Genomic DNA, 144,179 nt, shown 5'->3' with positions numbered 1-144,179 from the left:
AAGCAAGGTACTAAATAAGAACATTTACGATTAACAGAACCTGAGCTTGTTTACTCAACATCCGCGTTCGCCCTTTGATAACATTTAATGCAAGCTATAAAATACCTTTGCGGCTAAAAAGCTGGCATTGTCCCAAATAGATAACAACAAGACGTGAAGCTGATAAACATAACTGTTTGTGACTATATTTATATGACCATGACAAAACAACTGATGATTTACGGTGGAAAGACAAACAGGGTAGATTACAGCTCCAGGATGATTAACTGGAGAGTGCTAAAAATAACTAGTCACCTGTTGAAAATTGTAAAAGCGACATATTGATGCTTACCTAAAACTGACGCTAGTAGATACGCCGAACTCTTTCAGATAAGGGACTTGTCATTTTTTAGGCGGGGGGGGGGGGCGTATAGATTATTCAAGCTCGCTCATTGGCGCGAGATTATATATATATAATATATATATATATATATATATATATATATATATATATATATATATATATATATATATATATATATATATATATTTCGTTACTGTTCATCTATCATAGAGCTAACTTGTGTAAACGACCTACACAAAAACTCCTGACTTTCTCATGAGTATCTTTTGCTTTGTGTCCGAAAGTTTCACGGAATACGACCATGACTTCCTGAATAATTTAGAGAATGAGATGTACTAGAGTAATCTCGACGTTTTACTGACCACGATGTGGTGGTGATCCGGTAGACACATACTATCATTCGCGTTAACTCCACACGTGTGCCAATCCACTACCCACTGATCAATGCGTCCAAACCTTGCTGCAATTACTTTTAAATTATTATACACGATCAACCACTTCAACCAGTCAATGTCACTTCTGACACCTTGACAATTAATTTAACTGTGGAGAGCCTACGATATTCCGCTGTCATAGAAAGGTCAATCTGCAGAAGGCTTACCTCAGCAAGGTATTCAACAAACATTGACACAGTCTAAAATTAGCAGAGCTGGTATTTACTTAGTCATACACGTGCCGACAGTACGCCTTTTGATAACCTCAACGCAAGCCTACTAAATATCTCTGCTGTTAAAAGTAGGAATTGGTCAAAATGTGATCTTAAGTGAAAATCGATGACGACACTTTAACCGATACATAGAACTGTTTATGCCTTTATTTGAATAGACTTTGTCAGAAACAAGAGATGATTTACAGTTTTATTATTTTCATGCTCCAATACATGACTGAAACATTTACAAACACTGCGAGTCGACGAAGTCCAAGAAAATGAAAAATGCTATAACCGTGGATTGATCGCAGCTTTTATGGGTTGAAAAACGTAAATGCGTTATTCTGGAGTATTTAAGATGCAATGGGACTCCTTGGTGTTTGGCCGGAATGTGTGTTCGGTGACCTTCCTCGTATATCCGGTATCTGTGATAGATTTAGAGTCCCTGGGCCTTTAAAAAATGATGTACTAAGTGGTTGATGCTTTGACGATAGCAATGCATAATGTTGCCATGGTCAAATCGGATGAAAAAAAAAGAAAATAAAAAAATAAGAAAAAATTAAAACTCAATATCACATGTGATCACGGAAATACTAATTTTATTCCCCTTTCAGTGAGAAAAAAAGCCTGACAAGGCGCTGCTTTGTAACAGAACGTACATGTACTCAGGACCAGAATATCTGTAGATGTCAAATATCACCCGACTGTTTATATAAATTTATATCTATGTTATCAGATATTCAGATGGAAAATCATACTAAAGGACGGGATGTAAACGCTTTTGGCGACTGCTCTCCCGGTACGATTCGGATAAAAAGAACCAGTTCCAAAACTTACAATTCTCCGACCAATCGCAAAACCTCTCAAACCAGGAATGCATAATGCTGACACATGCTTTATACTTGAAACCTCTAGACACATGATAGAGATTCACTCAACACCTGTCCGCAACGCATATCTTATGTTGACCTCCAGAAAAAAACTAGTTTAGATGACTGACTTGTGTTCAATCGTTCACCCTTCCATGTCGCGGTTACCGAGACAAGTCGCCCCAGCGCCCTCAGTACTGTGCACCACCGGCGTATAAAGTTATAATCAGCCGTCAAAATGCACTTCAAAGAGCAATGCAATTTGAAAAAAGCAGCAAAAGCTCATCATTGAAATCACCATGGAGACTAGATGACTTCATGTTCTTTATTACTGTCAAATATTATGTTTGCCATTGGGATGTGACGCTAGATTCCAGTCAAAAGAATGCAAGGCAATGGCCAGGTGGAGTAGAATTTCGGCCAAAAAGACTTTTTTTTTTCGTTGCGGTCAGATCCAGACCGCAGAGTCCCCAGTTATCTCCATGGACCGTTGCACGGTTGTGGTGGAGGCCGTATAACGCCGGGAACACACAGACCTGTACGCAGGGCTAACCCTAAACCAGCGCCATAAGTAGGTCTAAGTGGATGTTGCTTGGTTACCAACGGACACATCTGAAACAGCTTATAACTAATAGTGTAATACATGCTTTGTCAAATGAATACAAGTTGTCTCAGCAGGCAATGCGCATACAGGGGCTGGCTAGTCACTCCCATACAGGTGATTAGCAAAGCGACTACCCAGGCGACTGTTGTGGCTTATACCGACGTGATTGCAGGGCTGCTAGAAGTAAGATACATTGGACAAATGAGCTAGGCCAGTGCTACCGAACAGCTGTTGCTTGCATTGACAAAGTTCAGTTCTACCCTGACAAGTATTGCCCAAGCATGTAAATATATGTATGTCGAAGCAAATGTTTTGGGAGGGCAGTGCACATGTGTATGACAAAGGTAAAAGCTGAGTAGTTCGACCGTTTTTCAAAGGCCCGTTACTTGTAAAGTAGTTTTTACAGGTCAGCAAACTATTATTGCTATCACGTATTCTATCACCCTTTATACGGTCTTTAAAGGAAAAAAGGTCATAGTAAACAAGCGAGCTAGACGATGATTAATTTAACAGCGCAAAGGGATACAAACAAAACTTAGCAATACTTGTCACAAGTTGAAGATTTATATGGCGACACATTGATGCTTAAAACTGTTTCAGTGAAAACGCCCGCTCCTTCATATAGAGGCTGAGCACATACTGGTTTTGTGTTCCACTTACAACTGAGAAACAAATACACGGTGACCGTATTTTACCACTATATCAAATAATAATAATAATAATAATAATTAATATAAGAATTATGTGGGAAATAATAATGCGAATAATAATAGGTTCAATTTCCCTGAAAATTTCACCATAAAGGTATTTTGGGTCGAAAAGACCAAATATGATATCGATTTCACTGCCCCATGTTTCCATGTTAACGGGTTGAAAATTTCAGTTTTTCTAATATCTCATGAAAAATTACTTTGATTGATATGAAAATTATTTACTTGGGGAGTTCGGGTAAGAGAACACAAAAACCAGACTAATTTTAATGTTTCAAGTTGCCATGGTAACAATTTTGGGATTGAAAATGTGACTTTTTCCCTAATTCCTATTAAATAACTATTGATTGATGTAAAAAATTGATCATAAGGGTTTTTCTGATTAGCACACCAAAAAAATCACACGATTTAAAGGTGAGATGTTTCCATGGCAACCATTCAGGAGTAAAAATTACCGGTTTTCAAAGATTCCACCTAAAATCCAGTAATCAACAGAAAGTGTTATATCAAAGGGATATTTTGGGTTAGAAAGACTAAATATCCAGTGTAAAAATCCAGTAATCAAAAAAATATTATAACAAACGGCTTATTTTGGGTTAGAAGAGATATAATATGATATCCAATTTTACTGCCCTATGTTTCCACTAGTAACCTATTTATGTTTTAAATTATTTTTTTTCCAAATTCCATTAAATGTTATCCCAGTTACTATGCAAATGCTCTCCTAAGTGTATTTATCAAAGCATGAACTCCATGTTCATTTTTGTTTTATGTTGCCATGGTAACAATTTTTTTTATTTAAACCATAATTCACTGTTTTTTATTTATTTCATTGATTTCTAAGTAACAACTTTTAACATTTGTTCTATAATAATAATAATTGTAATTTCTTTGCCTTCAGCTAGGAAGAATAATAAAGATAATGTATACTGGGGCCATTCTGGTCAAAATTATGCTTTTCGTTAATTTTAGTGTGTTAGAATTAATTTTATATAGACCAGAAATAATTTTTCAAGCATTTTTAATTTGTTTTATGCAGTCAACCAAAATTAGTGTTATATAGTATAGTATAGTACTAACTTATTATGCATTCATTGAATTAAGTTTATGCCTTCAAATTAATTTTATGTGCTAAAATTAATTCTACTAGTATCTCAAATTAATTTTATGAACCCAATTCCCCTTAGCACCCAATGTACCATTATTTATCACAAGCAGTAACAGTAGCGCACATTTTTTTTATTTAAAACATGATTCACTGGTACTTATTTATTTTATGGATTCATAATTAACGACGTATTAATATTCATTTTAAAATAATTTATTTTATTTCTTTGCCTCATTCCAGGAAAATAATGAAGACAAATTATTTCTGATTGTTTAACTAAAGTAAAATTATGACCATGTAGTGGTGCATTATTTTTTGTGTGACCTGGCGTGACCCCATAAACTCTATGATTAGCTAGATCTCCCCTTTTCATGGTAGCAACGGCTAAATTTGAACATAGTGCCTGTATACCTTTAAACACTTTTTAAAACCCAGCAGGCCAAGACAAGGGGGAAATATTACAAGTTAAATGTTTCGTGTTTAATACTGCCCTAGTTGTAAATAAAATTAAACTAACACCAACTCTCAATGAATTTTGCCCTATTTCTCACTTGTGCGAACGTCGTAGGAAACACTTATTGCAACAATTTACCCTAAATATAAAGAATCAGCTGTCAATTAAACTGCGGTTGCTAACCAACCGGAGGTAAACAGTGAGACTAAACGTGCCCAGAAATACTAGCGCAATAGACTAATCGTTTTGGCGTGTGCCAACTCACTTATAGAAAACCGCAAAGACTAGTCGTTTTGGCGTGTGCCGGCTAATCGGCTAACAAAAAACAGGAAACTGCAAAACCGCAAAAAGCGATAAAGAAATGTAAATAGCTATGGAATAGTTTCTATAAAAATCTCTACACATGTGTATCAACCTGGGGCCTATAGCACAATGGAATAGCCAGTATTATTGTAAAAGGCGATAGTCATATCAAACTATTGACATGCGGCAAAAATAATTAATCTTTCCACCTTTCAGCTTGGTGAAAAACGCATTTATTTATTCGCCAAAGGCCTGTGGATTCGCTTATTTTTGCACAAGTGCTACATGGACATAGGAAAAAGTTCGACTCACCCTAGCCTTTCGAATCTGAATATAACCACGGTCCATGATGAGAGTTCTCGAATCAAAAACTGTAGCCGTGCTCGAATACAAATGTCTTCTCATTAAATTACGTCATTGTTATACAAGAGTTAGCATTCAAAAGTCTATCACCCTGTTTTTTTTTAAGTTTGGAGAAGGGCGGCGTTTCCATCTGAATGATTGAACGACGTGAAACGCAAAATTCCATCGCATATTATCCGGCAATATGTACAGTCAGTACCGCTCAAGGTACGGTACAAGCTTATACTCCACAAAATGGCTACAGGCGGCATGAACTTTCCGAAAGGATTTCCTAAACGTCCTACTTGTTACCTTAGAGACTCATGTGTTGTCCTGAAAAGTATTTTCTGCAGTAATTCCAGTTTCTGTCAACTTGCACAACATTTTAAAGCTCAACGACTCGCACGAGACGAAGAAGTTCCAGACTGCACGTTCACGCGCACATACGTAGACTCAATTGCGCATGCTCATATTGTCAGCTGCACTGGCATAGACTCTCCCTGTCGCTAGTGCTGTGCCTTGTTTTGTGCGCGCGCGCGCCCACGCAACGATGGGCCTGTCACGCTACGCTGTGCATTGTGAGCTGCCAGAGACAGCGACCTTCGGTTTTTGCAAGTATATGAATGTTCATAAGGGTAGTGACGTCAAAAGAAACATCTATCTAACTGGGCGGAGAGAATATATACTAGCTGTGGACCTTGGTAGGCAAGGGGTTAATACGCGGTATGTTTTATTTTTCATTATTAATTTTATTTGGCTATGGTACTTGTAATTTTTTTTACTAAGGATGTGTGGAGTTCCATAAAGTATCCGGATCAGGCTGAAATCGACCGGTCGCTCGCAAGAACGTCCAGACCCTGGGATCGCGTCGCGATTCGCGTCGCGTCAATACTGCTGGTATCGCTTAAACTGCTTAGTGCGACTTTTCCGACAAGTATTACCCTTTGGCTTAATGATATCCCCCCTCTCTCCGTACAGTATGATGCATAATTCGGCGCTGCACGTACGACAATTAGAAGTCACCCCTATTGACAAAATTAAAATAAACAACACCTCTTTTTCAGAATTCCCACAGCTTCAATGAATTGTTATTAGATTTCTATATAATACTTATAGCCCCTAAACTTGTAATAATAATAATAATAATTAATAATAATAATATAATAAAGTATTACATAGAAATAATAACGCGAATAATAATAGGTTCAATTTCCGTGAAAATTTCACCATAAGGGTATTTTGGGTCGAAAAGACCAAATATGATATCGATTTCACTGCCCCATGTTTCCATGGTAACCATTTTAGGTGTTGAAATTTTCTGTTTTTCTAATATCCCATGAAAAGTTACTTTGATTGATATGAAAATTATCTAGTGGGGGAGTTCGGGTCAGAGAACACAAATGCCAGACTTATTTTAATGTTTCGAGTTGCCATAGTAACTATTTTGGGATTGAAAATGTTACTTTTTCCCTAATTCCTATTAAAGAACTATTAATTGATGTAAACAATTGATAATAAGGGGTTTTCTGGTGAGCACACCAAAAAAATCACACTCATTTTAATGTGAGATGTTTCCATGGCAACCATTCGGGAGTAACAACACCTTTTTTCAGAAGTCCCACAGCTTCAATGAATTTTTTTTTAGATTTCTATATAATACTTATAGCCCCTAAACTTGTAATAATAATAATAATAATAATAATAATAATAATAATAATAATAATAATAAATATAGCTGCAAGCAGCGATGACCGGGTTTCGACACCAGTAGCAGCATTAAGAGCAAAAAAAAATTAGATTGTGCGCATAATTAATGAAGTACAGGATGCAGTGTCATTAGGTCTCCCATCATACCACATATGAAGTCTGTAGCACTTGTGGTTATCAAGTTGTGGACATATAGGTATATTTAAGGTCAAAGGTCATCGAGGTCACATGACATTTTGTCAAAAATTTTTATTGCTAAGCTATCCCTATATACCAAAATCAGACCTCTAGCTCTATTGGCTAGCTCAGAATTAGATATGCGCATAATTAATTAGGTACAGGATGTGGTGTTATAAGGTCTCCCACCATACCAAATATGAAGGGTCTAGCACTGGGGTTACTTAGTTATGCCCATATATGTATATATAAGGTCAAAGGTCATGAAGGTCACATGACATTTTGTCAAAAAAATTGTACTGCTAAGTTATCCCTATATACCAAAAATCAGACCTCTAGCTCTATTGGCTGGCTCAGAATTAGATATGCGCATAATTAATGAGGTACAGGATGTGATGTCATAAGGTCTCCCATCATACCAAATATGAAGGGTGTACCACTTGTGGTTACTGAGTTATGGACATATACGTATATTCAAGGTCAAAGGTCATCGAGGTCACATGACATTTTGTCAAAAAAATTTTAATGCTAAGTTATCCCTATATATCAAAAATCAGACCTCTAGCTCTATTGGGTGGCTCAGAATTAGATATGCGCATAATTAATGAGGTCTGGTCACGTGACATATTTGCAGTAGATTTCTATCCCATAGTAGTCCCTATGTACCAAAATTGGGATCTCTAGCCCTATTGGTTAGCCTAGAATTAGATATGTGCATAATTAATGAGGTCTGGTCACGTGACATATTTGCAATAGATTTCTATCCCATAGTAGTCCCTGTGTACCAAAATTCGATCTCTAGCCCTATTGGTTAGCCTAGAATTAGATATGCGCATAATTAATGAGGTCTGGTCACGTGACATATTTGCAATAGATTCTATCCCATAGTAGTCCCTGTGTACCAAAATTTGGATCTCTAGCCCTATTGGTTAGCCTAGAATTAGATATGCGCATAATTAATGAGGTCTTGTCACGTGACATATTTGCAATAGATTTCTATCCCATAGTAGTCCCTGTGTACCAAAATTCGGATCTCTAGCCCTATTGGTTAGCCTAGAATTAGATATGCGCATAATTAATGAGGTTTGGTCACGTGACATATTTGCAATAGATTTCTATCCCATAGTAGTCCCTGTGTACCAAAATTCGGATCTCTAGCCCTATTGGTTAGCCTAGAATTAGATATGCGCATAATTAATGAGGTCAAGGTCACGTGACCTGACCCAAAATATTTCGGTGAACATTAACAGCCAATGATCGTCTATGTTGAAAAAGAACCAGCCTCCCAGCTCTATTGGCTAGCCTATAATGGGCATTTGTAAATCTATAGGGGAGGTCAAAGGTCACTGAAAAATATGAAAAATAATACTTTAAAAATCTTCTTCTCAAAATCGGCAAGACCTGTGACCTTGAAATTTGGCATGAAGGAGCCAATCCTATGGTCTACAAAAATATAGGACAGAATTTTGATTGGTTAATTTTTATGCAAATGAAGTCAATTTTAAAGTTTATTTTCAAAATGGCCGAAAGGTCACGTGACCTTTGTTATGGTCATGTGACCAAAAAATTACTTTTGCTGAGTTGTACCTGTGTACCAAATATGAAGTCTCTAGGTGCAACGGTGTTCGCGTGTAGTTGCAGAAGTGCCACGGAAAGAAGAAGAAGAAGAAGAATAATAATAATAAAAAACAGAACGATTACAAGAGGGTTTCGCACCCATGGTGTCGAAACCCTAATAATGGGTTCTTATATAGCGCACATATCCACAAGTACATGTGCTCAAGGCGATTCACAATTATTACTACCCCTGGTCACTTTAATATGATACTACTCAACTCCCTGGGGAGCAAACTACAGCTCACATGTGCAGCCAATAAGCGCAGCAAAGCTTAACACACACATTACAACCACTGTCCTACCAGGTACCATCACTCCTGGGTGTGGAGAAGCAATGAGGAATAAAGTGCCTTGCTCAGGGATACAACACTATGGCCATGCCGGGGCTCGAGCTCACCATCCTGTGATCGTGAGTCCACTGCTTTAACCATAGGGGATTCAATCTCCGATGATGACGATGATGATGATTAAATATTTAAAAATGAAGATAAATAAACATATATTTGGACTCAGTAAATTTGTTGTTATTGTTGTTGTTATTGTTGTTGTCGTTGTTGATACTATTTGCAGAAAAGAACAAAGTATGCGCTGCAAATTTCAACACAGCCTAACTATACATGTGCGTCGCAAATTCAATACAGCCTAACTATACATGTGCGTTGCAAATTCAATACAGCCTAACTATACATGTGCGTTGCTGCCTAACTATACATGTGCGTTGCAAATTCAATACAGCCTAACATTACCCAAGGGGTGTCACTTCATTGCCACACACTTTTTTTCGATCGCCAAAAATGCACCTAGCATGCATCGAAATCGGTAAAATTCGACGTAGGGTCAAAGCACATTAGTCCTTCTCAATAATACTCCAACATTTTTACCTCTTACCGATGAAAAGTCGAGAAATCAGCAAGTTTTTCAGCGTATCTGGACGTCTCTTACATTTCAGATTTAAAAGGCGCGGCAGTGTATTGAGTCACGTGGGCGCTTTTCAAATCGAACCAATAGCAGAGCTGAATGGACCAGCGTGAAAACCGGAGGCAAGTAAGTTTCTCACATCTTTGGAAAGAACGATCTCTTGCTGCGGGTGAACTGGAACTGTTAAAGTTACCAGAATTTCGTATGCAGACGCACGCAGACAGTGTCACCCATAGTCTTCCAAAGACGTGAGAAACTTACGTTACTGCCGGGTTTTCACGCTGGGCCCATTCGCTCAGTACGGGCTCTGACCCTACATCGAATTTTACCGCTCTCGATGCTTGCTGGGTGCATTTTGGCGAGCTCTGCTATTGGTTCGATTTGAAAAGCGCCCACGTGACTCAATACACTGCCGCGCCTTTTAAATCTGAAATGTAAGAGACGTCCAGATACGCTGAAAAACTTGCTGATTTCTCGACTTTTCATCGGTAAGAGGTAAAAATGTTGGAGTATTATTGAGAAGGACTAATGTGCTTTGACCCTACGTCGAATTTTACCGATTTCGATGCATGCTAGGTGCATTTTTAGCGATGGAAAAAAAGTGTGTGCCAATGAAGTGACACCCCTTGGGTAATGTTAGGCTGTATTGAATTTGCAACGCACATGTATAGTTAGGCAGCAACGCACATGTATAGTTAGGCTGTATTGAATTTGCAACGCACATGTATAGTTAGGCTGTATTGAATTTGCGACGCACATGTATAGTTAGGCTGTGTTGAAATTTGCAGCGCATACTTTGTTCTTTTCTGCAAATAGTATCAACAACGACAACAACAATAACAACAACAATAACAACAAATTTACTGAGTCCAAATATATGTTTATTTATCTTCATTTTTAAATATTTAATCATCATCATCGTCATCATCGGAGATTGGAATCCCCTATGCTTTAGCCACTGGCCCATGATGCCTCCTGAGTGGTTATGACCGTTTTCAAAGGCCCGTTACTTGTAACGTAGTTTTCAGGACAGCAAACTGTTATTGATATCACGTATTCTATCACCTTTATTACGGTCTATAAAGGCAAAAAGATCATAGTGATCAAACTCATCATCAAAGAGAGTAGGCGCTCGTCAATTTTGTTGGTTATCCATGTTAATGTTCATATTAGAATTGTATGTGAAATTCCAAGGCAAGCAACATATAAATCGCGAAACCAAGCCAAATTACAACACGACGCACAGGAAAACTGGAAATGAATAGTCTAAAATATGATATTATTTCCTAATTATTAAAATAAAAAATCGTAATCATGAAACATTGATATCATTAAAACCGAGTCATTTTTTCATCGCTGTAGGTGTATAAATTGTGTATCGCATTGGCAGCCGGCCGTGGTGTCTCAGTATACAATGAGTCCCCTTTTATATACTCGATAGTATACTTGACGCCCTGGCCGGCCACCCATGTCATACACAACTCACACACCTACAGCGATGTTATCGACTATGGCTCCACAGGAAGGAAGCTCAACGCGGATGAAATACTGACTCTGTTTTAGTGATATCGATGTTTCATAATTACGATTAATTATTTTTAATACTTATGAAAATAATATCATGTTTTTAGAATTTTCATTCCAGTTCGCCTGTGCACGACGTTGCCCGTTGCCAGTTCAGTGCTGTCATTAACATTTCGAAATACGTCAAGGTATTTAATGAGTCTGAGAGATTAGGCCGTAAATGGGTCGAAGAAAAAACAAAAACAAAAACTTCACGACAAGGCAATTCAATAATTTTAGATTCAAAAAAGTATTTAAGTAAACAAAATGACACACAAGTTCAAGTGTGTTCATTAAAATATAATTTTTGGTCACATGCTTGACTGTGACTCATTTGACTCAGGGTAAACGCTGGCAAAATGTTTAAATCAGTTTACGACTACTGTGAGAAAAACCTCCAGTGGACTTATAGTTAAAGCTATTAATCTTTTGTCTCATTTATAAATAAGTTTAGTCTCAAATTGAAATACTCGATTTTTATTTCATTTCCTCGACTCAGAGACATGATAAATAAGTTTCTTTACATTTGTATTTCAGACATAGCTGTACGACTGTTGTTCGAGAATGTAGGCATTAGACTGTGTAACTCAAATCCATTGTGAGGACAATTTAAATATATTTTTTTACCGTAAAATGTCACACTGCTGTGATCTCAGTGCATTTGCCTGTCCTATTCTTGTCATGCTTGTCCAAGTAAAAAAGACTATTGTCAAAGATGGATGTCCTTCTGACCCAAATTATATGTAAATCGGGAATACAATGAAAATTGCACATTGACAATGCATGATCTACCCATATAGCTTTACTTATTTTGGGTCAAACGATATTCTCCGTAGGTTACTGTGATGTAGGCAACTCAAGATGATTGCTAGCTTTGATTGCCAACTAAAGTTAGGAAATTTCTGATTAAGACAGTTTTAATAACAACACCATAAATCATCAGGTTGTCAGGATTCTAAAGTTTGTTCACTAAGTTTGGTTCATCGACTTTAGTAATTTATTCGACATTGATATGATTTCTTGCCCTCTGAAGTTTGGATTACGAGGGAAATATTTTAAATACGATATGATATCGAAAAGGAAACGCTATATGGTATTCGGGCGTAAAGGGAAAGGACAAGAAACAGCAAATAACCGGATATTAAACTCTCACGCCACCCATTTTTCGGCAAACGGGGAGCGTTCGATTTGCACGATCATGATTATGATTTATGTGAAATCGAGGTTGTAAGCAAAACTGGTTATCTCGATCACTGTTTTCAGTTGACTTGGCTGCCCTCATTGCCGCATTTCTGAGAGCTGCAGCATACGTAGCGACGCCTACAAGCTAGTTTATCGGTAAACGTTTCCATTAAATCTTCGCGTAGAATAGTTTATTGTACCTACTACATACACTCCTATACGATAGTGCGCCTAGCTAGCTAGCACATGTCGTTCTGAAAAAATAAACAAATGTTTTTTTCTGATTTCGTTGTAAATCAGGGTATTTTAATTTTTAATAACAGAGGCGATTAAACCGGCATCTTGTGACTAAATTCGCCAAAAAATATTGCTTTACAATTAATTTTACTCTCTGAAACTAAAAACTAAAATTTATGCCGTTCCCGCTTTCAGCATCGGTGGCTGTGTTATCCGCCATCTTGTAATCACATCAATCACGCCCTGGAGCATGATCTTTGTGATTGTCAATCACGATTGTTATTGGGCGTATTCGAACTCACGATCACAATCATGACTGTCCAATCGATCGATCATGATTGTATTATCGAACGCTCCAGCTCTAATTTCCACACATCGATGCGCCCTCAACGGGCTTCAATGCTTGAACAGGCTCATTAGACAAGCCGGGCTGGTGACGCTTTGTAAAAACTTGCTCCATTTGCATGACTTGCCTGCGCTGAGCTGCGCTTTTTCCACGAAATTGAAAATTAAAAATCAGAGGAACTCTTTTCGATTCTGCAACCTGTTCCCTTGTGAGCTGCTAACGAGTTATTTGGTCTGGGGATAACCCGTTGGTGATCGGCAGTAACAAATACTAATGGAGGGGATTAGGAAGACCAATTAACAGATATGGACTGTTTTCTTTGAAAAACTACATTGAGATAGCGAGGGTAAAGTAATAGGTACACACGCGACACAGGTAAGGCTTGTATAACGACAAAAAGTTGAATACTACATGACATTTATTGATCACAATCTTGACTTCTAGACGAATAATGCCTGCAATATCCTATGGTATCACCCATGCAAACGTGACCAATGCAGCTTGCATGCTGCTTTTCTTGGATAGTCGATCGAAAGATACATATTCTTTGCACTAGATCTGAGAATATGTATGTATACGAAGAATACATATTCTTTACACAAGTACCGAGGATTGGCCTTTGGCCTTACACGTCGATCCCGGGCATTCTATCGATATCCAAGCAAAAGTGACAGCCCTGCACCCAACAGAACGTGATGGTAGTGTAAAACTTCAATCTGGCATGAAACGGCGCTCTACACCTCGTTTGTTAGTTATGAGTAGTTTACTTTTAAACTACTTTACTGGGAGATACGCTTTGCACCTTTCGATCGTCTAGCAAACGATCGGCTTGTTTCCAATTATACGGTTTCCACCCGACAACGCCACTGTCGTCGACCACTGTAAACCCTAGTCGCATATTACGACATCCCTTAACTGTAGGGTGACATAATTTTTGTGTAGAAATTGGAAAGTAGGCCTATCTGATCGGGCAAGGCAATGGCAGCTTCATTGTGTAAGAGGACGCGGTGTAGGTAGGGTTAACACACAGGCTCACGTTCCAGTAAATGCGACTTTTTGGCCCATATTTTTATCGTTCGCAAAATGTCACATATACTTACAAGAACCATTGTAAGTATCTTTGCAATCAAAAGATGCACTTACAATCAATAACTGATAAGATCTGAGGAGGATTGTTTAGAATTTTCGCGCGTTGATGGCGAAAATCTAGGCCAGAAATGGCCGTTGGAGGTTTGCAACTCGCTGTTAATTAAACACTTGACGTGCCACTCAGTCATGTTGTCATTGTACATAGCAATAGACACGTAAATCGCCTTCTCATGTACAGTGCAAATACATTGTTGGTAATAAAGATGTTCATACAAACTATTTTACAACTTGCCATTTTATAAAAACACCAATAAACAGATTTCTGTAAGACAAATAACTAACCAAATGCATACAAATTTCACGGTTCTGGAGTTCAACCATCTGCTTAGACATGTACGTACCTTCGCTGTCGATACGATCACGAACATTTTTGCTGTGTTACGAAATTTTACATACAGTCATAGTCCTTCTGGTCCACTCACGAGAAGAGACTGTGATACAGTCAATGTCCCTCCGTGCCGAGGGAGTAAGATTATGTAGTAGCTATTCTCTTTTTGAGATTTTAGTGTCACTGAAAGGGCCGTTTGGTATGCAGTCCTGAGAAAATCTGTTTTGCTAATCCAGCGATGTTCGACGTACTGTATCCCAGGCAAGTTCCGATCACGGTTACTCTACACCACCACGTGTTCGGATACAAAGATTGAATGAAGGAAGTCACGCTTACAGGCATTAACTTCGCGTCTTGTGACAACAACATCATCGGCACGCCATGGGGGAATTCACTATCTGGCATGTTCCAGAACTTTCTGTGCAGCCGCAGTCGAACTGATGAGTTTCTTACTGCTGGGTTCTTTCTTGTTCGCGTCTCCTAGCCATCTCTGGTGTATTATGGTTTTTGGGTATTATAAAATCGAATGCGGCAGGCCTGGAAAGATCATGTTTCCTGATACCCAACCTACTCTAGTTCAAATCCTCTAACTCTGAGCTGTTTTACTTTGATTGAAAAAAGCCCGAGAATCCGAAAAAAAGCTAAATATCGCGTAAATTTAGGGAAATTCGCAATTCCCTCATTGCAAGGCGAAAATTACTGCACTCGCTTTTGGCCACGTCAAGAAGCTGAATTGGATTAGCTCTAGGTCCCTCAGCAATTTGGTAGGTAGGTCTGGAATTTTTTTCTAGTTTTTTTAAAAACCGGAAAAGAGAAAAGTAACATAGTTTCAAAGATATCAGTAATTTTGAGCTTATCACATATACTGAGGGATTTCTGATCAGTGAGGGTCATTAAAAAGGTCCACCTGCCACAACTTTAGCTTTGACGGCCCGCATAGACGAAAACAACACAAATTCAACTCAATATTGTACATTAAAAACCAAAGCTATCGCTTCCAGTAAATTCTGCAAAGTTTTGCAGCATATGTTCATTCTTAACCATCCCGAAACAATAAAAAAATCTTTGAACGGAGAAGTTAATCAATCCATGCACGTAAATTACGTCAATGCTCTACCGATCGGTAAACAGCGACGCATCGCTCCTTGTCCTCATGACATAATCGGGAATCTCGAGAGGACAGACTTCGACCTGCAACATACAGCAGTAGGCCTAGGTTTAGGAGTAATAGCTTTCAAGTGGCTTGGCGAAATGCTTCAGACCTCGTAGTCGTGACCGCATCAACCATTCAGTTTGAAGGACTTCAAAATTATATGAACAAAAGCTAGTTGGCAACACGCTATTATCGTCAAAACAATGAAGACGAAGTTTACGTTCGAAAATCTTTCATATTTTCCTCTATTTATGTCTAATCATGGAAGATGGGTGCATACAACTTCAATGTAGGTTAAGTATCATTTGTGCTGAATTTATAAAGTCACGGTCCCTCCACAAAATCTAGCATCTTTGTCGCGAGGCACTACATGCACTTTGTGTCAGAGCGAAGTCCGATATCTTTCTCAGCGGTGTTCGCTGTCACGTTAGGGTTTACGTCACAGAGCACAGGTCTGAAGTCTGGTACGTAGTAGGCCTAATTACATGCAGCTCCATGGCCTAAGTGAGATTATACAGTCCCTCTCCACACACTCTCCAATTGCGCTTCAGTTTCTGTGCGAGATGTCAGAGCAAAAATATAAACCTGGCAAATACTAGCAATATGTCAGCAGGATTACCAAAGGTGACAAACGCTTGCGATAACGTTAGAGCAAATTAACCATTAATTAATTGATCCAGTGTGTGCCTGGGAGGAGAACTCACTGATGAGAGAACCTGGATTGAAAATTGCGTCTTTAATCATGTCCACATATGTTCGAATCAACGATGCCAACTTGATGCTGGGAGAGTGTAACGCATCTCACGCAAGCACATGTGCTTTTTCAGCTGTGTATGCATTCAGAGTTCATATACCCGTTACTAACGTTGTACTCTTGGTGTATCACATGCAATACGTATACATGATATCAAAGTGTGCAAAGAACATGTTTGATCAATGTATAATTAATAATAAATCAATATTCTCAAACAAAAAGAACTTATAATTTCACGAATTTAGCTAACCCTGGTGCGTACGGATTCTTTCCACATCCTTGATTAGGCGTGTTAGGGAATGTAAAGTCCTAATGATTAAACGAGTACAAAGAGAAAAAGTGTAGTCGCCTGCAATTATTCGTGTGCTGGGAGAATCTATCAATGTGCAACACAGCTTAAAGGTCAATTCCTTATCCAGGCTAGGAATACAGCTAAAACCTACCAGCTGAAGGATATTTGACATGTGTATGTGTATATGATGTCGGATTGCCCTTCAAGACTTTACCGATATAAGAACCTCTATTTAGAACGCGATTTGAACTAATTTGGGAGAATTGGATGTTCATATTTTTCCAAATCTTCAAAAGTGTTAGGTGCCCTATAGCTGAATGTTACAATATTACAAATTACTCATAAAAACAAGTGTTTAACGTCCAAAGAAATTCAGATGAGCTTACATTTGCAGAGTGGACCGACATTACTGAAGCAATCAAATTATACCAAATTAGTTCCAACCGTACGTGTTTAAGAATTACAACACCGAACGTTTTCCTCGCGGCATTCTGAAATTAGCGACGAAATCAACAGTTGATCATTCTTTCTCCTTGCAGTACTCATGGAAAGTTGGTTGCTTAGGAGTGATGGTAACCATATCAGTTGTTGGTATTACTCAGCTGTTTAGCCACCCCACTTCGGGGATGTGTTGTGGTACACTTTCATGAACTATTAAATCATTGAGGTGACTACACATGTCTTAGTGATATTTACGACGTACAAAGGTAGATGTGATAGGAAGGCAGGAGTTTGTAAAATTATCGGTGTTTTTTCCTGATCGTAAAAAAATATCTTCAGCCATTCACGAAACATTTATGGGGCTAGCAAAAATCGCGCAATTAAAAAGTTGAACTCTCGCTATCATAAAAAAAGTGCTTGATCGAGTTGCTGCGGAGCGCACGAAGCGAGCAGCTTTACGGCATCTATAAATGCATCGTGGAATATTAGCTGTACAGTCGATTTATTCTCCAAGAATTGTGCATGCTTCTAGACGTTCGAATTCCAGATGCCGAATTTGCCATGTTAGAAAGGACGCTGTAGCCGAATTAGGGAAACTTGAATTATGTACAACATTGTAACACATTTCGCAACATGATAAAAAGATTGTTTTGGCACCAGATTGTCTCATCAGGGAATTTTACCACCATATTACAATTTCAATGGAAAACAAAAGGCTGTCTCATCTCCATATTCCTCTTACAGACGAGAACAAAGGCGATCCGAGGTATCGCCAACAGTGCTTTAAAACACTTCAAAAATTATGTTTATCGTACTGCTTTGACGTTGACCTTCTGAGTAGCTTTTGCTTTGTGTTCGAAAGTTCATGGAATACGATTATGACCCCTGAATAATCAATAATTTAGAAAATGAGATCTAGTAGAGTTATGTTGACTTTATCACACTAAATTTACGGGGCTAGCAAAAATCACGCAATTAAAAAGTTGAACTCTCGCTATCATAAAAAAGTGCTTAATCGAGTTGCTGCGCAGCGCAGCGCACGAAGCGAGCAGCTTTACGGCATCTATGAATGCAGCGTGGACATATTAGCAGTACATGTCGGTTTATGTCAAAAAATTGTGCATCTTTATAGACATTCAAGATGACGAATTTGCCATGTCAGAAAGGACGCTGTAACTGGATTAGGGAAAATGTGAAGTTCGTACAGCGTTGTAACACATGTACATCGTCTGCTTGTATACTTTTTTTCTGTCTATCTACATAGAGCTAAACTTGTGTAAACGACCTGCACAACAAACGTTTGACTTTCTCGTGAGAATCTTTTGCTTTGTGTCCATTGGTTTCACGGAATACGACATGACCTCCTGAATAATTACTAATTTGGAGAATGCGATTTAATAGAGTAGTCTCAACTTTTTTACTGGCCACGATGTGGTGGTGATCCGGTAGAAACATACTATCAATCGCGTTCACTCCACGCGTGCGCCAATCCACTACCCACTGATCAATGCGTCCAAACCTTTCAGAAATTACTTTGAATTATTTTACAAGATGAACCCTTAACCAGGCAATGTCAGCTTCTGACCTTGACAATTAATGTAACTGAGGAGAGCATACGATATTCTGCTGTCATAGAAAGGTCAATCTGCAGAAGGCTTACCCCAGCAAGGTATTCAACAAAACATTGACACAGTCTAAAATTAGCAGAGCAGGTATTTACTTAGTCATACTAATGCTGACAGTACGCGCTTCGATAACCTAAATGCAAGCCATAAAATACCTTGCTGCTAAAAAGCAGCAATCGGTCAAACTGTGACCTTAAGTCGAAATCGATGATGACACGTTAACGATACAAAGAACTGTTTATGCCTTTATTTGAATAGACTATGTCAGAGAACAACACGATGATTTATAGTTTTATTATTTTCATGCTCCGACGCATGACGTAAACATTTACAAACACTGCGAGTCCATAAGACTGATAAATATCATATGCTTTAATCATGGATTGATTCCAGCTATTACGTGTTGAAATTCGTAAATGGGTGCTTCTGGAGTAAAGATGCAATGGGATTCCTAGGTGTTTGGCTGGAATGTGTTTCTGGTGACCTTGCTCGTATACTGGCCAGTATCTGTGGTAGATTTACCGTCCCTAGGCCTTTACAAAATACATCATGTCGCCATGGATCTAAAACTGGAAAAGAAAAGAAAACAAAAATTAGCAAAATGTGTAAAAATCACTGCCACATTTGATCACGGTTTATTACGGAAATAGTAATTATATTCCCTTTGAGTGAATAAAACCTGACAAGGTACTGCTTTGTAATCGAACGTACTTGTACTCAGGACCAGAATATCTGCAGATGTTAAATATCACCCAACTGCTGGTCGGTGTGCAAACTCGTTTGGCGGCTGCTCTCCCGCCACGATTTGGAAAAAATGATCCGTTCCAATATAATAACGTACAATTCCCCAACTCGCCGCAAAAACTCTTCCAATCAGAAAATACTGACACATTCTCCATCTGTAAGCCTCTCGTCACATGATAGAGATTAACTCAATACCGGTCCGCAGGGCATTTTTATATTGACCGCGATACAATCAAATTTATGTGACTGCCTTGTATTTAATCATTCACCCTTCCATATCGCGGTCGCAGAGACAAGCTGCCCCTCGACCCCAATACTATGCAGCACTGTACTGGCGTACGAACTTACGAACTTTTAATCTGCCGTCTCTCTGTACTTCTTTTATTGTAAACAAACAGAAAACGATCATCTTATAAATCACCATGGAGACAATATGAATCCATGTACTTTATTGCTGTCAAATATTATGTAGTGCCACTGAAGTGTGGCGCCAGATTTCTGTCACAAGAAAGCCAATCAACACTAATCCAGCGCCAGAATATCTCAGTGGTGTTGCTTGGTGACACACGGACACATTTGAAACAGTTCATTACTATTACTAATCGTATAAAACATGCTTTTCTAACGAATACATGTTGGCGCAACTAGCGATTGTCAGATCTTCATGGCGCACACAGAGGCTTGGCTAGTCGCTTCGCATATAGAGTGATTTGCAAAGCGCACTACACAGGCGACTTTGATGCATGGCGCATATCGACGTGACTGCAGGGTTGCAAGAAGTAAGACATATTGCAAAACAGCTAGGCAGTGCGACCGAACAGCTGTTGAGTTCATGTTCTACCCTGACAAGTATTGCCCTTCGTCCGGAATGTAAACACAAACAGGTCGCGGTAAACAAAATGAGCTAAACGATTTATTAATAAGATAGCATAAAGGGATGCAAACACAATATATCAGTACTTGTCAGAAGTTGAAGATTTATATGGCGACATATTGATGCTGAATAGTTTCAATGAAAACACCCTCTCTTCAGATAAGACTGACCAACACGGGTTTTGTGTTACGTTTATAACAGAGAAACAAAACCACAGCATTTTAACACGATATTAAAGAGAGTAGACGCACGTCATTTTGTTGGTTATCATGTCAATCTGCATGTCAGGATTGTATGTTAAACTCCATGGCAAGCAACATAGATCGCGAAATCAAGCCCAAATTGCAACATGGCGCACAGGCCAATTGGAAATGAATAGTCTAAAACATGATATTATTTTCATAATTATTAAAAATAATAAATCGTGCCTACGAAATATTGATATCACAGAAACTGAGTCAGTATACTTCATCAAGGTTCAGCTTCCTTCCCGCGAAGAAATAGTCGATAAAACCGCTGTTGGTAACCGCTGTTGGTGTAAGAATTGTGCATGGCATGGGCACAAATTGGCGCACAGAATAGTAATATTTCACGCACAAATATCATTAACGTTCTGGGACGCGAGTGATCAAGCTGACGTTTCGTTGTTTCGACTCTAACATTGCTGGCGCCATGAAATACCAGCACAATATCGACGACATGATCTCGCTCATTTATACATTTAAGAGAATTACCAAGTAACTTATTTTCTCATGGAGGTATTATGCGTACAACCCCATGTTCTATTGTATTTCAATCAATCGTAATGTTGAGCCGGTGTTATCATTTTAATTTATTCATGGCGTGGGTTTGAAACAAAATAATTGTAGCAAGCCACGCACGGGCAAGTGATAATGTCTACTTTCGTAATCTTTCTAATGCCGGAAAATCAAAGTATTGTTTTATTATATTCTTTATGGCGTCGGAATCCGACATAGCCAGATACTGTATAAATGGACACACTAACTCAGAGACTAACAAGGAAGGACCGATAAACGGTACACTATTAGTAGAGTGACCGTAATCAGGAACTCGGACTCTGACAGACTCATGCATCAGCGGCTGGGCCAAGAGGCCCAGCCTTGGTTCCGTATTCAATAAATAAGTTTCAGTTATACATCAACACTCGTCGTCAGTTCCAGCTTCTTTCCTTTACGTTATGACAGGCAGCCGGCCGGGCTTTATACAATGAATCCCCTTTTATATATACTGGACACCCCTGCCGCCCAAGCCATACACAACTTATACACCTACAGCGATTTTATCAACTATTGCTCCACAGGAAGGAAGCTCAACCCGAATGAAATGCTGACTCTATTTATTTGAATCAATGTTTCGTATGTACGTTTTATTATTGTTAATACTTATGAAAATAATGTCATAGAGTTTTCATTGCCAGTTTGCCCGTCCACGACGTTGTGCGTAGCCAATCGCTTCCGTCACTATTTCAGTGTAAGCAAATAATATACCTGTACCGCGGCATTTTGTAATATGACGCATTTTGTAACAACTTACGCAAAATGTAATAAGGGTATCAGCATTTTGTAATAAAATGGTCTTAAGCATTTCGTAATAAGGGTATCAGCATTTTTAGCTCACGTGTGTAAACACGTGGGCTATTGTCATAGCGATGTCTGTCTGTCTGCCCGTGTGTGTGTGTGTGTGTGTGTGTGTATGTGTGTGTGTGTGTGTGTGTGTGTGTGTGTGTGTGTGTGTGTGTGTATCCAGGCAGAGACTATGATGTGATGTGTAATGCATGATGTTTTGAATGTGTTAAACTAATTATTTTACATTCGGCGCCCCATACGAGCGTCAGTTTGCTGCTTATCATGTTAATGTTCATATCATGATTGTATGTGAAATTCCAAAGTAAGCAACATAGATCGTGAAACCAAGACAAATTACAACACGACGCACAGGCAGACTGGAAATGAATAGTCTAAAAAATGATATTATTTTCATAATTATCAAAAATAATAAATCGTAATCAGAAACATTGATATCACTTAAACCGAGTCATTATTTCATCGCTGTAGGTGTATAAATTGTGTATGGCATGCTATGGGAAGCCGGCCGGGGCGTCCAGTATACAATGATTCCCCTTGTATATACTCGATAGTATACTGGACACCCCGGCCGGCCGCACATGTCATACACAACTCATACACCTACAGCGATTTTATCAACTATTGCTCCACAGGAAGGAAGCTCAACCCGGATGAAATACTAATCTGTTTTAGTGATATCAATGTTTCATTATTACGAATTATTATTTTTAATACTTATGAAAATAATATTATGTTTTAGACTTTTCATTTCCAGTTTGCCTGTGCACGACGTTGCGCGTTGCCAGTCGCTGATCAATATTTTCTTGTAAGCAGAGTAATATACTGTACACATCCCTGCTAAACTTGTTTAAAGTATCCACAGATCTGCGTGACAAGTTGCGTAGAATAGGTGCGTGATTTACAAGTTGTACACCCTATTAGTGGTGGACTTATAGTTCAAAACAATTAATGTAGTGTCTCATTCAATTATATAGGTTTAGTCTCCAATTGAAATACTCGATTCTTATTTCATTTCCTGGACTCAGAGACATGATAAATAAGTTTTTTTACATTTATATTTCAGACATAGCTGTACGACTGTTGTTCGAGTATGCAGACATATGGGTATGGTGTCCAATCCATGCCAAAATTACTACTTTGATTTTGCAACACAACATGCCATTCCGAATTCTATTTTACAATTCAACATGCTATTTCACAACTCAACATGCTATTTGACAACACATCATGGACTTCCAAATCCTATTTTACAACTCAACATGCTCTTCCCAATTTCATTTGACAATTCAACATGCTATTTCACAACTCAACATGCTATTTGACAACACATCATGGACTTCCAAATCCTATTTTACAACTCAACATGCTTTTCCCAATTTCATTTGACAACACATCATGGACTTCCAAATCCTATTTTACAACTCAACATGCTTTTCCCAATTTCATTTGACAACACATCATGGACTTCCAAATCCTATTTTACAACTCAACATGCTCTTCATTTGACAATTCAACATGCTATTTCACAACTCAACATGCTATTTGACAACACATCATGGACTTCCAAATCCTATTTTACAACTCAACATGCTTTTCCCAATTTCATTCGACAACACATCATGGACTTCCAAATCCTATTTTACAACTCAACATGCTCTTCATTTGACAATTCAACATGCTATTTCACAACTCAACATGCTATTTGACAACACATCATGGACTTCCAAATCCTATTTTACAACTCAACATGCTCTTCATTTGACAATTCAACATGCTATTTCACAACTCAACATGCTATTTGACAACACATCATGGACTTCCAAATCCTATTTTACAACTCAACATCCCATTCTAAAGCTAGCTCTGCGGAGCAGGGCAGTGTTACTGGCTATCGAACAAGATTCAAAATGGCGGACGCGAAATGGTCCCCTCGCACAGACAGAGAAATGCGAACTTTGCACAAGTCTAAAAACGCAGCTTAGTACATTGTGTATCTAAACAAAATGAGCGTGCTCGAAAACTAGGATCGATCACGATTATAAATTAAAAATTGCCTGTTTTTGGAAAAGAAACTGGGCGCTGCAATCAGCAGTTTTGTCTATTGTGCACCGTGCGTGGGAGGCTTATCGTGAAAGACCGAGATTTACTATATGGCGCATCTGATATGGTATGGAAATCCGGTCACGACATGCGACATGCGACCTGCGACTTCAAAACTGCGACCTGCGTCCTGCGTGTTTGTCAAACTGCAACCTGCGACTTCCCGGTGCTCTGGCCTAGCTGCCACCTGCGAGTTTGACACTACGACCTGCGAGATCACGACCTGATCCACGATTTTAGGTATTTGGTGTTTATTGACAATATGAAAAGCAGTCACAAGTAATATCAGTGATAGGTGATGTCATTTAAGAAAGAGATGAGCTTCGATGACACAGCTGTGTTGGCCTACGTGTTGTTCGGTTGCTTTCAAAGTCCGGTTTCAAAGGGACAATGCTCAACTGATCACCGATTTTCATGAATAAAATTTGTTTTGATAGGCCTACTTCAACAAGCATGTTGTTATATATGTTGTTTCCTAAAGTGGTGGCTATTTCACAGATCGAAATGATCTAGTTAAGGCCTAAAGAAGTATTCTGTGGTTGTTGTACTTCGATTCGGTGACCATGCACCCCACCCAGCCTTAATGCAAGATTAATCGAACGTGGCTAAAACAACAGGAAATGTCCAGTCACATCGATGTGAATTCGCAAGCACAGTTCGCCTCACGAATTACGCAACTAGAACAAAAGCGAACAAACGAAGAAACAAAGAAAACACTAGTCTTCACAACGAAAACTATAGCAACAATAGGCCTATATATAAGAACACAAGCTATAAAAACAGCAATGTGCGAAAACTGGGAACACATAGACAAGGACGAAACACTATAGCCTGAATGAAATATTTCCACAACAACCGATCATCGCATACAAAAGAAATGATTAGCGATATACTGGTACAAGCGAAAGTCCACGGCATTTGGAACAAGGCAACAAACAAATAGGGGCCTATACACAAAACGATCCAAACATAATATTCTAGTTTCCCTGCTAAAAAAACAAGAGATAAACATCATAGACAAAATATATAAAAATAAGAAAGAGATATACATAGGCGACTGAGGAAGAGACCGAACTGGTTTCGAAACGTGGGGTCAAAGGATCACGGTTGTCTAAGACACACTCGACTACGCCCACATCTCGCCATGGATTATTTTAAAATTACGGACTCGTTTGTTAATTTTCACACTAACAGCCAAAACACAACTCAGGCCCTAAACACACCAAAGCACATATAAGACGAGATGGCTGATGTGTGAAGCCACTTTCCCTTTATTACATCGCAGTTGTGAAGTCGCAGGTCGCAGTTTAACAAACACGCAGGACGTAGGTCGCTGTTGTGAAGTCGCAGGTTACATCTAGGTCTAAATGCCGAAGTCGCAGGTCTCATGTTTCAAACTCGCAGGACGCAGGTCGCAGTTTTGAAGTCGCAGGTCGCATGTCGCATGTCGTGACCGGATTTCCATAGATATGGTCCCATCGCATAGAGAGATGAAAATAGGCTTTGTCTAAGTTCAAAAGCACAGCTTAGCTCATCGTGCATCTAGACAAGTTGAGCGTGCTCAAAATAGGAGATCGATCACGATTTTGGGTGAAAAAAACCGATTGTTTTCGGTGGAGAAACTGCGTGTTGCAACCAGTGGTTGGTTTTGCCTATGGCGGTCAGCAGGGCTGTGGTGGGAGGCCTTTAGCCGGCAAGGGGTGGACCATTGGGGAGTGGAAAATTTTCGAAAAAAAAATTCCCCACAAATTTCAATAAAAATAATCAGCCAAAGAAACTTGAGAAAAACAGATGACGCACTTAGGTAAAAGGAAAAAAAAATCCGTCAAAATTCTGAAACATTTTTATTTTAGTCTGCATCAGATATACTATGATTCTTTGGCCAAGAAAGGGGGGGAAGGGGAGATCTGAAGGGTATAATCGTGGCCAGTAAATGAAGTAACTTTTTTATTTTATAACTTTTTGTTTTGTTCATCATATGTTTTTCTTTCACTGAAGTTTGGCATCGTAAAGTAATTCGAGATATAAGATAATATAAAAATCATATCTGTGATATCGATTGTTAACAACTGTATTGTGGGTCTTTACACTATGATTAATTAACAAGAATTCAACAATTCAGGCAGCTTGTATCGGTACATAAAATGGGAAATATTCACCAACCATATGACAAACAATCACTTTCTTTGTATTTCACTATTCAACGAAACTGATTTCAATTGTAATGTTTAAACTTTATTTTACAATTAAACATTACAAATCCGTATTTTTCTTTTCAAAATTTCATTGTACACTTGTCTTGACGGTTGAATACCGTGCGTGTGAAATGCAATAGTGCAGAAGAATACGGATAGCGACATTACAGCGACCTCTATCGGTTGTTATCCACAAGTCTTTCTCGCGAAGTCCGTTCCAACAGAGCTTTGACCCTTGTCTGGCCCCATATTCGTATTTTACATCTCCGCTTGCTGAGGCTTAGTTGTCAGTTGTCATGGCTGCTCGCTATTTATGATAATCATTGAAATGAATCGTTCACGTAACACAGCCTTCATCAGGCAGACCATCACAGAGAAAATACAGCTATTGGAAAGAGAGTTAGAAAGTACCGATCATGAGTATGATGGGCTACACCGAAGAATGGTAACACTGCTCCGGCTTGTTGTTGTTCTGAACGGCACTGGTCATGGTATCATAAATGATGATGTAGTGACCAATCTCCAGCAAGCTGAGTATGAAATATCTCAATTGCAAGCCTGTGTATATGACGAGGGATATTATGTGGAATTAGAAAGAAAAGCGAAACCGTCAAGACAAGTGTACAAATGAAATTTTGAAAAGAAAAATACGGATTTGTAATGTTTAATTGTAAAATAAAGTTTAAACATTACAATGGAAATCAGTTTCGTTGAATAGTGAAATACAAAGAAAGTGATTGTTTGTCATATGGTTGGTGAATATTTCCCATTTTATGTACCGATGCAAGCTGCCTGAATTGTTGAATTCTTGTTAATTAATCATAGTGTAAAGACCCACAATACAGTTGTTACAATCGATATCACAGATATGATTTTTATATTATCTTATATTCGAATTACTTTACGATGCCAAACTTCAGTGAAAGAAAAACATATGATGAACAAAACAAAAAGTTATAAAATAAAAAAGTTACTTCATTTACTGGCCACGATTATACCCTTCAGATCTCCCCTCCCCCCCCCCCCCTTCTTGGCCAAAGAATCATAGTATATCTGATGCAGACTAAAATAAAATGTTTCAGAATTTTGACGGATTTTTTTTTCCTTTTACCTAAGTGCGTCATCTGTTTTTCTCAAGTTTCTTTGGCTGATTATTTTTATTGAAATTTGTGGGGAATTTTTTTTCGAAAATTTTCCACTCCCCAATGGTCCACCCCTTGCCGGCTAAAGGCCTCCCACCACAGCCCTGCTGACCGCCATAGGCAAAACCAACCACTGGTTGCAACACGCAGTTTCTCCACCGAAAACAACCGGTTTTTTTCACCCAAAATCGTGATCGATCTCCTATTTTGAGCACGCTCAACTTGTCTAGATGCACGATGAGCTAAGCTGTGCTTTTGAACTTAGACAAAGCCTATTTTCATCTCTCTATGCGATGGGACCATATCAGATGCGCCATATAGTAAATCTCGGTCTTTCACGATAAGCCTCCCACGCACGGTGCACAATAGACAAAACTGCTGATTGCAGCGCCAGTTTCTTTTCCAAAAACAAGCAATTTTTAATTTATAATCGTGATCGATCCTAGTTTCGAGCACGCTCATTTTGTTTAGATACACAATGTACTAAGCTGCGTTTTTAGACTTGTGCAAAGTTCGCATTTCTCTGTCTGTGCGAGGGGACCATTTCGCGTCCGCCATTTTGAATCTTGTTCGATAGCCAGTAACACTGCCCTGCTCCGCAGAGCTAGCTTTAGAATGGGATGTTGAGTTGTAAAATAGGATTTGGAAGTCCATGATGTGTTGTCAAATAGCATGTTGAGTTGTGAAATAGCATGTTGAATTGTCAAATGAAGAGCATGTTGAGTTGTAAAATAGGATTTGGAAGTCCATGATGTGTTGTCAAATAGCATGTTGAGTTGTGAAATAGCATGTTGAATTGTCAAATGAAGAGCATGGTGAGTTGTAAAATAGGATTTGGAAGTCCATGATGTGTTGTTGAATGAAATTGGGAAGAGCATGTTGAGTTGTAAAATAGGATTTGGAAGTCCATGATGTGTTGTCAAATAGCATGTTGAGTTGTGAAATAGCATGTTGAATTGTCAAATGAAGAGCATGTTGAGTTGTAAAATAGGATTTGGAAGTCCATGATGTGTTGTCAAATAGCATGTTGAGTTGTGAAATAGCATGTTGAATGTCAAATGAAGAGCATGTTGAGTTGTAAAATAGGATTTGGAAGTCCATGATGTGTTGTCGAATGAAATTGGGAAGAACATGTTGAGTTGTAAAATAGGATTTGGAAGTCCATGATGTGTTGTCAAATGAAATTGGGAAGAGCATGTTGAGTTGTAAAATAGGATTTTGAAGTCCATGATGTGTTGTCAAATAGCATGTCAGTTGTGAAATAGCATGTTGAATTGTCAAATGAAGAGCATGTTGAGTTGTAAAATAGGATTTGGAAGTCCATGATGTGTTGTCAAATGAAATTGGGAAGAGCATGTTGAGTTGTAAAATAGGATTTGGAAGTCCATGATGTGTTGTCAAATAGCATGTTGAGTTGTGAAATAGCATGTTGAATTGTCAAATGAAGAGCATGTTGAGTTGTAAAATAGGATTTTGAAGTCCATGATGTGTTGTCAAATGAAATTGGGAAGAGCATGTTGAGTTGTAAAATAGGATTTGGAAGTCCATGATGTGTTGTCAAATAGCATGTTGAGTTGTGAAATAGCATGTTGAATTGTAAAATAGAATTCGGAATGGCATGTTGAGTTGTAAAATCAAAGTAGTAATTTTGGCATGGATTGGACACCATAATATGGGACCGTGTAACTCAAATCCATTGTGAGGACAATTTAAATTTATGTTTTACCTTAAAATGTCACACTCAGGCTGTGATCTCAGTGCAGATACCTATCCTACTCTTGCCATGCTGTCCTAGTAAAAATGACTATTGTCAAAGATTGGATGTCCTTCTGCACACAATATTTAGTTATTATAAAATCGGGTAAATACAATGAAAATTGCACATTGACAATGCATGATCTACCCCATATAGCCTTTACTTATTTTGGGTCAAACGATATTCTGCCGTAGGTTACTGTGATGTAGGCAACTCAAGATGACTGCTCGCTTTGATTGCCAACTAAAGTGAGGAAATTTCTGATTAAGACAGTTTTAATAACAACACCATAAATCATCAGGTTGTCAAGGATTCTAAAGTCTGCTCACTAAGTTTGGTTCATTGACTTTAGTAATTTATTCGACATTGATATGATTTCTTGCCCTCTGAAGTTTGGATTACGAGGGAAACATTTAAAATCTGATATGATTTCGAAAAGAAAACGCTATATGGTATTCGGGCGTAAAGGGAAAGGACAAGAAACAGCAAATAACCGGATATTAAACTCTCACTACACCCATTGTTCGGCAAACAAGGGAGCGTTCGATTTGCACGATCATGATTATGATTTATGTGACATCATTTTCGAAATCGAGGTTGTAAGCAAAATTGGTTATCTCGATCACGTGTTTAATTGACTTGGCTGCCCTCAGTGTTTGCGCATTTCTACAGAGCTGCAGCATACGTAGCGACGCCTACAAGCTAGTTTATCGGTAAACGTTTCCATTAAATCTTCGCGTAGAATAGTTTATTGTACCTACTACATACACTCCCATACGGTAGTGCGCCTCGCTAGCCTGCGATGTCTTCTGAAAAAATAAACTAATATTTTTTCTGATATCGTTGTAAATCAGGGTATTTTAATTTTTAATAACAGAGGCGATTAAACCGGCATCTTGCGACTAAATTCGCCTAAAAATATTGCTTTCAAAATCAAATTTTACTCTCTGAAACTTAAAAATTACTGCCGTTTCCGCTTTCAGCATCGGTGGCTGTGTTATCCGCCATCTTGTAATCACAGCAATCACGCCCTGGAGCATGATTGCTGTGATTGTCAATCATGATTGTTATTGGGCGTATACGGACATACGATCACAATTATGACTGGCAAATCACGATCGATCATGATTGTATTAATCGAACGCTCCCAGCTCTAATTTCACACAACGATGCGCCCTCAACGGCCTTCCATGCTTGAACAGGCTCATTAGCAAGCCAGGCTGGTGACGCTTTGTAAAAACTTGCTCCACTTGCATGACTTGCCTGAGCTGAGCTGCGCTTTTTTCCACGAAATTGAAAATTCAAACATCAGAGGAACTCTTTTCGATTCTGCAACCTGTTCCCCTTGTGAGCTGCTAACGAGTTATTTGGTCTGGGCGATAACCCCGTTGGTGATCGGCAGAACAAATTACTAATGAAGGTGATTAGGAAGACCAATTAACAGATATGGACTGTTTTCTTTGAAATACTACATTGAGATAGCGAGGGTAAAGTAATAGGTACACACGCGACACAGGTAAGGCTTGTATAACGAAAAAAAAAGTTGAATATGTTTAATACATGACATTTATTGATCATATTCATAACTTCTAGACGAATAATGCCAGCAATATCCCATGGCATCACCCATGCGAACCGTGGCCAATGCAGCATGCATGCTGCATTGCTTGGATAGTCGATCGAAAGATACATATTCTTTTCACTAGATCTGAGGATATGTATGTATACGAAGAATACATATTCCTTACACAAGTACCGAGGATCGGCCTTTGGCCTTATACGTCGATCCCGGGCATTCTATCGATTATCCAAGTAAACATGACAGCCCTGCACCCACACAGAACGTGATGGGGTGTAACCCTTCGATCTAGCATGAAACGACGTTCTACACCCCGTTTGTTAGTTATGCGTAGTTTATTTTAACTACTTTACTGGAAGATACGCTTTGCACCTTTTGATCGTCTAGCAAACGATCGGCTTTTTCCAATTATACGGTTTCCACCCGACAACGCCACTGTCGTCGACCACTGTCAACCCTTGTCGCATATTTACGACAACCCTTAACTGTAGGGTGACATAATCTTTGTTTTGAAATTTGAAAGTAGGCCTATCTGTTAGGGCAAGGCAATGGCAGTTCATTGTGTAAGAGGACGCGGTAGGGTTAACACACAGGCTCACCTTCCAGTAAATGCGACTTTTTGGCCTTTATTTTTATCGTTCGCAAAATGTCACATATACTTACAAGTCGCCATCGTAAGTATCTTCGCAATCAATAGATGCACTTACAATCAATAACTCATGAGATATGAGGAGGATTGTTTAGAATTTTCGTGCGTCGATGGCGAAAATCTTGGCCAGAAATGGCCATTGGCGGTTTGCAACTCGCTGTCAATCAAACACTTGACGTGCCGCTCAGTCATACTGTCATTGTACATAGCAATGAACACGTAAATCGCCTTCTCATGTACTGTGCAAATACATGGTGGCTAATAAAGATGGTCATACAAGCTATTTTACAACTTGCCATTTTATAAAAACAGCAATAAACATATTTCTGTAGGACAAATAAATAACCAAATGCATACAAATTTCACGGTTCTGCAGTTCAACTATCTGCCTGGACATGCACGTACCTTCGCTGTCGATACGATCACGAACATTCTTGCTGTGTTACGAAATTTTTCATACAGTCACAGTCCTTCCGGTCCACTCGCGAGAAGAGACTGTGACACAGTCAAAGTCCCTCCGTGCCAAGGGACTAAGATAATGTAACAGGGTCGCTTGGTATACAGTCCTGAGAAAAACTGTTTTTGCTGATCCAGCGATGTTCGACGTACGGAAGTCACGCACACAGGCATTAACAGCGCGTCTTGTGACGAAAACATCATCGGCACGCATTAGGAGCTATTTTCGTGAAAGGTATATCTGATCACGTCATGGGGGAATTTACTATCTGGCATGTTCCAGAACTTTCTGTGCAGCCTCAGTCGAACCGATTAGTTTCTTGCCGCCGGTTCTTTCTTGTTCGCGTCTCCCAGCCAACTCCGGTGATTTGTAGTTTTTGGTATTACGAAATCGAATGCGGCCTGGAAAGAATGTGTTCCCCCATACTCTAGTTCAAATCCTCTAACTCTGAGCTGTTTTACTTTGATTGAAACAAAGCCCGAGAATCCGAAAAAAATTAGCTAAAATCGCGTAAATTTAGGGAAATTCGTCAATTTCCCTCATTGCAAGGCGAAAATTACTGCACTCGCTTTTGGTCACGTCAAGAAGCTGAATCGGGATTAGGTCTAGGTCCCTCAGCAATAGGGTAGGTAGGTCTGGAATTTTTTTCTAGTTTTTTAAAATCAGGATTTGAGAAAAGTAAGATAGTTTCAAAGATATCAGTGATTTGGAGCTTATCACATATATTGAACTTTTTCCTAGTCTAATAAATGCATTTAACCTTCCTTCATTGAGTTTGTGGTACTGTCATACACCCTGAACCCCCTTTGCAGACTCATCCAAATTAGATATTCCGATTGGCTTGTGTCGTGCTCGTCTTTTCCTGTTTTTACTGTCAAATAAGTGGTTCTGAAAAACAAAATGGAAAGCTGTCCTGAGTTGTGAGAATTCTAATACAATTGCCTGTGATGCATCCCTAATCAGAAAGATTCCTCCCATTGGATAAGTTGGCTATTTTTATGCAACAGAGTTACATCACTTCCCTGGCACTATATTGACGACAACAATGAGTGGTATTAACGACAGACACACCTCTATGCACTGCTTTAGTCTCTGATACACAGTACAGCACACAGTGTGGAAGTTTACACAGCTACAATGATTCGCCCCACTTAGTTTTTGTGTCGAAGTAATCTTTGTAGTTTGAGCGCCTGTTATGTAATGAACTATGTGAATAGATACTTGAAACACTGCTGTATACTCTGATGTTTTTATTTTTTCAAAATAATGTTTTTCAGCGGTTAAATCTATCAAAATATGTACTCACCAGAGCTCTCTGTGCAGGCTGTCATGGTGGCTGCCATCTTGAAAATGCCCACAATGCAACACGTTTTTTCTCATGTATGGTGTATTTACGCTCAGCCTAATGTCTTTTTGGCTCATGTAGGGCGTTTTCATGCTCAGCCCAATGTTTTTTTTACTCATGTAGGGTGTTCATATGCTCGGCTTAGCTCTCTATGGGAGCCCTGAGCATTAAGAAAGTCATCGCTTCTCTGGACTTGAACAAAGCGAGTGGCCCGGACGGTATCTCTGCTTGCATCATTAAACACTGTACCGATGTTCTTGTTGTTCCCCTCCAAATTTTATTCCAAAAAAAAAAAAACATTTGTCTTGGTCAGTTTCCTTCTCAGTTTAAACAGGCCAATGTTGTCCCCATGTTTAAATCTGGTCGTTAATCAGCTGTTGAAAATTACCGCCCAATCTCCTTGTTGCCTTTTTGTGCTAAGATCTTCGGGGCATTTATTGTTCCTCATATCTACCAACATATTAAACCAAATACATCTATCGACCAGCACGGATTTGTTAAAAGCAGATCCACTACAACTAACTTAGTGGATTATACAGATTTCATCTCTGTTTCACTGAACAATAAACAACAGGTAGATTCAATTTACACGGACTTTAGCAAGGCTTTTGACAGTGTCTGTCACACACTTCTCCTGTACAAAGCCGCCAAATTCGGTATATGTGGTAACCTGCATAGTTGGCTGGCTTCTTATCTTCATCTTAGACGACAGAGGGTAGTGTTTGGTAGTTGCTCGTCAAAATGGTACACTGCTTCGTCAGGTGTGCCCCGGGGTTCACTTTTGGGGCCACTACTTTTTTTATGTTATTAACGATATTTCACTGTTAGAGATTTCTGCAAAGCTCAGCTTGTATGCCGACGATGCCAAGATCTATCGCACCATCACATCCCTCGCTGACTGTGTCATGTTACAGCAAGATCTTGACAAATTTGCTCAATGGTGTAACAACTGGAAGCTGTCACCTAATATCAGTAAATGTAAATTTATCAGTTTTACACTTAAGAAAAGAATCATTTCCTCTCTTGATTACTCCATCAATGGTACTCCTCTTCAACGGGTCTCTGTTGTCAAGGATTTGGGCATTTACCTTACTTCCAACCTTAATTATTCTTTTCACATCAATAACATTGTTTCTAGAACCTTCAAATCTCTTGGTTTTATTGAGCGTCTCTGCCAGCTCCATTCAATGACATTTCAGCAATTATTTCTCTGTATTTTGTTTATGTAAGATCTATTCTAGAGTATGGCTCTGTTGTGTGGTCACCCCACCAGCAGGGCCGGTCAGAAAAAATTGAGTGAGTACAAATTAAGTTTGTGAAATACATTTGTCGCAAACTCAATGTTCACTCCAGTAAATCCAGCTACCCATTTTATTGCAGAATTCTGAACATTCCTAATTTACACAATAGAAGACTAACCCTTGACATATGTTTTTATACAAAATAATCCATTCAATTTATGATTCACCAAATATTCTAAATCAAATCTGCTTTTATGCCCCCAGTAGAAATTTACGCAAGAAACCCCTTTTTAAACCAGACTTGTGTTCTGTTAATTGCAGAAAATTCTCGACAGTGCCCAGATGCATGTCTGTTTTTAATGATATCTCTTTTAAATGTAATATAGATATTTTTTCTACGCTGTGTAGTTTTAATACTATTTTATCCAGTCATTTTAACAGTTCTCCTTTTTGATTCGTGTATGTTTTTTTTTTCAATTCAATGTAACATGTTACTTTTATGGTTGTCTTGTACATTTGTCTTGTGATGGTGTGACTTTTTTGTTTCGCAGATCTGTTAGTGGATTTGCCCGTTGATCTGTGTATCAAATAAAATAAAATAAATAAAATCCAACTATGAGCAGTGTGTTGTACCAACATATGAACAATATCTCACCCTCATTGTTTTTTGGGGTCGTTTTTGATCGGAGACCAATGCCAAATCGAGATACAGATAGTATAGCGTTTTTGCAGCAAACTGTCGGCTTTAACATACTCCGGAACTACCTGAAGGACATGTATAAGAATGCCGGGATCGAGTACGAGGCTGAACACACTAATCACAGCGGTAACGCTTCATGTTGTACGAGACTATATGAACAATCGATCACCGGGAGAAGCAGCCATCGATCGACGGCAGTCAGAAGCAAAGAGCAATTGGAAGACATGTTGGCAAAATATTTCAATGCCCTCAAGCCACCTAAGCCACAAGAACAAATAATGCTCTCGGAAAGCGAAGATTAGGAAACTAGTCTTCCTCAAACAAGAGAAGACAAGCCCTCCACTCGTGAAAAGGTTCTGCTTATCGTTGTTCATGACGGAATTGATTCGGTCCGTTCAGAGCGATCAGGGAAGGGAATGGCAATTAATTTTGATTTTTAATGTGTTGTGTAAAGTTGCATTGGTATAACAATGAATACATTGCAGTCACCATTTTTCAGGTGGCAGCATCCTGTCAACCAATCAGGAGCAAGGATCGTACTGTGGATTATGGCTAAAACTCACTTCTGAAGATTGGATTATGAGGCATAATCCACGGCGATCAAGATTGGTTGACAAGATCTTGCCGTGTGATGACAATTTGTTTTAATCTCTGAATAAATCTATTATCTTCATACCTTTCAGCTTACTAGACGGCCCAATTCACTCTGCTACGTTTTTGCAGAGGAGTTAACGTAAAAAATTGTAGCATCTTATCTCATTCGCTTACCATCATTTTCAGAGGTCAGAAGTAAACCTAGTGATTTTTACGATTAACTAAGTTTAAAAGTTGAGAGTTCATGTCCGATTGTAAAGTTTCTCAATGCATTACACAAAGGCAACAAGGGAATTTGTACCTGCTGTTAAAATGATTATATTCATCGTTTTGATCAAGTTTGTTTGCGATGTGTAATCGCGAGTATGTTTGTGCAAGTGCTTCATGATCTCTACAGCTTGTTGATGGGTCGCAGTCAGAATAATTGTAACAACTTAGTTTGGTTATTGAACCACTGATACTCTTCTTTAATGGTAGGGGATTTTGCCCAGTTGGATTTCACTGTGATGTCGTCGTTAGTTGACTGGGTGCGATGTGTTGTGAGTTAGAATACAATTGAAAATGTACTGAATTCACTGTGCTGGAAGGTCAATGATTCTGAATTTTCACCAACCTAGGAGGTGTGTACATCATATGCTAAATGCATCTGTTCCAATGTCGTATTGGTATTCCGTAACAAAAGTTATGTACACATAGTTTAAGGACGTCAAAGCATAATCACCTTCATGTGAATAAAATGAAACATCCACAAACCCTAATGTGATATGTAAATATGAAAATAAAATCACTGAATCTCTTCAATGGAGCCTTCATGAAAACTTTGAATAATTGCAACGAGTAAGTAATCAATTTAACAGTATGTTTAATGCCAGATATAATAAACATTACAGTACTAATGGCTAAGTTATTACGATTTAACAAACATTATGAATTTAAAACATTAGTAGAGACCTCAAAAGAATGTTTTAGCGGATGGTGTCAGAAAAAGTTTCATTACGATGGCAAATAAAAATGTATCCTAAAAGTTCAAATATAACATTGCTATAAAATTAACAAAATCCACATACAAAGAAATACAAATCAGCTATCAAGTAAACTGAGAGTGAAATGTCATGGAAATCTGACCAGTGGTAACTTAGGTCTAGATATTTTATCATTTTGACATTTTTCAACTCTTTACATGTTTTTAAGACTTCAATTTGATTTCAACGATAGAAATGTGTCAACACATAACGCAAGATTGTACACCAAAATGCAGATCTAGTGCATGCAGGGCTGTCTGAGATTTTGTAGACATAAAAACATACATTCATATACACAAATAGACAAGTTTGTAAGCATACCTACCTACCTACCTACCTACCTACCTACCTACCTACCTACCAAAATGCATGCATGCATGCATATCGACCATATCCACCGAATTTTTAGCATGATTAGCATAGAGAACATTCGAGTGGTTACATCAAATTTGGGAGAAATTGTTGAGATAATGTGTAGCGCATAAATTCATTCAATATGCAAATTACCATTAATTATAGTTTCTATGAAGGAGAGCATAGTTGACAGAGGATGAGAGACAAAAGAACAAATAACGGAAGCCATGCTACACCTACCATCATATAAGCTACACAATTCTCACAGTCGAGCTACTAGATATGTACTCTTCTTATTGGGCTAGTGCATCCTCAGGGGTACCTAAGAAAGTGTAGCTTTTGAATGAAAATCACAGCCTTGACACCGTGCAGGATAGCTTGGGTAGGGAAACGATAGTTGATGGAAAAGAATCCGTATGCTTGGTCATCTAAAACGATAGCTTTGAACATAAAACAAGATGGCTGGTGACAGCAACAGCAGTGGTAGCGGCCGTAAATATTTTATCTGTTTTCTAAAAAAAATCACCACGTTGTGTTGTGTACGATGCCGCGTTCAGTGGGGTTCAGGTTCGATTACTCTTCTGTAAAGTTTCTTAATTAATTCAAAAGCTACACTTTCTTAGGTACCCCTGATACTAATGTAGTACTTACAAAAACACCTCTATCAATTTCTTATCTTGGACTTTGCAGAAAATGACTTTTCACTTCTCACCATCAGTTTTTTTAACAAATTATTCATTTCTGCGAATATCCATGTGATATGAGAGACTTCAACCATGTGAAAACATTTTACCATAAACTTTGCAGACAAAGGAATTATCATTTATATGCTAACTGCTGTTAACTTAAACGTTTCGACTCGCAGTAAAACCCTCCCAAAACATATTGCAGTCAAATGGCTTTTAACTTGTATGTGAGCTACTGTGATCTTTGAAAATTCTACTCTGTGTAAAACTCTTACCACATACTTTGCAGACAAAAGGATTTTCATTTATATGTTCCCTTATGTGACATTTTAGATAGCCCCTCATTTAAAAACATTCCCACATACTTTGAAGACAAATGGCTTTAAATTCGTATCAGTATGTGTCCTGATATGAACATTCAGATGTCCACGTACTCATGTGCAAACCCCTTACCACATACTTTGCAGACAAATTACCCCTCCATTGTATGTGTCCTCACCTGAACTTTTAGTCCTCCACTCGTAGCAAACCCTTCCCACATACTTTGCAGACGCATGGCTATTCCTTTGTAAGTATCCTCATGTGATCTTTAAGGTGCCCATACTGTGCAAAACTCTCACCACATACTTTGCAGACAAATGGCTTTTCATTTGTATGTGTCCTCATGTGAACTTTCAGTCCTTCAGTCGTTGCAATACCTTTCGCACATACTTTGCAGACGAATGACTATTCCCTTGAATGTATCTTCATGTGAACTTTTAGTTCGCCACTGGCTGCAACACCATTCCTAAACACTTAACAGATACGTAGCTTTTCCTTTGTATGTGTCCTCATGTGAACTGTAAGGTGTCCATGCTGTGCAAAACTCTTACCACATACTTTGCGGACATATGACTTTCCCTTTGTATGTGTCCTCATGTGAACCTTTACATATTCACAATGTGCGAAACTCGTACCACATAATTTACAGACAAATGGCTTTTCCTTTGTATGTCCTCATTATTTGTATTTGTGCTCATTTGAACATTTAGATCTCCAGTCCTTGCAAAGCCCTTCCCACACACAATGCACACATATGGCTTCTCCTTTTTATGTGTCCTCGTGTGAACTGTTAGTCCTCCACTCGTTGCAAAACCCTTCCTGCACTATTTCCAGACATATGGCTTTTCCTTAGTATTTGTCCTCATCTGAATTTTTAGTTTTCATGTCCTTGCAAAACTCTTTGCACACACTTTGCAGACAAATGTCTTTTTCCTTTGTTTGTGTCCTCGTGTGAACTTTTAGATCTTCAGTCCTTGCAAAACCCTTCCCACACACTTTGCAGATAAATGGCTTTTCCTTTGTATGTGTCCTCATGTGAACTTTTAGATCCCACTTGTTGCAAAACCCTTCCCACACACTTTGCAGACAAATGGCTTTTCCTTTGTATGTGTCCTCACTGTGAACTGTAAGGTGTCCATGCTGTGCAAAACTCTTGTAACCTCCATAAATGTTATAATCTCCATAAATGTAAGATCAACCACAATTGTACTAAAATGCACCCATAAATGTAATATCGCTCATAAGTGTAACAAAAATCAACCATAAATGTAATAAAAACACCAACCACAATTGTAATAAATGGTAACCATAAATGTAATAATAAAATCACCCATCAATGTATACTTGTCAACCATAAATGTAGTAAATCTATTTTGTCATCGCATTTATCCATGTAATAAAGGAAAGCAACTCTACATATTGTTCATATCTAAGTTGTTTGCATTTAGTGTGTTTAATGTTTTATGAAAGTGCATTTTACGTTTCGCTGTTTTGTGTACAGAACTGATTGGCCATGGCGAGACACAGCTGTAATCTGAGTGTCAGTACAGTCTCCACTCCAGAGTGGAGGAGACTGTATAACACTATGATCCTTTAACGCCGTTTTTTGAAAATTTGCCACACTTTCTTCATCAGTCGCCTCAAGTTCGTCTTCGGTGTTATAAGGTTGTATATTTCTCTGTTGTTTGTTCTGAGTCGTCCGTCATAAACTGTGTGGTATCACTGGTTGACGAGATATTTTGATGCTTCCTTATTGTGTAATCATTAGTGTCTAGAACTGCTGTTCCACTTCCATATTATCTAATGGTTTGATCAGTACCTCGCCGTTTTCTGATAGTGTTTTCAATGTATTCAATTCTGTGTTTCAGAAAGGAGAACATGTAAGGCAAGTATGCAATAACATTGCACTAGTCTTATTAAAGTTTATAATTTACTCAGGGCATTGATAAACAAATGATCACATATACAAGTTCAAGTTTATTACATTTATATTTCAGTTTTATTACATTTATGGTTAATTTGTTTATTGCATTTGTGGTTGCGGGTTGTTACATTAATGGTTGACTGTTTTATTACAATTGTGGTTGATTTTATTACAATTGTGGTTGATATTATATTGTGGAGATTATTACATTATGGAGTTTACAACTCTTACCACACACTTTGCAGACATATGGCTTTTCCTTTGTATCTGTCCTCATGTAAATTTTTGGATCTCCAGTCCTTCCAAACCCTTACAACAAACTTTACAGACAAATGGCTTTTCCTTTGTATGTCCTCATGTGAACTTTTAGATTTCCATTCCTTGCAAAACACTTCCCACACTCTTTGAAGACAAATGCCTTTTCCTTTGTACGTGACCTCATGTGAACTTTTAGTCCTCCGCTCGTTGCAAAACCCTTCCCACACACTTAGCAGACATATGTCTTTTCCTTTGTATGTGTCCTCATGTGAACTTTTAGATTTCCACTCGTTGCAAAACCCTTTCTACACACTTTGCAGACATATGGCTTTTCCTTTGTATGTGTCCTGATGTGAACTTTTAGATGTCCAGTCCTTGCAAAACCCTTCCAACACATTTTGCAGACAAATGGCTTTTCCTTTGTATGTGTCCTCATGTGAACTTTTAGATCTCCAGTCTTTGCAAAACCCTTCCAACACACGTTGCACACAAATGGCTTTTCCTTTGTATGTGTCCTCATGTGAACTTTTAGATTTCCACTCTTTGCAAAACCCTTCCAACACACTTTGCAGACAAATGGCTTTTCCTTTGTATGTGTCCTCATGTGAACTTTTAGATCTCTAGTCCTTGTAAATCCCTTCTTACACACGTTGCACACAAATGGCTTTTCCGTTGTATGTGTCCTCAAGTGAACTTTTAGATTTCCACTCGTTGCAAACCCTTCCCACACACTTTGCAGACAAATGGCTTTTCCTTTGTATGTGTCCTCATGTGAACTTTAGTTCTCCACTCCTTGCAAAACCCTTCCCACACACTTTGCAGACAAATGGCTTTTCCTTTGTATGTGTCCTCATGTGAACTTTTAGATCTCCAGTCCTTGCAAAACCCTTCCCACACACGTTGCAGACAAATGGCTTTTCCTTTGTATGTGTCCTCATGTGAACTTTTAGATCTCCACTCCTTGCAAAACCCTTCCCACACACTTTGCAGACAAATGGCTTTTCCTTTGTATGTGTCCTCATGTGAACTTTTAGATTTCAACTCATTGCAAAACCCTTCCTACACACTTTGCAGACAAATGGCTTTTCCTTTGTATGTGTCCTCATGTGAACTTTTAGTTCTCCACTCGTTGCAAAACCCTTCCCACACACTTTGCAGACAAATGGCTTTTCCTTTGTATGTGTCCTGATGTGAACTTTTAGGTGTCCACTCGTTCGAAAACCATTTCCACAAACTTTGCAGACAAATGGCTTTTCCTTTGTATGTGTCCTCATGTGAACTTTTAGACTTCAACTCATTGCAAAACCCTTCCTACACACTTTGCAGACAAATGGCTTTTCCTTAGTATGTGTCCTCATGTGACGTTTTAGTCCTCCACCCGTTGCAAATCCATTCTAAGACACTTTGCAGACATAAGGCTTTTCCTTTGTATGCGTCCTGATCTGATCTTTTAGATGTCCACTAAGTGTAAAACCCTCCCCACACACTTTGCAGATGAATGGCTTTTCATTTGAATGTGTCCTTATGTGAACATTTAGATTTTTAGTCTGTGCAAAACCCTTACCATATACTTTGAAGATGAGTGGCTCTTCACTTTTATGTGTCCTGGGGTGGATTTCTAGAGAGTTACTGCTTTGAAAGCCTTTACCGCATACTTTGCAAACAAACTGCTGTTTACACATATTAACTATAGTGTGGTATTTCATGTCTTCGTTCTGTGTAAAACTCTTACCACATTCTTTACAACAAATGTCATTTCTTCACCATCCAAATGACTTTCTTCGTGTTCATTCTGTGTAAAAGTCTTTTCATAAGCTTGGACGAAAAAACACCTTTTCAACATGAGTTGCATGTCTGACTCATGTTTTCTGTCCATGGCTTCCCCTAGATGGTTGATCTTGCTGAAAAGAAGTTTTTGCAAGAGACGTTTTTGAATATTCTAAAATCGAAGCATAAGTGGAATAAGTGTGAAAGATATTCTACTTCAGTGTGTTAGTGGTATAGATATTAGATAATTTTAAGGTTGAATTATTCATTATACAAACGAGAATTCAGCTGGCAGCCATCATGAAGTCATGCAAATTATCCTGTCATAGAAACATTTAAATAATAATTATTTTTGAAAATTTTCATTGGGAGAATCTCGATAACAAATGGACTGAAATTACAAAATTTAAAGACTATTTGAATCTCTTCTCCAAGACAAAAAGTGATAAGTAGGCTGTCATCTTGATAATACTAATTAACTCAAATTTCTCAAAGCTGAAATAGAACCAGTTATAAATATTTTCTTTTTGGTGAGTTTGGCAATCAAAATCAACTGACAAAAACAAAAAATTAAGAACACAAACCTAGATTAACCAACCAGATGTATGTCGCTTGCATCATTTATAAGGACATTGAATATATGTGTCAGAGAGGCACTGAGTTCAAATAAATTTCATTTAACGGTCCACTTTTGAATCTGCACAAAGTTAGGTCTTCCTCATCCTCAGTGTAATGATTCTGAGAATAATGATACAGCTTCAGCTTAAAGGTAAGGTTCACCAAGGCTGACTTTTACAGTGTGCAAGCTTGGGATCGCTTATCTTGTTGGAGTTGGAGTTAGGCTTCATCAACTTCACATATTTGAATAATGGGAAAAAACGCCAAGCTTGGTGCTTTCATCAGTTGATATATCAGGGACCATATTCAGATAAGTTTAGCATTGCCCCTCTCTCTCTCTCTCTCTCTCTCTCTCTCTCTCTCTCTCTCTCTCTCTCTCTCTCTCTCTCTCTCTCTCTCTCTCTCTCTCTCCCTCTCTCTCTCTCTCTCTCTCATGTTTACACAAGGCTGTACTTGCATGCATGCATGGATACAGACAGATAGGCAGACCTACATACATACATACATACATACATACATACATACATACATACATACATACATACATACATACATACATACATACATACATACATACATACATACATACATACAGACAGACAGACACACACACAGACAGATAGACACACAGACACACAGAGAGTCGTCACTATCTTACCAGATATGCTCTCTTTGGTATATATTCATGTACCAAATTTTAGCTAAAATGGTTATATCAAGATGACACACTAAAAAATAAAGATTTTGTAAATGTGGCTCCAGTAGGGCGAGCTGTGCATAATTATTCGACATCTGACGGCAATCTTAACTTTTCTACCATCCTTAGCTTTGGCTTGACTCTTATTTTTCAAAGGCAACTTTTTTGAATCTTTTCTTCAACACTTTAACCCACTCCCCCCCCCCCGACATCAAAGGTTCCACACCTTAAATCACATACAATACTATCCGTCTTACATAACGAATGACCCTTAACCTTTAAACCTGACCTTTGCCTGGTTTCTAAATACACTGTAAAGTATCGCGGGTTGAGTGTCTTTTCCGCAAATCTCAGTTTGATCAAAGTTTGATGGATGTGGCTCCGTTTGGGTCGCTTCGACACACAGCATAGATGTAAACAAAAGATCCATACCCATAGTTGCTTGTGGTTCGATACACACGGCGAAGGTTACTGCAATAAGCTCTAGAGAAAGAGGAAGTTCGCTAACAAAATAGCCTAGAATCCTACACGTCCGCTTGCCTCCGTACCTTCGACCTAATGCACGGAGTCAAGCGGACGTGTAGGATTCTAGGCTACGGACAACAAATGGCTGTCGCTGAGAGAGGGAGCTGAATTTCCCTTACAAAGAGGTACAGTTCGTTCAATAAACGAGCATCGATGGCTGCCACTACATCTCTAAATTCATACCTGCTATCCCCTTTGCGCCAAGATAGATCTTCTGTGCATTTCCATGTACGATTTCTGTCTACCGACAGCTGACAAAAAAAAAAACATTGCTGGATCGGCATGCCGGTGCACTGCTGTTTGTATCCCCTGCTGATCTCACCCGTGCACATGCGCAGAGAATCAAACAATGCTTCGCAGAAATGACATAGCCAGCTATATCTGTTGATTTCCTTTCTGTTGCCAATTTTGACAATCGTCATGAAAGCAAAGCTCCTGTTACTGCTTTATGTGCAGTAATCTAAATGAAGCAATGTTGAATTTCCACACTTTACTAAAATGTATTATGGTTTTAGGAAGTTTTAAAAAGTTAAAAAGGGTGAAAATCTTCCCACAACTATCGATATTTAATTAGTGTAGGCCTAATGATACATTTTAAGCCCGGAAAAATGACGCCCGCAAATCTAACCACAACAGAAAATAAGACATCCGTATCGCTGTATGACCGACATGCGAAGATGAAAAAATTTTCGAAGTCAAACTTTCAGATTAGGGACCGGACAGAAATTACGGCGGTGGTGTTTTTTGACGAAAACTATTTTTCGTGAGGGCACTTTGAAGAGCAGTGAAATATTACTCATGCCTTTTGGAGATGGTCACAACTTTGTTTGCAGAATTCATGGTGTATATAGTGCTTCATCCAAAAATATAAAATCGTAATACATGGGCGTCTATGAGGCAAACTAGTAACAATTTTCCCCGCGAAAACGAAACTATAATGTACATCTGTATATGTTTGATAATCAATGGAAATGTAATTTTCTCGAAGGCGGAGGTAGAAAGTGCACGTGTTTTCCGAAATATATAATTTGGGATATCACAAACGATGTTGATTTACCATACGTGGCAGCATGTGAAACCAAATTGGGTCGTCCACCCATGAGGGGTGATAAACTCGACAGGGGATAAGGCCACCATCATCGCGCATCGCGCATCATTTCAAAGTGTGCGCGTCAACTCTCTTTTTTCCTGTTTTTCATTTGCCCCTATACAAAAAAGGGGAAAAAGTATCAAATTCTGCCAAAAATAAAAAAAAACCCTGAAAAAAAATTGCGTCGGCGCATCATTTTTGCCACATGTCAATGACCAGAAACAATCGTATTCTTTTTTTGGCCTAAAAACGGCACAGCACCGAAATTTAAATGTTTCAAGAGCGACCGTGGACATAACGTATCAAAAGGCCTACTCGAGCCAAGCCTAGTTTAGGGGTGGGCTATTTGATGTCCTGGGGGTCTGGAAGTTTTTCAGAACAAACATTCCCAGCGAATGTCAATGAGAAAAAAACAGCCAGAGGCGACTTATAAAAAACAGATGGCTCACTAAGATTAAAGAAAAAAATCCACCAAGAGCTACTTTCAGGAACACATTTTTGTTATTTTCAGGGCGTCCTTCGGGCGCAACTTAAGACTGTGTCAGATACACAATGGTTCTTTGGCCAAATACATTTTGGGGCGTGCTATGAATATAATAAAATGAAGGCTTCTTCTCACATTGTTTCTACCGTTGTTAGAGATATACGATATAGTGAGTCGATTAATGAGGTTTCATCTTAACGGGGAAAATGGTAAGACACTGGTGAATGGTTTTGTTTTCCCACATGTCTAGTTTAATGGCCGCCACTGTTCATCAAAAAGACGCTAGAATCAATACGTTGTGGTCTGATTGTTGTGTGCTTTGTTGCTTAGACAGTTCGTGTTCGTTTGTCTCATCGTCTTTGGTTTTAGTTTGAACGAGGATGTCTTTTATGTTATTGTTCCTTTAAAATGTTATGATCGCGTTTTCTGGAAAAAGTGTGGTGACTGTTTGATCACCTTCTATTAGTATTTTCCACTTGTTTCTTGATAAGCATTGTAGGCTGGTTTAATATACCGACTGAAGGTCGTTGTATAGACAAGTTTGTCATAACGTCATTCCTCTTATCTTTGTCGATGAGATATTATTGACGTTTATTTAGGTTGACTTCAATTCTGATACGAGATATTTCTGATTTTTTGTTATCTCCTTCAGATGCTTTCGTGTCAAAAAAATTTATCCCGTGAACTACACTCAGTTCAAAATGCTTAAACATTTGAATATATGTACAAGTATTTTGTTCCAACTGATTATCTAATGTGCAACATTTTACTCTGCACACAGTAGAGGACTGTACATTTGTTGTTGAGGAAAAAGTATCTAAATAAGGAGTGCGGGGGAAAAGTTACCAGTAATAAGACAGTGAAAATAAAAAGTGAACAGTGGAACAGGTACGAAAAATTGCAGCCACTTAAATCTTCCAGAACCCCCCCCCCAAGGATATTAAATGATCATCCCCTTAGACTAGTTGACCCCCCTAGCTGGTCAGCTATCGAAAACGTCCATACAAGCTGTATAAGTCTTTTAAACCGTGTAACACTCGCCCATTTTCATTCACAAAAGACAGTGCCCCCTATGTGTCGCACTGTATGGCTGTGCCTACATCCGGGGCCTATATCCGATGCAGATAGAGATTAATTTTGCGTCTAACCCGTACGGTGAACGTACGTCCTTGTTGCATTATATTAGTAAGGCAAAGCCGAGTCACATAGACTGAACGATGATATTTGTACACGCATTTAAATATTAAAGCTATTAATTCCTTCGTGATCAGTGTCCACGACCATTCCGTTAATATCACAGGCGCTCCTTAGCTGGGTAGTCTGCTAAGTAGATCGATTTTCGGATCGATCTATTGATCCCGTAGTCGATATGCCCGCCACTGCAACCTAAATACTCACAAGGTGTGCAACACAATCACTCAAAAAACACGCGATCTGGGTTTTCAACTGGCCGTGCGCTCACACAAAACATTCAGAACTACACTCCCATATACCTAGTTGGATCACAAATTTAACCATCTCCTCAAATATATCGCCGAAGAATGTGTTACTTGCGTCATCTTGAAGAAATCGGCCGTGTTTTGAGACCAAGCGCGGTGAAATGCGGCCTGCAGAACGATTCTACCATATGACGTCATTTTTTCCACTGCTGATTGGTTCAACTATACTTAACCAGTGACGTCTTGCCATGACCTTTGTTTTGGCCGTTCATTAGCCAATCAGTAGTGGAATAAATTACATCATATGGTAGAATCGTTCTGCAGGCCACATTTCACTGCGCTTGGTCTCAAAACACGGCCGATTTCTTCAAGATGGTGCGAGTAACACGTTCATCGGCGTGATTTTTGAGGAGATGGTTAAATTTGTGATCCAACTAGGTATATGGGAGTGTAGTTCTGAATGTTTTGTGTGAGCGCACGGCCAGTTGAAAACCCAGATCGCGTGTTTTTTGAGTGATTGTGTTGCACACCTTGTGAGTATTTAGGTTGCAGTGGCGGGCATATCGACTACGGGATCAATAGATCGATCCGAAAATCGATCTACTTAGCAGACTACCCAGCTAAGGAGCGCCTGTGGTTAATATTTACACATTCAAACGTATTGTATTACTCCAGATTGTATGACTCCGTGTCTCCCTCAATTTACAAATATAATGACATCGTTGCCTTCTGCCGTCCCAGACACATTTGTGTTAAGGAAGAATGCCAACAGAACTATTTGCTAAGGGCGCGAACACGCGCTCAAGAGCGGGAACAGAGCAGTAAATATACACAACGTCCAATGTAAAGGCGACGCGACGCAGACATTCGATCTGTGTGAATGCCAAGCTTGGGCGGGCTAAGGCCACAGGTTATCGTAATGTTGCTTGGATAGTCGTTCGAGGCGGGCGGCCGCAGGTCGCCGTTTACTTGATTTTTTCCAAGTAAACGGCGACCTGCGGCCGCCCGCCTCGAACGACTATCCAAGCAACATTACGATAACCTGTGGCTAAGGCTAGGGTCTCGACGTCGACGCCTTCGACTATAATTATTGGGCATGGGAGAAGGCCAAAGACGACGGCGAGACCCAAGGCCAGGGCGGCCTGAGTGTTAGACACGAGGATTACATGTAATATGATTTTCGGTCAACTTGAACTATAAAGGGAACACCATTTGATTTCTCGGGGGGGGGGGTATGGGGGATTTTGAGAAAAATAAAATTTGTCGCCAGGTGAGATAGAAGAAAAAAAATTGATCCTGCCATGGCCTGAGAAAAAAAAATTGTCATAACAGACAGAAGTGAAAAAAAAATTGTCACAATGCACCAGAAATTAGCAAAATTTGGAAACCCTATTCTCATGTATTCTTTGCCGGCGCGCCGCCATAGGCGGCACAAATGTTTTTACCACAAGCAATTCTTATGTTTTTTTCCCAGCACTTATGATATAAGCATGCACTACATAGGTCTACTTACACCTCAGTGCACTCAATGTTTTCCTTCCCTTTCCTGACCCAAGAAATCATATTTCAGGATTTCTGTTGCAATATCTCGATGGCATAGGCACTATCTAAAGGGGACTTTTTGACTTCTGTAAATTGTGAAAATTTTAAAACACAAGACAGGAGTCAATAAACTAGTGTTAAAATCAATATAGTATTCTCTCAATATAAATATATTAGGAAGATGTACAAGTTGACAATGAAAAATTGAGGAACAACAAATGTAATGAAATACAAGGGAGAGGGTCACTAAAAACATTGAAAACTTCAGGGGGCGTTACTCAAAATGTGGAGAGGAAGAAGGGGGATGGGTTACTCAATTTATTTTGGCGAAATAAATTGAAACACATCTCAGATTGCACCATTGCACACATCCATTTCTCAAAATTTTCAATGCGAGAGGGGGCACCCCCTCTCGTGCTCTCCCCCCCCCCCTGGCTCTTCTAACAGTGTTACTGGTAAAAGACAAATTTAAAATACCTATCGGATTGCACTAAACTGCACCGTGGCGCACATCAATTTCTCAAAATTTTCCCAGGATCTAGGACAAAACTGAACTGTTGTGAATTCATCCTTTATTATCACAGAGACATGTTTCCATTTACCTCACTTCAATGACCATTTTGACAGTTAAACATACCATATTCATGCTTTTCATTAGAAGCTGGCAGCTGGTGAAATGACACAAGAAGGTCACAAATTTTCCGTTCCTGTATATTTATTTATCTTAAGTCTCTGGCAAACAGAACTGTTTTTCACAAATTGTATTGTCATTGTTTGGTTGTTGAATATTGTGACACAAACACTGATCATGCATAAAATGTAACAAATATTGCAGTGTTCAATGTCATTTTCAAACAGTTTTTACCAAATGCAAAATAACCTGAAACTCCTCTCAGATTGCACCATTAAACACATCAATTTCCCAAAATTTCCAATACGAGAGGGGGAAACCCCCTCTCGTGCTCTCCCCCTTGGGGTGTTCTAACAGTTTCACTTAGTAAAAAAATTAAAAAACACCTCTCAGATCGCACCAGACTGCACCATTGCACACATGAATATCTTAAACTTTGCATGCAAGATAGGGGAAAGCCCCTGTGACACTTTCCCCCTAAGATTCTCACGTATTCTCTCCCTATACTTTAACATTCTGCCCGGTCAGATATCCTAGTGAAAACCTTGTCATAATACCCATCCAAATTAAACAATATACTATATGGTTAGATACTGCGTGAGCTTCTATATCTTTATTTTATTGTGACTTGCAATTTCATTTTGATGGGTTCACCTTTTTTGAACCATCATGAGATAACTGATGATAGTCTAGCAGAGTACATCAGGATTTGAAAGGTCTTTACTGTTAAATTGCTGTATTTTGTAAATTTTACAAATACATGTATTTGTATTTAACTTTTCTAAGTGGGGGGGGGGAATCAGTCAAAATTTCAGAGTTAGAGAGGGGAGTTACTCAAATTCATCATGGTTGACGGGGGGGTGTCACTGAAATTTCTGAGTTTCAGGCGTAAATAATGACGGCTCCCTTATATACAACGCATCACAAACTTGATGACAAAGAAAAAAAAATTGCATTGCTACTCCATTTGAAAAAAAATTGATGCAGCTCTGACAGTAGAAAAAAAAATTGCTGTCACTGTGACAGGAAAAAAAAATTTGCTCCCATACCCATTTCCTCCATACCCCCCCAAAAAATCAAATGGTTCTCCCCTTAGTTGTAGAGGCACTCTCTTTGTGCAAATGACCCCCATTAACACATGCTACAGTGAGGGAAAACAACGTGAAGTACCGAAACAAAACCCGATATATACTCTGATACTTCCTCTAGTTGAAGTCAGGTATTACGTAACCTTTAACTCTTGCCTGTAAGGGGAAACCAATTGATGTCTGGGGGCTGAAGGAAATGGTAGAGCAGCAATTTTGTCTGGCCACTGTGGCAGTATTTTTCCCATTGTCTGTCCTGTGTAATGTAATAATTATAGAGGCATTTCCCTTCTTCCTATATTTGGCAAAATATTTACAAAGATTTTCAATTTTCTTCTAAAATATATTGTTAATTTACGAACATTTTTCAGAAGCCCAGGCTGGGTTTTGGCCCGGCTATACTACCATAAACAACATTTTCACACTCCACTCTATGGTAGCAAAATATCTGACACTATGAAATGGAGATTTTATTGCATTTTCGTAGACTTTCAAAGGTCTTTGACTCTGTGCTGCATAATTTGTTGTAGGATAATTTGATTCGATACGGGATTGACGGTAATTTTTTTTCTATTTTCAGATCATTGTATAGGAATTTACAATCTTGCGTAAACATTTCTGCAGGTATTACAAATTGAACGGAACATGGAAGGCCATATGCAACGCCCCATATCTTATTTCTTTACTCATCAATTACCTCGCTTCGTGCATTAATGAGTTCAGTTGCAAAGGTGTTTATGGTGAAGAAGAAGCCCAAACTATTTATATTTTGATGTATGCAGACGATATGGCCGATGGATCAGATATGCCAATCCACACTCTGAGACAAATTTTATCAGTTACAGCTTAATTGTTCTCACTGGCATTTCAGTGTCAACTTTGATTAGACGAAACTTCTTGTGTTGCGCAAAGAGGTCGGATAAAAAAAATTATGAACGATGGCTCATGATAATAGGCAAATACAAGTACCTGGGTTTAATTTTCTCGTTTAGACTTAGTAGGAGCCTAAACAAGAAACACCAAGACTCACCGGGAAGAAAAGCCATTTTTCAACTGAAAACTCTAATAAAAAAGCTGGGAGGTGAGAGTGTCATTGTCAGATTCTTTTAAACTTTTGACACTTATGTCACTCTACTTTTATTGTAAGGCTGTGAAATCTTGGGTTTCAATCATGTTGTCCCTCGTTTAACTTCCATTGAAGTAACCGTGTATTCTCCGTTAATGAATCTTCTGTTTTAGCAACTGCTAAAGTCATTAGCAAAGACGACAGACCGTCCATCCTGTTTGACTTCGTACTTAGATGGGAGCGACCTTTCTCCCCTACCCATCTTAAGTTGATTGTAGATGCATATTTCTTTTCGAATGCTGCGTACGCTTACGGTATACACTGCACTGCACTACACTACAGTACAGTACACGATGATTGGCAAAGCCCGATAGAAAGGGTGAACGTTCGCGTCTGACGTAAACACAAAATTGGTCGGGCTTCGCTCTATGGGCAATCACATACACGATCCCTCAGACAGGAGACACTACAAAAGTTTTTGATCAGTTTTTTGATTTCCATTTTCACAGATCATGGTTCGAGCGCCTGAATAATACCACTCCGGTCGGGAGCCGCCATGTTGATTTAAGAAAGCGTGCGCAAAGGACTGTGGGATCGGCCGAAAATAATTCGAGCAAACACATATAATTAATTCGAGCAACACATATAATTAATTCGAGCGAACACGTATAATTAATTCGAGCGAACACATAATTACTTCAACCGAACACAAAATTAATTCAAGACACTAGTAGAAATTAATTCTGGCACACATTAAATTAATTGCAGTACGTGAAAACATTTTGAACCCAAAATCAATCGAAGGAATTAATATATTAAATCTAGACTACAAAAAATTATTTCCGGCACATAAAAAACGTACAAATAATTTGAAATGTTAGCAAAATTAATTCTAGACTACATAAAATTAATTACTGCAAAGATAAGCAGAAATAATTAATTGAAACACATAAAATTAATTCGGCATGACTACACAAAATTAATTAAAGCATATAAAAATTAATTAAAAGAAACATACAATTAATTGAGGTGCTAGTAAATAAATCCAGTCTACATAAAATTAATTCCAACATACTAAAATTAATAAAACATAATTTTGACCAGAACGGGCCCCCATATTGGTACCATCATAACAGAGTTGAAACCGCGAACCCAATCTGCAGCAGTGTCAGCGTGGACTCTCTGTTTTGCGGCGCAACAAAATAAATGCAGCCACTGACGTTTTTTCAGACACAAAACCCAAAGCTAAACATCATCAAAGGCACAGTGTCTATTCAATCCATCCCACAAATCAAACAAAATATCCAATTTGTATCCTTTGTAACAAAATGTTCATAACAATGAGTTCGAGAATAAAACAAAAAATACGCTAAATCCTGTATAAAAGAGCTTGAACGGCGAGGTATCACGTTTCCTGAGTCTGCATCTACACAAACTTTCTTGTTCAACGGAGATGACAGCTTCAACGAAACTTTGACAGCTTCACCCTAACAAACACAACAGTAGACAGCTCAATAAAGATTGCTGCCATCATCATTGCTAGTATAATATATTATCCAAATTATATTATTTCATGCCGCCTTCAAGTTCATCAACATATGTCTATTATCAACGTCCAGTTTCGACGACAGCAAGCACACCATCATTGATTGTGACCGACTCCTCTGCCCATGCCCTGTCAAATAAATCAGCGACTATCACTGATGAATGGTTCCCACCTTTTTCCAAAGAACCTCCACCATCGTATTCACAAATACTTTGAATGGCAAGGAACACGACTTTAGACTTCCCGGTATTACCAAACTTAAGAACCGGCGTGACATTTTCTTGTCCGTTCTCGTTTTAAAAATTTAGTGCGTTTTTCCATTTACCCTATCCGTGTTTAGCATCATTTGTTTTTCGAAAGACGGGAAACCCTCGCTTTAGTTTCGGAGTTGGAAGAGGTCATTGAAACATTGAAATTTAACTTTTTTTTCAGTGATTTTTCAGATCAAGACATGGCTACATCTGTCTAACACACATTCATGATGAAATCATCACTGTGTTCAAGAAAAACGTAACAAGTCCTGGTAACGCCAGCACTCCTTATAAATAAAAAAGATTTCATGACATTAGCTACATTGTCTATGTATTTTGTCTGTGAAAACGTCATTGGCTGCGTTTATTTTGTTGTGCGCACAACAGAGAGTCCAAGCTGACTCTTTTTTGCTGTAAAACACGATTGGAACTAATCTGGGATAACTGGATCTTCAAATTTTTTAAAATTTCTCAAAAATGTTGGGTGCCCCTTTAATGATTGCCTCAACATTACCAATTACTCGTATAAAACAAGTGTGTTACGTAAAAAGAAAAGCAGATGAGCTTACATTTGCAGATTTTAAAGACATTACTTCATCATCAGATTATCCCAAATTAGTTCCAATCGTGTTGTAAACACAATCGTGATCGCACCCATTCCTTGGCTTTAAAATTTAGTTGCCAAAAATAAGTGGTTAGTCGATGATTTTTGCAAAAGATTAGAAAAACTACTGACGATGTCGTACTTTTGGTCCTGCAAACAATGAATTATAAAAAACATTTCCAGACAAGGTATGCAAAACTTCGGGTATGCAAGTTTCCAACTTTAATTCCTTCGATTAGCCGTACAAATTGTTCAAAGGACGATTCGGTCCTCGTGAATTCAGCCCCCTTTCTTTTCGCAATTTCGACAAGCTCTATCAGTCTGTAACCTCTTTCATGTCGGAATCAAATTTCTCATCATGGAACTATATAGCGACCATTCAATCATAGTGTCAAAAGAAGATTGACAATTCAATTCGTAATGCATGATTGCTTATCGACTTGTCGGCAACTGTATCCGCGTCTCACTGATACGATATCGAACACAAATTTTGAAGAATCATACGGGTGATTAAGAAATATATCAAGCTTTTTTAAATCAAATATAACAATAACAAAATATTACACTACTTGCTGATTTATTATGATTTAAAGAAAATGAGAGTGATAACATTAGAAGAGACTTGAAAAGAAATGATTTTGCTGATCGTGTCACAAAATGTTTCACTAAGATGATAAATCTAAAAATGTTTCAAAAGAGTTCATTGCTATAAAATTAACAAAATTCACATATAACACAAATCAACTATCAACTTAACTAGGTATGAAATGTTCATGCACGAATTACTAAACAATTTTGAGAGATCTGTGTGTACGGCCTGCAGCATAGACCTTCATATTAATTAGCATATGCAAATATCCTCATTATCTATACATATCAAAAGTACCCATCCTGGGCGACATGCACATAAATATAAAAATTTCTGAACTATGTTTCTATACAGGAGAGCAAAGTTGACAAAGGGTGACAGGTAAAGTACAACAGACAATGGAAGTCACATTACACCAACCTTTCAAAGCTACACGATTCTGACAGTGGAGCTACTTAATATATTTACTATTCTTGTTGGGCTAAAACATTTCAATGTGTCGATGGAAAAAAACAACTCTGTCAATTTCTTACCTAGGACTTCGCAGAAAATGGCCTTTCATATGAATCCAATGTAGACAAAGGCATGAATGAGTGTTAATTTCTGGCCAGACGGATTTAGAACAATTCGTTCACATTACTAATGTGATATGAGAATTCAACCATGTAAAAATAAATTGCCATGAACTTTGGAGACAGATAGCCTTTTAGTCCCCATGGACACCATCCGGGGGGACTTATAGATTTGGTCATGTCCGTGCGTCCGTTCACGCAGATATCTCAGACATGCACAAGGATAGTACCCTACCCCATACAGATGCACGTCGATTTGTTTCACAATGTGATTTTATTTGGCAGTGTTAGAGGACTTTTTAGTTTACACCTCTAGACTCCCATGTATAAGGCAGTTCTCCATAGACTTCCATGTATAAGGCAGTCCATAGACTCCCATGTATAAGGCAGTCTATAGACTCCCATGTATAAGGCAGTCTCCATAGACTCCCATGTATAAGTCAGTTCTCCATAGACTCCCATGTATAAGGCAGTCTCCATAGACTCCCATGTATAAGGCAGTCTCCATAGACTCCCATGTATAAGTCAGTTCTCCATAGACTCCCATGTACAAGGCCAAGAAAAATAAAAATTTAGTTTCTCATCCTATTCATATTGCAAAAAGGATGCAGTGACACAGTTTTTAGTCCCCATGGATGAAGTCCAGGAGGCTTATAGATTGGGTCATGTCCGTCCGTTTGTCCATCCATAGTCCATCCGTTCACATAGATATCTCAGACATTTTGACAAAATGTCACGTGACCTCGGTGACCTTTGATCTTTGTCCATAACTCGGTAACCACAAGTGCTACACCCTTCATATATGGTATGATGGGACACCTTATGATGCCACATATTGTACCTCATTAATTATGTGCATATTTAATTGTGAGCAATTGTGAGTAATTCTGGGCAAGCAAATAGAGCTAGAGGTCTGTTTTTTTGGCATATAGGGCTTAATTAGCAATACAATTTTATTTTTCGAAATGTCATGTGACCTTGATTACCTTTCATCTTGATTATACATATATATGCATGACTCAGTAACCACAAGTTCTATACCCTTCAATTTTCATAGGATATTAGACCTTAAGATGTCACATCTTGTACCTCATTTATTATGCACATATGTATTTCTTGACTGGCCAATACAGCTAGAGGTCTGATCTTTTTTCCCAATTTAGAACCATAACTTAGACATGCCTCATGTGTTTCAAATTGGGAACAACGACATAGACCTATGTGCCCACAGATCTCAACATATACACTCCAATGATACTTCTTAATGACCACATTTCCCTGCCCCATCAAGACTAATACTCCTATTACAAGTGGGGACTATGTCATTGTCAATGACTTGTTATTTATATGTTAGTCCTGCTGTGAACTTTTAGATGTCCACTCATTGCAAAATCCTTCCCACACACTTTACAGACTAACGACTTTTCCTTTGTATGTGTCCTGTTGTAAACTTTTAGGCGTTGAAGCTGTGCAAAACTCTTCCAACATACTTTGCAGACAAACAGCTTTTCACTTGTATTGTCCTCATGTGAATTTTTAGTCGTCCTGTCGTTGCAAAACTCTTCCAACACACTTTGCAGACAAATGTCTTTTCTTTTGTACGTGTCCTGATGGGAACTTTTAGACTTCCACTCTCTCAGAAAACCCTTTCCACACATTTTGCACAAAAATGGCCTTTCCTTTGTATGTGTCCTTATGTGTACTTTTAGGTATCCATGTAGTGCAAATCTCTTACAACATAATTTGCAGGCAAATTATCTTTCCTTTGTATGTGTCCTCATGTGAACTTTTAGTGTTCCACTCCTTGCGAAACCCTTCGCACACACTTTGCAGAGGAATGGCTTTTCCTTTGTATGTGCCATCATGTGAAATTTAAGGTGTCCAGGTTGTGCAAAACTGTTACCACATACTTTGCAGACAAATGGCTTTTCATTTGTATGTGTCCTCATGTGAACTTTTAGTCCTCCACTCGTTGCAAAACCCTTCAAACACACTTTGCAGACAAATGGCTTTACCTTTGTATGTGTCCTCATGTGAACTGTAAGGTGTCCATGCTGTGCAAAACTCTTACAACATACTTCACAGACAAATGGTTTTTCCTTTGTATGTGTCCTCATGTGAACCTTTAGTTCTCCACTCCATACAAAACCCTTTCCACACACTTTGCAGACGAATGGCTTTTCCTTTCTATGTGTCCCAATGTGAACTTTTAGATCTCCACTCGTTGCAAAACCCGTCCTACACACTTTACAGACATATGGCTTTTCCTTCGTATGTGTCTTCATGTGAACTTTTAGTTCTCCACTCCATACAAAACTCTTCGCACACACTTTGCAGATAAATGGATTTCCCTTTGTATGTGTCCCCATGTGAACCTTTAGATTTCCACTGGTTGCAAAACCCTTCCCACACACATTGCAGACATATGGCTTTTCCTTTGTATGTGTCCTCATGTGAACTTTGAGATCTCCACTCGTTGCAAAACCCTTCCTACACACTTTGCAGACATATGGCTTTTCCTTTGTATGTGTCCTCATGTGAACTTTTAGTTTTCCAGTCCTTGTAAAACCCTTTCCACACACTTTGCAGACAAAAGGCTTTTCATTTGTATGTGTCCTTATGTGAACTTTTAGTGTTCCACTCTTTGCAAAACCCTTCGCACACACTTTGCAGACAAACGTCTTTTCCTTTGTATGTGTCCTCATGTGAACTTTTAGATGTCCACTCGTTGCAAAACCCTTCCCACACACATTGCAGACATATGGCTTTTCCTTTGTATGTGTCCTCATGTGAACTTTTAGATATCCACTCTGTGCAAAACCTTTCCCACACACTTCGCACACATATGGCTTTTCCTTAGTATGTGTCCTCATGTGAACTTTTAGTTTTCCACTCTGTGCAAAACCCTTCCCACACACTTTGCAGACAAATGGCTTTTCCTTTGTATGTGTCCTCATGTGAACTTTTACGTATCCACAATCTGCAAAACTCTTACCACAAACTTTGCAGACAAATGGCTTTTCCTTTGTATGTGTCCTGATGTGAGGTTTTAGATGTCCACTCCGTGCAAAACCCTTCCCACACACATTGCAGACAAATGGCTTTTCCTTTGTATGTGTCCTGATGTGATCTTTAAGACTTCCACTCTGTGCAAATCCCATCCCGCACATTTTGCAGACAAATGGCTTTTCCTTTGTATGTATTCTCATGTGAACGTTTAGACTTCCAGTCTGTACAAAACCCTTCCCGCATATTTTGCAGACAAATGGCTTTTCACCTGTATGTGTCCTGATGTGAACTTTTAGACCTCCACTCCGTGCAAAACCCTTACCACATACTTTGCAGACAAATGGCTTTTCCTGTGTATGTGTTGTCATGTGAACATTTAGAACTCCGCTCTGTGCAAAACCCTTCCCACACACACTGCAGACATATGGCTTTTCCTTAGTATGTGTCCTCATGTGAACTGTAAGGTGTCCATGCTGTGCAAAACTCTTACAACATACTTTACAGACAAATGGCTTTTCCTTCCTATGTGTCCTTATGTGAACTTTTAGTTCTTCACTCCATACAAAACCTTTCCCACACATTTTGCAGATGAATGGCTTTTCCTTTGTATGTGTCCTCATGTGAACTTTTAGATTTCCACTGGTTGCAAAACCCTTCCTGCACACTTTTCAGTTGAATGGCTTTTCATTGAATGTGTCCTAATGTGAACATTTAGATTTTTAGTCTGTGCAAAACCCTTACCATATACTTTGAAGATGAATGGCTCTTCTCGTTTATGTGTCCCGGTGTGGATTTTTAGAGAGTTACTGATTTGAAAACCTTCACCCTATACTTTGCAGACAAACTGCTGTTCACAAATATGAATCACTGTGTTGTTTTCCATGTCTTTGTTTTGTGTAAAACTCTTTCCACATTCTTCACAAACAAATGTCCTTTCTTCACCATCCTAATGACTTTCTTCATGGTCTTTCCATGTAAAACACTTGTTATAAGCTTGGACGAAATATTTTTTTCTTTTTCAGAATGGGTTGCTGTCTGACTCATGTTTTCTGTTCATGGCTTCCCCTTGATGGTTGATCTTGCTGAAAAGACGTTTTCGCAAGAGACGTTTTTAGAATATTCTGAAATGGAAGCATAAGTGGAGTAAGTGTGAAAGAGACATTACGTCAGTGTGTTAATAGTATAAGAAGTGAGATTTTTAATATTGACTTCAGTGTTCTCCACGGCGCCTTTTAAGTGGGCGGTGCGCCCACTTTAATTTTACGGCCGCCCAGATAAAATCTACGCCGCCCAGTTTAATTTTCGGCCGCCCATGCTTTTGAAACCCACCGTCAGCCTTTGTTCTGGGGTGGCGGGTTTGGTTCACGGCAATGTTTTTATGCCGTGCTTTTGTTTTGTTTCTGCATTTAATTTCAATAAGGTGTTAATTTAAATCAATAAGGCTGTTGTTGAATGTGTGAATTTGTCATTTTAATACCTCGTCAAGATATGTCACGACGACCATATAGCGGAGGAAAGATCGCGAGAGAAGCTCGACCAGCTTGTCAACCCATTCACACAATCACCATCCCGCCACCCGGACGGTGACACAATAAACTGTGCGGTCGCATCAAGATCTAAGTGTTGTCTCGATTGATTCTGCCGAATTTCCCCCCAAGAAAGTACACATTCTTTTAACACCCTCAAATTCAGGGTTCTCCCAGCCCAAAACAGCGTCGCGGCCCGCGACGCTATCGTTCAACCCTTGACTCCACCGACCCATCCAAAGAAATTGTAAAGGACAGAAAAATTGATATAAAACCATAGTCAAAAGACAGCAATAGTCAGCGACGATTTCTGCTCTTAATTGACGAAATATTTTGAAATCAAACTGATTACACATTCCCTAGATACAGAAGTGGCAATTTGGTGAAATTTCTGTTTGACTCACGCCTGAAATAAAAAGTAAACGTGGAACGAAGACATGTATGCCGCCGACAACAGCGTAGCATAGCTTACGGAACTGTCTGTCACTGCACCGGCATGCGTTGGCTGCACCATGGATGCTGCATGTAAAAGCAACTCAACTTTCCAAGATCGAACGGTCAGTATCTTGTGAAAACAGCAACATAGCAATGAAAATTGTTATTGTCAGCGGTAAAAACTCTTAACAGATGGAGCGTTAATTGCTTTAAACAAATGGAAATGCATGTGAAGAGAATAAAATCCTAGATCGCGTGCGTGAATGAAAATATACCGTAAACAATGGCGGATATGACATCAGAGTGGGACTCTTCTATTTTGGTACCGGGGGTGCGCATTGTCAGAGAACCCTGATAACCGATAAACGTACTGACAAACGTAGTATTTTCCTAGCGATGCTGTCGAGGGAACTTCGATATCTCATTGTTTTACATCTTTTAATAGTTTCTTTGATCTGAGCAGTTTTACCAACTTTAACGGTATATTTTACTCTCCTAACCTTTCTTTATTTGAGTTAAACAAGGGTAGGAGCTTATGCAACTTAGTGAGGATGTACTGAATTTTGAAAAAATCAGTGGAGGGGCTCTGCTCCATGAGTACCCTGTTTTGTCAATTTTTGGTGAACACAAACTATATGTCAATATTATGCAAATGATTATGTTAATATTATGCAAATGATTATGCAAATTAGCCACCCACTTAATTTTTTTATTTGTGGAGAACACTGGACTTATTCATTATACAGACAAGAATACAGTTGGCCACCCTCTTGAAGTCATGCAAATTAGCCTTTCATAGAAACAATTAAATAAAAATACCGTCAATGACGCTGTACCTTCTCTAATGGGTGGCCAGGTCAGGTAATTGGTTGTTGGCAAGGAGTTGTTGGTAAATAGTTTATGATGTAGGAGCATGAGTTGGGATATGGACCCAAAGAACCCAAAAGATGATTAAATACATCAATCAAAAAAATTCTAAGCTACAGTATAAACTGCCTAAAGATAGTTCAATGTGGAAAAAAGTTAAATAATTCAGAAATAAGAATTAACAGTCCAAAATAGTAATGACGCACTTCCCTACTGACCTGAGTGCATGTGAAATACACAACCTGGCATCTGTAAATTAAATGTACCGGTATACCAAGTGATCATTTTAAGTCACTTTTAACTGTTTTTAATGGATTTTTCAAAGAGTCCTGTGGAAATGATGAAAAACGCTTATCTTGTCTTGTGTTTGTAAAACCTCATGGCTGATAATTGTCATAGTATTGAAAAAAAATTGAAAGTGAAGAAATTACTGTTTTTAATAGGCATATTTTCCTTGAAATACATGACCGTGTAAACAATATATGCTAAAAGTGTTTAAGAGTAAATTTCTTTTCAAAAAATAATTTAATCTGTGACCAAAGGATTTTTATTCTTTGAGTTTACAAATTCAAACATTGCAATTTGTTCAATCATCTTGTGCAGTGCAAAATTTATAACATGACTGAAAAATAAAAAAAATTGGCAGAATTACAGTCTTTGTGATGTAAAATTATGGGTTGACATCACGATAATTGTTAATCTGTTTGAAGTACTACTATACTATAACTTAAAAAAGAAAAGTTCATGCAGAAACGGTAACATATATTGTCAGCAATGTAGTGTTAATTTTGACTTTACATCAAAATATGTCTTTGCTGGATACCAAATATATAGGGCGAAATATTCAAATCAGCCATGTTCAGCAAAATCCACACAACAGCATTGATCCTTTTCTAATTTGATTTGATTTGCTTTTTATATCCTTGTATGACAGTCAGTACAATATGGAACTTGAACACAACACAGTGAATGTCGGGAAATGAAAAGATGTTAGTTTGATTGACATATACATTTAGTTTATTTTTCAACACTACCAGTGATTATCCGATATACAACTAGTTTATTTACCGACACCTTCCAAACCTCATGCAATTCACGTTTTACACCTTGTATTTGTGTATCGAAAGACCACCCTGCAATCACACCTGACCAAAAGACTTTAAAACTTATGAATTTTAATATATGTAAATGTGACTTACACAACACACATGTATATAAACCCATAGATTTTGTGAATAAAGTAGGACTTCTTAGTTAGTGTTCAAATGCAACACCTCGTATCGGCTTGTCTGTACGTCCTCCCATCACAACCGTAATTTCCCTTCGCCACATTTTATGGTGCCGAGACCAGGATCCAGAGTGATTTGACCAAACCAAGCGTCAACCAAGCATGGCAGGGAAGAACCAAGACCAACCCGTGATGGATGTCAAGCAAGCTACCAAGAGAAGATCGAGCAACCGAGGCCAGATGACAAAACAGTTGCAGAAAGCTGACGAAATTCTACAGAAAGGTGAGCCTCAACAGAGCGACCTAGACCTGTTAACAGCAACTATATCCAACATAGAAAAAAGAACGAAAACTCTCGAAGATCTAGACGAATTAATCCTACAAGCGACCGAAGACGAAGAAACCTATGAACAGTTATTCGAAGAAGCAGATGACTATAACATTCAAATCAACGAACACTTGATCCGATACAAGCTGTTCCTCGAAAGATCGACGACTGCAGCCGAGAGAACCACACAACCAACCGCCTCAGCAGATACATTATCCATAGCGTCAATCACCCCATCAACACAAAGACGACAGGTAAATCTACCAAAACTCCAATTGCCAACTTTCAACGGTGACTGTTTGAAGTGGACGACATTCATCGACACTTTCAAGGCAGCCGTTGATGACGACCCTACACTGGAAGACATACAGAAGTTCCAGTACCTGTCAGCACAGCTAGTCGGTGAAGCAGCTCGCACCATAGAAGGGCTCCAGCTGACGAATGCAAATTACACAGAAGCAATGCAGCTACTGAAAAACAGGTATGGACAAACACATAAAATCATTTCATGTCATATGAAGGCGTTATGGAGTTTACCAATGCCAAGTACCAACACCGAAAGCATACGTGTTTTTTATGACTCACTGGAAAAACACACCAGGGGTCTGAAAGCACTGGGTAAATCAGAAGATAGTTATGGCGAATTACTTGTACCAATCGTGTTTGAAAAGTTACCACCAAGTGTAAAGACCCAAATCTCCCGTGCTCACGGCGACAACGCCTGGACGATTCAAGAACTGAAAGATGCCATACACAAAGAGATTCAAGCAAACCAAGCAGCTTCAGATATCGAAAACCTGAGAGAATCAGTGACATCCCATCATCAACAGCGACATCATTTCATATCGGAACCAAACCAATGCCGAAGAAATCCTGTATTTTTTGTCATGGGCCACATCCGTCAGGCAGGTGCACTACAGTTACCGATCGTAATAAACGCATCGAAGTTCTATCAAGAAATAAATCGTGCTTCAACTGCTTCGGCCCAAGACACAGGAGCACCGACTGCTGGAGCAAATTCTCGTGTCGAAACTGCGGTAAGAAACACCACACCTCCATTTGTGATCAAGCCAAACAGCATGAGAAGAGCCACAACAGAAATGGTGAGAAGAACGTGACACATGTCAAATTAACACCTACGCAAGGCCCTGTATTGCTTAAAACAACCAGAGGGACGGTGTCTTCAGAAATCCGATCAATTTCCGTGAATGTCTTGCTTGATGAAGGGGCGCAACGTACTTTCATAACTGAAGAAACAGCACGCAGTTTAAGTATTCGAGATGAAGACTGCCAGACCGAACATCTCAACTTGGGTTCTTTCGGAAATGAAGACACGGGTATACGCGCAATCAAAGCTGCAGATATCAAACTGAAGACAAAGTCAGGCGACATTACCATGCGAACATTAATAGTACCGAAGATCAGTTCACCAGTACGAAACCATGTAGATGCAGCTGTAAATAAACACCTATATTTACAGCAATTGCCTCTCGCTCCACAAGTACAGTCAGGTACGTTTGATATTGATATGCTGATCGGGGCAGATTATTACTGGTTCATCGTAGAAGACCGCATTGTCAGGGGCGATGGTCCAACAGCAGTAGCATCGAAACTCGGCTATCTACTTTCGGGACCCACCAAACTAAACAACGTGTCCGTCATGAACACCACAATAATGAGAGTACTGGCCGACACCGAACACGAACAAGATCTGACGTCAAAGTACTGGGAGCTAGAGACAATTGGGATATCGATTCCCGAAGAGAAAGATGGAAAGAAGGTATTTTTTGAAGAGTACCGTGACAACAAGATAAAACGCGATGGTAACAAGTACGTCGCAAGTCTGCCATGGAAAGAAGATCACGCTACACTTCCGACAAACTTCGCGCTCGCCAAAACCAGAACCAGAGCAATGGTAAGACGATTAACACCTGAATTACGCAACGTGTACGATTCTATCATCAGAGAACAATTGAACCGTGATTTTATCGAGAAAGTAGAAAGTGATGATCAATCACGTGGACATTACATCCCACATCACCCTGTCGAGAAAACATCGTCAACAACACCATCACATCAGCCGAAACAGGAACCGATAAACCAAGGACACAATCGCGCCCCCGGAGAACAGCCGCTGAAATCGCCCGATTGAAAATTCAAGATACTTTTGAGAACTGATTACGTACATTGACTCTGACTGAACTCATGGACATTTTATCAATTTAATTTTACAAATCTGAACACTGAATTCATTCTAATGACCGGTTTTTACATAATGAACCAAAAAATGAATCAAAATCAGAATCATCTATTCGTATATTTTTGGCCGCCCAAAGAATGTCGGGAATGGAAATCCAACCAAATTAATGTATGATCAAAAACGAAAAAGAGTACTTTAAAATTACTGAAAAATCGATACACAAAAGACAATATTTTATTGTAGTGTAGTATATCGCGACTCAGTAAAAGTGAACAAAGTGAACTCTCAACATGCAAAACGATCACGCCCGTCCTTATGACTTTTGCGCCGCCCGGAGAATGTCGGGAAATGAAAAGATGTTAGTTTGATTGATATATACATTTAGTTTATTTTTTCAACACTACCAGTGGATTATCCAGATATACAGGGTTTTACATGACGCGCATTTCTGCGTCCTTTACGCATAAAACCGGACGCAGGACCCCTCAAAAACTAAACCACGCGTCCCTTGGGACGCAGCAATATCTGTTGCTGGTGTACACCTTGCGAAGCTGCTGAACACGTAAAACACATCCCAGTAAACCTTACCGACCCCGTACTTTAACCCTTAAAGTGCCGCGTCGGTTTATAAACCGACACGGCATTCTCGCTCTCAGCGCCACGTCGGTATATAAACCGACAGTGATTGCGTTCTATGCTTATGCCTAACTTAGCTATGCATTGCCGAACTCAGCCAGAAGGAGGGTATTCCTGACCCTTTGAACCCAGTTTAGTACCATATAAGGACTAAAATAATGACATCATGCAGCCTAACAATCGAAAATTCCAGTAATTTATGCGAACTTTCTTCAAAAGAGGTCAGCGGTTTTCATGAATATTTAATCAGGTCTGCAGTTTCACCCGTACGCGGATACGGCCACAGTGCATTGAACGAAACACGTACGTACGTTTTGAAAGCTTTACCATGCCGTAGACACGGAAGACAACTATATTATGCCAAGCTACTGCCCTCTGGGTGATAGAAATGATAGATTTTACAGTTTTTTTGAGAATATTTTATGGAAAAATGACGCGATTTGGTGACCAAATCGATCGCGATAGTGAACTTCGAACGTATCGGCGGCCAAGATGGCGGCACTGTGTGATGCCTAACTCTCGACATGGAACCCGAGGTTAAGGTTTTCGAAGTCCAAAACATGCAAGATTGAGAAATTTGTAAGGATTCGGTTAAATGAAGTGTATTTTGTGAATTTTCAAGCGTTTGACTGCCAAAAAGCCCCTTTAAACTCTTGATATTTGACCTCCGGCCGTCCTGAAGCAAGACGGCCATAACAGTCGACCCGGTTTGTAAATGAAATGTAGTTGTTCTGAACTGTTGACATTGCGAGACATTTCCTACGTGTTACGCATTTTTTTAACTGAAATAAACCGGACATGAAACTTTTTTCTCGATACTTAGTGGTTTCTTTCCATTTTGTGGCGGATTTTGTGGCGTGCTTGTCAAAAAATGTGATCAAACTTGGCGAACGGATTGACTAGTATGTATGGTAGTACGAGTCCGTGACTCGATAAGCCACAGATAGTTACACACGCGTACGTGAATTAAACTAATGTAAGTTGGGTCAAACACCAAAATTAATCGATAAAAAGGTTAGTGAAATGTGTTTTTGTCTTCAACTCTTCATTATAGTTATACAGGCGGTTCAAACTATACAGAGTCAGTTGAATATGCCCTATAGTTGTGTGCATGTGTTGCACAATAGTTACCCCTCCATGTACAATATGGAACCTTGTTGTCTCTGTGTATGCAAATTAATACTAATTGAACACAGTGAAGACCATGGCATTGATAAACTATAAAACATTTTTGTGAAATAAATTGGGACCCCCATATTTTGATGTAGGACTCCCATTTTCTAACACCAGGAGTCCCAGGGACTCTCAAAAGTTAAAAGTGATGTAAACCCTGGATATACAACTAGTTTATTTACCGACACCTTCCAAACCTCATGCAATTCACGTTTTACAACCTTGTTTTTGTGTATCGAAAGACCACCCTGCAATCACACCTGACCAAAAGACTTTAAGACTTATGAATTTAATATATAGTAAATGTGACTTACACAACACACATGTATATAAACCCAAGATTTTGTGAATAAAGTAGGACTTCTTAGTTAGTGTTCAAAAGCAACACACCTCGTATCGGCTTGTTCTGTAGTCCTCACCATACAAATTTCCCTTCGCCACAGTGAATAAGTATGCTGTAAATGAAATGGTGTGGCTGCATCCACATGCAGCAATAGGAGTGCCTTTGTCTCTCACCCCTCATTTCCAACCTATCCCATCCCTGAAAAAATAGTTTGGTCTTATATTTATAATGTTAATAATTTCTGTATTTGTTAAAATGTGCGCATCTCAAAAACTTTTGATCATAAACATTTTCATTGTTTTTTATAGCTGACCAGTCAGTTAACCTGTTTATTTTGAATATTTGCGCATTTTTCCTCAGTTTTTGACATTTTCAGAATACCATCTTATTCAATTTGTCATTTTCTAAAAGTTAAAATGCTCCTTTGTGTGGTCAAGCTTTCCACAAGCATCAAATGTGGTACTTCATATAGGAAGGTCTTCCTCTAGAGGGCGGGCATCATGAACAGTGTTTGTTAGTTATTTCCTCCAAATAAACTTCTGATTGTACTGTAAATATTGAACATGGCCGACGTCCGATTTTCCTGTCTAAAACTTTCACTCATTTTCGTTCATATGACTCTGAAACTCCAGGAAACGATTGGGAAGAAAGAGTTATCTTGAAATATTGAGGTGCTCGCCGATATTTTGCAAAATTAAATGAAAAAAATGCAAGGAATATGCCAACAGGCTCACACAGTGACTGTTTTCAGACTCGGAGGCATCATATGATCATCTGCAGATTATGCAACAGGCCCATATCACATGAGGCCATGAGGGGATATCCATGCAACTCAGTACCAAACACTAGCGCACACAGAGTGAGCAAACACAAAGTGAGTACCCCTAACGTCAGCTCAGTAGTCTGTAATAGATTGTGGTCAACTAAGAAACCTTGGAGAAAGGCTTAACACTGGCTATGCCACTAAGTCCCATTTGATTTTTGTCACAGCTCAAAATCGTTCTCCTACACCTCAACCTGAACCACGAACACCCCCACCAGTTTATGATATGCCCATCACAATGGCATGACGTCAACGGATCTTGACAGACGGAAGTATTGACAGACGGAAGTAGAAGTTGACACCAGCATACTGGTTTTCAACTCTAATACCTTCTCTGTCTATAAATAGACACGAGAAGGTAATAATATATCTTTTTAAAATTTTCTTTGTAAAATCTTGATGCCAAATGAAACTGAAATTACAAAATATACAGGCTATTTGAATCTCCTTTCCGAGACAAAAAGTGATAAGAAGGCTTCATATTAAAAATTCTAGCTAAGTCAAATTGATCAAAGCTGAAATAGAACCATTAAAATATTTTCTTTTTGGTGAATTTGACAAACAAAATCCACTGAAAAAACAGCGTCAAAGAAGCTGGTTGTTGGTAAGCAGTAATTGACTTGGAGGCATGGGGTTGGGATATGGGATACAAGAGATTTGTGTTAGATACATCTAATTGTATATACGGCATGATTCCGCTCATTAATATCAGTTGCTTACATTAACACCAATCTATCCTGATGGAGTACGTGGCGGTTTATTATCAGGCAACTAGTAAAGTGAGTAAGCGCCATTTACTTCATTGGAATGCAGGTGAGCCACCGTAACTTCTCTGTCAGCACTCTGGTGAAAATTGCTTCATAGTGCTTTTCGACATTTACATTGGTATCAACAAGTGAATTGCATTTTCACATTGATCTGCTTGACTAGAAAATTCGTCAGCCTTTTGCTGAAGTAGGTTTATATCTTCTTGTGTACATTGGCCAACTCTGAGATGATTTAGTAGTTCTGCAAAATGTTTAGCATCTTTCTGTTGCATAATATCAGGGATCACTTTAGGGCGCGATAACGTGATATTTATGCTCAAAATCAGAAAAATCGCACTCAGAAAAATCAATTGGGCAAAATAGTCGCGCCGATAATTCAAATGGCGCGTACATGATACATTTACGCGATCTAAATTCATTGGTAATATTTGGCAGGTTTTCAGTACAGAACCACTCATTGTGTCACCGTAGAGAGCGCTATAATTAGGCTAGAAAAAAGCTGTTGCAGAGTTACCCGTTTCAAACAGCATTTGTGATTGGTTGCCAACAGGAAGTTTTGCATTCATTGACAAATCATTGGAGTCGATACAGCAAGTGTTCATTGCTGATGTACAGTGTGTTGTCGTCGCTCAAAATTGCGTGTTTGAAGGAATATTGGGCAGTAATGCGAAGAAAAAACCAAAATGCACTATTCTTGACTACTGTACTTCCGTTACTCTCGCACTAGAAAGTATGGATTCGATCGCCTCCGATTACAACTACACTCAGTGTGACAGTTTTCGTACAGGGTAGTGAATTTCGACCAAAGCCGTTTCATAAATGGACAAGCACTACTAAATCTTATTATCATACCTTTTGAAACTTTATTGTTTTATCCTCGAAATGTTAACGCCGACAGAAGTGGCATTCAGGGGGTTCAAAGTTGCCAAATTTTTGCCCCCATGTTGACTGCTATCGCAATAATCGGATATCGTATTTTGAATGTGATAAGGGGCTAAATATTGATATTTTGAAACTTCGAACCCCGATTTTCATTTCTATGTGTTTAGAAAAATATATGGAAATATTTCGTGATAAATTAGTTACATTTAATCAATAGACGACCAACTATATTTCAACGTGTATAGTGCTTAGATATTGGACACGGGCTGTCCCTGTGTGTTGCATTCAACACCTCGCATCGTACGGTGTGGCTAACTTCACTAAGTTTGTAGCACCCGAAATAGCTTCTACCAAAAACATAGGGCCAAAGTCCCTGAAGCTACTATAGACATGGATACAAAATTAAGTATTTCCTGACTGTATGAAATTATCTCACTTAGGTCATCCTAGGGACTTGTAAAACAAATATTAAAGCTGTCTGACCAGCGGTTTTGAAAGAACAAGCAACTCAACAGTTGACAGAGCTCTGCTGTGTTATGTAGAGAATAACCTTTTGTGACACATGTATTGATGAAGAAGGTGGATATCTGTGATTAACATTGTAAGTGAGTTCTGTTGAATAAGTTGAGACTGTACATACTCAGAGAAAGCACACTGAAGAGACAAATGTTTGAAACTTAAGAAGTTCAAGGTCATCAAAAGCATTATAAGGAATCATGTAACTTTCATTGCACTGTTTACACAGATTGCATAATTGCTATAAATAGCACATGAGGAATCTTACAGCCCAGCTTTACCATAAAAACCCTATCACTTTGACCACTCTTTTAATTGACCACTCTATTTTTTTCCTCAAAAAGTAATTTTATTTTATCCTTACCAAGTCAACCATAAATGGAAATTAGAACTTTCTCTATCTCTATCTCTATCTCTATCTCTATTGACTATTTTGAGCAATTTCTTTTAGATAACATACAGGGCACAATAAATGACAGTTCAAAATATGTCAAAGTTGGGATTCAGGAAAGTTGCCTTTACATATGTTTTAATCCTCCAAGATGGTAAGCATTTCACTATGAACTGTCAAAAAAAGTTGAACTTTCTGATAATTCTACACTAAAATTATTTTGGCTTTGATGATTTCCTAATTCAATTATTTAAAATCATATTAATTATTTTTTTTCTGGGTGAATTGATAGGGTTTATACAGTACAAAAATTACATACAATGTAAGTCAAATTTTGACCAAAAATGACAAAAACATTCCTTAAAAATACACATTTGCATATTTCATCCCAATTTGAACAAATCTAAGTTGGGTAACCCTTAGGGACCTGTACACCAAATAACAAAGCTGTCTGACCAGCAGTTATGAAGAAGAAGATTTTTTACCAAAAACACCTTTTTTAGCATTAATTTGCCTATTTTCAACAATATCAAAAACTTAAAAAAAATAGTTTCTCAAAATCATACTTTTCATCTACACAACAAATATCAAATCAGTAAGTACTGCGGTTCTCAAGATATTTGAGTGGACGGACGCTTCACAAACGGACATACATACATACATACATACATACATACAGACTGACGACGGACGCCGGACGGATACCCATCCCAATAGCTTCTATAGACTATAGTCTATAGTAGCTAAAAATCCAAAACGGGACGGCAGCGTCACCTGACTTAATATGAGATACTTAATATGCTGCAGCATGACTTGTTAAACGCTATCAAAATGGAGCGAAGTGAGTATAATGAACAGCATGTCATTAAATGTCTGAAAACTGAGGTCGTCCGAAAACAGTCTCACTGAGTGTATTGTTATGCAAATTAACCAATATGCAGAAAATCAGGGAAAGTTAGGTCCGGTTCCCACAGACTTTGAAATTCTCCCACTTTTTTTTTCATGTGCGATTTTATCTCATGCAGTTCTTGAGCCTGTGTAATCCATGTAATATCTGTCAGTTCATGCACTGTAAAGTACTCTTTCCAGAGGTTTATTGTTAAAGGGCCATATCCCTGGTATAGATCTTTAAAAATCAATCCATCCATGACAGGTTTGAGTTGCAACATATCACTTATTTGTCAGTGTGTAATGGTTTATAACGAAAACCCTGACTTGCTGGTATTTTAAAAGCAGAATGAAACGTAGCTGCAAAGCAACGATGACCGGGTTTCAAGACATCTCGGTGCACAGGGGCAATAAAGAAATAAATATGCTAAAAAGATGAAAGGCTACAGTAGTATTTGTGAAATCGAGCTCAAAGGTCATCGAGGTCATGTGACATTTTGTCAAAAAAATAGTATCCCATTGTTATCTCTATACACCAAAAATCAGACCTCTAGCTCTATTGGCTTGCCAAGAATTAGATATGTGCATAATTAATAAGGTACAGGATATTGCACCATAAGGTCTCCCATCATACCAAATATGAAGGGTATAGCACTCGTGGTTACTGAGTTATGGCCATATATGTACATTTGGGGTAATAGGTCATCCTGGTCATAATATTTTGTCAAAAAAATTGTATCTCATAGTTATCCCTATGTACTGAAAATCAGACCTCCAGCTCTATTTGTTTGCCCAGAATAAGATATGTGCATAATTAATGAAGTACAGGATGTGTCATTATTAGGTGTCCCATCATACCAAATATGAAGGATGTAGCCCTTGTGGTAACTGAGTTATGGAGAAATATGTATATTTGAGGTCAAAGGTCATCTACGTCACGTAACATTGTGTCAAATAAATTGTATCCCATAGTTATCCCTATATACAAAAAATACCGTCAAGGACAATATGTGCTCACATTCGGTTTGAATTGGTCCATTTGAGAAATATTTAAACCAGGAAAAACAAGAATGACAAAAGCAAATAAGGTCTCCAACTTAGGTACTGGAGGTCATCTTTAGGAACATGCATATCAACTTCTATAGCAATGGGAGAAGCAGATCCTAAATACATAAGCAAATGTCAACAACAAAAAACAGAGAAGGCTTGATAAAAAGAAAAGGTGGGAGTGGGCAAAAAATGCACAAGGGATCTGGTAAAACATAGGGCCAAAGTCCCTGAAGCTACTATAGACATGGATACAAAATTAAGTATTTCCTGTCTGTATGAAATTATCTCACTAAGGTCATCCTAGGGACATGTAAACCAAATATTAAAGCTGTCTGACCAGTGGTTTTGAAAAAACAAGCGACTCAACAGAGCTCTGCTGTGTTATGTAGAGAATAACCTTTTGTGACACATGTATTGATGAAGAAGGTGGATATCTTTGATTGCTCATTTTAGGATGGCCTGACCAAAAATGGAAAAAATTCCGTAAAAATACAGATTTGCTTATTTCATCAGACTATATTAGTCAATAATAGCAAATAAACGAGAGTTAATTACATTCTAATTAAAGTAAACAAGACTTGCTTAAATCAAGATTTACTTCATAAAAAACAGCATATCTGTCAGGTTATAAAGAATCTTGAGCTGGTTATCTTTTAATATCAGTATTTTCATCCTATTAACAGCGTTGGAAACTACCGCCCGTCCTCCCGTCCGAGACGGGTAACTTTTCAGTCGGACTGGAGGAAAATTGTACTTCCACGTCCGTGTGTCGGGCTCTCAATAGTTGCCCATACGGCATACCCAGTAATCTCATCGATCAGCTGCTTCTAGATGTTGTGTAAAATAAACGAAATGTAGTATACCAATACGTCCGATTTCAACGCGCTTATGCTACTGAAACTGTGCAACTGTGTGACGCCGGAACGCAATGCAAGCGAGACGTGTAAACACGGGTAAGCAGGAAGTCGCTCATACTAGTAAATCTCACACTAAGCGAGATTTGCGCAATATCAGGCAGTGCATATGCGTCCTCAGGGACGATATAATGGAAAATGAGGGCAACTCCACACATCGGCTCTACCAAGATTGTTTAGTATTACGATATGGTGAATAAAAGGATCATTGCATTTATTTTGTGTGGAATCAGGGTTTTACATCACTTTTTACTTTTGAGAGTCCCTGGGACCCCTGGTGTTAGAAAATGGGAGTCCTACATCAAAATATGGGGGTCCCAATTTATTTCAAAAGAATATTTTATTGTTTATCCATGCCATGGTCTTCACTGTGTTCAGTTAGTGTTATAACACACGGCAAATGGTTGCGCATTTCTTAAAATTATTCTTACATGAAAATTCTAGTTCATACTGAGGTCCCTCATTGATCAATTCAAAGAACACTATTCATAATTGAAATGATCTCATAACTTTAATGACAAGTTCACAAAGTTGTGAAATTTGAACAAGTATTCAAATTTGTCAAATTGACAAGAAGGTAAGTAATTTCATACTCTGAAATGGCATTCACCCAGCAAGTCCAGTAGGTTGAGTTCACACTCTGCCAGCAGCTCCTTCAGCAAATAACCTAGCATTGTTTATGAAGTCAAAATCATCTGTGATGGGGCCAACCAGTTTGATGAACATTAGTCTATTAAGCCTTTGAGGATTGAGTCTATTTCGTGCCCTCTGTTTGATGGCATTTTGTACTGAAAAGCCCCTCTCACATGGGGCAGAGGACACTGGTATGAAAAGAGCAATTTTAGCAAGAATGGCAAGATCAGGATACTCCTCTGTAAAATCAGTTAGCAACAGCTTGATATACATATCAAAATTCAGTGCGTCCCTATGAGATCTTGTGAAGTGTTTGTAAACAAGAAAGTGTGCCCGAGCTCTATCAGCATCAATACCTGGTGTATTGTTATGATGATTCAACAGTTGATCAAGCTGGTTGACCCCATAGTCAGGTAGGTTGGCCAAATTTTCAGGATATCTGTGTGGGTTTAGAATTACATCAAAACATTCCAGAATATGCATCTCATCATCTGGAAATCTGCAATCTAAATTCTGCAGTAGTTTGTTGATATAATTTTCTCGTACACTACAGAAGCTCTGTCTGAATGGCTGATTGTAAGTGATTTTAATGTTTTTGTATGTGTTTTTCTGACCATTGCCAGGAACATCACCCAATCATTAAAGACTTCTCTGACAGTGTGTGAATCATTAGTCATTGTATTCAATGTGTCCCTAATAGACTGAACACTTTTTTTGATATGGGCACAGTCCCTATCAATAAGGCAGTGAATAGCAGAAACAATGAATTGGAGACAAATTTCAACAGCCCATCAGCCTTTCCCCCTTTTTTGTCACTTGCAAGTGCCAAGGCAATTGGCTCAAAACTGATGAAAATCATCTTGACAGCTGATTCAACCGACAACCAGCGAACAGATGTAGGCTCAGTAATTTGTTTCGCCTTTCCATTCAACAGAGTTTTGAATTTCTCTAAGTTTGTCATATCTCACACTAGAGTCATTAAAGTATTTATACAATGAATGGATTATATTATGATATTCTTTGCAATATTCAATATCTCTGCCTGCTTGAGAAGCAGCAAGATTCTATCGATGTGCAACACAATGCACTTGAACAAGGTTGGGATTTCTGGCTTTTAATTTTGCACCCAACCCGTTCAAACGACGGTCATTACGGCCGCCCCGTCTGTTCCCAGTCCATATATTTTGTCTACGGCCGCGTCACAGATTTCTTTCCTAGTCAAAAATTCAATCAAGGCGTTTTCGATCCCTGCAGCAGTGGCAATTTGCTGGTTACCGAGGAAAGAAAAATTCGCCTCGCCATTCTGAATATATCGAACATATGTCAAGTTTCTTATGAACGGTTATGTATTGTCACAAGTCTCATCCAACATTATACCGATGAAATCACTTGCATGTATGCTATCAATCAGGGACTTCTCGATCACACGCTGAATACACTCTTCAAACTCCATAACTATCTGCGGAAGTTTGTAATATTCAATGTCTAAGCCGTTCAGATTCTGTAGATGCATGATGTCAGTGAATACATCGCATGGAAGGTCACGTTTAGCGATCAGATAAACAGTACGTAATTGTGCAGCGTACGCCTCGAGTTCGTTTTACCCTGCACCTGCCGGTCCTCTGCAGATTTGCGAGCGGTAGTAATTGTGACCTCAAGCTTAGGATTTTACACTTGTGAGATGACTTTTCGAGTCCTGATGACGAGTGAGAGTTGAATGTTGAAAATTAGAACAACCTTCCGTGAACGGGCATGTAACATTCGATTTCAAACATACATCGCATTCCATGACGTTTCGCTCTTCAGAATATCGAAGCCATTTAAATCTATTGAGCCAACTTCTGTTGAATGTTCGTAATTTTGCTGACTTGGCCGGGGGATCTGATGTATCAGTATCGCATGGCGTAGCTGCTGTTTCGGCCTCGACCAAACCTACATCGTGCTGGTTGCTGCGGCTGTCGAAAACTTTCGCAGATCGGCTTGTTTTGGGTATTTGACACGACCCGCCATGATGCATATAAACATGTATTGATCGCCGCAAACAAGAAATCGACCAATTAAGAATCAGTTTACATTTTGAAAATTTGTTTCCGCGGTACCATTGGTCATCAAACAGTGGAGGCCAATGCACTACGGAGCATTCTATTAAAGTATGGGGTCGGTAAGGTTTACTGGGATGTGTTTTACATGTTCAGCGGCTTCGCGAGATATACACCAGCAACAGATATTTCTGCGTCCGAAGGGACGCGTAGTTTAGTTTTTGAGGGGTCCTGGGTCCGGTTTTATGCGTAAAGGACGCAGAAATGCGCGTCATGTAAAACCCTGTGGAATATATGGCGAGACACCGGTGAATCGATAGTGCTTTGACCCTAGTCATGTGATCTGGGTCCCCGGTAAACCGGTTTGTTGATTGAGTGATTCGTCTTATAAACGGTGTTTCGGAACCAAAAATGGGGTTCCTTCATCAGTCGCTCTCTTGTTTTGTATCCCCTCCGCTTGGTTGTGTAATGAAGTCATCTTCGTCCTCGAGGAGGAGAAGCCAGATTCGTTATTGAGAGAGTTAGCCACTAATGACTGACTCTATAGTGAGCGATCCGGTGTGTGGTGTCATATTATAATTAACATGACCCAGCATCGACCGGAGTTTCTGGACGCTTGTAAGGATTTTTGTTTTAGGGCATATTTTGAGCGTTGCTAGTGCTCGTTATGTTAACAGTAAATGTTGTACTAATCTGTCAACGATTAGTTTGTTTTAGGCATTTAAATCGATTATCCGAACTTTTAGTTTTGTGTCAAGTTTTCGTGGACTTTGTAATAGATTTCGGGTCGATATTGGTGCCTGCTTTCCGGTGTTTGAAAAGCATATTGTGAAGGGCTGTTTCGAGAAATAAATCTTGTTTCTCTGTGTTTAGCCATTCCCAGGTTTCATGGTTTCGTTAACAATATTTGCTGTAAACGGCATTTGAAATCGGTTTGGTCTGAGGAGAGTATTGGTTTATTTAATTCATGCCGCCAACTTTGATTACTTATATGGCAGCTCTCTCAGATTTTGATTTTTTTCTCAGTAAGCTCAGCTGCAGTAGGCTCAGCTCCAGTCCCTGTCCTCAGGGATTATGAATCAGACTTTTCTGATCTCCTGGAAAGTGATGTTGGTAGTGACACTGACTTGATGTAATCTGTGCTTGACTCATGTCAGCACTGATTTCATCAAGGAGACCATGCACAGATCCATGATGAAATGTCCAGTACTCGTGGTTATCAACACAATGTATCAGAGTGTTATCAGCATTGTTATTGTAGAAATTTTGTATTCAAGTCCGGATTAGAACTCATTTCAAACAGTGGAATTCAGAATAGTTTGTTTGTAATATCACAGTTAATACTCATGTTGAAAATAAAGTTGTTTACAGTTTGAAGTACATATAAATGGTTTTGTGTTTTTTGAATGTATGCATTTGTCAAAATTTAGGACAGGCAACTTTCTGGCAGGACAGGCAAGTTTTGAAAGTTACCAGTCCTGATGTCTGGCAAATATTTTGGCCAGTTTCCAACACTGCTATTTACCAAGCACATTTTAACTTTCAAATTAACATTGTAAGTAAGTTCTGTTGAATAAGTTGAGACTGTGCGTACTCAGAGAAAGCACACTGAAGAGACAAATGTTTGAAACTTAAGAAGTTCAAGGTCATCAAAAGCATTATAAGGAATCATGTTACACATTCATTGCACTGTTTACACAGATTGCATAATTGCTATAAATAGCACATGAGGAATCTTACAGCCCAGCTTTACCATAAAAACCCTATCACTTTGACCACTCTTTTAATTGACCACTCTATTTTTTTCCTCAAAAAGTAATCTTATTTTATCCTTACCAAGTCAACCATAAATGGAAATTAGAACTTTCTCTATCTCTATTTATTTGACCACCCTATCATGACAAACTACCGTATAATGAGCAATTTCTTTTAGATAACATAATAGGCGAGCGGCGAATCCACAAAAAGGGCCTTATTTTAGGAGTTTAATGTACCCACCTTACATACGGCCACATCATACGTCATTTGAAAGCTTATTATCTCTACTTTAAGAATATTGACGATGTGGAGCTGCCAAGTAGGGCTATAACCCCCTAATTTGCATAATTCACACGGGTACCAAATTTGCATAAGTGCGATATAAAATTAGAAAATTCACTGTTAACTACTGTAAACATACTTTTAAACTATCGAGTGATATATCAAATTAAAGGTATTTCCATGTGGAATATAACTTTGATATCCAAAGACATATTTAAATTGATTTCACTGAAATATTTTCATATTCATATTGAAAATAATATTTTCCTCTCTTGAATAACAATATTTTAAAAATGTTAACAAATACAGCTGCAAGATACAGCTACATCATACATCATTTGAAAGCTTATTATCTCTACTACAAGAAAATTGACAATGTTGAACTGTCAAGTACGGCCCTAGCCCCTAATTTGCATAATTTACAAGGGTATCCAATTTGCATAAATGCAATATAAATTTAGAAATTCATTGTTAACTACTCTAAACATACTTTTAAACCAGCGAGTGACATACCGGTACATAATCAGCAAAGTGATATCTAACTTTGAAGTTTAATGGTACACAATTTGCAGGTCTCCAGATATTTATGGAAAGTGAGATGTTACATGCACATTGTTATTTAGGTCATTTTCCCCCACACTCATCATGACCTGAGTTCAATTAGTCTAGAACATTCTCAAGGTCACTACCCTTAATGACCTCACAACCTTGAATCCAATTAGTCATGTTTGGAATTTTCTGGAAATTCACTGAGTTGTGTACATAAGAAAGATAATTTTAGAACAGTAATTAGCATGTCAATAAAAGTTCTAGATTGTTCTTATATGCTCTTATATAACCACATGAGTATAAATACTGAGACAGCAGGCTTGCAGTCAGACATTTTGGGATTGTGTCTCTTGCGTGTTACTTCAAGTCTTTGGAAACTCCAGTAGTATTAATTTCAAGACTTCAACACCTTCACTGCCACACTGGACTTTGTGCAACTTCAAGCCTGCATGCTAAAGGACTGTTCATTCATCGGACTAACTGTTACAACTCTGACACTGGAGCTTTGCCATCCAGCTGAGATAAGTAGCCTGTTCACTTTTATAGTTTGTATTCTATCCCTTGTATTAGCAATTTGTTTTATTTTTCGTAATACACGGAAACTGCTGAGTTCACCTTTTGTTTGTTTTTTGTCACGTAACAACATGTCCAGCATACATTTTCATCTTATGATGCTGAATGACTTGCAGACTCACGGTGAAAATTGGGGAACCAAACTGGTGTTTTCTTTTCTCTTTTTTCAAATTTGGTTGCCATAAAACAAAGTAGAAAGCAACAATCCTGAGGAATATTTCAGAACCTTTGTTGGACAGAACACCTTATCCATAACATGAACTCACATAATGCAGGGGTAGCGCTAGGATTTCAACGTTGTTAGCCACAGATTCTTTGCATGGCAAATTGGTCATACATCTTGTTAGCCACACACAACTTTCTTTAGCCACACAAAACTTTTTTACAATAAAATCAAAACAAAAATATTTTAAGGTCTCATCTTGTTTGAAATGCCATAGACTTCACATGCAATCCACCCCTAACCCCACCCCCCTTCTCAGACAAGGACTTTTTAAATGCAACTGCTTGTTACACTTCTTTAAAAAGATTGGTGCAGTTCATTTTCTGTGATGTGATAAGGAATCCTAGCAACTTATATGATTCAATTAGTACAACCAATAGAGGTAAACTATTGTGCAACACTGTACACACAATTACAGGGCTTCCTTTACCCCTTTGTGGAGGGACCATGTTTCCCCATCGTTTGAACTGCAAGTATAATAGAATATGAAGAGCTGAAGACAAAAACAGTTAACTAATATTTTTATTGATTAAATTTGATGTTTGGACCAACTGATATTAGTTTGATTCACGTAAGTACAACATATGCTTTCGATAACTTGCCTTGATTTAATCGTGTCTTGTAGTCATACTGTGTTAGTCAATCTGTTTTGAAAGTTGGATCACGTATTTTGACAAGCATACCAAAAGCGGTCTTTAGATAGAAAGAAACTACAAAGTATTGAGATAAAAGTTTCATGCCCGGTTTATTTCAGTTAAAAAATACAGTATTTTCAATTGGCTTCGAACTCACTAAATACGGTTTCCAGTCACCTTGTAGAGATGCAACAGACACATGTCAGACGCGACGCGACGTAGGAAATATGTCACTATGTTAACAGTAACAACACATAAATTTGTAAACTAGGTCGACCGTCATGGCTCTCTCGCTACAGGCTGGATAAGGCCACGATATCAACAGTTTGCATGAGCTTATCGATTGCAAGTTACTTGAAAATCAACAAAATACACTTCAGTTTAACTAAAATCTTACAAATTTCTTCATCATGCACATTGAAAGAAAACCTCAACCACGGGAACCATCTGGAGCGTTCAGCGTCACATGGCCATGTTGCCATCAAACACTACGTTCAATTGCAATCAACTTGGCTAGTAAATCGCTCCATTTTTCCATAGAATATTATCAAAAAAGTGGTAAAATCTACCGTTTCTATCACTCAGAGAGCAATAGCTGTACATGATATAATCGTCTTCTGTGTCTGAGGTCTCTCGACTCTCGTTGAGTGCACGGCAGCGGGGCAGCCGACCTGATTAAATATTCACGTAAACCACTGACCCCTTCTCGGAAAGTTTGCATAAATTACTGGAACTCTCTATTGTTAGGGTGGATGATGTCATTATTTTAGTCCTTATATGGTACTAAACTGGGTTCAAAGGGTAAAGAAAAAGCTTTATGGCTTGCTGAGTTCGGCAATGCATACCTAAGCTGGACAGAACGCATAGTACGCAACCACTGTCGGGTACTGTAAACTGACGTGGTGTTGAGAGTGAGAGTATAGTCACATTGATTTCATCACCTGATAGTATCGCATCGTCCACCGTGAATTTGACCGGGGTCTTTGAGGTTGAGGCCAGTTCGCCACACTTTCATGAGCGTGGCGAACCAAGAAGACATTTTATTCGCCACCCAGCACTTTCTGTCGCATTTTGCGAATGTGGCGAGCGCTAGTGCGACCCCTGCATAATGTCTATGTTATATTTCTACTAGTTCAATTCACAATTCAATGTTCATAAATGCAGATAACCCTGGATACATCAAAGTTCACATTTTGTCAGCAGTACATTTTATATCAGAGTTGACAGAGCATGAATATTTCACATTCTTTTACAAACTTTAAAATAGTCATGATGTACATGTTTTAAGATGATGGTAACAAAACATGTTAATTTGTTTTTTGGCCTTTTCTGCCAGCCGTTACTGAGAAATCCTTGATCATACAAATCACGATAAATTGGAGTCTAAAGTTTTAGTATCATTGCGCAATGTGTGAGCCTACACACAATTCCATTCATACAAAGTGAGATCACTTCTTGACTACAGCAAATTTCTTGTGTACACAGGATGCTATGGTCAATATTTCAACAATCTGGCACCACAAAATTGATGCACATGGTCTTCTGGATGCACATACAGAATTATTGGAAAATCAACCCCTTTTCCACGTAGGAGCTATCAAATTTTTAAATTTTTCACCAGATATTTTTGACAGCCGTGCATAATTCTATAGATCAGGACTTCTGCGCAAATATTTAAGTGATGTGGTTTTTTTCCACAGTCCCCCCTAAAAGATTGTGATATTTTTGTCTCCCCCCCCCCCAATTTTTGTTGGGAAAAATGGATCCCCCCCCCCCCGAATCCATCCAGCGCCCCCTGAAAGTAAATTCTGGACACTCCCTTACTTGGCTGGTTACCCAGATTGAGAGTCAATTAATGTCGCCAACTCTCTCTTTTCTCCCATTCCGATATGTATATGGTCCAGATTGGGTTGGTTTTGTTCACAGTAGGGAAGTATAAAACAAGAGATCAATGCTCGCAGTCGCTTGCAGCTTGTGGTTCGATTCACGGCGAAGGCCACTGTAAACATCTAGCTGCAAAATTGTAGCTCTACGGTGAGGCGGTCGGTGAGTTTTGGTTTTTGCGACCTCGCTCACCAGTACTAAGTAGAGCTACAATGCCGAAGGCCCTGAAGCATACAAAATAAGCAAGCTGCACATGGCATGGCATTTTGATGTAAAATCCCATATATTTACTGCATTTGGTCATACTGATTTATCACTACTGAAGATTAAACACTATACTACACTAACCTTGTCGTGTATGGGGTTTGGTATTTGTTCAAATACGTCGATCGCGTTCCAAAAACATTTCTTGGAGCCGCCATTACCAACTTCCGGTAATGGCGGCTCCCTGAAACACGCTCAATGTTTATGGAACGCGATCGACGTGTCTGTGCTTATACCAAACCCAATAAACGACAAGGTTAGTGTAGTATAGTGTTTAGTCTTCAGTAGTGATAAATCGGTACGACCAAATGCAGTAAATATGTGGGATTTAACATGAAAATGCCGCACCATGTGTGGCGCGCTTATTTTGTATGCTACAGGGCCTTCGGCATTGTAGCTCTACTGGTGAGCGAGGTCGCAAAAACCAAAACTCACCGACCGCCTCACCGTAGAGCTACTATTTTGCAGCTATAGTAAGCCATGAGAAGAAGTTTAAGTTTGGGAACAAAATGGCTGTCGCTGAGTTAAGAGACGGATTTCCCCTCACAAAAAGGCACAGTTCAATGGTCATCCAGCATCGATGGCTCCCACTACATCTCAAAATTCATACCTGCTGTTCTCTCTGCCTTAAAATTCGTCTTCTGCGCATATACAGGTACGATTTCCGAGGAGACCCTTGTAAGGTACAGCTGTTGTTAGAAGGGCATTGGCTCAATCAACATACCGGTGCAGTGCCATTTTTATTCCTTTCACGTCTGCCTTCCGCGCGTGCGTAGAAAATCCTGCAAGGCTTTGCCGGGCGCCGGAATGAGTTGATGTTCAGTGTTTACATAGTTTGATTTGAAGCGTAGTAGAGCCATCGTACTATGACTTTAGCCGATATCTGTCACGTTACCTTATCTAATATCTTATTAATTTTTGGCTATATGCAAGCTACCATATTCTTCTAGCTTATGGCCAGTATGGTTGAAGTCGTAATCAGTCAGGCTATCCTGGCCCTGCAACGAACCGTAAAGTCGATAGCTGTGAGTCCATAGCTGTGGTGTTTTCAGACGGGATTTCTGAATTTTACGTGCTGGCGGCGCTTAATAACGTAAAAGTCAAAACCAGCACGTAAAAGTCAGAAACCCGTCCGAAAACACAACAGCTATGGAGTGGACCCACAGCCATACAGTCGATGCAGTGTCGATGGCATGGAAATATGTGAGCTGTAATGATATGTACCAGCCTATAGCACAGGTCAGACCTTCCTCTAGGATTTTCAAACCCGCGTAAGGCAGTACGCATTTTTTTTATTTGCGTAAAATGTATCAACATTACGTACAACTACATGTAAGTACCTATAAAATAGCTGTATACGCGATATTGAAAACTAGTTCAAAAGTCAACGAATAAAACTGTTCAATAAACAGCAGTGACACTGTTTTTTCTTTGACGAGTTTTACAATATTTAATACTCTTCTGTTCTATTCTCTGACGACGTATTCCTTTCTTACTAATTATTTAGACTACTACTTCCGACGATGTATAATTGATGTCTGGACTCTATCATCGCCACTCTGAAGGCAATTCGCAAAGTTTTGGGCCTTCCATGGTTTATCACCATCAGATCATTATGACATCTTCATTCAGACAACTTCGATTCGATGTTTTAATCCTGTTTTGGGTACTGAAATCACGTTCACACGGGACAGGCCCACTTTGCAATTCACGATAATCGTTGCAAAGAAGCGTGCAGACCGGCTATTAAACTATTATTTCTAAGTTTGCTTAGTATTAGCTTAATTTGTTGATATTCGACGTTGAGATCTTCAGGGTTTACAAGTATGCATTTGGCGCAACGGGGAAAAACATTTTTTGAAATAACGACGAACTATTGAACATGTTACATGTATTTTGGTACAGCCTTGAAGGAAACAATTGGTGCGACATAATTGACAGAATGCAGGACAAAATATTTTTTTATCAGCAAACATTAATGATTTTTAGTCCTAGATAAACTACGAAATGGAGGGAAACAACGTGGGATCACATGTCATTATTAGGGGAGAGCCATTTGATTTCTTGGGAGGGATATGGAGGAAGTGGGTATGGGAGCATTTTGTTCCTGTCAGAAACACGATTGGAATTTGGGATAATTGTTTTAACCCGCAAATGTAAGCTTATATGCTTTTCTTTTTAAGTTACACACTTGTTGTTATGAGTAATTTGTAATATTGCAACATTCAGCTATAGGGCACCTAACACTTTTGAGACATTTAAAAAATGCGAAAATCCAATTATCCCTAATTAGTTCCCATCGTGTTCAGAGTGACAGCAATTTTTTTTCTACTGTCAGACCTGCATCATTTTTTTCAAATGGAGTTAGCAGTGCAATCGTTTTTTAATTGGTCATCAAGATCGTAATGCGTTGATCATAACTATCCACGTCACTGGTTCACAACTGTACCTACAATTAACTTGTTCTAGCTGTACGTGCAAGTAGAAAGAACTAGCAGTTTGTATGAAAGATGTCTACCAACCATACTTCTGCTACTACTTAAATTTTTATCTACAAGAAGTAACTGGTAAAATATCTCTGAGGAGCTGAATGGGGAGTGCTGTACTTCTGACCCCTATTTGCTTTCCTTCTTTATAGTAGTACCAGGAACCAGAAGTTTTCATAGCTGTAGTTAAATACTCATTTTTATATTTTATGTTATTTTACTGAGATTCATCAGTGTCTTGATGAGAAAGCCAGTGTTTCACATATCACAGGATGGTTCTATATATTCATTTTAAATTGCAACAAATGAAAACAAAATGGAAATTCTAGTATATTTACAACTTTAAATTATTGAACACTTTTCTGGCAAAATCAACCCTGCTCAGTACTATACCTGCTTTTCTTTAAAGGGACAAAGTCGCCCATTTTTTCATGAATTTGTTTGATACGAGATACTACTGATATTGTTTGACATGTTGAAAGATACCGATTGAATGGGTGACCATGCATATATTCAACCCCGATTTTAGACAAATTAAATGAGGCAAAAATGAATTAATGGTCATGACCATTTGTCCCTTTGAAACAGTCATTCCTTTTAAGTTCTCAGGGAAAATGTTATCATTTTTTGTCAGAGAAACAAGGCTCACTGCACATTGTATTTCATTATATTTGTTGTTCCTCAAATTTTCATTGTCAACTTGAACATCTAACATATGGAGAGAATAATATATTGGTTTCAAAACTAGTTTATGGACTCCTGTCTTGTATTTTAAATTTTCACAATTTACAGAAGTCAAATAGTCCCCTGTAGATGTTGCCCGTGCCATTGAGATATTGCAACAGAAATCCTGAAATATTTCTTCGGTCAGAAAAGGGAAGGAAAACATCGAGTGCACTGAGGTGTAAAGCAGACCTATGTAGTGCATGTATATGCTTACCGTATAAGTGCTGGAAAAAACATAAGAATAGCTTGTAGTAAAAACATTTGCGCCGCCTATGGCGGCGGGCCGGCAAAGAATACATGAGAATAAAGTTCCCAAATTTTGCTCATTTCAGGTTATTTGTGACATTTTTTTTTCAACTTCTGTCAGTTATGACAATTTTTTTTCTCAAGGCATTACAGGATCAATTTTTTTCCTTCTATTTCACCTGGTGACAATTTTTTTTTCCTCAAAATCCTCCATATCCCCCAAGAAATCAAATGGTTCTCCCCTTACAAAGACTGCCGGGGGGGGGGGGGGGTGTTCAAATGCGTATCGGATTAGGCAGACATTTATTTTACTTTGCGTACTTCAGAGTAATTAATTATGCGTGAAATACGGAGAATTTGCGTTAACGGAAGCTCTGTAAAAATATTTTGAAATTTAATATTTTCAACAAATCGATGTATTGTTTTAATCATACCGATCAATCAAATCTGCCATAACCCAGTTTTCTGCAGACTATCCAATGAAACAGCTGTTTTCAACAACTTAGATCATGTAGCCCTGCGTACCGTGCTGTGTGTTTCGGGCGATACACCACAGGGAATTGAGTAATCTTGTTGTTGTTGTTGTTGTTGTTGTTGTTATTGTTGTTGTTGTTATTGTTGTTGTTGATGGTGATGATGACGATAATAAAAATTATTAAAAAACAACGTGTCATTCCTTGCTGTTGTTTGTCGATGTTGTAGATAATTGTAAAAGAAAACTGTAATCGTGACCAAAAAACGACGTAGGTCGCTCAACGTCACTCCCGTCCTAGTGATGTTGAGCGACCTACGTCGTTTTTTGGTCACGATTACAGTTTTCTTTTACAATTATCTACAACATCGACAAACAACAGCAAGGAATGACACATTGTTTTTTAATATTTTTTATTATCGTCATCATCACCATCAACAACAACAATAACAATAACAACAACAACAACAACAAGATTACTCAATTCCCTGTGGTTACACGGGTGGGGGCCGTGTAACGCCGAAACACACAGCACGGTACGCAGGACTAATGATCATGTACAGTTTATGCTTGTGATCACTGTAATGATTGCTGTCAAAGTGTGAAAATGATAACACGATTGGAACTAATTTGGGATAATTGGATGGTGAAGTTATGTCGGTTTAATCTGCAAATGTAGGCGCATCTACATGTTCATTGAATGGAGCGCTTTCTGCCTCATTCATCAACATTTATGTGAGGCAAACTTGACATTTTAGGGGCAGTATTTTTGATGTTGATTTTGCCTTGCTAGTTTCCTGACCCGTTTTCACGTTTTCGCCCACGCCCTCTACCGGGGAAAACGGGCCAGGGACCAGACGAGACATGATGATCTGCAGGACAGCATAGCGGTAATCAGCTGGTGCGGCGTCTGGCGCCTCCCTGTTGGATAATCCGGTAATAAGCTGCACTGGCTCGCTGCCTAGGGTAGAGGGTGTATAGGATTGTGTTTGGCAGTGTAACTATATAGGTCCTTCGAAGCGTCAACATGGCCGAAAACGCCACTATCGTAACCACTGTCCGTCTGGCCACCGAGTATCTGGAATATTTGCCCGACAATCCATTTAGGCCAACCATGGAATATTACTGGACTAGTATGACGGATAACTACAGCAAATTTGACATCGCATCGTGGATATCGTTCATCTATCACGAGGTATGTTTCACCATGGTTTCACACAGTTGCAGCATCGGTCCGTGATAGAGGGACCGTGTTTCATATCAAAACACGGTCGGTTCATCAATACAAATGACCCGCACGGTGACACAGTTATTGTGAACAGCGTCTTGGTGTATTGTCTTGTTTTTTTATGATAAAAAACGAGGCCTTCAAGTTCTTATACCTAGTTCTGACGTCAGATCAAACTTAACCATAGAAGCTGGAGCGACTCGGACTTTGCATTTTGTAGATCATTAGTCAACGATCGATGACGACTAAAGATTTCGACAAAATTATATACGTTTTAGGTTAGACTTGGTAAGTTTTACCTCATGAAAGTCGCCAAATCTACAAGTCAGGACGTTGCGGTTCATAATTTTTTTGCAATAATCTGGTCAGAAAATGAGATTGCTGGTTGCGATCGAAAGATGAGACTGGGTTCATATTTTTGAGGTCATTCACCATTTCGTAACTGTTTGCTAATTGTCAAATTCAGAGCCATCAAAATTCGCGTGTGCAAAAATGTAGGCGTGCACAACGATTGTAGTCACTTCTTTCATTGTTTATGTTTTTTTTTGACGTATAATACCCCGGAGACTAGTACTGTTCAGTCAATGTTTTGGTTACTCTTTGATCTCCCTGTGTCACCTGATGTTATAACGTCATGTATGGGTGGCTATTCCAATTGCTATTCACCCCCCAATTCTTTTCCATACAATCCATACAGCATGCTGTTTACCCTCTGCATGCATCGGCATGGTCAGAAAACTTTACACATGTCCCTGGTGTAGGAAGACCCCCCCCCCCACCATGAATGTTCAGAATAAAACTCGTCTATGAAAATGCAAATAAAATATTTTTAGTCATTAGAGTTGTAATTGTATCAGACAACAGCCGTCTGGAATGATAGAGTCTAAGGGAGCAGTCATTTTTTACTGCCGGGGGGGGGTGGGGGTCGGAGGAATGTGAGGGGTCACTCAAAATATTGAAAATTATAAGGGGGGTTGCTCAAAATGTGGAGAGGAAGAAGGAAGGTTTAACTAAATTTTTGGTGTGAAAGAAATTTAAAAGTACCTCTCAGATTGCACCATTGCACACATCTGTGTTTATCAAAATTTTCCACGCGAGGGGGGACACCCTCATTTGTGCTCTCCCCCTTAGAGTGTTCTAATAACAGTTTTACTTGGTAAAAAAGCAAATTAAAAACACCTCTGAGATTGCATCAGACTGCACCAGTGCACACATCAATTTCTCAAAATTTTCCATGCAGGCAAGGGGTCACCCCCTGTGACACTTTCCCTCTCAGCCTGTCGCGCGCTCTCCCCCTTGGACTATCAAATTCTGCCCAGTCAGATATCCAAATGAAAACCCTGCTATAATATTCATTTAAATTAAACAATACTGCATGGTTGGATACTGATTATAGCATGAGCTTTTACATCTGTATTTTGTTGTCACTTTGAATTTCATTTTGTTGATTTCACGTTTTTCAACCATCATGAGATAACCCATGCAGGGATGTAGAAAATAGCCAGCAGCAAGCAAAAACAACCGACTGTCAGCTAAAATTTGCCGGCTGTGAAAATTTAGTTTTAGTGGAAAATCAGGACATTTTGCACAAACTTAATGTGTACACACACTACTTGTAACCGCCTGTACTTTTATTTTTGCCACCTGTAACCAATTTTCTACATCCCTGCCATTATAATCTAGCAGGGTACATAACAGATTTGAAAGGTCTTTACTAGTGCGATATTTTTGTAAAGTTTACAAATATACGTATTTGGTATTTAACTTTTTGAAGTTGGGGGGGAGCGTTCAGTCAAAATTTCTGACTCAGAAAGGGGGTTGGCAGGGGGTCGCCCAAAATTTTAGAGTTTCCAATAAAATTCCTCCAACCTAGGCCATAAATATTGATGGCCGGATCCCCAACAAGCAGAGAGAGAGAGAGAGAGAGAGAGGGGGGGAGAGAGAGAGAGGGGGGGGAGAGATGAGAGAGGGAGAAAAGTAACAATAACATTGATATAAATAAAACACTGTAATTTTGATACAGATGAAAGAATTGGCCATTAGACAAACTACTGTAAAATATGAGTGTTCCAGGTAACCAAATATACCCAACACTATAAGTGACCCCAGTTATTTTGCACCTTAAAATAAATAAATATATCCTGATTTAGCCTCTTTTTCAAAAATCACAATTTTATGATTTTCTTACTTCATCCAGAAAAACTGAAATGTTGTGCCTTTGTTCTGTTTTTAACATATCAAACACTCTAGATGGAGCACCCTAGTGCAGTTTTCATCTTAATTCAATGAAATAATCAGCAAAATTTATATAGCACCAAAGTCCAAAAGTAGTATTTTGCTTTGTGACACTCAAATGGCTTAACCACATTGTATGCTCTGGAGAACATGTGCGTTTTCAGTTTTCTTTTGAACGTTTCCAAGTTTGAGGATTCTCTGATGTCGAGTGGTAATGCATTCCATATACCGGTAGTTTAGGTGTGCATGAAAATGCCTTGCTACCATAGGTGATGGTTTCATAGGTTGTAGATTGGAGTTTCTTGGTGGATGAACGGAGTGTATGAGTTGGAATATACCAGGGCTGGATAGATCACTGATGTACGCAGCAGTCTGGTTGTGAATGACCTTGAATAACCTTGAAAGCTGACGGCAAAATTTTGCAGTCAATCCTGAGATGAACTGGTAACCAATGGAGATGGGTGAGAACTAGGGTGATCAGCGGAAATTTCTTGGTGCGTGTGATTACTCTTGCTGCAGCATTTTAAGCTCTTGTAACATTTCTTTATTTTAATGTTGATGTTGTCCTGATGGTTTTACAAACAGTTTTATAAGAGGCTGTCTGGCTTGGATTGAGTAATGTTATGTAATGAAGAGTCAGTGTAATCTATTGATTTACAATGATGATGTGTACCTATGCTACTGTTGTGACATCATCAATACAGTAACATTCACATGTGGTGAACTGCAATCCATGTTGCAGCAGTATAATCACAGGGGACCCAGAAATCTTGTTGTTGGTGTTGTTGTTGTTGTTGTTTGAGAAACACTAAAAGGATGCTATCATTATCTTACCCAGTGCAACTCTCTCCCAACATGACTGATATAAACATAAACAACAATACAAACAACAACAACAACCAGAAGAATCAAACTTCATAGGTCACACACATGAAAAGATCTCATCAGTTAACCTTTTGAGTGATGGAATTTTTCCCACCAAAATCTTAGTGCAACATTTTACTGATTGTAATTAAATTTTATGTCATATTTTAGCTAACTTTGGACCAAATGGACATCACATTTCATTGGCTACAGCTTTTTATCAAAATTTTGGCAATCAAATGTGAATAACTTACAGGGGTACACTTTATAAAAGTGACAAAATTTGACCCTGGCACTCAAAGGGTTTTAAAGCTCATTGTTCTGTTCAAGTGCAACAAATTGGTTGCATTTGGAAGCCGTAGGTGAGACACTTGCATCCTCGGCAGACAACACTGTGTTTACTTAGTTTATTCAGAGACAATTGATACAGATCAGTGTTTTTGCTAAGGTTGGTGAATATTATTAAATGATTTGGGAACCCCAGTAACATTGCTGCTGTTGCCCTATTTTATTGTATTGATATAGGGGGAACACCTGTAAAATGACCAGGGAACCCAGGTAACATTTACCTGCTTACCGTGCTTAACAAAAACACTGCAGATGAAACACACCAGTTTGACTTTAAACAAGCTCTCCAAGTGGGGAAAGTGGCATCCAAAGAATATTTGAAAACTATTGAAATTTGCCATATTTAGTCATCAGTGCATTTCGACATTGTTGATGCATCATGTAGATTGAAGTTAATAAAACTGGCAAACACATTGTACTGACTTTAGGTAGTGGAGAACTTTTTGCACTCATACAGTTCAGGGCAAACGTATATAGTGCAATGTAAGGAATACACCAATACACCTACTCAACATCTCTTCACATTTTCTGTTTTCAAAATGTGACTACCGGTAGTTTAATAAACATTTTCTCAACAGCTTCATCCAAAGTTTGGCCATATTCATGTTTGCACACTCTATAAGTTTTCTTTGGCATCATTCTGTATTTTTGTTTGTTCAATTTCAGGTGTTGTACTTTGGTATCTGTCTGCCAGCGTTTGTGTGTCAGTTTATCCCAGCCATGCAGAAGTACAAAATACAACAGGTATGTAACTTCATAATTTACCCTAAATTAAATAACTGCAGCAAGATGTCAAATTTACATAGAATATATACTGTGTAATATTTAACTTAGACTGGATTGAGTTTAATACATGCCTACACAAATCTCCCCCCCTCTCTCTCTCTCTCTCTCTCTCTCTCTCTCTCTCTCTCTCTCTCTCTCTCTCTCTCTCTCTCTCTCTACTGGTATGTATGTATGTATATATATATATATATATATATATATATATATATATATATATATATATATATATATATATATATATATACGGTATATATATCCAGAAAACACAACATTTCGCATCTTTGTGTGACTAGCTTTTTCCCTGTTCGCAAGACGTCATCAAATCAGAGAGACAGAAGAGAGAGAGACATAGATGTTGAGAGACCAAATCAACTCTTATAGTTCTGTAGTGTTCTTCTACGTTTTGTCATGGAACCATTGCATCTGATAGGTGAAGCATGTGTCTTAAGTGTTATCAGTAAAGCTGATGTGAAGTTATGAACTTTTTCCTTTTTGTTTTGTAAACGACACTCCTACCTTGACAGTCACCTTTCAAAGGATACAAAGACTTTATATCCCGGCAATAACAAACAGCTGGTCTACCTAGCAAATCCCTTTCACCACGTGATTTGATCATACAGGCCATATTCTCCATGCAACCGCAGCTCTCTTTAACCCTTTGAGCGCCAAAGTCAATTTTTGTCACCTTTATAAAATGTAACCCCGGTCAAATTTTTGCATATTTTTGCCAAAATTTTGAAGCAAAACTGAAGCCAATGAAATGTGATGTCCGTTTGGTCCAAAATTATCAAAATGATTACAAAAAAATTCATAAAAACTGGTAAAATGTTGCACTAAAATTTTGGTGGGAAATAGTACAGCGCTCGAAGGGTTAATTGTATTTTTATTGAAGATCTTGTACGTATGTTTAGACCCCTCTGAAAGTGTTGATCTACACGTCGAAGGAATTTCTCACCAAAACTAACATCAGTGTGTGCGATGTCTTTATAAATGCATATGCAGAAGGTCATTAACTATTGGCTGCAACAACTCATACAGTGATATGGAGCTGCATATTATTACTACAATGGATGTGATAATGACACAGACAACCGGTGAAAGTGGAGAAACTGGGGCGAGTTTTGATGTTCAATAACCTTTCTCTTTATTTTTATTGCAGGATAAACCCGAATCCTTTGAAAACCAGTGGAAGTGTTTCAAGTTATTGATGGTTAACCACTTTCTCTTTCAAGCACCTTCGATATTCGGAATTTATTTTTTCACAGAGATGTTTGGAATTCCTTACGACTGGGACAGTATGCCCCCATGGTGAGTAAAGTTACTATTTGCCGATGAACCAAGGTGTATAGAGCACAGGGTCGTCCCATGCTCTGTAAATTCTGTATAATTCATGATGTCATTAGTCTTGCTGCTCGATAGTATAACTTTCACTCTAATAATGGTGATGATGTCATCACTGTCAATCTATTAATGGTGATGATGTCATCATTGTCAATCCAATAATGGTGATGATGTCATCACTGTCAATCCATTAATGGTGATGATGTCATTGCTGTCAATCCAATAATGGTGATGATGTCATCACTGTCAATCCAATAATGGTGATGATGTCATCACTGTCAATCCATTAATGGTGATGATGTCATCACTGTCAATCCATTAATAGTGACGATGTCATTGCTGTCACCCCACTAAATGGTTATGATGTCATAGCAGTCACTCCACTTATGGTGATGACATCATTGCTGTCACCCCACTTATGGTGATGAATGTCATAGCTGTCACTCCACTAATGGTGATGATATCATTGCTGTCACTCCACTATCCTGGGCTGATAGCTCTGCTTGTGGACAGAATTGTCCCCGAGGCTCTTTCACCCAGTTTAAGTGGTGTACAATTGCTTCGATAAAGTTTGTGTGCGATGTGTGATAGTGAGCATACAAGTGCGAGTGCAAAGTCTGCAGCGTGTGGAGGGGTTGCAGTCAGAAAAAAATTGTAACAACGTAGCTCGATCATTGAACCACTGGTGATGATATCATGGCTGTCGCAACTGAAACCTACATCACACATATGTAGCAACAGAAACGGACACAGTAAACACCATCCCATGACATAGATTGTCTGTTTTTACTTGTTAAAGGTACGACATAGCATGGAGAGTGTTTGTGTGCGCCGTGATTGAAGACACTGGCATTACTTTGTCCATCGTCTTCTCCATCACAAAAGAATCTACAAACATGTACACAAGATACATCACACCTTTCAGGTAGGCTGTGTGGTATCTTTAAGTTCAGAATATTTTTTACAAAGTTAGGGAGACTGTCCTGGCATCCTTAGTATATCAACAGCTTTTCTTAAGGATGATAAATACCAAATTGTTCATTTTTCTGTCAAATTTTCAAAATTCTCTGAGAATACGCCTTGAAGTAAGACCCAGAATTGAGATGTGTCGCCAGTTCAAGATAAGGAATGGTTTCCGTGTAATTCACTATTTTTAAAAATCAAAACAAATGCACGTGGCTATCGCGATGAAATCGGGGAGCTTTGTAAACATTGTGGACACATTTGCATTTCTATTTCATTATCCATCTTGAGTGACACAACGTTGCGTCGCACTAGCTAATTTACATAATGACGTGCTGTGACTTCTCCAAACACCAGGATTACTTCCGTCTGTAAACAATAAACCGTAATTAAATGTTTGTCGAAGCCTAGTCAAATAAACAAGTATTCGTACAGTTCCAGACATAGTCTACACCAGAGAGCAAGTCATTTTTCTTAGTGTGGTCAAGACATCGTGTCAACGACGATTTCTCAGCAGTGCGACGTTTTATCACTCTTTGCTTAGGGTTGGTCGGAGCCTGCACACGCCGCTTTACGGTGGTTGACGTCTTTTTTGCAATGTTAGATAAACAATTACACACTGTTCATTCTAGGATTTAAAAACAACGGGCCACTGTTGGCCCCAACTCCTGTCCCAAGGGGGCCATTTTAGAAAATCGGGGGCCATCATCATCACACATGTAAAAACCTTGAATTTTCTGCAGAAAATACAATAGTCTATCAAGTCAAGAAAAGGAGAATACTGGAGATCGGGCGCCCCGTAACCAACCAAGCCTACTGCAAAGTTGTCCCTTGTACGCACGCAACAGGCCCAATAATGGCAACAGCAAACCGTTTGGTTTGATTCAATTGTTTACGTAACTTATGTGATGAATTATTGATATGTCGGACTTGAACAACTGTACAAATTGCTAAGGACTGTGATTTTGACTGTGGAAACGATCATGATCAAAGCTTAGCGCACCGGTAGGGTTTCTCCGCGAGTGGCCCTCGATTTGCACGCATCGACAATTAGGCTACTCATACACTGATATAGCACGAGACTGTAACCCGTACGACCTAAATAAAGTGATCGATACATCAACTTTTAAACATAACTCGTATGTATTAGCAAATTTACGATCATTGGTTCTGGCCAAAGGATTTTACACAGCGGTGTTGTTCTATGCAAAGACCTGGCTACTCTGGAAAACGAGATGTGTTCGACCTAAAATGTGTTGCTCTTCAAAACGATCATGGACGTTTTCCTAGCAGTGTTCAACGTTTCGTTTGTATGGACGGTAGACGTTGCAAACGCTTCAATTTAAGGGACTGCCCGATCATCCTGGGTTCATCAACTATACCGGCGTTAAAAATCCGAGTGTCGACTAGCTTTCCAAAGTTACGCAGCGGCCAATGCCGTTGTTTTATATTCATCGGCCATGCCACATGCGTACGGCTCCAAAACACCGTTGCCCCTACATCAGTCCTTTCTACCCAGCTTCCTATGTACCACCATATATGCTGTAGTGGGTATTTAATTGCAAAGGTTGATAGGTAACTGAATCGTTTTACATGTCACACTATGACTGAGGTAATGACCTTCGGGGAGCTACGCGAATGTATGAACTACGTGAACTCTGCGTGATCGACCCATTCATATAATGTTGCGCCTTAGTGGCGCGTCAAACGTAGAAATGAGGCCATTCGAGGATTTTATTGCGCAATGGCGCGTCCTAGAATTAAAGCCGCACTTTCAATCCCAGTTCTTACATTAATGGAGTTCTCCTCCAGTCAAACACATGGCCAGTACGATGTTTGATTTCTATTACATTAATTACACAAACTGATTTCAATCTTTTGTCACCTTTTGCTAATCCTGCAAATAGAGCTTATATAACCGTTTGATTGACGGTCGGTTCAAATTGCCAACGGTCATTTATTCCCCAGCACCACACTCGAATTTCCTTAAAAAAACGTCTTCCAGTCACGTTAGAATTTGAATATAACCACAGGGTTCGATCGGCAGCAGCTTCGTGCTGACCGCTTGGCAGTCTGTCAGCGTTTTTGCGGTCCGAAAAAACTAAAAAGTGGCATTTTCTGGAGCGTGTGCCCTCATGTTGCCTGTTTGGTGTCCACTTACACAATGAACGCCGCCATAGGTTGGCGGCCTTTTAAAGGGAGGCTCCGCCTTTAACTTTGCAATTAGTGCGATAGTACGCTATCAAGTCTACGGTTCTGCAATGTCTATATGTCTATAACCTTATGTCTATATAGCGTGTGAGGGGAGTGTGATCTGGGGAACGCAAACAAGGTTATCTGCAAATGATTTAGGACACGCCCGCTATCAGTAATGACTGCTGACGTCATTGTTTTTCCCACTGAAGCCATTCGCTGTGGCGATGTGTCGACACGCAAGGCTCCAAAAATTGGTAGTTTTCCGCGATTTATTTTATTTTCCTGGGACTTTTTCTCTGAACAACTGTCATTCCCGGCCGACATCATCACTTGGTAACAAAGTATGTCCGTGTTGAGGCTCGTGCACGTCTAATTATCAAATGCCGTAGCGTAGAAGTATCAAAACATGTTTTTTGGGTTTTTCTCGAATTCAATGTGTGAATGAAGTACCCTTCTTTGGCACCTCATCAATTCGCGCTCACAAACACTAGCTGCTTGAAATTCACACCGTCCAATTGGAAACATAATGAACTCAAAATCCGTGTCTGGGATTTCCTTTATTGCCTTTGTATTTTTTAATGCGCTCTTAAAGCTGTTGGACGAAGGTGCTTTTCAAGGAATTTAATTATCACGCCATATAATTTGAATGGAGCCTCCGAGAAAAAATCGCAGACACCGTTTTAAAGGATATTGTCAAGGCTTGTCAATGAAGAAATTTCAACCGGAAATCTTGCAGCGTGTTTGCATAAGGCCGGGAAAACCGGTTTTTGGAAGGTTCAGCAAAACTGTGCTTGGTCGGATAGCTCTATATCAGGGCTTTCAGAAAATGTATACTTTATTGGGGTTTGGGACATGTTCAATTGAGAAAAAAATAAAAATCTGAAAGTGCCTAAAAGGTATTTATCATCCTTAAAGCCAAACTAGCTGTATCTTTTAGCATTACTTTTATGATACTTTCAAGCTAAAATAAGTTTGTGAGAGTGTACTAATTTAAGTGTGTGTATACACTTATTATCAACTACCTGCTTGGGCTATATATGAAATTTTGAACATGATAAAGATTACACTGCAATTAAATGTGTGCCCACTCATTAAATCACAGCCCCATGCGGAAAAGAAAACCCCTGGATATCTGCACTGAAATCTTCACATAAACTGCACAGAGTAGTCCGACGTTATGCACACGGGTGAATATTTTCATCTTTGACATTGTACGTTCTGTTTCATTTGTAATATTACCAATTTTTTGAAAATGGCGGGAAATCAAAATTACCAATAAAATTTGAATTGTCAAATCTTTCACAAAAAAGTTTGTTTCCTAATGCAGTAAAGGCCCATAGCCCTTCAGAGGGTAGAATGCAGAGAAAACCAGGACAGAATAGGTAGATATTTTGAGATCAACAAATTTCATAAATTACAGCTAGTGGGGCTTTAATATTATTTCCATTTTATAAATGTCAGATCTTGTTATAATAGCAGTCTGTGATGGCTTTTAATAAGTTGATTCATTTTTCCAAGAAACTGTGATCTGTGACTGTTAAATGTAAACAATGCAACAGTAAAAATAAATATTTCACCGTTTTGAGTGTTTCATTTTCAGGCTCCATTTGGCATGGTTGCGGAATATGCTCATCCTGTTGAAACTGTTGGTGAGTGTTAAATGGCTTGTAGAGTTTTTAGTCGATAGCAAAGAGAGTCAGACTATGGACATGTTCTATCAGATGAAATTGATCAGAGTGGATTTTAAGCCTTTCAGCCCCAAAGTCAATTTTTGTCGTCTTTAAAAATATGCTTCAGTCAATTTTTTAGCGACGAAGTTAAGTAACTGAGGAAGCTTATAGAGTTGGGAGAAGCAAAGTTGACGTCACTTCCATCAACAACTTCCGTAAAACTATTTTGTCACACCACGTGATCAGTGTTATCTAACGACTACAGCATACCATTCATGCTGCACACTCACTATCAGCGAAAATAGTATCGTGTTGGATTGACATTATAATTGAACCTGGAGCGTACGTGTGAGTGTATTGGCTTACATGAAAATGCGATAGACAATGATGCATTTTACGTTAGAACGTCCATGCTCGATCAAATTGTTTTTGTTCTGTCGGTGTAAATTACGAGATTGGTGGATGTGGATGGACATCTTGCATGCGTTTGGTCTTTGTCTGACATGCATGTCGTTTCGATCTCCTTTTAATACTTTGCAGGGGAGAATGAATTACGTTCCTCATGGGTTTCAAATATGTAAAAAAAAAATACGAAGTTTTGAGTGGTCCTTTACGGTTTCGTTTGCAAAATTACGAGCGAAAATTTCAGCTTCCCATTTCATTGGCGCGACCGTGCAAGAAACCTCAGTCTCCTACTACCTCCATGATCACATGTTGTACTAGCCCTGCGTACGATGCTGTGTGTTCCGCTACAGCTAATCGCCCCACTCACCACAGCCCTGCAAAGACCCGTACGTAGGGTCGGTGACTTCAAATCCATTTTGGGACTTGACGTAAAAAGCCAAATTACTGCCGAAATTCAGCATTCTTGGGCCCAAGTCGTATCCCAGCCTACCCCTCAGCTACTCGATCGCTTCCAAAAATGCCAGTCTTTTATTCACTTCTCGTAAATAACCGTCGATGTCGGCAACTCTCTCGCTAGCCCTGCGTACGATGCTGTGTGGCCTGCAGGGTCGTCCTTGGTCTATCAAAAGTGTTACCTACTTTGCTGTATCAAAATTTGGCCTGCAACTACTCAGTTTGATAGTAAAAACCATTATTTCAAAGGAAACTTTCACAAATGGAGTCATAATACAAAGGAAAAGAGAAAAAATGAGGTGTCTGAAAGGTCAAGTCTAGGTCATCTCATCATGTGATGTCAGGCATGAAGACCCCTAATTACGCAATTATGGTTCACACGAAACTACCTAGGGTGGTCCAATAGGTGAAAGGTAATTTTGCTGCCTTCCAATTTAAATGGCATTTTGCTGCCTTCCAATTTAAATGGCATTCAGCTTGATTGACTCCATTCGGCCTACTTTCAAACTGCTATAACTTAAACAAGAAATTATGTGATTCTGAATGATTTTAATATTACCGTACTCGTCCGAGTATAAGCCCCCGGTTCGGCAACACTAAACAGCGGTAAAACTAGGGGAGGGGCTTATACTCGAGCAACCCCATGTTATCTGGCATGGACGCTTAATTTATGCTAATTTTATGCACGATTTTTTTCAACACCACTCGATCTTTCTATCGCTTTCAAAATCGACTTACACATCCAAAGAAATTGATTGTACAATCTCTGAATACAGAAGTGACATTTTGGTGAAATTTCAGCGTCGAAAAGAAACCCAAACTTGAAACAAAGACGTCATATATGCTGCTGATCAACAGTAATGTGAACAGGCATGCATTGCCCACATGGAAAGGCAACTCAATATTCCAATATCAAACTGTCTACATCTTGTGAAAACAACAACATAGCAGTGAAAATTGTAATAGTCACCAGGAAAAGTCTTCACAAATGAAAGGATAATTGCTTCAAACAAAAGAAACTGCATGTTTCAAGCTTGAAAACATCGTGGCCGTGAATGAAAATAAACAATGGCGGACGTGAGTGAGACTATTCTATTTAGGCGACGGGGGTGAGTAGGGTCAAAGAATCAAGATAGTACTGGAAAAACGTGTCATTTTCCTTACGATATTGTCAGGGAACTCCAGTTTCCCATTGTTTTAACATCTTTTAATAGTTTCCATATTATCTAACATTAATTTACCACATTAAATGACCAAATATACTCTCCTAACCTTTCTGTATTTGAGTTACACTAGGGTAGGGGCTTATACACGGATGTAATGCATTTTCTAAAATCCTCTAAAATCAGTAGGGGGGCTTATACACGAGCAGGGGCTTATACTGGGACGAGTACGGTATTGTAGATTCCACCAGTTTAATGATCTAGAAGTGAACATCACCAGACATTTCTTGATGATATCAAAATATCAAATGAAAATATATCTGGGCTAAACTTTGGAGACTGAATTTGTAAATTTACCAAGAATTTTCGGAAGCTAGAGGGGAAACAGACATAACAGTGTGATGGACCAGAAAGTCCATGGAAATCAAGCAGGTTGTTCTTAAATGAACATTGCTGTTTGGTGTGTTGATTTGTAACACGTACACTATGCTAACATGTTTCAACACCCAAGGAAACATTTGCAACTTATAGTCAATGCGACATATTAATAAAATTATTTTAATTTTGTATCGGAATATCACAAAACAATGTTGTGATCATCGCAGTCCAGCTGTTATGAGTAAGCATGTGTACTTGGCTGGACCGATCAAGTTTCTGCAAAAAATCATTTCACTGTCATTGACAAGCTAAAGTGACGTCTTTAATAAATGTGTCCAGTCAATATCCAAAGAAAATCAAGGCCATCAATAACACGAAGAAAGTTTGTCAGTCCCCACGGACGAAGTCTGGGGGGACTTATAGATTGGGTCATGTCCGTCTGTGCGTGCGTGGCGTACGTCCGTCCGTCCGTTCACGCAGACATCAGACTTAGACATGCCCTGGTCAGTTTCTTTCAAACTTTGCACAAGGATAGTACCCTACCCCATACAGATGCACGTCGATTTGTTTCACAATGCGATCAAATTTGGCCGTGTTAGACTTGGAGGACTTTTTAGTTTACACCTCCATAGACTCCCATGTTTAAGGCAGTTCTAACTCCCATGTATAAGGCAGTCCTCCATAGACTCCCATGTATAAGGCAGTTCTCCATAGACTCCCAGGTATAAGGCAGTCCTCCAAAGACTCCCATGTAAAGGCAGTTCTGCATAGACTCCCATGTATAAGTCAGTTCTCCGTAGACGCCCATGTATAAGGCCAAGAAAAATAAAAATTTAGTTTCTCATCGTATTCTAGTGCAAAAAGGATGCAGTGACACAGTTTTTAGTCCCCACGGATGAAGTCCAGGGGGCTTATAGATTGGGTCATGGTGTCCGGGTCATTGTGTCCGTTCGTCCATCCGTTCGTCCATCCTTTCACACAGATATCTCAGACATTTTGACAAAATGTCACGTGACATTGGTGACCTTTGACCTCAAATATACATATTTGTCCATACCTCAGTAACCACAAGTGCTACACCCTTCATAGGCCCTATATGGTATGATGGGATGACGCCACATATTATACCTCATTAATTATGCACATATCTAATTTTGAGCAAGCCAATAGAGCTAGAGGTCTGATTTTTGGTATATAGGGATAACTTAGGCCAAAAAAAAAAAAAGAATGTTTCTGGTCAGGTCCTTCTTTAAAAATGGTGCGGCGACGCGCATTTTATTAGGGGCCCAAGCCGACCGGCTGGGCCCCTATTGGTTTTATAGGAATTCAACTTTCTTCTACTTCTTCTTCTTCTTCTTCTTCCGCTCTTTTTTTGTCGACCTAGAACTCAAACACCGCTTACCGCAAACTTCTGAAACTTGCAGGGCTAATAGGTACCTATGAGATCTCGTGCACCTGGGTATACAAATTTCGATTGGTCACGTGACCTGGCGGCCATATTGGATTTTCCAAAAACCTAAAAATGGCTTCTCCTGAATACCCAGGGGTCTAGTCGATTTGAAATTTTTTGTATAGCAAGCATGGCCTAAGGTCTTAAGAATTTGCAAATAAAATCGCATGCGGTCACGTGACCTTGGCCGCCATATTGGATTTTTGAAAAATACCAATTTAATCTTTAAAAATCTTCTTCTCCAGAACCAAAACACCGATTCGACTGAGATTTCATATGTAACATCTTAAGTGTGATCTCTTTCAAGTTTGCGAAAGGCGTTTTGATCGGTCTCGTGGTTTGGCCGCCATATTGGATTTTTGAGAAAATCGTGATTTCATCTTCAAAAATCTTCTTCTCCAGAACCAACACACCGATTCAACATTAATTTGACATGTAACATCTTAAGTGTTATGTCTCTTTCAAGTTTGCGAAAGGCGTTTTGATCGGTCACGTGGTTTGGCCGCCATATTGGATTTTGATTAAATCGTGATTTAATCATCAAAAATCTTCTCCTCCAGAACCAACACACCGATTCCACTGAAATTTGACATATAACATCTTAAGTGTGATCTCTTTCAAGTTTGCGAAACGCGTTTTGAGCGGTCACGTGGTCTGGCCGCCATATTGGATTTTTGCGAAATTCGTGAATTAATCTTTAAAAATCTTCTTCTCCAGAACCAACACACTGATTCGACTGAAATTTAACATGTAACATCTTAGGTGTGATCTCTTTCAAGTTTGCGAAAGGCGTTTTGATCGGTCACGTGGTTTGGCCGCCATATTGGATTTTCCGTCAAATATTAAATTCCAAGTGAAATGTACAGTAACTATTAGATGATGATCAAAATCCTACTTTTCCAAGCTCGAATTTTGCACATAATATCATTAGTGCAAGATTTTTGAACCATGTTAACCGCTTGGGCCCCGCCAACGCTGCTTGCAGCTTTAATTTTCTTTTTATTTTTTTTTTTTTTCTCTCAAGGGAGGGAGGAGGGTCAGTTTTATAGTTTTATCAATATAGTCACATATATACTGTTCATGCAGTCACTGATCATGCCCCCCAAAGAATTTTCTTTTCTCTTCAGCCATTTTGGTTTGGTGTCAGCCACGGCCGCCGGCCACAAACAGAAAAAAAAGGGTGACGCGCTGTTGTTCAAGTGACGCGCGCGCTGACCAGAAACATTTCTTTTTCTTTTTTTGGCCTTAGCAATACAATTTTTTTGACAAAATGTCACGTGACCTCAATGACCTTTGACCTCAAATATTCATATTTGTCCATAACTCAGTAACCACAAGTGCCACACCCTTCATATCTGGTATGATGGGAGACATTATGACGCCACATACTGTACCTCATTAATTATGTGCATATCTAATTCTGAGCAAGCCAATAGAGCTGGATGTCTGATTTTTTCGTATATAGGGAAACCTATAGGATAGAAATTTTTTGACAAAATGTCATGTGAACTTGATTATTTACCTAAAATATACGTTTATGTCAATAAATAAGTCCCACAAGTGCTATGTCCTTTATATTTAGTAGGATGGGAGACCTTATGACAACACACGCTTTACCTCATTTATTATGCACATATCTAATTCTGGGCAAGCGAATAGAGGTAGAGGTCTGATTTTTGGCATATAGGGATTTATTAGCAATACATTTTTTTTCAAAATGTCACGTGACCTCAATGACCTTTGACCTTGATTATATATATATATATATATATATATATATATATATATATATATATATATATATATATATATATATATATATATATATATATATATATTATATATATATATATATATATATGCATATCTCAGTAAGTTCTATACCCTTCAATTTTGATAGGATATTAGACCTTAAGATGTCACATCTTGTACCTCATTTATTATGCACATATGTATTTCTTGGCTGGCCAATACAGCTACAGGTCTGACCTTTTTTCCCAATTTAGAACCATAACTTAGACATGCCTCATGTGTTTCAAATTGGGAACAACGACATAGACCTATGTGCCCATAGATCTCAACATATCAATCCAGTGATACTTCTTAATGACCACATTTCCCTGCCCCATCAAGACTAATACTCCTATTACTTTGTCATTGTCAATGACTTGTTTAGAATTATATTTTCGTTTTAAACTACAGTTCTTTGATGCAGTGTGGTCGTCTGGCAATCCATCATCACGGCAGATGTAGTGCATCCAATACACAGTCCACACTGTCCAATCATGGGTGCACGTTTTCCTGTTATAATTCAATTGGGTCAGAATTTTGTAGCAAGGAACATACAAAATCTTGCAGATAAATCAATTTGGATGATCTATGTACATCTATGCAAATTCCAAGTTTACAGTTTTTAGTCCCCACGGATGAAGTCCAGGGGGCTTATAGATTGGGTCATGGTGTCCGTGTCATTGTGTCCGTTCGTCCATCCGTTCGTCCATCCTTTCACACAGATATCTCAGACATTTTGACAAAATGTCACGTGACATTGGTGACCTTTGACCTCAAATATACATATTTGTCCATACCTCAGTAACCACAAGTGCTACACCCTTCATAGGCCCTATATGGTATGATGGGATGACGCCACATATTATACCTCATTAATTATGCACATATCTAATTTTGAGCAAGCCAATAGAGCTAGAGGTCTGATTTTTGGTATATAGGGATAACTTAGGCCAAAAAAAAAAAAAGAAATTTTCTGGTCAGGTCCTTCTTTAAAAAATGGTGCGGCGACGCGCATTTTATTAGGGGCCCAAGCCGACCGGCGGGCCCCTATTGGTTTTATAGGAATTCAACTTTCTTCTACTTCTTAGGGGCCCAAGCCGACCGGCTGGGCCCCTATTGTTATTGCTCGAGTTCTACTATTTCTTCCTCTTCTTCTTCTTCTTCTTCTGCCGTTTTTTGTCAACCTAGAATCTCTAAACGGCTTGAACGAAAACTTCTCAAACTTGCAGGACTTATTGGTATCAATTAGTACTCGTGCACCTGACCCTTGAAATTTTCATTGGTCACGTGACCTGGCGGCCATATTGGATTTTCCAAAAACCTAGAAATGGCTTCTCCAGAATACCCAGGGGTCTAGTCGATTTGAAATTTTTTGTATAGCAAGCATGGCCTAAGGTCTTGAGAATTTGCCAATAAAATCGCATGCGGTCACGTGACCTTGGCGCCATATTGGATTTTTGAAAAATACCAATTTAATCTTTAAAAATCTTCTTCTCCAGAACCAAAACACCGATTCGACTGCAATTTCACATGTAACATCTTAAGTGTGATCTCTTTCAAGTTTGCGAAAGGCGTTTTGATCGGTCACAGTGGTTTGGCCGCCATATTGGATTTTGCGAAAATCGTGATTTAATCTTCAAAATCTTCTCCTAGAACCAACACACTGATTCGACTGAAATTTGACATGTAACATCTTAAGTGTGATCTCTTTCAAGTTTGCGAAACGCATTTTGATCGGTCACGTGGTTGGCCGCCATATGGATTTTGCTAAAATCGTGATTTAATCTTTAAAGATTTTCTTCTCCAGAACCACAAACCAAATTGACTGAAATTTAACATGTATACATCTTAAGTGTGATCTCTTTCAAATTTGCGAAAGGCGTTTAGATCGGTCACGTGGTTGGCCGCCATATTGGATTTTGCAGAAAATTGTGATTTAATCTTAAAAATCTTCTTCTCCGGAACCAACACACCGATTCGACTGAAATTTGACATGTAACATCTTAAGTGTGATCTCTTTCAAGTTTGCGAAAGGCGTTTTGATCGGTCACGTGGTCTGGCCGCCATATTGGATTTTTCGAAAATTGTTATTTAATCTTTAAAATCTTCTTCTCCATTAACAAACACCGATTTGACTGAAATTTTGCATATACCATCTTAAGTGTGATGTGTTTCAAGTTTGCAAAATGCGTTTTGATCAGTCACGTGGTTTGGCCGCCATATTGGATTTTCGTAAAAAATTAAATTCCAAGTGAAACGTACAGTAACTATTAGATGATGTTCAAAATCCTACTTTTTGAAGCTCGAATTTTGCACATAATATCATTAGTGCAAGATTTTTCAACCATGTTAACCGCTTGGGCCCCGCCAACGCTGCTTGCAGCTTTAATTAGGTCCCCAAGCCGACCGGCTGGGCCCCTATTGGTTTTGTAGGAATTCAACTTTCTTCTTTCTTCTTCTTTTTCTTCCGCTCTTTTTTGTCGACCTAGAACTCAAACACCGCTTACCGCAAACTTCTGAAACTTGCAGGGCTAATAGGTACCTATGAGATCTCGTGCACCTGGGTATACAAATTTCGATTGGTCACATGACCTGGCGGCCATATTGGATTTTCCAAAAACCTAAAAATGGCTTCTCCAGAAGACCCAGGGGTCTAGTAGATTTGAAATTTTTTGTATAGCAAGCATGGCCTAAGGTCTTACAGAATTTGCCAATAAAATCGCATGCGGTCACGTGACCTTGGCCGCCATATTGGATTTTTGAAAAATACCAATTTAATCTTTAAAAATCTTCTTCTCCAGAACCAAAACACCGATTGACTGAAATTTCACATGTAACATCTTAAGTGTGATCTCTTTCAAGTTTGCGAAAGGCGTTTTGATCGGTCACGTGGTTTGGCCGCCATATTGGATTTTGCGAAAATCGTGATTTAATCTTCAAAATCTTCTTCTCCAGAACCAACACCCTGATTCAACTGAAATTTGACATGTAACATCTTAGTGTGATCTCTTTCAAGTTTGCGAAAGGCGTTTTGATCAGTCACGTGGTCTGGCCGCCATATTGGATTTTGCGAAAATCGTGATTTAATCTTAAAAATCTTCTTCTCCAGAACCAAACACACGATTCGACTGAAATTTGACATGTAACATCTTAAGTGTGATCTCTTTCAAGTTTGCGAAAGGCGTTTTGATCGGTCACTTGGTTTGGCCGCCATATTGGATTTTGAGAAAATCGTGATTTAATCTTCAAAAATCTTCTTCTCCAGAACCAACACCCGATTCGACTGAAATTTGACATGTAACATCTTAAGTATGATCTCTTTCAAGTTTGCGAAAATCGTTTTGATCGGTCACGTGGTCTGGCCGCCATATTCGATTTTTGCGAAAATCATTATTTAATCTTTAAAAATCTTCTTCTGCAGAACCAACACACCGATTCAACTGAATTTTGACATGTAACATCTTAAGTGTGATCTCTTACAAGTTTGTGAAAGGCATTTTGATTGGTCACGTGGTTTGGCCGCCATATTGGATTTTACGTAAAACATGCATATTCCACTGACACATACAGTAACTATGAGATGATGTTCAAAATCATACTTTTGCAAGATCGAATTTTGCACATAATATCATTAGTGCAAGATCTTTCAACCATGTTATCCGCTTGGCCCGCCAACGCTGCTTGCAGCTTTAATTAGGGGCCCAAGCCAACCGGCTGGGCCCCTATTGGTTTCGTAGGAGTTAACTTTCTTCTTCTTCTTCTTCTACTTCTTCTTCTTCTTCCGCTCTTTTTTTGTCGACCTAGAACTCAACACCGCTTACCGCAAACTTCTGAAACTTGCAGGGCTAATAGGTACCTATGAGATCTCGTGCACCTGGGTATACAAATTTCGATTGGTCACATGACCTGGCGGCCATATTGGATTTTCCAAAAACCTAAAAATGGCTTCTTCAGAAGACCCAGGGGTCTAGTAGATTTGAAATTTTTTTTATAGCAAGCATGGCCTAAGGTCTTCAGAATTTGCCAATAAAATCGCATGCGGTCACGTGACCTTGGCCGCCATATTGGATTTTTGAAAAATACCCATTTAATCTTTAAAAATCTTCTTCTCCAGAACCAAAACACCGATTGGACTGAAATTTCACATGTAACATCTTAAGTGTGATCTCTTTCAAGTTTGCGAAAGGCGTTTTGATCGGTCACGTGGTTGGCCGCCATATTGGATTTTGAGAAAATCGTGATTTAATCTTCAAAAATCTTCTTCCCCAGAACCAACACCCTGATTCAACTGAAATTTGACATGTAACATCTTTAGTGTGATCTCTTTCAAGTTTGCGAAAGGCGTTTTGATCAGTCACATGGTCTGGCCGCCATATTGGATTTTTGCGAAAATCGTTATTTAATCTTTAAAAATCTTCTTCTCCAGAACCAAAACACTGATTCGACTGAAATTTCACATGTAACATCTTAAGTGTGATCTCTTTCAAGTTTGCGAAAGGCGTTTTGATCGGTCACTTGGTTTGGCCGCCATATTGGATTTTGAGAAAATCGTGATTTAATCTTCAAAAATCTTCTTCTCCAGAACCAAACACCCGATTCGACTGAAATTTGACATGTAACATCTTAAGTATGATCTCTTTCAAGTTTGCGAAAGGCGTTTTGATCGGTCACGTGGTCTGGCCGCCATATTCGATTTTTGCGAAAATCATTATTTAATCTTTAAAAATCTTCTTCTGCAGAACCAACACACTGATTCAACTGAATTTTGACATGTAACATCTTAAGTGTGATCTCTTACAAGTTTGTGAAAGGCATTTTGATTGGTCACGTGGTTTGGCCGCCATATTGGATTTTACGTAAAACATGCATTTCCCCTGACACATACAGTAACTATGAGATGATGTTCAAAATCATACTTTTGCAAGATCGAATTTTGCACATAATATCATTAGTGCAAGATCTTTCAACCATGTTATCCGCTTGGGCCCCGCCAACGCTGCTTGCAGCTTTAATTAGGGGCCCAAGCCGACCGGCTGGGCCCCTATTGGTTTTATAGGAGTTCAACTTTCTTCTTCTTCTTCTTAGGGGCCCAAGCCGACCGGCTGGGCCCCTATTGGTATTGCTCGAGTTCTACTATTTCTTCTTCCTCCTCTTCTTCTTCTTCTGCCATTTCTTTGTCGACCTAGATCTCTTAAACGGCTGAACGAAAACTTCTCAAACTTGCAGGGCAAGTGCTTGGTAGTTAGTACTCGTGCACCTGACCCTTGAAATTTCGATTGGTCACGTGACCTGGCCGCCATATTGGATTTTCTAAAAACCTAAAAATGGCTTCTCCAGAATACCTAGGGGTCTAGTCGATTTGAAATTTTTTGTATAGCAAGCATGGCCTAAAGTCTTAAGGATTTGCAAATAAAATCGCATGCGGTCACGTGACCTTGGCCGCCATATTGGATTTTCATTAAATACCAATTTAATCTTCAAAAATCTTCTTCTCCAGAACCAATGCACCGATTGGGCTGAAATTTTACTCATGTCATCCTTAGAGCGATCTCTTTCAAGTTTGCAAAAGACATTTGGAACGGTCACGTGATTTGGCCGCCATCTTGGATTTTGCGAAAATCGCAATTTAATCTTCCAAAATCTTCTTCTCCAGAACCAAAACACCAATTGAGCTGAAATTTTACTCATGTCATCCTTAGAGTGATCTCTTTCAAGTTTGTAAACGACATCTGGATCGGTCACGTGATCTGGCCGCCATCTTGGATTTTCGAAAAATACCAATTTAATCTTTAAAAAATCTTCTTCTCCAGAACCAAAACACTGATTGAGCTTAAATTTTACTCATGTCATCCTTAGAGTGATCTCTTTCAAGTTTGTAAACGACATTTGGATCGGTCACGTGATTTGGCCGCCATCTTGGATTTTGCGAAAATCGCAATATAATCTTTAAAAATCTTCTTCTCCAGAACCACCGCACAGATTGGACTGAAATTTTACTCTTATCATCTTAAGTTTACTCTCTTTCAAGTTTGCTAAAGGCATTTTTATCAGACACATGGTTTGGCCGCCATCTTGGATTTTGCGTACAATATGCAATTGCTAGTGAAACACACAGTAACTATGAGATGATGTTCAAAATCCTTCTTTTCCAAGCTTAAATTTTGCACATAATATCATCAGTGCAAAAAATTTAAACTATGTTATCCGCTTGGGCCCCGCCAATGCTGCTTGCAGCTTTAATTAGGGGCCCAACGCCAACGGGCTGGGCCCCTATGGTTTCGTAGGAGTTCAATATTCTTCTTCTTCCGCTTCTTCTTCTTCCTCTTCTTCCGCCGCTTTTTTTGCCCCTCTTGATCTCAGGAACCGCTTAACGTTAAGTTCTCAAACTTACAGGGCTAATAGGTACTAATGGGTACTAGTGCATGTTATCCTTAAAATTGTGATTGATCACGTGACCTGGCGGCCATATTGGATTTTCCAAAAACCTAAAAATGCCTTTTTCTGCTGACCTAGGGGTCTAGTCAGTTTGAAATTTTTTACATAGCAAACATGACCTAAGGTCTTAAAAATTGGCGAATAAAATCGCGTGCGGTCACGTGACCTTGGCCGCCATATTGGATTTTAAGAAAATCGTGATTTAATCTTTAAAAATCTTCTTCTCGAGAACCAACAGACCGATTCAACTGAAAATTTACATGTGACATCTTAAGTGTGATCTCTTTCAAGTTTGCGAAAGGCGTTTTGATCGGTCACGTGGTTTGGCCGCCATATTGGATTTTGCGAAAATCGTGATTTAATCTTTAAAAATCTTCTTCTCCAGAACCAAACACACCGATTCCACTTAAATTAGACATGTACATCTTAAGTGTGATCTCTTTCAAGTTTGCAAAGGGCGTTTTGATCGGTCACGTGGTCTGGCCGCCATATTGGATTTTTGCGAAAATCGTGATTTAATCTTTAAAAATCTTCTTCTCCAGAACCAACACACCTACTCGACTGAAATTTTACATGTTACATCTTAAGTGTGATCTCTTTCAAGTTTGCGAAAGGCGTTTTGATTGGTCACGTGGTTTGGCCGCCATATTGGATTTTGCGAAAATCGTGATTTAATCTTTAATAATCTTCTTCTCCAGAACCAATGCACCGATTGGACTGAAAGTTGACAAGTAACATCTTAAGTGTGATCTCTTTCAAGTTTGCGAAAGGCATTTTGATCGGTCACGTGGTTTCGCCGCCATATTGGATTTTCCGTAAAATATTAAATTCCAAGTGCAAAGTACAGTAACTATTAGATGATGTTCAAAATCCTACTTTTGCAAGCTCGAATTTGCACATAATATCATTAGTGCCAGATTTTTCTACCATTTCAACCGCTTGGGCCCGCCAACGCTGCTTGCAGCTTTAATTAGGGGCCCAAGCTAGCGGCTGGGCCCCTATTGGTTTATAGGAGTTCAATATTCTTCTTCTTCTTCTTCTTTCTTCTTCTTCCGCTCTTTTTTTGTCGACCTAGAACTCAATCACCGCTTACCGCAAACTTCTGAAACTTGCAGGGCTAATAGGTACCTATGAGATCTCGTGCACCTGGGTATAGAAATTTCGAATAGTCGCGCGACCTGGCGGCCATATTGGATTTGCGAAAAATACCGACTTAATTTTAAAAATCTTCTTCTCCAGAACCAACATACAGATTTAGCTGAAATTTACTCATGTCATCCTTAGAGTGATCTCTTTCAAGTTTGCGAAAGACGTTTGGATCGGTCACGTGATTGGCCGCCATCTTGGATTTTATGAAAATCGCAATTTAATCATTGAAAATCTTCTTCTCCAGAACAAACACACCGATTTAACTGAAATTTTACTCATCTCATTCTCAGAGTGATCTCTTTTAAGTTTGCGAAAGACATTTGGATTGGTCACATGATTTGGCCGCCATCTTGGATTTTATGCGCATATCTAATTCTGAGCCAGCCAATAGAGCTAAAGATCTGATTTTTGGTATATAGGGATAACTTAGCAATACAATTTTTTTGACAAAATGTCACGTGACCTCGATGACCTTTGACCTTGAATATACGTATATGTCCTTAACTCAGTAACCACAAGTGCTACACCCTTCATATTTGGTATGATGGGAGACCTTATGACACCACATCCTGTACCTCATTAATTATGCGCATATCTAATTCTGAGCCAGCCAATAGAGCGAGAGGTCTAATTTTTGGTATATAGGCATAACTTAGCATTACAATTTTTTTGACAAAATGTCACGTGACCTCGATAACCTTTGACCTTGAAAATACGTATATGTCCAGTACTCAGTAACCACAAGTGCTACACCCTTCATATTTGGTATGATGGGAGACCTTATGACACCAATCCTGTACCTCATTAATTATGCGCATATGTAATTCTGAGCCAGCCAATAGAGCTAAAGGTCTAATTTTTGGTATATAGGGATAACTTAGCAATACAATTATTTTGACAAAGTGTCACATGACCTCGATGACCTTTGACCTTGAAATACGTATATGTCCATAACTCAGTAACCACAAGTGCTACACCCTTCATATTGGTATGATGGGAGACCTTATGACACCACATCCTGTACCTCATTAATTATGCGCATATCTAATTCTGAGCCAGCCAATAGAGCTAGAGGTCTGATTTTTGGTATATAGGGATAACTTAGCAATACAATTTTTTTGACAAAATATCACATGACCTCTATGACCTTTGACCTTGAAAATACGTATATGTCCATAACTCAGTAACCACAAGTGCTACACCCTTCATATTTGGTATGATGGGAGACCTTATGACACCACATCCTGTACCTCATTAATTATGCGCATATCTAATTCTGAGCCAGCCAATAGAGCTAGAGGTCTGATTTTTGGTATATAGGGATAACTTAGCAAGACAATTTTTTTTGACATAATGTCACGTGACCTCGATAACCTTGACCTTGAATATACGTATAAATCAATAACTCAGTAACCACAAGTGCTACAGCCTTCATATTTGGTATGATGGGAGACCTTATGACACCACATCCTGTACCTCATTAATTATGTGCATATCTAATTTTGAGCCAGCCAATAGAGCTAAAGGTCTAATTTTTGGTATATAGGGATAACTTAGCAATACAATTATTTTGACAAAATGTCACATGACCTCGATGACCTTCGACCTTGAAAATACGTATATGTCCATAACTCAGTAACCACAAGTGCTACACCCTTCATATTTGGTATGATGGGAGACCTTATGACGCCACATCCTGTACCTCATTAATTATGCGCATATCTAATTCTGAGCCAGCCAATAGAGCTAGAGGTCTGATTTTTGGTATATAGGGATAACTTAGCAAGACAATTTTTTTTGACATAATGTCACGTGACCTCGATAACCTTTGACCTTGAATATACGTATAAATCAATAACTCAGTAACCACAAGTGCTACAGCCTTCATATTTGGTATGATGGGAGACCTTATGACACCACATCCTGTACCTCATTAATTATGTGCATATCTAATTTTGAGCCAGCCAATAGAGCTAGAGGTCTGATTTTTGGTATATAGGCATAACTTAGCATTACATTTTTTTTGACAAAATGTCACATGACCTCGATGACCTTTGACCTTGAAAATATGTATATGTCCATAACTCAGTAACCACAAGTGCTACACCCTTCATATTTGGTATGATTGGAGACCTTATGACACCACATCCTGTACCTCATTAATTATGCGCATATGTAATTCTGAGCCAGCCAATAGAGCTAAAGGTCTGATTTTTGGTATATAGGGATAACTTAGCAATACAATTTTTTTGACAAAATGTCACATGACCTCGATGACCTTTGACCTTGAAAATACGTATATGTCAATAACTCAGTAATCACAAGTGCTACAGCCTTCATATTTGGTATGATGGGAGACCTTATGACACCACATCCTGTACCTCATTAATTATGCGCATATCAAATTCTGAGCTAGCCAATAGAGCTAGAGGTCTGATTTTTGGTATATAGGGATAACTAAGCTTTACAATTTTTTTGACAAAATGTCACGTGACCTCGATGACCTTTGCCCTTAAATATGAGTATATGTCCATAACACAGTAACCACAAGTGCTACATCCTTCATATTTCGCCGCCATATTGGATTTTACGTAGAATATGCAATTCCCACTGACACGTACAGTAACTATGAGATGATGTTCAAAATCATACTTTTCCAAGATCGAATTTTGCACATAATATCATTAGTGCAAGATCTTTCAACCATGTTATCCGCTTGGGCCCCGCTAACGCTGCTTGCAGCTTTAATTAGGGGCCCAAGCCTACCGGCTGGGCCCCTATTGCTTCTACTGTAGTTCAATATTCTTCTTCTGGTTCTTCCGCTCTTTTTTTGTCGACCTAGAACTCAAACACCGCTTACCGCAAACTTCTGAAACTTGCAGGGCTAATAGGTACCTATCAGATCTCGTGCACCTGGGTATACAAATTTCGATTGGTCACGTGACCTGGCGGCCATATTGGATTTTCCAAAAACCTAAAAATGGCTTCTCCAGATAACCAGGGGTCTAGTCGATTTGAAATTTTTTGTATAGCAAGCATGGCCTAAGGTCTTAAGAATTTGCCAATAAAATCGCATGCGGTCACGTGACCTTGGCCGCCATATTGGATTTTGAAAAATATCAATTAATCTTTAAAAATCTTCTTCTCCAGAACCAAAACACCGATTCGACTGAAATTTCACATGTAACATCTTAAGTGTGATCTCTTTCAAGTTTGCGAAAGGCGTTTGATCGGTCACGTGGTTTGGCCGCCATATTGAATTTTGCGAAAATCGTGATTTAATCTTTAAAAATCTTCTTCTCCAGAACCAACACACCGATTCGACTGAAATTTTACATGTAACATCTTAAGTGTGATCTCTTTCAAGTTTGCAAAAGGCGTTTGGATCGGTCACGTGGTTTGGCCGCCATATTGAATTTTGCGAAAATCGTGATATAATCTTTAAAAATCTTCTTCTCCAGAACCAAAACACCCATTCGACTGAAATTTCACATGTAACATCTAAAGTGTGATCTCTTTCAAGTTTGCGAAAGGCGTTTTGATCAGTCACGTGGTTTTGCCGCCATATTGGATTTTGCTAAAATCATGATTTATCTTTAAAAATCTTCTTCTCCAGAACCAACACACCGATTCGACTGAAATTTGACATGTAACATCTTCAGTGTGATCTCTTTCATGTTTGCGAAAGGCGTTTGGATCGGTCACGTGGTTTGGCCGCCATATTGGATTTTTGGAAAATCATGATTTAATCTTTAAAAATTTTCTTCTCCACAACCAACACACCGATTGAGCTGAAATTTTATGTATAACATCTTAAGTGTGATCTCTTTCAAGTTTGCGAAAGGCGTTTGGATCGTTCACGTGGTTTGGCCGCCATATTGGATTTTGCGGAAATCGTGATTTAATCTTTAAAATCTTCTTCTCCAGAACCAACACACCGATTCAACTGAAATTTGACATGTAACATTTTAAGTGTGATCTCTTTCAAGTTTGCGAAAGGCATCTTGATCGGTCACGTAGTTTGGCCGCCATATTGGATTTTAGGAAAATCATGATTTAATCTATAAAATTTTGTTCTCCACAACAAACACACCCATTGAGCTGAAATTTTATGTGTAACATTTTAAGTGTGATCTCTTACAAGTTTGCGAAAGGTGTTTGGATCGGTCACGTGGTTTGGCAGCCATATTGGATTTTCCGTAAAATATTAAATTCCAAGTGAAACGTGTAGTAATTATTAGATGATGTTCAAAATCCTACTTTTTAAAGCTCGAATTTTGCACATAATATCATTAGTGCAAGATTTTTCAACCATGTCAACCGCTTGGGCCCCGCCAACGCTGCTTGCAGCTTTAATTAGGGGCCCAAGCCTACCGGCTGGGCCCCTATGGTTTCGTAGGAATTCAACTTTCTTCTTCTTCTTCTTCTCTTTCTTCCGCTCTTTTTTGTCGACCTAGAACTCAACCACCGCTTACCGCAAACTTCTGAAACTTGCAGGGCTAATAGGTACCTATGAGATCTCGTGCACCTGGGTATACAAATTTCGATTGGTCACGTGACCTGGCGGCCATATTGGATTTTCCAAAAACCTAAAAATGGCTTCTCCAGAAGACCCAGGGGTCTAGTCGATTTGAAATTTTTTGTATAGCAAGCATGGCCTAAGGTCTTAAGAATTTGCCAATAAAATCGCATGCGGTCACGTGACCTTGGCCGCCATATTGGATTTTGCAAAAATCGTGATTTATTCTTTAAAAATCTTCTTCTCCAGAACCAAAACACCGATTTGACTGAAATTTCACATGTAACATCTTAAGTGTGATCTCTTTCAAGTTTGCGAAAGGCGTTTTGATCGGTCACGTGGTTTGGCCGCCATATTGGATTTTGCAAAAATCGTGATTTAATCTTCAAAAATCTTCTTCTCCAGAACGAACACACCGATTCAACTGAAATTTGACATGTAACATCTTAAGTGTGATCTCTTTCAAGTTGCGAAAGGCGTTTTAATCGGTCACGTGGTCTGGCCGCCATATTGGATTTTTGCGAAAATCCTCATTTAATCTTTAAAAATCTTCTTCTCCTGAACCAACACACCGATTCGACTGAAATTTGACATATAACATCTTAAGTGTGATCTCTTTCAAGTTTGCGAAAGGCGTTTTGATCGGTCACATGGTTTGGCCGCCATATTGGATTTTGCGAAAATCGTGATTTAATCTTTAAAAATCTTCTATTCCAGAACCAATACACAGATTCGATTGAAATTTGACATGTAACATCTTAAGTGTGATCTCTTTCAAGTTTGCGAAAGGCCTTTTGATCGGTCACGTGGTTTGGCCGCCATATTGGATTTTGAGAAAATCGTGATTTAATCTTCAAAAATCTTCTTCTCCAGAACCAACACCCCGATTCAACTGAATTTTGACATGTAACATCTTAAGTGTGATCTCTTTCAAGTTTGCGAAAAGCGTTTCGATCGGTCACGTGGTCTGGCCGCCATTTGGATTTTTGCAAAAATCGTTATTTAATCTTTAAAAATCTTCTTCTGCAGAACCAACACACCGATTCAACTGAATTTTGACGTTTAACATCTTAAGTGTGATCTCTTTCAAGTTTGCGAAAGGCGTTTTGATCGGTCATATGGTCTGGCCGCCATATTGGATTTTGCGAAAATCGTGATTCAATCTTTAAAAATCTTCTCCTCCTGAACCAACACACCGATTCGACTGAAATTTGACTAGTAACACCTTAAGTGTGATCTCTTTCAAGTTTGCAAAAGGCGTTTTGATCGGTCACGTGGTTTGGCTGCCATATTGGATTTTAGGAAAATCATGATTTAATATTTAAAAATCTTCTTCTCCACAACCAACACACCAATTGAGCTGAAATTTTATGTGTAACATCTTAAGTGTGATCTCTTTCATGTTTGTGAAAGGCGTTTGGATCGGTCACGTGGTTTGGCCGCCATATTGGAGTTTTTGAAAATCGTGATTTAATCTTTAAAAATCTTCTTCTCCCGAACAAACACCGATTTGACAAAAATTTTGCATATACCATCTTAAGTGTGATGTGTGTCAAGTTTGCGAAATGCGTTTTGATCGGTCACATGGTTTTGCTGCCATATTGGATTTTCCGTAAAATATTAGATTTCAAGTGAAATGTACAGTAACTATTAGATGATGTTCAAAATCCTACTTTTTGAAGCTCAAATTTTGCACATAACATCATTAGTGCAAGATATTTCAACCATGCTAACCGCTTGGGCCCCGCCAACGCTGCTTGCAGCTTTAATTAGGGGCCCAAGCCTACCGGCTGGGCCCCTATTGGTTTCGTAGGAATTCAACTTTCTTCTTCTTCTTTTTCTTCCGCTCTTTTTTTGTCGACCTAGAACTCAAACACCGCTTACCGCAAACTTCTGAAACTTGCAGGGCTAATAGGTACCTATGCGATCTCGTGCACCTGGGTATACAAATTTCGATTGGTCAGGTGACCTGGCGGCCATATTGGATTTTCCAAAAACCAAAAAATGGCTTCTCCAGAATACCCAGGGGTTTAGTCGATTTGAAATTTTTTGTAGAGCAAGCATGGCCTACGGTCTTAAAAATTTGCAAATAAAATCGAATGCGGCCACGTGACCTGTGCCGCCATATTGGATTTTTGAAAAATACCAATTTAATCTTTAAAAATCTTCTTCTCCAGAACCAAAACACCGATTCGACTAAAATTTCACATGTAACATCTTAAGTGTGATCTCTTTCAAGTTTGCGAAAGGCGTTTTGATCGGTCACGTGGTTTGGCCGCCATATTGGATTTTGCAAAAATCGTGATTTAATCTTTAAAAATCTTCTTCTCCAGAACCAACACACCGATTCTACTGAAATTTGATAATTAACATCTTAAGTGTGATCTCTTTCAAGTTTGCGGAAGGCGTTTTGATCGGTCACGTGGTCTGGCCGCCATATTGGATTTTTGCGAAAATCATGATTTAATCTTTAAAAATCTTCTTCTCCAGAACCAACCACCGATTTGACTTAAATTTGACATGTAACATCTTAAGTGTTGTCTCTTTCAAGTTTGCGAAAGGCGTTTTGATCGGTCACGTGGTTTGGCCGCCATATTGGATTTGCAAAAATCGTGAGTAAATCTTCAAAATCTTCTTCTCCAGAACCAACACACCGATTTGACTGAAATTTGACATGTAACATAAAAAGTGTGATCTCTTTCAAGTTTGCGAAAGGTGTTTTGATCGGTCGCGTTGTTTGGCCGCCATATTGGATTTAGGAAAATCATGATTTAAACTTTAAAAATTTTCCTCCCAACAACCAACACACCGATTGAGCTGAAAATTTATGTGTAACATCTTAAGTGTGATCTCTTTCAAGTTTGCGAAAGGCATTTTGATCGGTCACGTGGTTTGGCCGCCATATTGGATTTTCCGTAAAATATTAAATTCCAGTGCAAAGTACAGTAACTATTAGATGATGTTCAAAATCCTACTTTTGCAAGCTCGAATTTTGCACATAATATCATTAGTGCAAGATTTTCAACCATGTTAACCGCTTGGGCCCCGCCAACGCTGCTTGCAGCTTTAATTCTTCTTCTTCTTCTTCTGCTCTTTTTTGTCGACCTAGAACTCAACCACCGCTTACCGCAAACTTCTGAAACTTGCTGGGCTAATAGGTACCTATGAGATCTCGTGCACCTGGGTATACAAATTTCGATTGGTCACGTGACCTGGCGGCCATATTGGATTTTCCAAAAACCTAAAAATGGCTTCTTCAGAAGACCCAGGGGTCTAGTAGATTTGAAATTTTTTGTATAGCAAGCATGGCCTAAGGTCTTCAGAATTTGCCAATAAAATCGCATGCGGTCACGTGACCTTGGCCGCCATATTGGATTTTTGCGAAATTCGTTATTTAATCTTTAAAAATCTTCTTCTCCAGAACCAAAACACTGATTCGACTGAAATTTCCATGTAACATCTTAAGTGTGATCTCTTTCAAGTTTGCGAAAGGCGTTTTGATCGGTCACTTGGTTGGCCGCCATATTGGATTTTGAGAAAATCGTGATTTAATCTTCAAAAATCTTCTTCTCCAGAACCAACACCCCGATTCGACTGAAATTTGACATGTAACATCTTAAGTATGATCTCTTTCAAGTTTGCGAAAATCGTTTTGATCGGTCACGTGGTCTGGCCGCCATATTCGATTTTTGCGAAAATCATTATTTAATCTTTAAAAATCTTCTTCTGCAGAACCAACACACCGATTCAACTGAATTTTGACATGTAACATCTTAAGTGTGATCTCTTACAAGTTTGTGAAAGGCATTTTGATTGGTCACGTGGTTTGGCCGCCATATTGGATTTTACGTAAAACATGCATTTCCCACTGACACATACAGTAACTATGAGATGATGTTCAAAATCATACTTTTGCAAGATCGAATTTTGCACATAATATCATTAGTGCAAGATCTTTCAACCATGTTATCCGCTTGGGCCCCGCCAACGCTGCTTGCAGCTTTAATTAGGGGCCCAAGCCAACCGGCTGGGCCCCTATTGGTTTCGTAGGAGTTCAACTTTTCTTCTTCTTCTTCTTCTTCTACTTCTTCTTCTTCTTCCGCTCTTTTTTTGTCGACCTAGAACTCAAACACCGCTTACCGCAAACTTCTGAAACTTGCAGGGCTAATAGGTACCTATGAGATCTCGTGCACCTGGGTATACAAATTTCGATTGGTCACATGACCTGGCGGCCATATTGGATTTTCCAAAAACCTAAAAATGGCTTCTCCAGAAGACCCAGGGGTCTAGTAGATTTGAAATTTTTTGTATAGCAAGCATGGCCTAAGGTCTTCAGAATTTGCCAATAAAATCGCATGCGGTCACGTGACCTTGGCCGCCATATTGGATTTTTGAAAAATACCCATTTAATCTTTAAAAATCTTCTTCTCCAGAACCAAAACACCGATTGGACTGAAATTTCACATGTAACATCTTAAGTGTGATCTCTTTCAAGTTTGCGAAAGGCGTTTTGATCGGTCACGTGGTTTGGCCGCCATATTGGATTTTGAGAAAATCGTGATTTAATCTTCAAAAATCTTCTTCTCCAGAACCAACACCCTGATTCAACTGAAATTTGACATGTAACATCTTTAGTGTGATCTCTTTCAAGTTTGCGAAAGGCGTTTTGATCAGTCACATGGTCTGGCCGCCATATTGGATTTTGCGAAAATCGTTATTTAATCTTTAAAAATCTTCTTCTCCAGAACCAAACCATGATTCGACTGAAATTTCACATGTAACATCTTAAGTGTGATCTCTTTCAAGTTTGCGAAAGGCGTTTGATCGGTCACTTGGTTTGGCCGCCATATTGGATTTGAGAAAATCGTGATTTAATCTTCAAAATCTTCTTCTCCAGAACCAACACCCGATTCGACTGAAATTTGACATGTAACATCTTAAGTATGATCTCTTTCAAGTTTGCGAAAGGCGTTTGATCGGTCACGTGGTCTGGCCGCCATATTCGATTTTTGCGAAAATCATTATTTAATCTTTAAAAATCTTCTTCTGCAGAACCAACACACTGATTCAACTGAATTTTGACATGTAACATCTTAAGTGTGATCTCTTACAAGTTTGTGAAAGGCATTTTGATTGGTCACGTGGTTTGGCCGCCATATTGGATTTACGTAAACATGCATTTCCCACTGACACGTACAGTAACTATGAGATGATGTTCAAAATCATACTTTTGCAAGATCGAATTTTGCACATAATATCATTAGTGCAAGATCTTTCAACCATGTTATCCGCTTGGGCCCCGCCAACGCTGCTTGCAGCTTTAATTAGGGGCCCAAGCCGACCGGCTGGGCCCCTATTGGTTTTATAGGAGTTCAACTTTCTTCTTCTACTTCTTCTTCTTCTTAGGGGCCCAAGCCGACCGGCTGGGCCCCTATTGGTATTGCTCGAGTTCTACTATTTCTTCTTCCTCCTCTTCTTCTTCTTCTGCCATTTCTTTGTCGACCTAGATCTCTTAAACGGCTGAACGAAAACTTCTCAAACTTGCAGGGCAAGTGCTTGGTAGTTAGTACTCGTGCACCTGACCCTTGAAATTTCGATTGGTCACGTGACCTGGCCGCCATATTGGATTTTCTAAAAACCTAAAAATGGCTTCTCCAGAATACCTAGGGGTCTAGTCGATTTGAAATTTTTTGTATAGCAAGCATGGCCTAAAGTCTTAAGGATTTGCAAATAAAATCGCATGCGGTCACGTGACCTTGGCCGCCATATTGGATTTTCATTAAATACCAATTTAATCTTCAAAAATCTTCTTCTCCAGAACCAATGCACCGATTGGGCTGAAATTTTACTCATGTCATCCTTAGAGCGATCTCTTTCAAGTTTGCAAAAGACATTTGGAACGGTCACGTGATTTGGCCGCCATCTTGGATTTTGCGAAAATCGCAATTTAATCTTCCAAAATCTTCTTCTCCAGAACCAAAACACCAATTGAGCTGAAATTTTACTCATGTCATCCTTAGAGTGATCTCTTTCAAGTTTGTAAACGACATCTGGATCGGTCACGTGATCTGGCCGCCATCTTGGATTTTCGAAAAATACCAATTTAATCTTTAAAAAATCTTCTTCTCCAGAACCAAAACACTGATTGAGCTTAAATTTTACTCATGTCATCCTTAGAGTGATCTCTTTCAAGTTTGTAAACGACATTTGGATCGGTCACGTGATTTGGCCGCCATCTTGGATTTTGCGAAAATCGCAATATAATCTTTAAAAATCTTCTTCTCCAGAACCACCGCACAGATTGGACTGAAATTTTACATATACCATCTTAAATGTGATGTCTTTCAAGTTTGTGAAAGGCGTTTTGATCGGTCACGTGGTTTGGCCGCCATATTGGATTTTCCTAATATGCAATTGCTAGTGAAACACACAGTAACTATGAGATGATGTTCAAAATCCTTCTTTTCCAAGCTTCAATTTTGCACATAATATCATCAGTGCAAAAAATTTAAACCATGTTATCCGCTTGGGCCCCGCCAATGCTGCTTGCAGCTTTAATTAGGGGCCCAAGCCTACGGGCTGGGCCCCTATTGGTTTCGTAGGAGTTCAATATTCTTCTTCTTCCGCTTCTTCTTCTTCCTCTTCTTCCGCCGCTTTTTTGCCCCTCTTGATCTCAGGAACCGCTTAACGTTAAGTTCTCAAACTTACAGGGCTAATAGGTACTAATGGGTACTAGTGCATGTTATCCTTAAAATTGTGATTGATCACGTGACCTGGCGGCCATATTGGATTTTCCAAAAACCTGAAAATGCCTTTTTCTGCTGACCTAGGGGTCTAGTAAGTTTGAAATTTTTTACATAGCAAACATGACCTAAGGTCTTAAAAATTGGCGAATAAAATCGCGTGCGGTCACGTGACCTTGGCCGCCATATTGGATTTTAAGAAAATCGTGATTTAATCTTTAAAAATCTTCTTCTCGAGAACCAACAGACCGATTCAACTGAAAATTTACATGTGACATCTTAAGTGTGATCTCTTTCAAGTTTGCGAAAGGCGTTTTGATCGGTCACGTGGTTTGGCCGCCATATTGGATTTTGCGAAAATCGTGATTTAATCTTTAAAAATCTTCTTCTCCAGAACCAACACACCGATTCCACTGAAATTAGACATGTAACATCTTAAGTGTGATCTCTTTCAAGTTTGCAAAGGGCGTTTTGATCGGTCACGTGGTCTGGCCGCCATATTGGATTTTTGCGAAAATCGTGATTTAATCTTTAAAAATCTTCTTCTCCAGAACCAACACACCTACTCGACTGAAATTTTACATGTTACATCTAAGTGTGATCTCTTTCAAGTTTGCGAAAGGCGTTTTGATTGGTCACGTGGTTTGGCCGCCATATTGGATTTTGCGAAAATCGTGATTTAATCTTTAATAATCTTCTTCTCCAGAACCAATGCACCGATTGGACTGAAATTTGACAAGTAACATCTTAAGTGTGATCTCTTTCAAGTTTGCGAAAGGCATTTTGATCGGTCACGTGGTTTCGCCGCCATATTGGATTTTCCGTAAAATATTAAATTCCAAGTGCAAAGTACAGTAACTATTAGATGATGTTCAAAATCCTACTTTTGCAAGCTCGAATTTTGCACATAATATCATTAGTGCCAGATTTTTCTACCACTTTCAACCGCTTGGGCCCCGCCAACGCTGCTTGCAGCTTTAATTAGGGGCCCAAGCCTACCGGCTGGGCCCCTATTGGTTTTATAGGAGTTCAATATTCTTCTTCTTCTTCTTCTTCTTCTTCTTCCGCTCTTTTTTTGTCGACCTAGAACTCAATCACCGCTTACCGCAAACTTCTGAAACTTGCAGGGCTAATAGGTACCTATGAGATCTCGTGCACCTGGGTATAGAAATTTCGAATAGTCGCGCGACCTGGCGGCCATATTGGATTTGCGAAAAATACCGACTTAATTTTAAAAATCTTCTTCTCCAGAACCAACATACAGATTTAGCTGAAATTTTACTCATGTCATCCTTAGAGTGATCTCTTTCAAGTTTGCGAAAGACGTTTGGATCGGTCACGTGATTTGGCCGCCATCTTGGATTTTACGAAAATCGCAATTTAATCATTGAAAATCTTCTTCTCCAGAACAAACACACCGATTTAACTGAAATTTTACTCATCTCATTCTCAGAGTGATCTCTTTTAAGTTTGCGAAAGACATTTGGATTGGTCACATGATTTGGCCGCCATCTTGGATTTTATGCGCATATCTAATTCTGAGCCAGCAATAGAGCTAAAGATCTGATTTTTGGTATATAGGGATAACTTAGCAATACAATTTTTTTGACAAAATGTCACGTGACCTCGATGACCTTTGACCTTGAATATACGTATATGTCCTTAACTCAGTAACCACAAGTGCTACACCCTTCATATTTGGTATGATGGGAGACCTTATGACACCACATCCTGTACCTCATTAATTATGCGCATATCTAATTCTGAGCCAGCCAATAGAGCGAGAGGTCTAATTTTTGGTATATAGGCATAACTTAGCATTACAATTTTTTTGACAAAATGTCACGTGACCTCGATAACCTTTGACCTTGAAAATACGTATATGTCCATTACTCAGTAACCACAAGTGCTACACCCTTCATATTTGGTATGATGGGAGACCTTATGACACCATATCCTGTACCTCATTAATTATGCGCATATGTAATTCTGAGCCAGCCAATAGAGCTAAAGGTCTAATTTTTGGTATATAGGGATAACTTAGCAATACAATTATTTTGACAAAGTGTCACATGACCTCGATAACCTTTGACCTTGAAAATACGTATATGTCCATAACTCAGTAACCACAAGTGCTACACCCTTCATATTTGGTATGATGGGAGACCTTATGACACCACATCCTGTACCTCATTAATTATGCGCATATCTAATTCTGAGCCAGCCAATAGAGCTAGAGGTCTGATTTTTGGTATATAGGGATAACTTAGCAATACAATTTTTTTGACAAAATATCACATGACCTCTATGACCTTTGACCTTGAAAATACGTATATGTCCATAACTCAGTAACCACAAGTGCTACACCCTTCATATTTGGTATGATGGGAGACCTTATGACACCACATCCTGTACCTCATTAATTATGCGCATATCGAATTCTGAGCCAGCCAATAGAGCTAGAGGTCTGATTTTTGGTATATAGGGATAACTTAGCAAGACAATTTTTTTTGACATAATGTCACGTGACCTCGATAACCTTTGACCTTGAATATACGTATAAATCAATAACTCAGTAACCACAAGTGCTACAGCCTTCATATTTGGTATGATGGGAGACCTTATGACACCACATCCTGTACCTCATTAATTATGTGCATATCTAATTTTGAGCCAGCCAATAGAGCTAAAGGTCTAATTTTTGGTATATAGGGATAACTTAGCAATACAATTATTTTGACAAAATGTCACATGACCTCGATGACCTTCGACCTTGAAAATACGTATATGTCCATAACTCAGTAACCACAAGTGCTACACCCTTCATATTTGGTATGATGGGAGACCTTATGACGCCACATCCTGTACCTCATTAATTATGCGCATATCTAATTCTGAGCCAGCGAATAGAGCTAGAGGTCTGATTTTTGGTATATAGGGATAACTTAGCAAGACAATTTTTTTTGACATAATGTCACGTGACCTCGATAACCTTTGACCTTGAATATACGTATAAATCAATAACTCAGTAACCACAAGTGCTACAGCCTTCATATTTGGTATGATGGGAGACCTTATGACACCACATCCTGTACCTCATTAATTATGTGCATATCTAATTTTGAGCCAGCCAATAGAGCTAGAGGTCTGATTTTTGGTATATAGGCATAACTTAGCATTACATTTTTTTTGACAAAATGTCACATGACCTCGATGACCTTTGACCTTGAAAATATGTATATGTCCATAACTCAGTAACCACAAGTGCTACACCCTTCATATTTGGTATGATTGGAGACCTTATGACACCACATCCTGTACCTCATTAATTATGCGCATATGTAATTCTGAGCCAGCCAATAGAGCTAAAGGTCTGATTTTTGGTATATAGGGATAACTTAGCAATACAATTTTTTGACAAAATGTCACATGACCTCGATGACCTTTGACCTTGAAAATACGTATATGTCAATAACTCAGTAATCACAAGTGCTACAGCCTTCATATTTGGTATGATGGGAGACCTTATGACACCACATCCTGTACCTCATTAATTATGCGCATATCAAATTCTGAGCTAGCCAATAGAGCTAGAGGTCTGATTTTTGGTATATAGGATAACTAAGCTTTACAATTTTTTTGACAAAATGTCACGTGACCTCGATGACCTTTGCCCTTAAATATGAGTATATGTCCATAACACAGTAACCACAAGTGCTACATCCTTCATATTTCGCCGCCATATTGGATTTTACGTAGAATATGCAATTCCCACTGACACGTACAGTAACTATGAGATGATGTTCAAAATCATACTTTTCCAAGATCGAATTTTGCACATAATATCATTAGTGCAAGATCTTTCAACCATGTTATCCGCTTGGGCCCCGCCAACGCTGCTTGCAGCTTTAATTCTTCTTCTTCTTCTTCCGCTCTTTTTTTGTCGACCTAGAACTCAACCACCGCTTACCGCAAACTTCTGAAACTTGCTGGGCTAATAGGTACCTATGAGATCTCGTGCACCTGGGTATACAAATTTCGATTGGTCACATGACCTGGCGGCCATATTGGATTTTCCAAAAACCTAAAAATGGCTTCTCCAGAAGACCCAGGGGTCTAGTCGATTTGAAATTTTTTGTATAGCAAGCATGGCCTAAGGTCTTAAGAATTTGCCAATAAAATCGCATGCGGTCACGTGACCTTGGCCGCCATATTGGATTTTGCGAAAATCGTGATTTAATCTTTAAAAATCTTCTTCTCCAGAACCAACACACCGATTCGACTGAAATTTGACATGTAACATCTTAAGTGTGATCTCTTTCAAGTTTGCGAAAGGCGTTTTGATCGGTCACGTGGTTTGGCCGCCATATTGGATTTTGCAAAAATCGTGATTTAATCTTCAAAAATCTTCTTCTCCAGAACAAACACATTGATTCAACTGAAATTTGACATGTAGCATCTTAAGTGTGATCTCTTTCAAGTTTGCGAAAGGCGTTTTAATCGGTCACGTGGTCTGGCCGCCATATTGGATTTTTGCGAAAATCGTGATTTAATCTTTAAAAATCTTCTTCTCCAGAACCAAAACACCGATTCGACTGAAATTTGACATGTAACATCTTAAGTGTGATCTCTTTCAAGTTTGCGAAAGGCGTTTTGATCGGTCACGTGGTTTGGCCGCCATTTGGATTTTGCGAAAATCGTGATTAATCTTTAAAATCTTCTTCTCCAGAACCAACACACCGATTTGACTTAAATTTGACATGTAACATCGTAAGTGTGATCTCTTTCAAGTTTGCGAAAGGCGTTTTGATCGGTCACTGGTCTGGCCGCCATATTGGATTTTGCGAAAAATCGTGATTTAATCTTCAAAAATCTTCTTCTCCAGAACCAACACACAGATTCGACTGAAATTTGACATGTAACATCTTAAGTGTAATCTCTTTTGAGTTTGCGAAAGGCGTTTTGATCGGTCACATGGTTGGCTGCCATATTGGATTTTGCGAAAAATCTGATTTAATTGTTGAAAATCTTCTTCTCCAGAACCAACACACAGATTCGACTGAAATTTGACATGTAACATCTTAAGTGTAATCTCTTTGAGTTTGCGAAAGACCTTTTGATCGGTCACGTGGTTGGCCGCCATATTGGATTTTTCGAAAATCGTGATTTAATCTTTAAAAATCTTCTTCTCCCGAACAAACATCGAATTGAATGAAATTTTGCATATCCCATCTTTAAAGTGATGTGTTTCAAGTTTGTGAAATAGGTTTTGATCGGTCTCGTGGTTTGGCCGCCATATTGGATTTTCCGTAAAATATTAAATTCCAAGTGAAACGTACAGTAACTATTAGATGATGTTCAAAATCCTACTTTTTCAAGCTCGAATTTTGCACATAATATCATTATTGCAAGATTTTTCAACCATGTTCACCGCTTGGGCCCCGCCAACGCTGCTTGCAGCTTTAATTAGGGGCCCAAGCCTACCGGCTGGGCCCCTATTGGTTTCGTAGGAGTTCAATATTCTTCTTCTTCTTCTTCTTCTTCTTCTTCCGCTCTTTTTTTGTCGACCTAGAACTCAATCACCGCTTACCGCAAACTTCTGAACTTGCAGGGCTAATAGGTACCTATGAGATCTCGTGCACCTGGGTATAGAAATTTCGAATAGTCGCGCGACCTGGCGGCCATATTGGATTTGCGAAAAATACCGATTTAATTTTAAAAATCTTCTTCTCCAGAACCAACATACAGATTTAGCTGAAATTTTACTCATGTCATCCTTAGAGTGATCTCTTTCAAGTTTGCGAAAGACGTTTGGATCGGTCACGTGACGTTTGGATCGGTCACGTGATTTGGCCGCCATCTTGGATTTTATGAAAATCGCAATTTAATCATTAAAAATCTTCTTCTCCAGAACAAACACACACGATTAACTGAAATTTTACTCATGTCATCCTTAGAGTGATCTCTTTTAAGTTTGCGAAAGACATTTGGATTGGTCACATGATTTGGCGGCCATCTTGGATTTTATGCGCATATCTAATTCTGACCCAGCAAATAGAGCTAAAGGTCTGATTTTTGGTATATAGGGATAACTTAGCAATACAATTTTTTTGACAAAATGTCACATGACCTCGATGACCTTTGACCTTGAAAATACGTATATGTCCATAACTCAGTAACCACAAGTGCTACACCCTTCATATTTGGTATGATGGGAGACCTTATGACACCACATCCTGTACCTCATTAATTATGCGCATATCTAATTCTGACCCAGCCAATAGAGCTAAAGGTCTGATTTTTGGTATATAGGGATAACTTAGCAATACAATTTTTTTGACAAAATGTCACGTGACCTCGATGACCTTTGACCTTGAATATACGTATATGTCCATAACTCAGTAACCACAAGTGCTACACCCTTCATATTTGGTATGATGGGAGACCTTATGACACCACATCCTGTACCTCATTAATTATGCGCATATCTAATTCTGAGCCAGCCAATAGAGCTAAAGGTCTGATTTTTGGTATATAGGCATAACTTAGCAATACAATTTTTTGACAAAATGTCACGTGACCTCGATAACCTTTGACCTTGAAAATACGTATATGTCCATAACTCAGTAACCACAAGTGCTACACCCTTCATATTTGGTATGATGGGAGACCTTATGGCACCACATCCTGTACCTCATTAATTATGCGCATATCTAATTCTGAGCCAGCCAATAGAGCTAAAGGTCTGATTTTTGGTATATAGGGATAACTTAGCAATACAATTTTTGACAAAATGTCACATGACCTCGATGATCTTTGACCTTGAAAATACGTATATGTCCATAACTCAGTAACCACAAGTGCTACACCCTTCATATTTGGTATGATGGGAGACCTTATGACACCACATCCTGTACCTCATTAATTATGCGCATATCTAATTCTGAGCCAGCCAATAGGGCTAGAGGTCTGATTTTTGGTATATAGGCATAACTTAGCAATAAAATTTTTTTGACAAAATGTCACGTGACCTCGATGACCTTTGACCTTGAATATACGTATATGTCCATAACTCAGTAACCACAAGTGCTACACCCTTCATATTTGGTATGATGGGAGACCTTATGACACCACATCCTGTACCTCATTAATTATGCGCATATCTAATTCTGAGCCAGCCAATAGGGCTAGAGGTCTGATTTTTGGTATATAGGCATAACTTAGCAATACAATTTTTTTGACAAAATGTCACGTGACCTCGATGACCTTTGACCTTGAATATACGTATATGTCCATAACTCAGTAACCACAAGTGCTACACCCTTCATATTTGGTATGATGGGAGACCTTATGACACCACATCCTGTACCTCATTATATATGCGCATATGTAATTATGAGCCAGCCAATGGAACTCAAGGTCTGATTTTTGGTATATAGGGATAACTTAGCAATACAATTTTTTTGACAAAATGTCACGTGACCTCGATGACCTTTGACCTTGAAAATACGTATATGTCCATAACTCAGTAACCACAAGTGCTACACCCTTCATATTTGGTATGATGTGTGACCTTATGACACCACATCCTGTACCTCATTAATTATGCGCATATCTAATTCTGAGCCAGCCAATAGAGCTAGAGGTCTGATTTTTGGTATATAGGGATAACTTAGCAATACAATTTTTTTTGACAAAATGTCATGTGACCTCGATGACCTTTGACCTTGAATATATGTATATGTCCATAACTCAGTAACCACAAGTGCTACACCCTTCATATTTGGTATGATGGGAGACCTTATGACACCACATCCTGCACCTCATTAATTATGCGCATATCTAATTCTGAGCCAGCCAATAGAGCTAGAGGTCTGATTTTTGGTATATAGGGATAACTTAGCAATACAATTTTTTTGACAAAATGTCACGTGACCTCGATGACCTTTGACCTTGAATATACGTATATGTCAATAACTCAGTAACCACAATTGCTACAGCCTTCATATTTGGTTATCCGCTTGGGCCCCGCCAATGCTGCTTGCAGCTTTAATTAGGGGCCCAAGCCTACCGGCTGGGCCCCTATTGGTTTTATAGGAGTTCAATATTCTTTCTTCTTCTTCTTCTTCTTCTTCTTCCGCTCTTTTTTTGTCGACCTAGAACTCAATCCACTTACCGCAAACTTCTGAAACTTGCAGGGCTAATAGGTACCTATGAGATCTCGTGCACCTGGGTATAGAAATTTCGAATAGTCGCGCGACCTGGCGGCCATATTGGATTTGCGAAAAATACCGACTTAATTTTAAAAATCTTCTTCTCCAGAACCAACATACAGATTTAGCTGAAATTTTACTCATGTCATCCTTAGAGTGATCTCTTTCAAGTTTGCGAAAGACGTTTGGATCGGTCACGTGATTTGGCCGCCATCTTGGATTTTATGAAAATCGCAATTTAATCATTAAAAATCTTCTTCTCCAGAACAAACACACCGATTTAACTGAAATTTTACTCATGTCATCCTCAGAGTGATCTCTTTTAAGTTTGCGAAAGACATTTGGATTGGTCACATGATTTGGCCGCCATCTTGGATTTTATGCGCATATCTAATTCTGAGCCGGCCAATAGAGCGAGAGGTCTGATTTTTGGTATATAGGCATAACTTAGCAATACAATTTTTTTGACATAAATGTCACGTGACCTCGATAACCTTTGACCTGAAAATACGTATATGTCCATAACTCAGTAACCACAAGTGCTACACATCCTTCATATTTGGTATGATGGGAGACCTTATGACACCACATCCTGTACCTCATTAATTATGCGCATATCTAATTCTGGGCAAGCCAATAGAGCTAGAGGTCTGATTTTTGGTATATAGGCATAACTTAGCATTACAATTTTCTTGACAAAATATCACGTGACCTCGATGACCTTTGACCTTGAATATACGTATATGTCCATAACTCAGTAACCACAAGTGCTACACCCTTCATATTTGGTATGATGGGAGACCTTATGACACCACATCCTGTACCTCATTAATTATGCGCATATCTAATTCTGAGCCAGCCAATAGAGCTAAAGGTCTGATTTTTGGTATATAGGGATAACTTAGCAATACAATTTTTTTGACAAAATGTCACGTGACCTCGATGACCTTTGACCTTGAAAATACGTATATGTCCATAACTCAGTAACCACAAGTGCTACACCCTTCATATTTGGTATGATGGGAGACCTTATGACACCACATCCTGTACCTCATTAATTATGCGCATATGTAATTCTGAGCCAGCCAATAGAGCTAAAGGTCTGATTTTGGTATATAGGGATAACTTAGCAATACAATTTTTTTGACAAAATGTCACATGACCTCGATGACCTTTGACCTTGAAAATACGTATATGTCCATAACTCAGTAACCACAAGTGCTACACCCTTCATATTTGGTATGATGGGGACCTTATGACACCACATCCTGTACCTCATTAATTATGCGCATATCTAATTCTGAGCCAGCCAATAGAGCTAGAGGTCTGATTTTTGGTATATAGGGATAACTTAGCAATACAATTTTTTTGAAAAAATATCACGTGACCTCGATGACCTTTGACCTTGAATATACGTATATGTCAATAACTCAGTAACCACAAGTGCTACACCCTTCATATTTGGTATGATGGGAGACCTTATGACACCACATCCTGTACCTCATTAATTATGCGCATATCTAATTCTGAGCCAGCCAATAGAGCTAGAGGTCTGAATTTTGGTATATAGGGATAACTTAGCAATACAATTTTTTTGACATAATGTCACGTGACCTCGATGACCTTTGACCTTGAATATACGTATATGTCATAAACTCAGTAACCACAAGTGCTACAGCCTTCATATTTGGTATGATGGGAGACCTTATGACACCACATCCTGTACCTCATTAATTATGCGCATATCTAATTCTGAGCCAGCCAATAGAGCTAGAGGTCTGATTGTTGGTATATAGGCATAACTTAGCAATACAATTTTTTTGACAAAATATCACATGACCTCGATGACCTTTGACCTTGAATATACGTATATGTCCATAACTCAGTAACCACAAGTGCTACACCTTCATATTTGGTATGATGGGAGACCTTATGACACCACATCCTGTACCTCATTATTATGCGCATATCTAATTCTGAGCCAGCCAATAGAGCGCGAGGTCTGATTTTTGGTATATAGGCATAACTTAGCAATACAATTTTTTTGACAAAATGTCACGTGACCTCGATGACCTTTGACCTTGAAATACGTATATGTCCAAACTCAGTAACCACAAGTGCTACACCCTTCATATTTGGTATGATGGGAGACCTTATGACACCACATCCTGTACCTCATTAATTATGCGCATATCTAATTCTGAGCCAGCCAATAGAGCTAGAGGTCTGATTTTTGGTATATTGGGATAACTTAGCATACAATTTTTTTTGACAAAATGTCACTGACCTCGATGACCTTTGACCTTGAAAATACGTATATGTCCATAACTCAGTAACCACAAGTGCTACACCCTTCATATTTGGTATGATGGGAGACCTTATGACACCACATCCTGTACCTCATTAATTATGCGCATATCTAATTCTGAGCCAGCCAATAGAGCTAGAGGTCTGATTTTTGGTATATAGGCATAACTTAGCAATACAATTATTTTGACAAAATGTCACGTGACCTCGATAACCTTTGACCTTGAAATACGTATATGTCCATAACTCAGTAACCACAAGTGCTACACCCTTCATATTTGGTATGATGGGAGACCTTATGACACCACATCCTGTACCTCATTAATTATGCGCATATCTAATTCTGAGCCAGCCATAGAGCTAAAAGTCTGATTTTTGGAATATAGGGATAACTTAGCAATACAATTTTTTTGACAAAATGTCACGTGACCTCGATGACCTTTGACCTTGAATACGTATATGTCCATAACTCAGTAACCACAAGTGCTACAGCCTTCATATTTGGTATGATGGGAGACCTTATGACACCACATCCTGTACCTCATTAATTATGCGCATATCTAATTCTGAGCCAGCCAATAGAGCTAGAGGTCTGATTTTTGGTATATAGGGATAACTTAGCATTACAATTTTTTTGACAAAATGTCACGTGACCTCGATGACCTTTGCCCTTAAATATGAGTATATGTCCATAACTCAGTAACCACAAGTGCTACATCCTTCATATTTGGCCGCCATATTGGATTTTACGTAAATATGCAATTCCCACTGACACGTACAGTAACTATGAGATGATGTTCAAAATCATACTTTCCAAGATCGAATTTTGCACATAATATCATTGCACATAATATCATTAGTGCAAGATCTTTCAACCATGTTATCCGCTTGGGCCCCGCCAACGCTGCTTGCAGCTTTAATTAGGGGCCCAAGCCGACCGGCTGGGCCCCTATTGTTATTGCTCGAGTTCTAACTGTTTCTTCCTCTTCTTCTTCTTCTGCCGTTTCTTTTGTCGACCTAGATCTCTAAACGGCTGAACGAAAACTTCTCAAACTTGCAGGTCAAGTACTGGTAGTTAGTACTCATGCACCTGACCCTTGAAATTTCAATTAGTCACGTGACCTGGCGGCCATATTGGATTTTCCAAAAACCTAAAAATGGCTTCTCCAGAAGACCCAGGGGTCTAGTCGATTTGAAATTTTTTGTATAGCAAGCATGGCCTAAGGTCTTAAGAATTTGCCAATAAAATCGCATGCGGTCACGTGACCTTGGCCGCCATATTGGATTTTGAAAATACGTGATTTAATCTTTAAAAATCTTCTTCTCCAGAACCAAAACACCGATTTGACTGAAATTTCACATGTAACATCTTAAGTGTGATCTCTTTCAAGTTTGCGAAAGGCGTTTTGATCGGTCACGTGGTTTGGCCGCCATTTTGGATTTGAGCAAAAACGTGATTTAATCTTCAAAAATCTTCTTCTCCAGAGCCAACACACCGATTCGACTGAATTTGACATTTACATCTTAAGTGTGATCTCTTTCAAGTTTGCGAAAGGCGTTTTGATCGGTCAAGTGGTTTGGCGGCCATATTGGATTTTTGCGAAAATCAAGATTTAATCTTTAAAATCTTCTTCTCCAGAACCAACACACCGATTCGACTGAAATTTGACATATAACATCTTAAGTGTGATCTCTTTCAAGTTTGCGAAACGCGTTTTGATCGGTCACGTGGTTTAGCCGCCATATTGGATTTTGCAAAAATCGTGATTTAATCTCTAAAATCTTCTTCTCCAGAACCAACACACCGATTCGACTGAAATTTGACATGTAACATCTTAAGTGTAATCTCTTTCAAGTTTGCGAAAGGGGTTTTGATTAGTCACGTGGTTTGGCGGCCATATTGGATTTTGCGAAAATTCATGATTTAATCTTTAAAAATCTTCTTCTCCACAACCAACGCACTGATTGAGCTGAAATTTGTGTGTAACATCTTAAGTGTGATCTCATTCAAGTTTGCGAAGGCGTTTGATCGGTCACGTGGTTTGGCCGCCATATTGGATTTTTCGAAAATCGTGATTTAATCTTTAAAATCTTCTTCTCCCGAACAAACATGATTTGACTGAAATTTTGCATATACCATCTTAAGTGTGATGTGTTTCAAGTTTGGAAATAGTTTGATTGGTCACGTGGTTTGGCCGCCATATTGGATTTTCCGTAAAATATTAAATTCCAAGTGAAACGTACAGTAACTATTAGATGATGTTCAAAATCCTACTTTTTGAAGCTCGAACTTTGCACATAATATAATTAGTGCAAGATTTTTCAACCATGTTAACCGCTTGGGCCCCGCCAACGCTGCTTGCAGCTTTAATTCTTCTTCTTCTTCCGCTCTTTTTTTGTCGACCTAGAACTCAAAACACCGCTTACCGCAAACTTCTGAAACTTGCAGGGCTAATAGGTACCTATGAGATCTCGTGCACCTGGGTATACAAATTTCGATTGGTCACGTGACCTGGCGGCCATATTGGATTTTCCAAAAACCTAAAAATGGCTTCTCCAGAATACCCAGGGGTCTAGTCGATTTGAAATTTTTTGTATAGCAAGCATGGCCTAAGGTCTTAAGAATTTGCAAATAAAATCGCATGCGGTCACGTGACCTTGGCCGCCATATTGGATTTTTGAAAAATACCAATTTAATCTTTAAAAATCTTCTTCTCCAGAACCAAAACACCGATTCGACTGAGATTTCATATGTAACATCTTAAGTGTGATCTCTTTCAAGTTTGCGAAAGGCGTTTTGATCGGTCTCGTGGTTTGGCCGCCATATTGGATTTTGAGAAAATCGTGATTTCATCTTCAAAAATCTTCTTCTCCAGAACCAACACACCGATTCAAATTAATTTGACATGTAGCATCTTAAGTGTCATGTCTTTAAAGTTTGCGAAAGGCGTTTTGATCGGTCACGTGGTTTGGCCGCCATATTGGATTTTGATTAAATCGTGATTTAATCATCAAAAATCTTCTCCTCCAGAACCAACACACCGATTCCACTGAAATTTGACATATAACATCTTAAGTGTGATCTCTTTCAAGTTTGCGAAACGCGTTTTGAGCGGTCACGTGGTTGGCCGCCATATTGGATTTTGCGAAATTCGTGAATTAATCTTTAAAAATCTTCTTCTCCAGAACCAACACACTGATTCGACTGAAATTTAACATGTAACATCTTAGGTGTGATCTCTTTCAAGTTTGCGAAACGCGTTTTGATCGGTCACGTGGTTTGGCCGCCATATTGGATTTTCCGTCAAATATTAAATTCCAAGTGAAAGTACAGGAACTATTAGATGATATCAAAATCCTACTTTTCCAAGCTCGAAATTTGCACATAATATCATTAGTGCAAGATTTTTGAACATGTTAACCGCTTGGGCCCGCCAACGCTGCTTGCAGCGACGCAGCGCGCTGACCAGAAACATTTCTTTTTCTTTTTTTGGCCTTAGCAATACAATTTTTTTTTGACATGTCACGTGACCTCAATGACCTTTGACCTCAAATATTCATATTTGTCCATAACTCAGTAACCACAAGTGCCACACCCTTCATATCTGGTATGATGGGAGACCTTATGACGCCACATACTGTACCTCATTAATTATGTGCATATCTAATTCTGAGCAAGCCAATAAAGCTGGATGTCTGATTTTTTCGTATATAGGGATAACTATAGGATAGAAATGTTTTGACAAAATGTCATGTGAACTTGATTATTTACCTAAAATATACGTTTATGTCAATAAATAAGTCCCACAAGTGCTATGTCCTTTATATTTAGTAGGATGGGAGACCTTATGACAACACACGCTTTACCTCATTTATTATGCACATATCTAATTCTGGGCAAGCGAATAGAGGTAGAGGTCTGATTTTTGGCATATAGGGATTTATTAGCAATACATTTTTTTTTCAAAATGTCACGTGACCTCAATGACCTTTGACCTTGATTATACATATATATATATATATATATATATATATATATATATATATATATATATATATATATATATATATATATATATATATATATATATATATATATATATGCATATCTCAGTAAGTTCTATACCCTTCAATTTTGATAGGATATTAGACCTTAAGATGTCACATCTTGTACCTCATTTATTATGCGCATATGTATTTCTTGGCTGGCCAATACAGCTACAGGTCTGATCTTTTTTCCCAATTTAGAACATAACTTAGACATGCCTCATGTGTTTCAAATTGGGAACAACGACATAGACCTATGTGCCCATAGATCTCAACATATCAATCCAGTGATACTTCTTAATGACCACATTTCCCTGCCCCATCAAGACTAATACTCCTATTACTTTGTCATTGTCAATGACTTGTTTAGAATTATATTTTCGTTTTAAACTACAGTTCTTTGATGCAGTGTGGTCGTCTGGCAATCCATCATCACGGCAGATGTAGTGCATCCAATACACAGTCCACACTGTCCAATCATGGGTGCACGTTTTCCTGTATAATTCAATTGGGTCAGAATTTTGTAGCAAGGAACATACAAAATCTTGCAGATAAATCAATTTGGATGATCTATGTACATCTATGCAAATTCCAAGTTTGGTGGACATGTGAAAATTATGTTTTTTACCTTCATGTACAAGATGGCATGTTTACCAAGCTGGACGCTCACTCCTAAAAAACCAATAGGTTTTATTACAGTTTCACATTTCAACCCTTTCTTTGCATCTTTCTCAGCAACATTCCCCAAACCTCTCTCCTTGCATCCCTACCGCTAAATGCACTGAGGAGCACAGTGTCATCATTGACGCTATTTTTTTAAATTTTTGTCAAAATTGTGATAAAGAACTGTAGCCAATGAAATGTGATGTCCATTTGGTTCAAAATTATCAAAAAACTTACTTAAAAATTCATAAAAATTGGTGAAATATGCGCTAAAATTTTGGTAGGAAAAATTACAGCACTCAAAGAGTTAACACTGCGATCAGAAGAAACAACACAATTGTTTCTGTTCCATTAGTTTATTGTAGTAAAGATGATATTCCATAACTTCCACCAATATGACAGCAAAAATTAGGGGAATGACCATGGAAATATTTTGAATATTCTACCTATGAACCCATATTTAATTATAAGTGACAAAATGTTACATATCCAATGTCTTCCTTAGAAATACTTTTGTCCTATTTTGATTTACTTTGAAAATTAAAATCACACTACTCTTGATATTTCCACAAAAAGTTAAGCCTTGATTGCAGAAAAAATTCAGTTTTTGCAACACCATTGTGTTTATTTTGTTTTGGTTCATATATTATTTCGCAATCTCTTTGAAGGCCAATTTGTTGAGTAACCTCAATTTTGCACTGATAGGACAAATCAGCTGATCTCTAGTGACATATTAATCAAACAATGGCGGCACATTCATTTGAGATAAAATCTTGGGCAAAGGACACAAGGATGGGTCGTGATGGTTTGAGCCTATTGTATCCAGTTGTGTGTTGGACCCTGAAACATTCCTTCGCCGACCAAACAATCATCTTAGTGCATGCATGACAGTGTGGATTATAATCAATCTTCAGTGTTGACAAAACCACCTCCACTATCTACATTTCAATAGATGGACATCTGACGTGCATGATATGTCATTTCAACTTCTGATGGACAACAAGCTGGCAAAATCTACGCTGCTTGGCATGGTTTAATGGTTGAGGGCCTACATGCTTACATATCTAAGGGGCAGACTATCAGCTCAACTGCTGATAGCCAACCGATTAGAGAGAAATGTGCCAGGGGCCATTTGTGCCTGAAATTTACATAAAAAACCTTCAGTTCAAGTACAAATGATAAAGGCAGAGGATGAAGGAAAATTCAATTAGTTTGTGATAATTTCACACGCTGCACTGCCATTGTCATTGTTGGGAGAAGTTTATGTGATAAAATAAAATTGTCACAAAGTCTTTCAGTACTTTGACAATGCCAATAATAGAAGCAGAGAAAACTAATGAATTGGTGAAATCTCTCTCTTATTCTCTTTGTTTTAAAATATGTACAATGATTCAAATGTACAAATATTGTGTGATTGAATGTCAAAATATCGATTTACATAAATTATAACATGTCCATGCCATCCAAGTATGTGAGATGCAACGATCATTATGTTCTTTTATTTTCGCATTTATAGTCCTGGATTTGGCTTTTTCATTGGTCTGTTCCTGTGTATAAACCACTTTGCGTTCTTGTGGGCGTGGCTGCTGTTCCGTCTCCTGGAGACCGTCGATGTGCATACTGGATATGATCTGCCTTACAATCCACTACATCTATTGCCATTCTACGCAGGTAAGTTGTGCTTTATCAAAGAATGAATGCATATTGTCAGTTTGGTTACACCCCAGTGGATATAAAAACCATTACCAATGCAAAGTTGATGTTGGCTGAAATTAATTAAACAAGACTTGCCTGGAGTCTGTGGGCTATTACTATCATAACATCATATTAAATTTGAAGAAATACACTTCAGCAGATGGCCTGCAGATCTCAAAGCTTGAGCAAGTAACATACCGCGCGCGCCTGTTACCATATTTATCTCCATGTCCACATGTACCAACGGCAAAATTCATACAGCATAACTCCTCTTTTAAGAAAAAAAAATTTATCAGATTTATCAAAACAGGAAATTTATTCGGTTGATAATATTTTCAGTGGAGAACAATTAAAAGAACACTCCACTCATCCACTGATGTAAGAGCCAGGGATTAATAAGAGTGCATTGTATAGTCTTCTTGATATGTGATCAGCTCCTTGAACAGTATGCTTTGCAAATTGCATTCTGTCGGCGTGAAAGTTTATGACAAATCTTACCAACGGGAAATCTTTCATGTCAAACATGATCTTTAATAGCATCACATTTGATAGTGGATCTTGGTGGGAGTTGTTTACTTCTAATCAATAAGCATATGAAACTGTTTATGCCACCCTGCTTTTACAACCAACCAATCACAGGACTTGAAACTTCAAAAGAGTGTGACTGCTCAGAGCCTTAGATAGACTGAAAGATTCATCTCTTGAGGGTGCTCTCTATGCTCCCTGTGGTAGAGAGCGCCCCCAACCAACGGATCTTTCAGTTTGAGCTTTAGACACATTCCAAAAATGTAGACAAAATTGGGATGCAACAAAATAATTGCATGTACTTGTATTCACCATAAACCCAGTTCCCAAGTACTATGGTCAATCCCAAATAATTCCAAATTCATATGTCTCTTCTTTCAACAGGGCTCGTTTCCATGACTTCCATCACATGAATTTCCATGGTAACTATGCTCCTACCTTCATCTGGTGGGACAAAATCTTCGGAACAGATCGGCAGTATGAGGAATTCAAAGCTAAGCACGAAAAATTGGTGAAAACTGATTAGACGAACTATCAACTTACAACAGATGTGTAACCCAAAATCTTCCAAAACATGCAACGTCTGGCGGCGTTGTCGTATGGTCCCTACCTCCTCAAATGACAGTTACGGATTTCGAAACTCAGTCTATACGATTAAATTCCTTCATATCCATGATAAACCTCTGTGTTGAGAAAACCACTTTATTTTGATGATTGCCACCATGCATAATTTTTGAGATATAAAACACTGAGTTGAAATCGATTGAAAAGTTGATTTTGCCAAACTATACATAGCTTGCAACACTATGGAATGATAAGTTTTACCCGAGATTTGCTGATCAGTGTATCATATATAATGATTTATTTTCTTCAGACGTTTTAAACGAAATTTTTTGTCTCTTCTTCTCTCAGTACTCTCTACAAGCAATGCAAATGTGTCAAATCGACTGTTGAGTCTCCAAACATTTACAATAATCATCGTTTTATGGTAGAATCTGCCTCGGGGACAGATATTCAGACTCTCAAATTTTTACAATATTCTTTTGGCGTACCACTTCTCATTTTGAAGCTTATGGAGTACCTTAAGTTTTTTGCCAGCTTAGTTTGTGAAAATCTGGAATTTTATTCTACCCACAGAGATAAATAACCCAGGGTTGGCAGACCTCTTGAAGTTCAATATTGGTATATATTGGGTACTTTTTTTCTCTAGTACCAAAAATATTGGATTCTAAGTACCAAAATTTGCATGGTGAAAGATAATGGTTGAAAGTTTGCTGAAGGAAAGTTTGAGCAAAAGCTTTTAGTCATTTTCGAGGCACAAACTACAATAATCCAAACTGTCCATTGACACGTATCTTGCAAATGGTATGTTGCTCTTTCTCTTTCTCAGATTTAGTTGAAAACAAAGAATACTCCAGTTGTTTTCATTTACAGTGTCTGTGTCATACAAGGGTCAAATTTACCCGTTTACAGTATATCATGTAATGGTTCTACTCCGGAATAAAAAAGACCTGTAGTATTTACACACTCAGTACACCAAGGCGATCACGTACAAACAAACATATGTGTGCAAACACGAAGGGAACTACACGCATTTCTTTGTGCGTCAGTGCACATGGTTTTGTTTGTACCGTGGTCGATTTGAATTCCGGGTTTAGTCTATTGGACCGATGGAAAGGTACAATGGAACACATGCAATTTAACAGTAATTGCAGTTCTTATTTCTGTCAACTGTTTGAATTTACATCACAGGGTTTTTCAAAGGTTTTAATCTCCCTATTTACCAGTACAGTTTACTGTGTATTTTTTAGGAAATCAAATTTCTTATGGATATTGATATCATGATATTTTTTGTCGGTGTATCAGAAAAGCCTTAATAATTTGTCTCATCACAGTGCAGCAAAATTATGTAGTGATATTGTGTGTTGATACTTAGAGGTTATTACCCAATATCGCCTGTTCCTGTGTCGTATCAGCATGAGTGTCATTTGTGCTGCGTCAGACACGAGACGAAGTCGAGTGTCTGACGCAGCACAAATGACACGAATGCTGATACGACACAAGGAACAGGCGATATTGGGTAATAACCGATTTATCATATACCCATGCCATAATATTTAGGAATTTTTACTAATAGAACGAAAAACCTTTAATTTTGAGGCTTTACTTTATTACGCCTTGCGCATAAATATCATAATGTTTATGTGAACAGGCTTCATTCATAAAGTATACGACGAAGATGTCAACATCACGCGCGACATAGCTGCAAGTCGTCCATATCTCAATGAAACCAAGAAGAAAGACACCGGGATACAAAACTCGTCATACAGAAGGAACATTTTAAGGTGCAATATGCTAGTACAACTGTAACCGATCAAAAACTGCTCAGCTTTAAATCTATCCTGATTTCGATCGTCGTACGGCACGGAGCTCGCGCGGAGAGGGGACGCCATTTTGTTAGTTTATCTTTAGAGTTGCCATGTCAACAGTCGTCGCGCGCGCGACATCGCTGTCACGCCACGCGCTCACTACCTGTTCGGTGGAGACCGTGCACAGTGCCGGCGCCGTGCGAACGGCATAATGTTTGCTAGAACTTGACCAAAAAAATACCATGGGAAAACATTTCAAGACTCAACGTGATATTTCCGTATTTTGCAACCAGAAATACCCGTGTTCCTCGAAGCCCTTCAAGTTTTTACGTCGGCGACATCGCTTCGCAGGCGGGGAGCGGCAGCCATTTTGTTGTTTACGTTGTTTACCAACAAACTGCTAATGTAGTTCGGGAAAACTCTAAAACTGATGACGTTCATCGTGCATATCTCGACGTTTACCGTGAAATATCACGGCTGATATTTTACGGTGAACGTCACTAGGATGTAGCAATATGGGCATGGGTATATGATAAAAAAACAATGTTCAACCTGTTTGTTTTCTTTGCCTGAGGTTCTATACTTTGCAACAGAACACGAATGGATAATACCAAAATTTTGCAGTGAGAGATTTGATCCTGGCACTTCCTATTTGCATGAATCTCGCAATCCACCAATCACATCGCGGCAAACTACAGCAATCAAAGGTGAATTGCCTCAAAACCTAAGAGAGACTTTTGGCGAATTTAGAGATTTGCAACATGTTTAGAGTGTTGTGTCAATCCAGGAAGTACTACTGAAGCCATGCTTAATCCATGGTGCTGTGTGTGTAGTGTATGACGACTTTTAATAAACTTTAGCCCCATTAGCTGTATGTTTTTGCATTTTCTTTCCGATAAATAGAAATCAAATGCAACTTATTCAAACTGTTTACTAAAGTGTGACCACAGGACATTTCTAATCATTAGAAACGAATGCACAGTTTTGATTTTAGCAACTGAACATGTTCAAAGACAGTGTGGCTTAACCCTTTCAGGCTTGACTTTCTGCTCACTTACCAGAGCAACACCTAGGTATACAGGGTTTTTAGGCCAGAGAAGGTTAATAAAAGAATTTAAAAACATCTCTTAGAGCATTGGATGAAATTTTAATTGGTAAACATTTGAAATGGAAAATGATACGGGTACAGCTACATCGCCAATCATAAATGCTTTGTATGATAACCATGCAATGAAATCTTTTACGTATCAGGGGATGGGTGTCTTGTCAATCAGCATCACGGTGTCATTCACCAGCAATACCTCATGACCATGGCACTGATAACAACCCCATCTTTTTCCTTGTGTTGTGGCTATGGGATAGTTATTACCATTTAATAGTCACGCCAGCGGCTTACTGACTACGCATGCGCAGATTCATAATATACTATGCGAGTAACCGGAAGTGTACCCGACTTAATCCATGGGCGCCGCCATGTTTTTTTGAGTGCTCGTAAATAAACAAATACGAAACGTACAAAGCATTATTTTATAACATGCCATTAATAAAATACATCCCTTTTATATAGCCAGTAAGTATCATTATCCACCTCGTCACAGATACAAATATCGTTAATATCATGCCTAAAAGAGAGAGAGAGAAAACTGTTGTGCATATAAACGAGGAAATGCGCACAGAATGCTGGGATTTAATTTTTGTCCAACATTTTTACACATTACAGATATTTACCTGCAGGGTCTGACATTGTGTACATGAAGTGTTTTCATCAGAGGCTAAACTAGGCATAGTTGTCATAAAAACGTATATAGCAAGTAACAATTAATCCTTCTACTTTATTCTTTACTATTACTGTCTATGAATTAATACAAAGAACATTTCTAATCGTAACCCCTAGCGCGACACCAAGGGCTGAGTCTTTTATAATATTATGCACTTATAGAAAAAATACCTAATGAATATCATCAGTAACTTTGTATAATGGTGGCGTGATGTCAATTCCTGCTAAGGATAAATATATGTCACAAATGACAAACTCAAACATACCGGTATGTGCGCACACATATCAGTTGTGTATAGAAACATAAAGGTATATATATATTATATATATATATATATATAGAGAGAGAGAGAGAGAGAGAGAGAGAGAGAGAGAGAGAGAGAGGAGAGAGAGAGAGAGAGATAGATAGATATAAGATATAGATATATATATATATATAGATGTAATATTGGCACAAATAGTCATGATGAAACACATAAGCATATCTGGAGCATCAAAACTACAATGTAATGAGTTTTGACATAAATTTGTGTTGTCAATGATTTTGTAGTGTTCAATTTGTTATTGTCATATGCAGATAAGAATGGACAGTGAAATTGATCTAAATGTTATCACACTATTGTGTAATTGGTTTGTAAAGTTGTTTCAAAATTTACTACAGGATCGGTAACTTTAGTTGAGTTGCGGCAAACAACAGACGGATGATAGTGTTGTTTCACAGTAGGCTTCTGCTGTAATTGTTGAGATAAAGCAATAAAGTAGGAATGGATTAGTGTCTGTGTGTAGGGTAAATAT

General features: G+C 38.7%; 3 protein-coding genes across 3 annotated transcripts; 2 read left to right on the top strand and 1 right to left on the bottom strand.

Annotated features, from left to right (window-relative positions):
* Positions 1–54,705: 54,705 nt before the first annotated feature.
* LOC139128701 (zinc finger protein 26-like) lies at positions 54,706–82,440 on the bottom strand. Its single transcript, XM_070694433.1, has 2 exons — positions 82,352–82,440; positions 54,706–59,055 (listed from the first exon to the last, which is right to left on the bottom strand). Exon 2 carries the CDS (start codon positions 58,552–58,554, stop codon positions 56,680–56,682), a length of 1,875 nt encoding a protein of 624 aa, XP_070550534.1. The 5' UTR covers positions 58,555–59,055; positions 82,352–82,440; the 3' UTR covers positions 54,706–56,679.
* Positions 63,715–64,470, top strand: LOC139128695 (uncharacterized). Its single transcript, XM_070694429.1, has one exon. The coding sequence runs from the start codon at positions 63,715–63,717 to the stop codon at positions 64,468–64,470; it is 756 nt and encodes a 251-aa protein (XP_070550530.1).
* A 4,214-nt stretch (positions 82,441–86,654) lies between the features above and the next one.
* On the top strand, positions 86,655–139,764 carry LOC139128694 (methylsterol monooxygenase 1-like). The gene is made up of 6 exons (XM_070694428.1): positions 86,655–86,866; positions 91,013–91,090; positions 92,292–92,440; positions 93,273–93,398; positions 138,535–138,689; positions 139,562–139,764. Exons 1-6 carry the CDS (start codon positions 86,699–86,701, stop codon positions 139,762–139,764), a joined length of 879 nt encoding a protein of 292 aa, XP_070550529.1. The 5' UTR covers positions 86,655–86,698.
* The last annotated feature ends 4,415 nt before the right edge of the window (positions 139,765–144,179 follow it).

The sequence above is a fragment of the Ptychodera flava genome, unplaced genomic scaffold, assembly GCF_041260155.1.
Source record: "Ptychodera flava strain L36383 unplaced genomic scaffold, AS_Pfla_20210202 Scaffold_65__1_contigs__length_701920_pilon, whole genome shotgun sequence".
NCBI lineage: Eukaryota > Metazoa > Hemichordata > Enteropneusta > Ptychoderidae > Ptychodera > Ptychodera flava.
Note: the sequence above shows the minus strand (reverse complement) of the source record. Positions and strands in the feature narration are given on the sequence as shown.

Bases quoted from the DNA above. Each gene is read 5' to 3' on its own strand.
- LOC139128701 (XM_070694433.1), bottom strand. From the start codon at position 58,554: ATGAGGACACATACAAAGGAAAAGCCATTCATCTGCAAAATGTGTGGG.
- LOC139128695 (XM_070694429.1), top strand. From the start codon at position 63,715: ATGCGAACATTAATAGTACCGAAGATCAGTTCACCAGTACGAAACCAT.
- LOC139128694 (XM_070694428.1), top strand. From the start codon at position 86,699: ATGGCCGAAAACGCCACTATCGTAACCACTGTCCGTCTGGCCACCGAG. The intron at 91,091-92,291 runs GTATGTAACTTC...TTTTTATTGCAG, and splicing joins AGAAGTACAAAATACAACAG to GATAAACCCGAATCCTTTGA. The intron at 138,690-139,561 runs GTAAGTTGTGCT...CCATAAACCCAG, and splicing joins TCTATTGCCATTCTACGCAG to TTCCCAAGTACTATGGTCAA.